This window comes from Lagenorhynchus albirostris, chromosome 6 (genome assembly GCF_949774975.1).
Source record: "Lagenorhynchus albirostris chromosome 6, mLagAlb1.1, whole genome shotgun sequence".
NCBI classification, from domain to species: domain Eukaryota; kingdom Metazoa; phylum Chordata; class Mammalia; order Artiodactyla; family Delphinidae; genus Lagenorhynchus; species Lagenorhynchus albirostris.
The window spans coordinates 10,843,504-10,974,229 of NC_083100.1; the positions used below are offsets into that span (position 1 = coordinate 10,843,504).

General features: G+C 38.7%; 1 protein-coding gene across 1 annotated transcript; it reads left to right on the forward strand.

Annotated features, from left to right (window-relative positions):
* The first annotated feature begins 5,741 nt into the window (after positions 1 to 5,741).
* On the forward strand, positions 5,742 to 98,816 carry SPHKAP (SPHK1 interactor, AKAP domain containing). The gene is made up of 11 exons (XM_060152455.1): positions 5,742 to 5,900; positions 24,835 to 24,942; positions 58,419 to 58,478; positions 60,450 to 60,584; positions 64,683 to 64,938; positions 66,882 to 70,650; positions 85,151 to 85,336; positions 87,165 to 87,251; positions 89,477 to 89,529; positions 89,617 to 89,801; positions 98,673 to 98,816. Exons 1-11 carry the CDS (start codon positions 5,742 to 5,744, stop codon positions 98,814 to 98,816), a joined length of 5,142 nt encoding a protein of 1,713 aa, XP_060008438.1.
* Positions 98,817 to 130,726: the final 31,910 nt, after the last annotated feature.

The window sequence follows — 130,726 nt, forward strand, 5'->3', positions numbered from 1 at the left end:
TATCTTTTCAAACGAGTGGTTTTGGTTTCTTTGGAGAAATACCCAGAAGTGGAATTGCTGGATTGTATGATAGTTGTATTTTTAATTTTTGAGGAGCCACCAAACTGTTTTCCATAGTGACTGCACTAATTTACATTCCCACCAACAGTGCACAAGTGTTCCCTTTTCTCCACATCCTCTCCAACACTTGTTATTTTGTCTTTTTACTAATAGTCATTCTAACAGGCATGTGGTTATAGCTCATCATTGTTTTGATTTGCATTTCCCTGATGATTAATGATGCAGCACATCTTTTCATGTACCATCTTTTCATTGGCCATCAGTATTCAGATCTTCTGCCCACTTTTTAATTGGGTTGTTCAGTTTCTTACTATTGAGTTGTATGGGTTCTTTGCATACTTAGGATATTAGCCCCTTATCAGATACATGATTTGAAAATATTTTCTCGCATTCAGTAGTTTGTCTTTCCATTCTGTTGATGGTTTCCTTTGCTGTGCAGAATCATTTTAGTTTGACGCAGTCCCATTTGTTTGTTTTTGCTTTTTTTGCTTTTGTTTTCGGTGTCAGATTTTTAAAACTATCTGTGAGCTTACTGCCTATATTTTCTTCTAGGAGTTTTATGGTTTCAGGTCTTATGCTCAAGCCTTTAATCTATTTTGAGTTAATTTTTGTGTATGGTGGAAGGTTGTGGTCCAGTTTCATTCTTTGGCATGTGGCTGCTCAATTTTCCCAACACCATTTACTGAAGAGACTGTCTTTTCCCCATTGTATATTCTTGGCTCCTTTGTCATAAATTAATTGACCCTATATGTGTGCATTTATTTCTGACTCTATTCTATTCCAATGATCTATGTGTCTGTTTTTATGCCAGTATCACACGATTTTGTAGGTTTGTAATATAGTTTGAAATCAGGAAGTGTGATGCCTCCAGCTTTGTTCTTCTTTCTCAAGATTCTTGTGGGTTTTCAGAGTTCTTTTATGTTTCCAAAAACAAATCAGTTTTTGAAAGACTAACCTAAACCCCTGAGCTTCATCTAACAAGTTAATCCCTTTAGCTGAAGGTAAAAGAAGGACATTCACTTTAGCAAATTTTCATTTTGAACCACACAAATGTGTATTTTAAAATCCTCTAAATTCTAGGTTGTGACACATTGTTAAACCAGCTTTAACAAGAGCAACTTGATTCTTTGCTCTAAATTCCTTCTGATAGATGCGAGCTTTTTTTTTTCCGAGTGTCGCAATTAGAGGATTTAGTATTAAAGCTCAAGAGTGGATATCCTTAACAGAACTGAGACAGTCAAACCAATTACTATATTTCACTGAAAGCATTCTTTAACTGGGGAAGGAGATAAGAAATCTTACCTTTTAGAATCTTAAAATTGTCTAACTTTCACTGTGTTTACTAGACTCTCGCAACAATAGCAGCAGGACCCCTTTTCGTTAGAATTATCCTGGGAAATACTTTAGGTTATCTTCTCAGATGTGGCTTATCTCACCATATGTCACCACTGCAGAAAATTAAGCATTGAATTCAAACACTCTTTTGTGCATAATCTTTTGAGGTCAAACAGGATGCTCAGAAAGATAAGAAAAAACAACATTAATAAATACTAATTGAGCATCCATCACTGAACCAGACACTTGTTAGAAATGCAAGACATTTGCACCATCCTAGGTTGTAAGGGGTCCCTAATCCTTCAGTATTTACAGCCTAAAGGGGGATACAGACAAACATTACATAATTATATATCATTTTGACAAAGGCTAAAACAGGATAAGGTTCAGGGTGCTGTTGGGACACACAAGAAGAGTATCGATCTCATTTCTTGGGTTGGGTTGAGTGTTGGGAAGAGGGTGGGAAGAGGTGAGAGTGTATGTTTGTGTTTGTGCATTGGACAATGGAGGTTGGAGAGGAGTAGTGGCCTCTTTGGCAGAAAGAGGGAAGGGAGAAAGTGCAAGAAGTGATTTATAGACTGAGACTCAAATGATAGAGAAGGAATTATCCAGGGAGAAGAAAGGGGACTGAGAAGAGTGTTTCTAAAAGAAGTAACATCATATGCAACGGCTCAAGAGCAAAAAGAATGTATATTTAACTTAATACATTAGATAAATGCTTCTCAAGCTTTAATGAGAATACGAATCACCTGAGTTTAATGTCAAAATACAGATCTTATTCAGAAGTTCTAGGGCAGGACCTGAGCTCCTGGGTATCTAACAAGCTTCCAAGAGATATCAATGCTGCTGGTTCATAGACCAAACTTTTGAGTAGCAGCATATAAACAACTCAGTTTCCAGTAACTGGACACTTCACTCTGGTGAAATAACTGAATATTCCTTAAGCTATTTTCTGATGTGACCTACTTATTCACACTGCATGAATCATTAATGATTGCAGTGTGGTGACAGCTCAGGACTCGGGCAATTCATATATAACATTGTTCTACAAAGGAGTCTGCTTCTCTTCCTATAATATTTTTAAAGTCACTACTTTAAATTCTGCTTTTGTACCTTCTTTCCTACCTTCGTCTTCCTCCTCACTGAAATGTATTTAGCAGTTTCAGCACGAAACCAGTCTGAAAGGATGTGCTTAATAAATACTGTCAACACTTGTCAAAATCAAATGAAAATGTCCCAGGAAAGTATTTGCAGCCATACCCATTAGGAGCAAGTTATAAGGCTGTACTGTATCTTGATAGCAGTTCTTTTAATGTCAGTTTGAACTCATTTTAATAAATGCATGAGTTTCATGTTCTTGCCATCTCTGTCTCATCCTGTAGCAGCAAATGTTCTGCTTCTCTAGAGACAACATTTTTGCAAATACTCTAAAAATTCCATTTCCATTCCAAAGACATGGGAACAGATTGGGCTGTGTTGTAGCCACCTACTGGAAATTTACATCCATGTCACATGATTTAAAAGATATGCCTCTCTAGATATATTTTGGATATAGGTGTCAATAAATTGATTCATAATGTGTTTCAGGAGAGTGAAAGATGCATTGGCTTTGGTGCAAGGAGTTGCCTCACAGTTATTGTGAAGTAATGCACAGATTTTAGTCCCACTATGTGACTCTATTGCCTCATTTAATTCTTATAACAATAAACAAATATATATATATATATTTTTTAATGCTATACATGCTTAGCCTTAGAATAAATGGAGTGAACCCTACAGGCAAGCAACAGTTTCAAATTCTCTTCTTCACCTTCATCTCAGACCAGGATCTCACAATCATCTTAAAGGCAGAAGGGCTTTCAGGATACATGTGGGTAGACTTGTCATTTCTTCTTCCCATTAGACTAGCTCAGCAGTTAAACTTTTATGTACATAGTAATTACTATAGCACCCGTGGCTACTTGCAGTCATATACATTATGCTTCATGGGAAAACAAGGAACTTCCATGGGTGATCTTTCACTTTTCCCAATGTTCCCATTACTCCCTGATTTTGGAGCTACTCTCCCTAAGTTAGATGTGATCCCCCTTTAGAACGATCACAGATTGTTGAAGCTCTGTTTCTACTCTGTTTTATATCAGGCTTGTCTCCACCTTACTTCTCAGTCTGCCTACTTCCCACTCTCAGGACCGATAACCCTGCAAAGAGACATGGGAGGTGTCCTAACAGTGAACCTAAGTCCTTTGGTGGCCTGGATGGAAGTGATCCACCAGCTCACCAGAGTTGCCTAAGGGACACAGTAGCAAACAGGACACGTAGCTTTGTAGATTCTTCAGCCTGAACTCCTGCACATGGAGCTTTGGCTCCCAGAAGAAATACAATTTCTCTGACTTATGGGCCAAGTTATTACAGCCCAAAGTTAGCTTGGTCTGTGGTCCTGTCTTCCACGTGAAAATGATTTGGAACCTCACCTGTTTGATGTTTGTGTAAAAGCCAAACTTTCCTGTGGCCAAGAAAGCATTCAGAGGAACATCTGCAGTTGCGTTTGAGGGAGAATCACACTTAATAGCGTAAAAAGCTATAACCTCACGTGTGGGAAGCCTGTAAAAATACGGCTGAAAACTCAGACTCTCTATGATATTTTGAAAGTGATGTCCATAGCTAGCAGGGACCACAGACTTTACTCCAAACATGTCATCTATAAAAGAAGAGACAGACCCTGAAAAGCTAGGCAGTATCCTGGCTAAGAAGTTATAGCCAGTATCGGGAGCCAGTTAGCTTTTGCATCCTTTCCCCCTCCCTCCCTCCCCTCACCTTCCTTCCTTTCCTTCCTTCCTTCCTTCCTTCCTTTTGCAACCTTTCACCAGTTCAACAAAAATAACATGGGTGCTATCTTTTCATTTAAATTATACTCATTCTATTCCTCAAGGTGGCAATTTCTCAGAAAATAATACATAAAGTTTAAAATAAAGCAGATCTTACTTGAATTATTCTTTGAAATTTTTACCCAAATTTCTGATCTGTTACATAGCACCATCAGCAGTCATGTAAAAATGTTATAATTAATAATAGAAATACAAACAGACTACATACATGCAATATTTGACTTACGGTTAATTGCAATGCAGTGAAAGTTGACTAATTCAGAACTTAAAGCATGAGGGTTATATGTTATTCAGAAATACATTGTTTATTTAACTGATTTTCTATTGTGCTTCTCTTAAGAAAAAAATTCTATATTTTGGGTTGATAATTGCATAAAGAATCATTAGACAGTATTCCAAAAAATGTATTTCAATGAATTGTATATATTCTATGTGGCAAACAACCATGAAAATAAAATGTGTAGACTTGAGATAACAGTACATTTTTTTAAAAACCCAAATTTGCATATTTTCAGAAGAAAAATATTTAGCCTAATTTAAATACAAAACAACCCTCTGAATCTTAATATTTATAAATATTCTAAAAATATTTTCTAAAAATAATTTCAATTTATATCACATCTTGAGGCTGCAGAAATAATTTCAAATCTTTTAAAATATTTATACAGCCCCGTATATAGTCAAGCCCACCAAGATTTGACAGAAATAGGGGAAAAGGATATAAGTCTAGAATAATGGAGACAGAGAAGTTAAGATACCATCCCCAGCCACAGAGATTATAAAGAGATGACCTGTGTTTTCTAAAGCTCATGTTCATTTCATAGTACCACCCTGCCTCCCAGTTAAAATTATGTTTTTCCCTCATTTTAAAAAATAAAATGAGTTGGGTTTGTTTTTTGTTTTGTTTTGTTTGTTTGTTTTGGTTTTGGTTTTTTTGCGGTGCGCGGGCCTCTCACTGTTGTGGCCTCTCCCCTTGCGGAGCACAGGCTCCGGACGCGCAGGCTCAGCGGCCATGGTTCACGGGCCCAGCCGCTCCACGGCATGTGGGATCTTCCCGGACCGGGGCACGAACCCGTGTCCCCTGCATCGGCAGGCGGACTCTCAACCGCTGCGCCACCAGGGAAGCCCAAAATAAGTAATTTTTATGCGTCCATTTTGGCCGAGCAGAATTAATGTGAAAATTGAAAGGATATTACTTGGGTTTTAAAACTGCTTGCTTAAGAAAAGATGTCAACCCTGCTAGAAGTCATGCAGATGCACTGTGTCCATCCACCTACACTGGAAGGTGATGGGTCGCAATTTTATATTCACAATGGAATAGGTCATAGTGCTTCCACAAATTACAAAAGTGAAACCAACGAAGAGGCAAGCATCAATGTCAGCAGGAGGGTTTGCAGTGTTCAGCACAATCTGAAAAGATGATTTTCCATAAAACCACATCATGCTTCTTTCTTTCTGAATATGGAGATGATTCACCAGAATGTGTTCTCTTTTGTGTTTTGGGGCACAAACAGCGAGCTGGAGTCACCCCTGATGTATGAGGTTCCGGAACTGCAGCAGGGCAGCGCCAGCGGCAGCTCGGGAAGTAGCTTGGGGAGCTCCATCACTGCGTGTAAGAAGGTAACACTGCCTAACACCACTCTCCTCTCACCGATTGAACTTGAACACTACTTTAGTTTGACTTTTCAAGCACTTCTTCTAAAGCAGGAACAGCAACAAAAACACACCACAAAATCACCCACAATTTGCTCCCCAGGACAACCCCCTGATGACATTCAAAAATCTAATTCATGAAAATGATCAGAAAACTCAAGCATTTCAGAAACGTCTGATTTAAAAATTCTAAGCCTCCAGTGCTTCACCACACCTCCAACTTTTTCTAGTAACTCTTTCCAAACATAGCCATGATTGACGGCTTCTTGGATCTCCTTGTAGAAAAATCTTCACAGGTTTTGAATGGCCCAACTTATTATATTAAGCTCCTAAGTCTATATCTAAGAAAAATTCATGGCTCCTCTCTTCTTGCTATTTTCTTAAAGGGAAGGGTATGCCTGATTATTTTATTAGGAACAGACTTGCATTTCCTGGAGTATAAATTTTAGAACTGAAAAACAAGTCTTGCTTTAAGACACTTGCAGAAAGTTGTCATTTGAGCAACATAAAATCATCTAATTTAATTGTCCGATTTTTCCAGCCAATCCAACTTCAGGCCCAGAAATTTAAAGCCAAATGCCCACTTCCTCATCTAATGCTTTTATCACTATTTGATGCTGAATTCCAGAGAAAAGTGTGTTCCTTTTCGTGAAAACTTAGAGGAAATCACACTGGATTAGTTCATTTATTGTTAAAACAAAGTTCAATTATAAAAAGTACTTATAGCTATAAATTAAGATAAATTCTTTTACTAATCATATTGTATAAGTATATATAATTACGTATACATAATGTGCATTATATATGTATATATTTCAATTTATTGATTACTGTACCCAGTTAAGCAGCCTTATGTATTCTCTGCTTGTATGATTTTGTATAGTTTTTAAGTACCAAAGAAAACAAATATCTTCATTAGAAAACATATATTGATTATAAAAAAGTAGCATTAAACATAATTTTACAAAATATTTTTATGCATATATTCATAACCAAATATAAAAATATACCTGCCTGATTAATTAAGGATTCTTATTATCATGTGTTATATGATCCTCATAAAATTCTTATAGAGGATTCCGTACTATGAATTCCAGTTTTTAATGTAGAAAACTGAGGCACTACAATTCAAAATGACTTTGAATTACTTATGAAAGAACTAAAGCAGCATGTTTTCAAGCCCTAGGTATGGTCTATTCAACTCTGTAACTCTAAATTATAAAGTCTTCACTGGATGCTATGTCTTTCATAAGGCTAAATGATTTTTAATTTATTCTAATTTTTAAATAACTCTATTTCTATTGATTAGAATTCCAGCGGCATTTAAAAGAAAGATTGAAGCCAGACTGCCTGAATTTGACACCCGGTTCTATAATTACTAGTTGTGTGATTTCAAGCAAATTACCTCTTCATGACTCAATTTGCTCATCTGAAAAAAGATAATATTACCCACTTCACAGAGTTGAGGTGCAGAGTCAATGAGTTTACAGACGTGAAATGTTTAGAACAGTGCCTGGCATATTGTAAGCACTCAAAATAATGATTACCTACAACTAATAGTATTCTAAAGAATGATTTTATCAACAAGTAAGCAGTGCCAGAAAAAAAATTCAATATTGGCATTACCGTGCTGAGAGAGTTAGTACTTTATTATCTGTTATCTCAATCATGCTTATTTCCCTAGAAAATAGGTAGTCATATTCATTTTTTAAAAATCTTGTCTGGAAGTTAATGAACTAATAGAACTGTTTGGGACTGGGCAGCTACTAGAAAAAGTAAGATAAAAATTCAGTCATCTATTCTAAATTATTTCATATATATATATATATATGAATTTAAAGTTTTAAATATAATTCTACTCATTCCACAATTATTTCTAGAACAACTAGTATTAGGTTGAATCATATGAAACTGACTTTTTTATGGATCAAAAATGATCAAATAGGGGCCTCCCTGGTGGCACAGTGGTTGAGAGTCCGCCTGCCGATGCAGGGGACGTGGGTTCGTGCCCCGGTCCGGGAAGATATCACATGCCGCGGAGCGGCTGGACCCGTGAGCCATGGCCGCTGAGCCTGCGCGTCCGGAGCCTATGCTCCGCAACGGGAGAGGCCACAACAGTGAGAGGTCCGCGTACCACAAAGAAAGAAAACAATCAAATATGGGTAATTCCGTACAGTCCAATCCAAATACTTTTAAAACTTTGTTACATCCTGAGGAAAGATACAAGGATAGATCACAAATGGCCCCTGGTCTGGAAGAATTTACAGTCTAGTGTGGGAGATAATACTGGTTTCTCATGTGAAAAGTCAAACAGTAATTAATAAGTTAAATAATTATGTGAGGTAACTACACAGGCATATCTCAAGATAGACGAGTGCATCTTAATTTGGACTTTGAGCTATGATTAAGATTTGAATGAGTAAAGACATTATCCAACTAAATTTAGGAAGGATTGTTACAAATTAATGCAGGAGAAGTCAATACTTTTGAGTACTGGCAATATCTTTCTAATATTCATAGCACATTCCTTTCATTTTAAAAATTCTCTTAAGCTTACATACTAATTGCATTTTAAGACAATTTAGTAGCCATATATGCCACGTGTCATACACCATGTGGGCTATAGCTGTTTTCCTTGCCTTCAAAAAAGTAGCTCACCTGTGTTTCTTCTCTTCTTTGTATCAGGAACATGGGCCCTCAGTGAAAGGCATGAATATTGAGACTTAATTCCTTTATTTTATTATTATATATTACTGCAAGCTGATTTAAGTGATCATGATTATATTTTTAATTGCATTAATCACAGATAATGGGATTGGGGAAGTGAGGATCTATATGTTCACAAATGCACTATACAAAAGTGACAAAAAGAATAAGGGCAGCTCTGTCTTAGAAATAGCAAGGCTGTCCAGCTGAATCACCACTCTTCACAGTCAGTCAACCTTCTATAAGAGTAACATGGATAATTGAAGTCTATTGGTAATTCCCCAAACTCATTTCATGTAATAGCTTCATCTTCTTCCCCATCAAACCTTCTTATCAGAACTGATATATTGTTAAATTAATCAGTGGAAGAAATGAAACAAGGCTCCAGAAGATAATGCATTAGTTGAATAATCAGCCTCTGAAAAATTGCAAATTGACCAAATGTATTTCATGTGCCGTGTGCTTCACAGTGAATCTCTAAGGTTTTTGGGAATCCTACCCAGGTGCAATTTTCTTGTTAGGGAAAAATGGTCACTGGACACCATAGCAGTGAAAAAGCCATATCATCAGGAAAAAGACTTTGGTGGTCTTATTTGAAGGACTTATTAACTCCTTAATATATGTTTTTATCAGTAAGTCTTTCCCCAGAGCTAAGATTACCATATCATCTAGTCACAGCCTATATATACACTCTCCTGGAATTTTGTGGATAGACTCCCCTTTTGCTCTCAAAAGTTCCCTGGTATGCACAATGTTATACCATTATCCCAGCTCTAGCTTCAGAATTATTCTTTCTCTTCCTTCTCCCCTTCCTCTAAGCGCTAAGAAAGTTATCAGATAAATTCACACTGAGGTGTTAGTGATTGCTTAAAATAAAGCAATAAAATTGCAATCACAATAAAATAGTGACTGCAAAAATAAAATCTATTTTTACTTAACTACTACTACTGCTAAACTAGTTCGATTGCCCCCTCCCTTAACTGACATTGACAACTGAGCTCATTGAGCCTGGACATGATTTCAGAATTCCATTCATCAAAAAGCATCAATCCATCCAAGTTGGGATGTAAGCTAACCCCTATGTCACCCTAATTTAATGAGCACCAAGACCCAGGGGAAGTTTTAATGTATGTAAAATAATGCATTTAAATGATAGAATTCTAAATATTGCCAGAAAAAAATTGAGAGAAAGAAAGAGAGCTGCTGGTGGACAAGGAATACTGGAGCTCTCTGTGGTATCTCTTAAAATTGTATCTCACACGGACATTCCCTGATGTTTCCTCCTCTCATAGGACAATTCTTCCTTACAAGACAAATGCAACCACCTTTGTGAAACTGAATCATAGGGACTTTCCATTAAATGAGCTAAATTATTATAAATGTTATCCTTTTATGTCTGTTAAACACTAAGTGAAAGGTCCCTATATTGTCTCTATAATAAATCAAAATCTGTTATCTAAAGGGAGGTAGTGAAATGTTGTGTAACAAAGCTGGACTTGGAATCCAAAGTCCTGAGTTAAATTCCAGGTTTCTCTTTTTACTGTGTGATCTTAGGCCAGTGATGTAACTTCTCTGAGTCAGATGTCTTAGGGTTGGTGTGACGTTTATATACAGAAAGTTTTGTGTAAGTCCTTAGCACATAGTTGGTGCTCAATAATTACTAGTTCCAAGTAAATAATCTTTATACAAGGGCAAAATTTATGTAAGTAAAATTTAAAAACGAATCTTGACGTAGCGTGCATTGTGCCTTCATTGTGTTGAGTATCTGTTAGACTTTCCTCTAGTTTGAAAGCATTATAGTCAATGCCATATTTCCACAATAGCTGGACATTTTCAATGCATGCTTTACTTGATGGACTGAAGATTTGTAACTTGGGATATAGTGGAACCAAGTCTCTGAATAGGATTCATGTAGGAAAGAATTGTTGGAGAAGAATCAATACCTCAAAAGCCTTCTCTTTTTATGTCATGTTAATTAAATCCACCTTAAACTTTGACTTATCAAAGGCAGCAGGCTGATAACATTTCAGTTTCCCAGAGGCAAAGTTTGATCTTAATATGACATCTGATCAGCTCTCTGAAGTTTCAAGAGCATTCTTTGGTGTGACTGACCTCCTTTAAACTGACTTAAATTTGCTGTCAACAGTGGCACAGATACATCTGAAGAACAGAATGGAAGCCCCTTGATGTTTCATCCTACTCTGTAATATACATTTTCATCTAAGCCCATATCATTTTGATGACATGTAATTAACAAAAGCAATTCAATTAATGTGTGCAGACATGAGCATACAAACTGAGAAGCTTTTTCAGAATCTGATCCATATCTCTAAAGACATTTTTATTAGTCAGAATTATACTGCTCTTGGCCAAAAGTCTCAGTATTAATTCTAGGAAGTACATGATGGAAAATAGCTATAATATTCTGTATTTGAAGAAACTCTTTCTTTTTTTTTTTTTTTTTTTGTGGTACACGGGCCTCACTGTTGTGGCCTCTCCCATTGCAGAGCACAGGCTCCAGACGCGCAGGCTCAGCGGCCATGGCTCACGGGCCCAGCCGCTCCGCGGCATGTGGGAACTTCCCGGACCGGGGCACAAACCCGTGTCCCCTGCATCGGCAGGCGGACTCTCAACCACTGCACCACCAGGGAAGCCCTAGAAAGTGTTTCTTTAAAGGAAGGAAGGGCTTTTAAAAATATATAACTAAATAAATAAAATTTAATACAAAGCCAGCATAATTGAGCCATAGCCACCTTTCTATAGAAGGAAGACACAAAGCTTTTCCCTCTGAAATGTAAATTACTCAGAGCTCTATAAATACTCTCTTCTGATCAAGCAACCTGGTAGTGATTTTCAGGCTCAGATTTTGATACCAGAGAATGGCCTATCCAAATTTTGTTAAACTGCTAGGTGTCTTGTTTTATTGCCCTCCTGCAGGAGTAATCAGGGGCATTGAAGAAACAGGGAGATTTTTAAGAAAAGAATTAGACAGTATGGACTCCCCTGACGGTCCAGTGGTTAAGACTTTGCACTTCCAATGCAGGGATCACGGGTTCGATCCCTGGTCACAGAACTAGGATCCCACATGCTGTGTGGTGCTGGGGAAAAAAAATATGTATCTATTATATAATATGTATATATAATACATATATATAAATTTTTAAAAAGAAAAGTGTGCATTGTCCAGCAATAAAACGACCTTTAAAAAAAAAAAGAAATAGTTGTCTTACTAAAAGTGGTATTTGAAGATGGTTAATATAGTAGTTCTAAAGATAATTCCTTAGAGCAAAGGGAGAGTGGAGTCTGGGATGCCAGGGGAAGCATAGCTGAAATGGATAGGGAAGCAGGGAAAAGAGAGGCAGAATCTGTATACAGGCAGTGGGAGGAGGGAAAAACGAACTCTGATGAGACACATTTGGAAGTCAAGGTCAATAGGTCTCCATGACATTGAGAGTTGAACAGAACCACGAACTCTGACTATTTGAACCAAGACGTCCATGAGTGGTGGTGTCATTGAGGTCATTAGGAAGAAGAGCTAAGAGACAAGGTAGTGAGTTCACAGGTTCAGATTCAGCCAAGCTGCATCTAAAGAGCCAGCCACAGAATTCTCTCTGGGGGCCATTTCGCTGACTGCCTAAGGAAACTTCCTCATGTGCTGAGCCACACTGACATCCTGGAGGCTTCAAGGTTGCACTGAGGCCAGAACAAAGATGATGCGGGCTCTGGTGGAGACTAATTTCCTCTGCCTTCACCAAAAGCAGGTTGAAATGATGAATGTCTTCTCTTGCCTTTAAAGCAGGCTGGTCCACACTGAACTTTAGAGAGGTGGGGCTATATGTGCTACATGGCGAGTTTATTCTTTGGAAAATGTCAATTCAGTAATCTTACGTGGGAAACTTTGTTGCAAACCAGCAATTATGGCTCACTTTGCAGTTTGAATATGATTCAGCTTCTTACTTCAAAAGTCAAGACTTCTATTCAGGACTCCACACCACCTCTCCTTCCTGCCAACAATTGCTATATAGAGTACTTGAGACTCCAATATGCTAGTCTTATTCTGTTCTCTACAGCTCCGTTCCTTGAGCGTCCTTTTTGCTGTGTGTGAAGAACTCCTGGAAGGATTTTGCAGTGCCTTTCCTTTTCTTTCTTTTTTTTTTTTTAACCAAAAAGTAGGACTCTGAAAACCCAGAATAGCTTAAAATATTTTGTGGAATTGAGAGTGATGTTGCACTATTGAAACTAGGCAAGTGATCTTTTTTCCTGAATTATTGCAATTACACCAAACCTTTATATTAGGTATTCAATATCTCCATCCAAAACTGAGAGGGGGTCTAAATTTTTTTAAATATCTAATCTGGCATTCAAAACTCTCTTTCCTCTCTGTGGGCCTTTAGAATATCATACCATCCCAGGGTTCCCCATCACTAGCCTTAAAGTTCTCATCTCTTTCCCTTCCGTCCTCCATGTAAGCAACCCTCTCAGCCTTGTAGCCGGCAGTAAACACCATGTTCCCCACCAGTCCTAACAGCATCCACCTTCCCTGTATCTGGCCAGGCTCACCCTTCTGATAAAAGTGCCCACTTTTCAATTCTGCCAGAATGGGACGGAAAGATTTGGCTCAGATAAACTTGAAGAGTCCTCCATAGGGGCCTTCTGGCTCATGAATCTCTGAAAATGAGCCCTGTCATGGGCATGCCCACATTTACCAGGCTTATCTCTACATGTTGAGAAGGAGACCTGCCCTAAAAGATCCAGATGAGGGCTCACACTCTCCAGAATGAGGACTATCCAAGAAGCAGGTGTGAACCTTAGCAAATCATGTGTCCATATGCTGACATCTTAGAAGGTAGTTGTTCCCAGCAGCTTCTTCCAAGGAAGAGTCAAGAAATGAGAAATGCCACTTTCTTATAATTGCCAAAGGCCAAAGGTACACATCAGTACTCAAGGGATAGGTGGCCAAATCCACTCTCCCTTTGATGAACAGCAAAATCCGCGCTACTTACACTTTGCAGAAAAATCATACAAAGTCAATGGTAGGTCTAGATACACATCATGTGTTTTCCTACATGTGCGTTTTTTCTTATCTTTTGCTTCTCCTAACATTAAAAATCACATTTCCATCACTGGTCATATCAACGTGACAGCATTATACTGCATCTAAATAGCAATTAAATAACAATTAATCAGCTGTCCTCCATGTATGTCTAATTTGACTCTCTTTAAATCAGACCATTCATAAATTATACTATAATAGCATTTCCTGAGTATATCTGTGTTTGAAACTCTTGTATTTTATACTTGAGACTCAAACTTGGTTTTCCTTTTCATGTGGAGAAAGCGCTGATCAACTTTCAAAGCATTCTTCAGCCAGCCGACTGGCTGAAGTGTGATGTGGCAGAAGTAAACAAGCATGGCTTGATACTGCTGAATTGCCCTCTGTGCTCTTATACCTTTCTTGTGATTGCATTGATATACAATGTAGCTTCCAGGACAGAGTAATTGTGTGGCACAAGAAAGGCAGATCTGAAACTGTCTACCTAGTTCATTTCTTGCCACATTAGGATAAACTCTGTGCCTGGTTAATATACAAAGTCTCCAGATTACATACATGGGGACATTAATTTCAAAGAAGAGAGCCCTTTTGTTCGTGAAACATTTCCATTTTATACTCAGTTACTTGCATGTGTGACATTTGTCAGAAATATTTATAAATCAGTATATTTCATATTTATTTCCCAGAGGCAAGCTTAGTTCGACCAGGATTGCTAAAAGCATCCCATAGATAAGGACTCTCTCTCTATAAGAGTACAGTTTATCTTGAGGTTAGTATGTTTATAACGAGATATGAGAATGTCACCTTCTTTCTTCTCTGGGGGTATTCCCTCCCACCATTCTCCACAGTAAAGAGAGAAAGAATTGCAGATCCGCTGCTAAGCATTTCCTTCCCAAACTTCCAAACCATCTATGCCTTTGATCTGCTCCTTGACAGTGGAGAATTGCTAGTTCCAAGGCCTTAAAAGAACTCCATTGTTTTCCAATACTTTTGTAATAATCAATTACAAGATTTCCAAACTGTACTAGGTTTTAGTCGTGTAATGCAAGAATGTTTCACATCCAACCAGATGATCATTGCAGAATATGTCCTATGAATAATCAAACATGATTATTCATACTTTGGAAACAGTTTCCCCCTTTTGTCAAAGGAGGCTAAATACATAAAACGTCAGGCAGTCAGCCAGAAGAATCATCATTGAAAGGAAAATGTTATCTTAACATTTAATTCAACCTTCTGAGAAACTGAGACGAAACCACTGAGTTTTCTATGCCACTTTTTTCCCTCCACACAATAATTTAATTTCCAGTTTGTTTCCTCGTCTCTTTTTAGGAGTTCAGTGTGCTTTAAATAAGCAATAGAGTTTCTCTGTGAGGTAATGAAAAGGTATCATATCCCAGAGTGGAAAACAAAAGATTACAGAGTTCTCCAAAAAGTTCACTAACGCACAGATTAACTCAACATAAAATAAGTGTGTAAAATTACACAAAATGATCCTTTGTATTTCTGCAGTGTCAGTTGTTACTTTTGAAAACGAAATGAAAAATGTTACTTTTTCATTTCTAATTCTGTTGATTTGAGTGTTCTTCCTTTTTTTCTTGATGAGTCTGGCTAATGGTTTGTCAATTTTGTTTACCTTCTCAAAGAACCAGCTTTTAGTTTTATTGATATTTGCTATTGTTTCTTTCATTTTTTTTCATTTATTTCTGATCTGATTTTTATGATTTCTTTCCTTCTGCTAACTTTGGGGGTTTTTTGTTCTTCTTTCTCTGATTGCTTTACATGTAAGGTTAGGTTGTTTATTTGAGATATTTCCTGTTTCTTGAGGTAGGATTGTATTGCTATAAACTTCCTTCTCAGAACTGCTTTTGCTACATCCCATAGATTTTGGGTCATCGTATTTTCATTGTCATTTGTGTCTATGTATTTTCTGATTTCCTCTCTGATTTCTTCAGTGATCTCTTTGTTATTTAGCAGCGTATTATTTAGCCTCCATGTGTTTGTATTTTTTACAGATGTTTTCCTGTAATTGATAAAAGGGTGAATTTTATAGGGATGTGATATCTCTATGAAGAAAATGTTACCAGCAGTAGAGATGCCACTGTTTATTGCAGAGCAAATAGGTAATAATATCTGATGAATAGCTGCCTTCATTCTTCCCTAACATCATTCTTATCAACTCTCTGCCATCTTTACCACTCACTATGCAAATCTAATTGCCCTGCTCACATTACAATCTCTTTGTGTAAGAAAAATTTAATTGAGTTTCCTAGAAAACGGCTAGAACAGCAATAAGGGCCTGGAGATTCTTCTCTGAGGGTTGCTCAGAACTCTATTAATGCACTTATCTGGCTTCCTTCATTTTATCGCTCCTCTTGCTTTTTCCTTCCTCATCTCCAGCACACATTCATGAAAATGAAGTGCAACATTTGAAAGCATGATTTCTTTAGACGGTGTTTCCAAATCTTTTCCACATTATTATACATATTTTTAAAAATGATATTTGTTTGGAACTCTTGAATAAGCAGATGGCCAGAGGCGCTTGCCCTGGAATGGACAACCCAGGTTCTCTCCAGCCTCCAGACAGCTGAGGGAGTCAATGTCTCAAAATCCCAACACATCTTAACTTCTCTGAGTCTACCTGTTTGGGGTTGGGGGAACGATAAATCTCTGCTTTTGAAGAATGAGTTCATTGTTCTGATGACATTATTCAATTAATTTTCCATTCCATCATTAATCATGATACATGCATTAGGCAAATGTAGCATTTTGTGTTTGAAATTTTTCTCTTTAAGGGCTTTGATGCTTCTTAACATCATTATACTTACAATTATCAGAAAATAAAATCTGACAATATTTGATAGTACAGAAGTAGAAAATGGGAATTTGCTCAACATAAAAATTCTTTGTAAACTTTCCATAAAATCTCTGAGGAAAACAAAAGCCTTGCAGAAATAATACTCATATCATCTAATGGGAAGGACAAGACATGCATGCACATTCCAAAATTCTGAGATAAAAAATTGTTTTCATCATGAAGAAGAAACATTTAATAGGGAAAAGGGGTTGGTTTCAATTATATCTTGATAGCTGGGAAGGAACTTCTGGGAAAAAGTTCAGGGAGCTGGTGGAAAGATATGAGGAAAAGCATGTACATTATAAAGTCTAGAAGTTGGAGCTCTTTTAGTAAGTGGGAGATTCTAGCAGAGGGTGTGTGCAGAGAAAGTATTGGCGACAAAGCCGGGAAAACACCTAAACTGGGCATAGTTCAGTATCCTGAACATTGGAGCTTAATACCTATTCATGAAATGATTAACAGGTGGGAGCTGAATTAGGTTCTGTCTTGAATACTAGGCCATAGTTTGACAATAAGCCCATAAAATTTGGGGCTCACTGAGCAAATATGTCCTTCCTTGTTCCCCAGGGCCTGGTCTGGTTTCCAGTAGGAATAGATGGTACAATGCTAATGTTTATTGGGTCAATTAATCAGTTGAGGTTAAGGGCTTGGGAGAGAATTACATAACATCAGTAATCATATTTGTGATAATAGCTATTTATTATTCACTATTCACTGTTTGTGAACACCTCAAGTCGTCAGATACTGTGTGTGTTTCGTATTTTTAATGTCTACTAAAAGAATTCCTCACTGTGAGTGCAACACCGACCTCATTTTGTAGGTGGAAAAACTGAGTCTCAAAGAGGTTAAGTGACCGCCTTAGGTTGCACAGTTAATTAATGGAAAAACCGGAATTTGAAATCAGGTTTGTCTTCAAAGGCTAGAACTTATCTCTGATTCTGGTTTCAGTAAGCTAGATGGATTTGAGAGGCAAGGGGTGAAGGAGATAGAAGAGACAGACCATTACAACGTTAACAATTGTAATTGTTAAGGACCCTGTGGGTGTCCAGCCTTCCCTAATTGCCCTTCCCAAGTATCATCCCATCTCTTTTATTCTCTATCACTGCATCATGTTGAATTTCCTTATACTACCTACCACGATTTATAATTAAAAGTGTGTGAAGTGTATTTCAGTGCTCCTTTATTTACTGCTGGATTTCCACGCCAGATTTTAAGTTCCAAAAATGTGGAGATCGGGTCTGCATTATTCACTATTGTATTATCCAGAGACTAGCCTATAGCATGTACTTAAATGTTAAGTGAATTAAAGAAAAAATTAGAGCAAAATATAAGACTAGAAACAGATAAAGAGGCGTTCCAGATGGCACAGACGTTTCAAGCCAGGGTAGGAGAGAATTGTTCTTCCATTAACTGCAAATACAGAAGTCAGGGAGTCAGGTTTCTTTTAAGGGCCGGAATTGGGGAGGAAAGGGTTTGGGTTTAGACACAAAGAGTCCAAGGTGACAGCAGGAGATCCAAGAAAAATAACTAACAGCTAAAACTGTGAAAAGCCAAGCTCTAGAGAAAGGTCAAAGATGAAGTCGTAGACCAGTGAGTCATCCCCCCAGGTGGGAATTAGTACCCAGAGAGTCAATAAGATCTCCGAGGAAAAGGGTTGTGAGGGGTGGAAAGAGCAACACGCTGAGGCCCTATGCAGAGGGGATACTCCCTTTTAGGCATCAGAGAGGAAAGCTAGTTAGAAAGAGAGACATGTTCTCCCAACCTTCTCCAACATCCCCAGACAACTCAGACGCATCTTTCAACTTGACATGAGGGTCAAGTGCACAGTCTCAACCTTCCGCAGGTTGAACCAGCTGCTCCATCCTGGGTGATCTCTGACACGGATCGTCCTGATCATAGCACCTGCTTTCTCTATCACGGGCCAGTCAGCGCTTGTTCTCCCCTCTTAGAGTTTAATTCCCAAGGCACAGCAGTCATTTCGTTCATCTTAATATTCCCAGTGTCAAACATCTAAAGAGTTCAATGAACCTCTGTTGACTGAATAGTGAGTGAAGGAGGAGATGAGAGAAGCGAGAGGGGTAAAATACGAATGCAGCCCCACAAATACAAGTAAAGAGAAACCGCCAGGTGCTGTGCGGAGATCAAGACAATGCTAAGATGGAAAATGTGTTTTCTAAACTTTACTGCATTCTCATAATAAAAGCCATCCCCTATCAATTACCTACTCGGTTAAGAGGGTAGATCCTTCATGAACCTTCTCTTATTTGAGCCTTGGAATAACTTTTTGAAGTGCCTGTAATCATCCTCCTGTAATAAATGCAAAAACTAAGTCCTGCAGAGGTTAAATGACTTGCCCAAGATCACTCAGTAAGTGATGAGATGGAAGAGAATATCAGCTCTGTCTCCAAACCTCTGTGACTAACCTTAAATTACTGTCTTCTCCAATCTAATTACTATTATTTTTTTCTGCCCAGCAATGTTTAGAGCTGTGTCCAGGTTACCAGGAGTCCATTTTCCCCTCCTCATGCCATATCAATACTAAATTCCTACAACTTGCTTCTCTAGATAAAAGAGGAAAGTCACTGTACAAGAGAGCAGAACACTCTTTCTCCATCGCTTAGGACACTCATGAAATTCTAAGAGAAAATGTGCCCTTGTTATTTCAAACTATTGAATGCACAGCATGTTTGTTATTAGCTCTTCATCTGAAATAATTGAACCTGCAGCTAAAAATAGCAGATAAATGAATGAGACATTGAGAGCCTGGTGAGTTTTCTCTTTCCCTCCCCGCCATCACAAAGTGACTGTCTCAGCAGGGAGATTAGATTCATAAAGCTTCAAAATCATTAAATTCTCAAGCACATATTCTTCTTTCAAGCATTCCTCTTTTTCTAATGGCTTGGCTAAACCATTACACCAAAAGCTTTTCACGGGTTAAAATCGCTTAACGTATGATTCTAAGTGGTTTACTGAAAGCTGCATTTTTATTTTCTTTGCTTATTTGGCTCTTAATGTATTTGGGAGTTGGAACAGCAGAAGAAATGAAAGGAGGAGGAAGGCAGAGAATTACTGAAGTTCCATGTAGAATATGGCCCTTCAGATCACAGGATTTAATTGTATACAAAGGACAAACGGAGGCTGGGAGCTGCTGGGTAGCCTGACCACACAGACAGTAGGGTCAGGCTGGAGCTCAAAGCTCCTGACCACCCAGACCAGGCCCGTGAGGGAGAGGTGGATAAATGCATAAACATGTGTTTGGTAGAATCCAAGGATGAGAAATTATGTGACTTTACCAGCTTGCAATGGAGCCATGCCTAATGGGGGCTTTGGGACCAGAGAGCCTGGCTCAAATGCTAGCTCTCCACTAACAAGAAAATTATTGCCCCTCTAAGTCTGGGCAAACAGAATAATAATTTTTATAATAGCAAATGTTTATTGAACACTTGCTATATGCCAAGCGCTGTTTTAAGCGCATTTCACATATTAGCCCTCAAATTCTACCTCGTAAGTCTAGAAGTTTAATTCAGATAACATCTATTAGGGCCTTAGCCCAGAGAGTTCTCAATTAAATGTATTATTTTTTGGTCAATAATGAATGAATATAAGTATTAAATAATTAATAATCTCTAAATATCAATGAAATGTATTTTAATTATTGATAAGATCAAATAAACTATTTTTTAAATTATGATGAATAAAATTCACATTTTAAAATTACACCGTGAATGAATATTTTCACGAAAGATGTTCTCCTCAAAACATTTGCTCTTAAGCAATTGAAAGATTTAGGTGGCACTTTAAATTTCACTTCCTCGCTCTGACATTTCTGTTTCCTCTAAAGCAAAGATGGACATTTGAGAAGACACTCAGGATCCAAAGGATATGGAATAGCCAAGTGGGAAGTCTTTCTAGCATTTTCCACTGAGTAAGCAGGTCCATAAAGCTGTCGACTTTTTCCCCCCTCTTAGGATAGGGCAGAACAAGATCTTTGTATATGTTTAGTTATTATTTATGTTTAAAATAGGTGCAAAAAATGCCCTTATAGTAGAAGACTCAACATATTAATCTTTCTGTGCTATTTCCCTATATCAGAGAAGTTCAACACGGGAGAAATCTGTTAGGTAGCTGACAATTCTCTCAGTCAGCCTCACCATGAGACAGTCTTTTTCATGGCCTTGGGAATCTTGCAGTGTGGAAGTGTCAGGGTGATGCCTTTCGGCATTTGCATCTCTGACTCTCTGCGTTTCACCCGGAAAATATGCCAGTCCAGCCCACCACTTTTCTGGAAGACCTAAGTGAATTGTGTCTGAACTCTGCCCCCCCCTTAGGGCTGACTTAAGACAGGAATAATTCATAAGCTCCGATCAGGGGCAGTTGTTTTCTCCTGTTGACACACAGTTTGTTGCAACCATGATACATGTGCCTTGAATACGTTAGAATACAGAAAAGGTCCAGGGCCTAATTTCTGTGGAGTGAGCTTTGAAATGGCTAAGAAGGGCTTTTTAGTCAGAGGAGTTATTAAACTGCATTGCAAAGTATTCTTAACTGGTATGCTCATTTGATGCTTCCATTTAAAATCTCTAACATTATTATGATGCAGAGTAAACGTAGTTATGTTTACAAAAATTAGAGGCACAAAACGCTTCAGAAACATACCCCAAATCACACCCATCTGTAGGGGTTATGCAAGGCAACACTGTTAACTGAGTTCACTCACAGACTTGGTACCTTCAAAACCAAATTCAAAGTCCAGCTCTGAGCAGCTTGGGGCAGGAACTCAAATCTCTCTGAACCTCAAGGTCTTCATCTGCAAAATGACAATTGCCATGAAGATCCTTCTCTTTAATTCCTACCTTATAGTACTGCACTAAGGACTAAATTTAAAAGTAATAGATAAATATATGAAAAATGTAACACATTTCCCAGCACATTCTAACCACACAAAAAATAGTAGCTGAAACCAGTAATACTACAAAATGTTGAACTGAAGTTACACCTTAGGTCAGAATATTTGCTGAAGAAAATTTGTCTTCATCCATCTGAAATGCTTTCAATCCACTAATTTCAGGCAAAGGCTTCCAATTTTCTATTTTCCTTTGAAGTTCGTATCAAATAGTAACAATGAGAACCATGTATTGAGAGGATGACTTGTCATCTTGCATGCTGAAGCGTTTGACACTTGTCATCTCACTGAATACCCCAATGATCCCACCACCGGGTGGGTGTTACTCTCTCCATTCACGGGTGTAGAAACCTAGACTCAAGATTTTAGGCAACCACCTAAGGTCTTCCTGCTACTAATGACCAGGTTTAGATTTCAACGCAGTTAGATCACTAATGTCCAGTCTCTTAAATTCTATTCTAAATATGCTGAAAGTAAAAGTGAATGGCAGTGGAGGAGGTGGACTGAGAAGCTTTTTCTTCTTTAAATAAAGTTAGTCTAGATCAATGGTTCTCAATTTTATTTTTTTGGAATCAAAATTCCTTTGCACTCTAAAAATGTTGGGGGACCTCATGAAGCTTCTGATTGTAGGGTTTATACTTATTGATATTTTCCATATTATAAATTAAAGCTAAGAAAATTTCCACACGTAAGCGATATCATATGATATTTGTCTTTGTCTGACTTACTTGCAGAATCAAAAAAAATGATACAAATAAACTTATTTGCAAAAGAGAAACAGACTTAGAGAACAAACTTGTGGTTACCAAAGGGGAAAGGTGGCAGGGAAGGATAAATTGGGAGTTTGGGGTTGATATATCAATACTCTGTAATAACATAAATGGGAAAATAAGTTGAAAAAGAATAGATACATGTAAACTGAATCACTTTTTTGTACACCTGAAACTAACACAACATTGTTAATCAACTATACGTCAATATAAAATAAAAATTATAAAAAACAGCTTTTGCTATATACTAAATTGTATTTTCAGCATATTTTGATGAAGTCTGAAGCCACATAGAAAGAAATGAAAATACTGAAACTTAAAGAAGCTATATAAAGTTATAATTCATAGAAAAAAAGCTAAGAAAATTCTAAATATGTGTAATTTTAAAATAACAGTAACAATTTAAATAACCATAATTTATTATTTTAAAATTATTTTAAAACAACAAACACATTACATGTTAACATACATATTTTTATGGAAAATATCTATGTTTTCCAAAACAAAACACTTTAATGAGAAGAGTAATTTCATCTTACATTTTTAGCAAATCTTCTTAATATCTGACTTAAAAGAAGACAGCTAGACTCTCCTATTTGCTTCTGCAGTCAGCCTGTTACACCATCACACCTCGTGTGGACCCTGGAGAACTCCACTGAGTACTCGTGAGATAATTCGAATGAAAAGGGTGAATAAAATCTTAGTATTATAATAAGCATAGTTTGACTTCTGGACTCTCTGAAAGATCTCAGTGACCCCTAGGGGGTCCCAGCTCACACTTTAAGAACCACAGTTTAGATAAAATCTTGGCATTGCCAACTTGAGTCTGCACTGATAACTGAAGTTCGTCATTCAATTACCTTCTCATCAAAGTGTCTCTTTGTACTGTTCTGGAAAAGAATGATGAAAATTTGTCATCTCCAGGAATAATAAACATTGAGTGGGAAAAATATTTTAAAAGTAATAATATCACTTAGCTGAAACAAAAATGTTATACAAAAATGTGTCAGACATATTTGGTTAACTCAACATGCAGAGACAAAAATTAATGTACTTTTATCTTTATAGAACAAAAGAAGACAATCCTTCACTGTGCAAATGAAATGTAATTGAAGTGTCATTCTATTTTTGTGGCATTAACCAAACTGATTAAATGTGTTATATTAATTAAGTGAAGGTAGTTGTCAAATAGTAGCGGACATGTACCTTAATAAAGCAGAGGGTACCAGGAGAGCATTGGAAATCTTATATAAGATGAGAAAAATCCTATACAATATTTGAATAGAGTTAAGGCACATCAGAAGTTGAGTCATTTGTTTGTTTATGAGATTGAATCTTCAGAATGTTTTGGCTCAGAAATGCAATTTTTCTTCATTGCTTTAAAATCAAAGCCCAGAAACAAGGCATTTGTAAATCACAGTCGGTGTTGTTCATTTATGTATTGAAATTGATTTTGCTTTACCATACTGCTTCTACAAGGGAAAGGGTTGTTGTAAGACACTTACTTATTCCTAATCATTTTAAAATTTAATATAGTATCCTAAGTGTTCTAGAAGAACTGTGCCCTATTTCACAGATATATTATCAAAGCTGAAGAACTAAAGAATCATAATTTCGGTAACAGTATTGCACCAAATGGAGAAACTACATTTTTTTTTTTGAAAGGATTCTCTTTATTCTTTTTTTTATTTTATTTTTTTATTTTTTTATTTTTTTACATCTTTATTGGGGTATAATTGCTTTACAATGGTGTGTTAGTTTCTGCTTTATAACAAAGTGAATCAGTCATACATAAACATATGTTCCCATATGTCTTCCCTGTTGCGTCTCCCTCCCTCCCACCCTCCCCATCCCACCCCTCCAGGCTGTCACAAAGCACCGAGCCAATATCCCTGTGCCATGCGGCTGCTTCCCACTAGCTATCTACCTTACTGCGTTTGTTAGTGTGTATATGCCCATGACTCTCTCTCGCCCTGTCACAGCTCACCCTTCCCCCTCCCCATAACCTCAAGTCCGTTCTCTAAGAGGTCTGCGTCTTTATTCCTGCTTTACCCCTAGGTTTTTCATGACATTTTTTTTTCTTAAATTCCATATATATGTGTTAGCATACGGTATTTGTCTCTCTCTTTCTGACTTACTTCACTCTGTATGACAGACTCTAGGTCTATCCACCTCATTACAAATAGCTCAATTTCGTTTCTTTTTATGGCTGAGTAATAGAAACTACATTTTTTAATCGAAAATTTTCATATTATAGAATGTAAAAGAGTTCCAACACTTCAATGAAGTTTGATTCCCTATTGCCAATTGAACCATACCCCAAAAAAATCACTTCACTGCAAATTATGCGAAAGTCACAGGTACACTGAAGTTTCCAGATGTTGAATTAGATGAGAGAAGAAACAACAGTATTCACTTCAATGTATCCCTCTAAAGTGGATTCCTGGTTGAATATTTTACACATTCTAGAGGTGCTGTTATCCTGGAAGTTTTTTGTAATATCCAGATGCTCTGAGGCAAACAAAACACTTACAGATTCTTCAGAAAAGAGTTCCTCGTTTAAATAGAAAATCTTGCCAGTAACACTGAGAAGTTTGTCTTGGTTCCCTCAGGTTCTCCGCAGCAACAGCCTGCTGGAATCTACAGACTACTGGCTGCAGAATCAGAGGACGCCGTGCCAAATTGGTTTTGTGGAAGACAAGTCTGAAAACTGCGCTTCTGTAAGTAAACACAACTCTGGGGATGTGGGCTGAGAAAGTAGGGAGTCGGGCATATGTACTCCTACCAAGGACATGATCATTAAGTACAAGATTTGGAAAGCATCCTTTTGAAAATACATAACTGGTTTATACGGTGTTAACAAAATAACAGGCAGAACCTCATAATTCTTCTGCTTTGCTCATTTCAACAGGTAAATTAATCTTATCATTTCTCTGAAAAGGAAAAACAATGTTTTCATTTTCAAAACTGACTGTGTAAAAGATTCAGAAATAGCATCATATGATGAGAAATAAAAGCCTATTCAAGAGTGCTCTTGGATTCTTTTCAATATGTTTTATAACTCCTACTAGTAGGTATTTTTCAACATGAAAACTGTGTAAAAATGTTCTACCATTCTTATAAGTTATAGTCATTATTTGAAAACATTTTCAACATAAGAAATATACAGGCATGCTTTTTAATGTTATATACTGGATCTGAGCTTTACGTATAAAACCCTCCTTTTCAAGGGAAGAGACGTCCTTATAGATAAATATTTCTTGTGGCTTAGAATGTAAGGGCGTATTGTTGATATGAGAAATCAACAACGTGATTTCTCCTTCCTATATGAAGTAGTCTGCTTCCTATATGTTCTACAAAACTATATGTTTCATTTTAACTGCAATCGCCTAGCTCTTATGGGGTCATGATTACAGAGACTGGGGGAGAATACTTCCAAAGAGGAGAGAAATGTAATTCTCATGACTAAGTTGAGAGCATCAGCTCTGAGCTATTCCTGGAGGTAAGTTGCATGCCAGCATTTCTGTTAAAAGAAAAAAAAAGGGGGCTTCCCTGGTGGCGCAGTGGTTGAGAGTCCGCCTGCCGATGCAGGGGACACAGGTTCGTGCCCCGGTCCGGGAGGATCCCACATGCCGCGGAGCGGCCGGGCCCATGAACCATGGCCGCTGAGCCTGCGCGTCCGGGGCCTGTGCTCCGCAACGGGAGAGGCCACAACAGTGAGAGGCCCGCGTACAGCAAAAAAAAAAAAAAAAGAAAAGAAAAGAAAAAAAAGGAAGCTGAAAATGCGATGGAGGAGCTTTTTATATATAATGAGCAGAACCAGAACTGGCAGACAGAGGATGTATAACATTTCACACTGCAGTCTCATAGCACAAGGAAAGCAGAGTCCATTCAACAGACTTAATTCAATCTCTTTGTTTAGGCAAAATGATTTTGATCCTGCTGTTTTGGGGACTTTTTAATCCCTTGTCCAGAAAACCAGTTGATGGTTAAAAATCTTTGGCGAAAAACGAAAAAGGATTTAGGTGGCAAGTAATTTAACAGCGATACCTTCTTTGCAAATTCAATTCTGAGACGAGGTGGAAAATTCAGGCATTTGCTGATATGGATCTCTAATTACACAGCTTTGAATTGTAAAAGGAAGAGAAATGGAGAGTAAAAGCTCTCAGCATCTACACTCTAGTCAAAGTTGTCATCAAAGCGGCTCCTGTATTAAGGAGTCTGCCGTTTGGAGAAGGCACCAAAGTTGGGGCACAAAAAATGGTGTAATAAAGGGCAAAGAGGTCTTTTCTAAACTTTTTATTTTGGGAATCTATATTGCAGATCTACAATTAGAAATGGTAAATTTATAGCCAAATTTAAGATTACCATTGGATTTTCCTAAGTATAAGAAAACTCTACTCACACGCCCCCAATCCCAATGAACTCAAATTTGAACTTAAAACTGTATGACTTTTTTCCTTAATTCTTTGTCCCTTTATAGTTTCAGATGACATCAGTGAGCTTGAGCTAGCTGATTCATACTGCCGTTATGGTTGTTTCTATACTTCCCCAAAGGGGAAAAATCTAAGCACAAGTAAAAGGCATACTGGAAGGTTAGTTTTCCTGCAAGAGTCTATAATAAATGAAACTGACACAAATGTTAAAAATTGTTTATGACTCTAAACTAAAAAAATTTCAGAATCCCTATGAAAAATGAACACCAGTCTCTCAAAAAGTATCTTGTAGTTACTTTTTCTTAGTTTCTGAGTCATTTCTCTCTTTCTTACTTGGCACAGATTTCTAGGGTGAGGAGAAGAAACAGAATCCAGAGCTGGACATTGCTGAGGGGAAGCTATTATCTAGAGGAAAATAGAGTTGATCAACAGCAATGCTTGACAGGACAAGGATCTCTTGATCAAAATAGCCAGACACAAGGAAGGAGTCACTAAAATGGTCAGGGAAAAAGGACTTAATTCCTTTTCAAAACAAATTATCCACAAAAGGATAACAATGAAGTTGTAATTTAAATTTAAAAAAATAGAACTGTATTTTAAAATAATATCTTCATTAAAGTTTAATTTAAAAAATTAGTCTTATGAAATAATCCCAAATCTAAATTTATTAACAAATAATCACAACAGATTCTGAGGAAACTGTAGCAAAGCTTTCCCATATTTTATTGCTTTATACTCTATTCATAACTCTGGGGTACCCCACCCTATGTTCATTGTTGCTTCTTTAACTCATTTCTTCCTGATCAAACTTAGTAGCCAACTTTTTTATATCCAATTTTGATTGGCTTGGTATCCATCATGCTGAACTCCAAGTATCTGGATTTGCAGTTTCTTAGAACTAAGTGCCTCCGAGGACCAATGTTTTCTGAATTCAAGATGTTCATTTAGAATTTTTATTGAGGGACAATCTCAGGCATAGAAAGCCTTCAGGGTGTTATGGGCATGGGTCAGTACAGTTGTTTGTTCTCAAGCATCAAACAAGCTTCAAAAATAACTTTTGGTCATTATCTCAATAAAGAACTGCTTTCGTTTCACAGGTAAAATGAGGTGTCTTAGTGAAGAGCAGTTTGAAGCTGTCAGAAATGGGCACTCTGTAATGGCCTGTATGGGAAAGAATCTAAAAAAGCGTGGATATATGTATATGTATAACTGATTCACTTTGCTGTACAGCAGAAACTAACACAACATTTTTACGCGGGCCCCTCACCGCTGTGGCCTCTCCCGCTGCGGAGCACAGGCTCCGGACACGCAGGCTCAGCGGCCATGGCTCACGGGCCCAGCCGCTCGGCGGCATGTGGGATCCTCCCGGACCGGAGCACGAACCTGTGTCCCCTGCATCGGCAGGCGGACTCTCAACCACTGCGTCACCAGGGAAGCCCTAACACAACATTGTTAATCAACTATACTCCTATAAAACTTTTTTTAAAATATTAAAATTTTTAAAAAAGAAGTACTATAGGCCAGCCAAACATGAAGTCTGACTCAGAAGGCCCCTGAAATTTACCCTTAAATTTTTTTCAAAAGATATCAAATATGAAAACTGTGGTTTTGTTTTTGTAAATAGAGTTCTCCAATCAAACTATACAATTTTATTTCTGATTTGCCATTCTGAGAAAAAAATCATATACCAACCTTCACCGTGTTCTTTTTTTAACCTAATTATTTAAAAGGGAAATGTGGAGGAGGATAATGAAATTGGAAGCCAATGTTCAAACCCAACAGCAGAAGCATTATCTTAGTAGAGGTCCTTAACATGAGTGGTAGGATTTGGACTTTTCAGGACCCTTGACTTTTTTAAATTAAGAACTAATTTAGGGCTTCCCTGGTGGTGCAGCAGTTGAGAGTCCGCCTGCCGATGCAGGGGATACGGGTTCGTACCCCGGTCCGGGAGGATCCTACATGTTGTGGAGCGGCAGCGCCCGTGAGCCATGGCTACTGAGCCTGCGCGTCCGGAGCCTGTGCTCCGCAATAGGAGAGGCCACGACAGAGAGAGGCCTGTGTACCGCAAGAAAGAAAAAAACACAAAAAAACTAATATAATTACTTTTTAAGCCCCTATTGCTCTTTACTAGAATTTAATTTTTTATATTTCAAGAACCATCTTTTGGTTTAATGCTTCATTAAAATTACCTTGACAATTCACATTCTTTCTTTTTTTTTTTAATTTGAACAGACATATTTAAAAAAGAAATTGAACATATAGTTTTCTTTTTTTTTAAATTGGGGTATAGTTACTATTCATAGTTACAGTCAGACTCTTTCCTTACTGATCATTTTAAGACTTTTGGCTATCATCACCCCACAAGTAAATTATAGCCTCTAGACTGCATTTTAATCGATGAATCATGGCATTTGAAAATGTGTTACATTTACCATAAATTTGTATATAAATGAATCAGATTCTCAAGCAGCCTTCAACATTCCATACATGATATTGTAAAACTACGAAGATATTTGACAGCTGTTCAGTGGGACCTAGTCTATTCTGAAACTTAATAGAAAAGTTAAAGAAGAGACAAACACCCCACTTGATAAGCTGGTCTATGGAAAAATTTAGATTTACATGATTAAGGAAATATATAATTATAGAACTGTGAAGAGACATTTACATTATCTAGTCCAGATATTTACCAAGTTTTCAAACAACTTTTAATGTTTTTTTCCTAAAAAAATCAACTTTCCTACTTATTTATTAATTCTTTAGACTTACAGAAAAATTGCATGAAGAGGGAAAAGAATTCCCAGATTCCCTAAATGCTCAAATATTACTGCATTAGCTTTTTACCCTCTCCTTTGTGCATGCATTCATTGATACATCTGTGTGTAAACATACATATATGATTCCTTTCTAAAACTTTTGAGAATGACATGATGCCCCTTTATCTCTACATACTTCAGTGTGAAATGTAAATATTTTAAACTCAGGTTGAGCCCAGAGTTGCAGAAACCCTTGTTTAGGCTACTAATTCAGTTCATTGACTTTGTTTACTACCTCAAGGAATTACAATGTAGATCTAAGCAATATTCTTTAAATATTTATTCAATGATTTTCAAAGAGAAGCTAAATGCTGCCTGCATAAAAGTGAAAAATCAAACAATGGTGGCAGAGTCAGCCAGACTGAACAAAACAGAAGCTCTAGATAAAACAGACAAAGCAAGTCTGCACTGGGGCAGTAGAGATGGTCCATGTGACCTCATCTCACCCTGGGCAGTAGCTCCAGACACATTTTAAAAATCCAAGAGTCCCAGAGAAAACTTTTGAGGCTCAGTCAAATGAGAGTTCCACTGAACCTTCCCAAGCTTCTAGAAGCCAATAAATTAGAAAGGACACTTTATTGGGAAGCATGACACAGAGGGATGGTAGAGAAAAGAGTCTGCCACCAAAGAAACTAGGTGGCTCTATATCCACGAAAGCCATATGGAAGAAACCAAAACCTAGAAAAGTGATCAATAAAACTGAGAAGGAGCTTTTGATAAATAATTTGAGGGCTGAACCTAAAGTGTGTGGACAAATAATACAGTAGTAATTTGGAGGTAGGTCTTAGACCTAGTCCATAACATTTATCAATGTCTTAGATCCTGAAACTATTAAAGAGAAACATTTTATAAGTTTATTTTGATTGAAAATTGAGTTCAAATTCTATCTTATAAGTTGTAGGTAAAATGTTGCATAATAAAAATTAAGATCATTGACTTTGTTTACTGTCTCAAGGAATTACAATGCATATCTAAGCATTAAGTAAGTGGATTGAGACTTCCAACAATTTATAATAGAAATGAAAGCTCACAATGTAATTATTAATTTAAAATATGCTTCAAAACTGTACATATTGTATATTAAACAGGACATGTTCTTAGAGGAAAACATAGGCAGAACACTCTATGACATAAATCACAGCAAGATCCTTTTTGACCCACCTCCTAGAAAAATGGAAATAAAAACAAAAGTAAACAAATGGGACCTAATGAAATTTAAAAGCTTTTGCACAGCAAAGGAAACCATAAACAAGACGAAGACAACCCTCAGAATGGGAGAAAATATTTGCAAACAAAGCAACTGACAAAGGATTAATCTCCAAAATATACAAGTGGCTCATGTAGCTCAATATCAAAAAACAAAAACGCAATCCAAAAATGGGCAGTAGACCTAAACAGACATTTCTCCAAAGAAGATATACAGATTGCCAAGAGGCATATGAAAGGATGCTCAACATCACTAATCATTAGAGAAATGCAAATCAAAACTACAGTGAGGTATCACCTCACACCAGTCAGAATGGCCATCATGAAAAAATCTAGAAAAAATAAATGCTGGAGAAGGTGCGGAGAAAAGGGAACACTCTTGCACTGTTGGTGGGAATGTAAATTGATACAGCCACTGTGGAGAGCAGTATGAAGGTTCCTTAAAAAACTAAAAGTAGCACTACCATATGACCCAGAAATCCCACTACTGGGTATATACCCAGAGAAAACCATAATTCAAAAAGTCATGTACCGCAATGTTCATTGCAGCTCTATTTACAACAGCCAGGACATGGAAGCAAGCAACCTAAGTGTCCGTCGACAGATGAATGGATAAAGAAGATGCGGCACATATATACAATGGAATATTACACAGCCATAAAAAGAAACAAAATTGAGTTATTTGTAGTGAAGTGGATGGACCTAGAGTCTGTCATACAGAGTGAAGTAACTCAGAAAGAGAAAAACAAATACCGTATGCTAGCACATATATATGGAATCTAAAAAAAAAAAAAAAAAAAAAAAGCAGTTCTAATGAACCTAGGGGCAGGACAAGAATAAAGACACAGACATAGAGAATGGACTTGAGGACATGGGGAGGGGGAAGGGTAAGCTGGGACGAAGTGAGAGATGGGGGGGTGGGATAGGGAGGATGGGAGGGAGATGCAAGAGGGAGGGGATATAGGGATATATGTATATGTATAGCTGATTCACTTTGTTGTACAGCAGAAACTAACACACCATTGGAAAGCAATTATACTCCAATAAAGATGTTTAGAAAAACAAAACAAAACAGGACATGTTAATGGATTGAATGAAGGAAAGATAAGTCAAGGATAAGTCCTACGATTTTGGCATAAGCTCCTAGGTGGATGGAAGTTTCATTTACTGTGATGGGGAAGACTGAGGAGGGGGGAAACTGGTTGGAGGTAGGAGGAGGGGGTGATGCTGGGTGTCTCTCACTCATTCAAGTGGAAATCCAGCCTGGTAGTTGGATTACAAGTGGGAGTTTTTGGCAAGATCAGGAGGAGGGAGAAGAGATTTGAGGGTCTTCAGGGTGACCCTCAGAAAGTAGAGAAGATCAGTCACACCAGGAAGAATGTGTGGATGAAGAAAGGAGCTTCGGTGCTTTGTGACCGCCTGGAGGGGTGCGATAGGGAGGGTGGGAGGGAGGGAGACTCAAGAGGGAAGAGATATGGGAACATATGTGTATATATAACTGATTCATTTTGTTGTAAACCAGAAACTAACACACCATTGTAAAGCAATTATACTCCAATAAAGATGTTAAAAATATATATATTATTAGAAAAAAATTATACTTCAATTTTTTTTAATTTAAATAAATAAATATTTAGTAAATATATGTATATCTTTGCACATTTTCAAGTTAACATATTTTATCAAATGTTTGATTATTTTTGCAAGAGGTAGGATTTCTAGTATATTGCAAAAATTGGCATTAAAACAATCTCCTATTTCAAATGTTTAAAAAATAAAAAAGAAAGGAGCTTATAACTGAGAGCTGGGGTTCTGATAAGCGCACATACAGGGATCTCTATCTTTCAGGGTCCCCTCAAAAGCAAGAGATTATTTGTTAAGCGCGTGAGTCGAGTTTCAAGTACACAATGAAGTATTTTAGTGGTATTTTTGCCACTAAAAATACAGACAGATGAATAGACCTGAGTGTAATTTTAAACCTGGGTGTTCAAACCTTTTTTCAAATTTTTAAAAATTCCTTTTGACAGAAGAATGCATTATTATAATAGCTCAGATTTGGTTTGAGTTTCCATTTTCATACAATTTCTGCAATTACGGCAAATTTCCTTTGAGTTGAAAGCTAATCAGTCAAGAAAAACCAACAGCAATAAACAGTGTTTCTCATTAAAATACCTTTAAGCTTCAAGGATGTTGACTACATAATTTAGATATCTTTTTAGCAGAATTGTTTGGTTTAACTTGTCTTTCTTAATCCATTTTTCCAAAGTCCCAGGAAAACTAGTTAGAAGTAATAGCGTTAATTTTTTTTTTCACAACTTAGAGACTGAAGTTTAAAAACAAATAAATAAGAGGAAGAAATACAAAAGTGGGCCTGGCTAATGACCACCATAGGATGTCTGTTTTCAGTTCCAAGCCTCTGGAGTACTATTTCCTCTCTTTTATAACAATGAGACAAGCTCACCCTAGGCCTTTATTAGGAAATGAGAAAGTGCTGCAAGCAGAATTCCTGCCCTTCCATCCTTGGATATTACACTCTTTTTAAGGCCAGAGACAGCCCTCACTGTATATTCCAGACAGTACCTGGCATGTCCGCTGGTCCATAGCATCTGTGATGTTGGTGGAATTTAATTGGATTATCTGGAGTCATTCAATGTACTTGCCAGAAGCATCTGAATTGGCTGAAACGAGTGAAGGAAACTTTGCCCATTGCTAAGTTATGCCTCAGGCTTGCTTTAATAGTATACAATGAGTTTAGCAGACAGTCTGTCAGCAGTGAGTAGGATAGTTTTGCTAAGTACCCAGGGGTGAATTCTTCTGGGAGGGTCTCTCAACCTTCAGCACCATTGCCCTATTAAGCCGGATAATTCTTTGTCGCAGGGGCTTTCCTGTTCATCATAGGCTATTTAGCAACATCCCTGGCCTCTACCCACTAGATGCCAGTAGCACCTACTCTCCAGTTGTAACAACCAAAAATGTCTCCAGGTATCACCAACTTCCCCTGGCTGGGGAAGGCGGGCAAGGGGCAGCATCACACCCAGTTGCAACTGCTGCTCTCAAGTTTCTGAAATTTTAATCTCTAGTCTCCCCGAAGGTACCTCCTATTCATGTGTTTCAAACTAAGCTGCCGCCTCACTCTTGCACAGACATGGAAAGGAAACAGCCTCTGCTTCCCCCAAAAGATCCCAGTACTCTTGTAGCTCTCATCAAAGGCCATGTGCACTAGGAGGAAGGACTGAAAGTGAAAGGCTCATGAGACAGTCAAAGCCGCTTCAGGACACCTGCCTGTAGGTCAAGATCAATTAGTTTATGGCCCTAGCTTCTACCACAAAACAGAATTCAGTACCACTTGGACGTCCCAGGCAACCAGTTTTTAGACTGAGATGTACCATTTTTACTTATAACTTATTTTCTTTCTTTTATCAAATATAATGCAATTTCAAAACAGAACATTTGAAAGCAGTAAGAAAGAAAAGCTCCCTAACTCTACTAGTTAATGGATCTACTCTTGACACTGGTTATTTCCTTCCACACTTTTCCCCACAAGCTAAAAAGAGCAGGCATGTCAATTCACCTTGATTTCAAATGCTAATACATTGGGTTGAAGATCTTCTAATATTTCAAAATAAGTCAGAAATCTAGTTTTCTACATGAAATCTGATTTCTAAATATTGGCCAGCAATAAAATGTTCTTTTTAAACAGACCACCCGTATCAGATGGAATCAGCTGGTGGGGCTCGTTTCTGACATCTGTCATTTCACCTTGTGTCCACCTGGCCTCATTCTTGTTACCTGCTAACTTCTATTTGCATTTGAATTTAGGATCCCTGTCACTAAACAATCTCTTAAGTGCTTTCCAGCTCAAAAATTGTATGAGTCCAGGACCAAGTACATTACTAGAACTTCCTTTCTCATTACCTGAATTAGCTTGTCCAAAATGTTACCACTCTCCACAAGCAGACAATACCACCCTCTGTGGCCTTATTCTCAGAGGATGATTTAGAAAATACAGTCTTACCTAACCTGGAATATAAAGGACAGTGGACATGAATTATACCAATTTATTTATATGTGTATATAAATATATAATGTGTATTCTATTGAAATATATTATATATATAAATACATATTACATATATACACTATATACACATTATATATTATATATATATATATATATATTTCTGTTGAAATGTTGTTCTGGTAAGTAAGCAATTGACTTCATGAAGACCTAACAAAGAAAGAATGGTCCAAAAGATAAAAATCAATCCTGTAAGTACATTTGCCCCCAAACATCCAATTCAAGATCCTCCACCGTCTGCCCTTTCCAAATTTGCCTCTCAGGCAGCCCTCACTTTCCCTCACCACCCTTTCCCTGGGTTCATTAGAATACTTGCCATTCTTCAAACACCTATGTCCCTTTGCCCATTCTGTTTCTGTACCCCAGGCTGCCCTGGAACCAGCCTGCTGCCTCAAAAATTCTTACAGACTTGTCAGTCAATCTGTGTTTATACAAAACAGTCATTTCAACTTTTTGTCAACTTTTAATCATTACTTATTCAGGACAATTTGGGGAAAAATATTGCATTATGTCTTTCAGATTAATTCCTGGGGGACTTAACTGTAATTTCCTGCATTACTGACTTCACTGGGAACTGACAGCTAGTTTGTCAATTATTTCAATATTCTACTCCTTCAAAATTGCTTTGTCTTAAAAGAGAACAAATGTCATCATTCTTAATGAAAGTACTCTTCACCATAGCATTCTTACATGTACACATATATTTACATATATACTTCTCCTCCTTCCTTATAAACACTTATGTTATTCCGAATCCTCTTTAAAAAGCAAATATTAAAACAAGCAAAACACTTCCTTTGACCCTAGCTCCCTGTGAAACCACTCACCCTATGTTCCTTCTTCTCTTGACCACCAGACTTAAAAACTAACAAAAAGTGTATTGTCTCTGGCTACTATCTGGCTACTATCTGGCTATCTTACCTTTCTGCTGAAATTGCTTTTATTTGTGACAGCAAATCCACTAACATGTTGTCACTGCTTATGTTCCTAAGCTTTGAGCAGAACACTAACTAAATATATACCCCACCCAGATTCTGAAGACTGGCTATTTTTTCCATGGCTTCAGGAACATCATTCTCTCTTTTAATTATTTCCTTACTTCTAGGATCATTTCTTCTTTGTCCTATTCCTGGACTTCTGCTCCCCACAACCTTGCACTTAAATGTGGCTTTTCCCAAAGGTCTTTGCAAAAGCCTCTCACTGGATCATTCATCCTTACCTCATGGCTTCAGCCACATCTTTATACCAATGACCACCATCTGAGGACTACAGACTTATTTCTAAGTGTCTGTTAGATACACCCACCTGAAAATCTAAAAAATAACCCATAGTCAACATAACTTGGGTATTATCCAAAAATATGTTCCTCCTCCCAAAATTTCTATTGATGGTTGTGTAATCTACACATTTTCCCAAGCTATAATCCTCCGAATCACACTCATCTTATTTTTCTCCCTCACGCTTCATCTCTAACTGGTTATCAAAGTTGCTTTTGGGCTTCCCTGGTGGCGCAGTGGTTGAGAGTCTGCCTGCCGATGCAGGGGACACGAGTTCGTGCCCCGGTCCGGGAAGATCCCACATGCCGCAGAGCAGCTGGGCCCGTGAGCCATGGCCGCTGAGCCTGCGCGTCCGGAGCCTGTGCTCCACAACGGGAGAGGTCACAACAGTGAGAGGCCCGCGTACCACAAAAAAAAAAAAGTTGCTTTTATTTTTCAGTTCTGGCTGTGCCTTTTCAGCCCCACTGTCACTATTCTATTGTTTAATGCCCCACATGTTTCTTCTAAATATTTAATGTGCAAAAATCTAAAGCAAACACGAAAGCAAAAATCAAAAAAACAAAGAAGTCCTTAACAACCTTAAAAGTCCACTGATATCTTGGTATCTTTTTCTCCTGAATTCCTTTGTAGCATCAAATGTCTAGACTTACTTTAAGGTTCCAGTGGTACAAATAATTACATTACCAGTCCCCTACTACCACCCTCAGCGTCATATAATTCCTCCAGGGACTGCTGAGTCAATTCAGTAGCTAATTCAAGACCATGACTCTAATTTTTAATTGAATTAAAGATGAATTCCAAGGGAATATGAATATGATTCACCACTGTTATCCTAGTTTTTAAAGTACTATGCTAAATGACAGGCCAATGAAGAAGCACTTTGACGTTGGTACTATTTGACACTGGGAACACAATCACAGTATGGATTTGACAGAGCCTAGCGGTAGCACCAAAATAAAATAGCTCTTGGTGAGTGTATTCACATCACATGTTAAACAAACAAAATGTACTAGAGCTCTCCTATTCTGCCAAGCTAAGTGACTAAAGTTCCATTGGTGAAATTGCAGAGCCCAAGAGCTGGAATAAACCTGAGAGGATATATTGTTCACTCCATTCACTTTTCAGGTGAGAAAACAAAATAGTAATGAGGAGGAAGATTGCTTAAAGCCACAGATTAACTTAATAGCAAAGCCAGGGCTTCCCTGGTGGCACAGTGGTTGAGAGTCCGCCTGCCGATGCAGGGGACACGGGTTCTTGCCCCGGTCCGGGAAGATCCCACATGCCGCGGAGCGGCTGGGCCCGTGAGCCATGGCCGCTGAACCTGCGCGTCCGGAGCCTGTGCTCCGCGACGGGAGAGGCCACAACAGTGAAAGGCCCGCGTACAGCAAAAAAAAAAAAAAAAAAAAAAAAAAAAAAAAGCATTGATTTTTCAACTTTAAGGAATATAATTTCATCATCAGCCCACAAAATAGACCGTGAAATGTTCCCCTTGATACTGCATGAATTGATTCACAATATAGTTGCTGGCTGGAAGCTACTTAGACATTAAATGAGGTCTGGCAAAGGATGATAAATGTCAAATAGCTAAAACTGAGTCGTTCTCTCTAGTAATGACTGCATAGCAAACCCAGTTGTCTATTTATGTCACTCATTTGTTCCAATAAATTATATTAACAACCTACAAGATAATTTAGCCATGTATCCTTGAAATCACCAGAATTTTGTGTATTTTCAACCAGAAATTCATGGATAGATATATCTGTATCAAAGAAAATTCTCTGGTCACTGCAATTTTCATCTAATAACATTAATAATATGAGGCTGGTGCAGGCTACAAAAACTGATATTAAAATTAAGGGCCATACTTTACTTATCACAACAAATTCTCAAGTGACTTGCCTATGTGACCTCAAAGTTTCCTTCCAATTTTGAAGCCTCTTTTCAAATGCTTATTCATTGTTCTTGACAGTCCAGTATTGGAAGAAAGTGATATTTTGCTTGATTAGTGAAAGCAGCATAATTTTCCTACCTTTACCTTTTTGCACTGACCGTCAGTGTGGTGTTCTATTAACTCAGCAGAGTGTTGTCGTTCTAATGTTTTAGTCTGTGAAAGCACATTCCGGCTGAATTTCTTAAGAGGCAAAGAACTAGGGATGTATATTTGGTTTACGTTAGTAACTGCAAAGGGAATTCATCAATCAGTGTCACAGGCTTTGAGCTATTCTTATGACAACTCAATTTTACTATTTTTTTTTCCTTCAGTAAGTTTGTCTTAAAGATGCCCTCTTCCCTCTATCCATCACAACCCTTTCTCACTCTTCATATGGGCAGAGATCTCTTTGATCTAAAGAGAAGTTATTCGAAAGTGGGAAAGCAACGAATTAGACTTGAGCCCTGTTCATGTGCCTGGAAACTGAAGGGAGAATTGATTTGCTTATGCAAAGTCCACTTGGGTTTTTAGTTTATGAAAGCACTTTTCACAACTAATCAATGGTGAACATTTTAGAAACTGCCTAAAATGAAGCCCCACAAGACATTTCAGATGACACAAAAATATGAATTCCTGTGGTGCATGAAAATTTACATTACATCATTTGTTTGAAAACAAAACCAAAAATATGAGTAGCTTATAATTAATAATATTTGTATGAATATTTTTTAAATGTGATACTAACAGACTGATTTTTTTTCTTTTATTTTTTTTTAAATTTTTTTAATAGACCTTTATTGGAGTATAATTGCTTCACAATACTGTGTTAGCTTCTGTTGTACAACAAAGTGAATCAGCCATATGCATACACATGTCCCCATATCCCCTCCCTCTTGAGCCTCCCTCCCACCCTCCCTATCCCAACCCCGTAGGTCAAAGACTGACATTTTCTTAGTGTGTTGATGGTTACGAGAAAAATTCATGCAGGCTTTAAGCCCCTTTCAAATCAGCTGTGCAGACATTTACTTGCCTCCTTATTTGTAGTCCTACTATTATTAACGTCATCTCTTGTTTAATTTTTTTTTATTTTTAATACTAATTATTCATGCCAGGAAGCCATTAATAATACATGCTGCCCATGCAAGATGAAAAGGGCAAATAATAATATTTCACTGAGTTTTTACAGAAACCCTATGAAATAGCCAGAGTAGGTATTATAAGTAAAGAGATGTGCGTGAGTGTTGAAAGGTTAAATGTTTGTCCAGGAACATAGAGTGATGGAGTTATTGCCTGAAATCAGGTCTTCCAATTACATTTGCCAAGCAACAATTAACTGGGAAAGTAAAGTCTTATGATTTCATATCCTTAATTTTCTAGAGATGCAATTGACAAAATACAGTCCTCAAGCCAAATCTGGCCCACTGTCTGTTTCTGTAAATAATTTCATTGAGACACAGTCACGTCCATTCTTTTATGTATTGTCTATGGCTGCTTCCCCACCATCACAGAAGAGGTGAGGAAATGCAGCAAAGACTTTTGCAAGATAAATACTGCTGCTTTGCATTATTGGTTTAGTACGGATAAAAACAAGACTATTTCTGTTCTATCTGAGGAATCTCTCAGGTCTGTTATACATCAAGTATTTGAAGGATATTACTTTTCCCCATCAAGACTTTAATTCATTGATCTCTGCTTCCCATTACTTAAAACCATGAAATGTTCTGAAATTTTTATCAAAATGACATTTCCATGACTGTTTCCCACAAACTCGCTTATTCTTGTTTCACTTTAGTGTAGCCTTTTTGTGCCTTACCTCTTAGTGGCTTCCAACTTAACTACTCAAAGTGTCCTAAGAAATTACATGTTTCATAGCATTTTCTCCTGACTTACATTTGAGAATTAGACAGAAATATTGCCTTTTCTTTTCCCTCTGAAGAATAATCTGGCATCTTTTAGGAGAACAATATTGCTTCCTGCATAAATCTAGCTTTTGTTTTTCTCAGAGCTGTAGTTACTGATCGTATTTTTAGTTCTGTAAACATTAATTTACCATCCCATTTTACTGTAGCCTGTTAATCACAACCTACCAGCAGTCACAAAAGCCATGGTCATGGTCTTTGAGAAATATTTGATGTGTGCTGGGCAATTCAGAAAAAAGAACAAACACTTGTCAGCTCTTTAGAAAAGGAAAGCAAGTCCTTGGTAATTCAAAGAGGGTGTGATCAGAGGATACATTTCCCTATTTCTGGGCCTCAGATTTCATGAAGTAAGTTAGCAGGGGCATACGCATACACACCTGAGCCCTACCTAAGTCATTATTAATTTGAAAACCAGACATATCTGTGTATACCAAAAGACAATGTACTAAAAGGTTACTACAGCCATGGCATAAGAGAAAAAATGCAGGTGTTATAGAAACCTTTTCATCTTTGAGATCCAGTTTATTGATGATATTCTGTAATTTGAATTTACTTCCATAATTATGTGCATAATTATGTAGCGTTGTGCTACTCCCTGGAACCACAGTGGTGACTGAGATAGACATAGTCTCTGCCCTCCTGGATCCAAAATTTTCTTGGCTTTGGAATAGAATGGCCTCATTTTTTACGATAACATTTGTTATAACATGCTGAACAGAAACTGACTGGCAGGAATACTTGTTGAAAGAAAGAGAAAGAGAGAAAGAGAAGGAAGGAAAGAAGGAGGGTTGGAAAGAAGGAAGGAAGGGAGGGAGGGAGGGAGGGGGAGAGAAAGGAAATAAAGCAGTCAGGCAGGCTCAAATAAAATGAAGGCCAAGTCATATACTATAGGGGGTACTTCTGAAGACGTCAATAACTCAAGATTAACTTCTCATTAACATTAGACATTAACATAGAATATAGATAATGGATGTGAGATTATATCAATTACCCCATTATAGAACATTTTTTACATTTAAATACACTTTTTAATCACAGCATGTATTTACAGTAATTTTTGCATTGCTAACACCTCTTTCCAAATGGCCAAAAAATACCACCTGCCTCAGTGTAGACCGTTGCTTGGCTTAAGGTCAGAGGGGCACATTATAGAAATTTCAGCCTTAAGGTTAATCTCCAGAAGTTTATCTTTGTCCAGCTGTAGCGTCATTTGTGCAAACTGAACAAGATGTCTGCCTTGATTTTTTTCCCTAGTTTTCTTAACATTGTCTCTACTATTTCATAGAGCTGTTCTCTCCTAAGTTAACTATACGTCACTGGAAATGGTCCTCTGGTCTTTCCCATGACACCACTTCACTGTTAACTTCAGATTTAAAGGTATTAATTTTATGCAAAGAAAAGAAAAAGATTTTAGATGATGGTAGGAGTACCTGCTAAAGTAACATATATCAGAATCACTCCCAGAGTGGCTAAGAATTATCTTCTCTGGTCGGTTTGTGTTATCATGAGAATTCATCATGGCAGAACGGATCATTCTGTCGCTCCAGACAGCTCTACTAGCCGAGAAACATGCTCTCTTTTGCAAGGGTGCAGAAATGAGTGTGACTTGTCTCTGTCAGAGCAATGTGCAACCTAGAAACTAGAAATGGTGTGCTCATCACAGCCCTGGGATCTGAGTCTGCTGCCCGCGCACAATGTGGGACTCAGGGTGGCACAGCTGGCCTGGAAGGCATTTTCTCTGGAAGGTGGAGGGGAACTTTGCATGGACAGATTCAAACAGGTCGACTGTGGTTTTAAGGGGACAGAGGGTCCCCTTGGATAACCTTTTTAAAAAAGGATAAACTTCCAAGAGACACAAATGATCATTTTCTAGAAAATGAATTACCTTGTGTCAAGGTGAGACCCACGGGAGAGAGACAAGAATGGAAGGTGCAAAAAGGATGCAACCTCTGCATGATGACGAGGTCAGCTGTGAGCATTGGGATCACAGTCTTGGAAGTTTCTGGACACGGGCATATTTCAGCTGGAGGTTAAACCATATTTCATTAGAAAATCAATTGGGGACAAAATGCAAGGGAAAACATGAGATAATGAAAAAGAACCACTTGGAGCTTCTCTGGATTTTATTTAATTGCCTAATTACTAGAAAAAAATAGTTAAGCATACTTCTTTCCTTCTTTCTGGCACTACTACAGGTTTTTTTTTGTTCTTAGCCTCTAAAGGCATATTTAAGTTCTGCTGTGAATTATGCCCTTCCAACCTAAGCAGCAGGGGCCTCCTGGGATAAAGGATGCTATCTGAAGCTTTACGCCTCTGCTCCTGAGCCCCTCCAGCATGTATCATTCTGACTCAAAAGTCTTTACACAAACTATTCACACTTCTCCAAACTCTCTCTCCCCTATTTTGGTGGCTAATAAGCTCTTCATTATTCATGTCTCAGCTTAGTCAGCGTCTATCTATCTCTCCCTGAAAGGCTTCTGGAACTTTGAGGTCTGCAACTGTACCTTCTACACCCATGTATCGTCACCCAGTACTATTCCTGGTACTTAGTTGACTCACAGTGAGAATTTTGAGTGCAAGTAAGGAAGTCATCTCTATAGTCTGGGGTTGGTTTACTCAGGGACAGATTCCTCCTGAGGGTCCCCTGAGGCAGCTTTGCTACAGATCCAAAGAGCATTCCTTCCTCAAATCAATATGCTGCCTCTCTCCGGAGAACTATTATAATAATCCTACTGGGCTTCCCTGGTGGCGCAGTGGTTGAGAGTCCGCCTGCCGATGCAGGGGACACGGGTTCGTGCCCTGGTCCGGGAAGATCCCACATGCCGCGGAGTGGCTGGGCCCATGAGCCATGGCCGCTGAGCCTGGGCGTCCAGAGCCTGTGCTCCGCGACGGGAGAGGCCACAACAGTGAGAGTCCCGCGTACCGCAAAAAAAAAAAAAGTGGGCCAGGTTATTCCTTCCCAAAGGGCATCTGCAAATACCTACTTTCAGGATTACTAGAGCAGTGAAATCGTGCATTTTGGTAGCTATCCAGTGATTGGAAGAGTTGTACTGGCAACTTAAATGGCCAAATCTTTAACACAGTCATGAACCCATGAATAAGTCGATGTTTTGAACAGTTAAACTTCTCAGCACTTTGTCATATGAAGCCATCAAAACCATGTAGTACTGCATGTCCAGTTCATTCAGAAATCTCATCTTGACTCAAGCAATGGGAGCTTATTGAGTTGATGGAGTTAATTGCAATGTTCATAACATCATCTAGTGTTAACTTTTTAACCAAAACAGACAAACAAAAACTAGTTCATAATGTACTACATGAACTAAAATTCTACATTCTTGAAAAAGGTTACCACCTGGTATGTTAGTTTTCTAATGTCTCATCAGTTTTGACTAGTCTACAATAAGCTGTTCAACTTCTCTCAGTAAAGTAGCTCATTTCCTGGTATTATGCCATCAGGAGAACGATATCCAAAAGTTCTCCGTAAAATCAAAATGATCAATACCGAGAACAAATAGAATTAACTGGTTGGTACTACATAGACAGATAGATAGATACATAGACAGATAGATAGATAGATAGAAATCAATCTGTGCTTTGAGCAGATGCCACAAATAACTTTTTCCATGTAAATTATATAGTAAAATAGCTGTCCTTCAGCATGCCAAGCAACATTATTTCCAGCTAGACTTCTGTTTGTAAAACCTGTTTCTGTTCAGAACACATGATTTCTGCTACACTCAATAGACTATTTAATAAACCTGTCATCTGTAAAAAGCAATTGCCCAGACAAGTTATTTCCCCTAATGCATAACTAATTCCACAGAAGCATCAGTTATTTTACTCACATCCAAAACAAATGCCTTTAAAATTTCAGTCCATTTTAACAGATCACAGTTGTTTCATCATGCATCTTTTTTTTATACCTGTGTAGTTCTTTATGATGGATGTTTCATAATATTATTTTATCATTTTGTTTTGTTTCTTTTAAACACAGATATACTCTGCATATCAAACATGGATCTAGCACTAACTTTCACAAAGAAATGGGCTCTCTACCATTTTTCTTAAAACTCACAGTCTTGGCATTTTTATTTCCCCACTTTTAATAAAGACGTGGGTACAGAGATAATTTTCTCTACTCTTAAAAAAATTACCATGCAAAAACCAATGACATGGCGTTTACCATGCTACCTCACTGTTCAGGATACAACAGGAAGTGATGGAAGACTCGCCACACTTAAAAGGATCTGGGGGAGACTGTCATATGGAAATGAAAGCTTTTGTCCCAGAGATTCTCTAGAGGTTGGAAATCCAGAGTTTTTATGAGAAATCACTCAACTGTTTCATGTTACCTTGAGTTCACTTAAAATATTACCAATGCACACTGAACACATTTCCTGGCTATATTGTCTAATTCTGGAGTGAAAGTACCAGTTTGCAACGTGTGAATGGAACTGGGTGACACTCATTATACCAGGGCTAATAAGGCCAGAGTCTAGATTTGGTCACTATGAGATCCATTAGTTTTTCAAGGAAAATATTTTTTTTCTTTTCTTTTTCTTTTTTATAGAAGCCACAGCTAATACTTTTTTCCAAAAAATTCATGCCTTGGATATTCAGAATGTAAATACCTTGACCCAAATATCACAGCTATCGCCAAGCAAAAATCCTTGTTTGGATCACATATTGTAAACTTCTGTTTACCAAGTCAAGGGTAAAATTGAGACTCCAACTAGAAGTAATAATATTAATAAATAATAATAACACAATAATAAAGCTAATTGACTTAAGCTTTTATCCATGGAAATATCTGCGTGAGAAGCTGCATAATGAAAGTGTCTGCTACCGCATTAGCTCTGAAGGTCTCAGCTGGACACCTGTATAAATTGCTTTAAAAACGATTTTTCTAATTAAGTTATGTCTAAGTATCAATGTTGGAAGCTCTGTAGAAATTTAATTCACCTTCTTCCTAAGAACTATTTTTATCATCAAAAAGGAAAACAGAAACCTTGGATGGGAGCAGTTTATCCCAGTGTCTCACACTATGTTGAATTAAAGTGGTGAGAGTGGGCATCCTTGTCTCATTCCTGATCCTAAAGGAAGTGCTCTCAGCTTTTTTTCTTCATGGAGTATAATGTTGGCTGTGTGTTTGCCACATATGGTCTTTATTATGTTGAGGTATGTTCCCTCTATAACCACTTTGTTGAGAGTTTTTACCATAAGTAGATATTAAATAATGTCAAAAGCTTTTTCCACATCTTTTGAGATGATCATATGATTTTTATTCTGCAGTGTGTTAATGTGGTATAGAGCATTGACGCCAGTAGGCTGTGGTCAGCATGCATTTAACTTCTTCTACCTGGTGGGGTTTCAGTATCTGCAAAACAACTCAAGGATATGCTCAGAAAATTACCTATAGACCTTGAGGAGGAACTAAAGGTCCTTGACTTTGTTTTATGACTAAACTATTATTATTTTGTCTTGCTTGACTGTTTTCCTTTGTTTCTGCATTTTCTCACTTTTCTGATTAAATTTGCTCTTTGGAACTCTGGGAAGTTGTAAAAGGCTAAAGGTTTTCTACACACAGGATGCAGGGGACAAGGGGGTGGGTGGTTCCTGCTCAGTTTCTATAAGATAAAATTTACCATCCAGTCCATATAGTAGCACCTGAATGAATGTTCTTTGCTGTATTTTAAGTTTCATCTCATCTAACAACAAGAATTGGAGGATAAAGTAGCTAATAATGAACCCATGTTTCAGATTCTGCTTTTCACACGAAAAAACTTTTCTTTTCTCTCCCAGCCTTTGCACTCACTGGCTGGAATACGTAGCCAGCACATGCAGTTTCTTTTGCAACACCATGATGGCAGTTCAGTCTTGCCACTTGTATAAATCAGTTTAGAAAACGCTTGGAGAAGACCATTTTTTCAGTCACATTAAAAAATTGCAGAAGTGAATAAGCAAGGAATAAAATATGTTATAGTCACTGTGGAAAACAGTTTGACCTCTTCTTAGAAGTTAAACATACACTTACCAGACAACCAAGTAATCCTGGACCTAGAGTCTGTCATACAGAGTGAAGTAAGTCAGAAAGAGAAAGACAAATACCGTATGCTAACACATATATATGGAATTTAAGAAAAAAAAAATGTCATGAAGAACCTAGGGGTAAGACAGGAATAAAGACACAGACCTACTAGAGAATGGACTTGAGGATATGGGGAGGGGGAAGGGTAAGCTGTGACAAAGTGAGAGAGTGGCATGGACGTATATACACTACCAGACGTAAAATAGATAGCTAGTGGGAAGCAGCCGCATAGCACAGGGAGATCAGCTCCGTGCTTTGTGACCACCTGGAGGGGTGGGATAGGGAGGGTGGGAGGGAGGGAGATGCAAGAGGGAAGAGATATGGGAACATATGTATATGTATAACTGATTCACTTTATTATAAAACAGAAACTAACACACCATTGTAAAGCAATTATACTCCAATAAAGATGTAAAAAAAAAAAAAAAAGTATCCCTGAAGTATCTTGGAGAGGTAAAGTTTGGAGTTATTTATTAGTTTGGTTTAATTATTTGCATTTTAAAATTAGGTTCACTATCATTTATTCCCAGTGATTTTAAGTGTTTAAATTGCCTTTCATCTACTCTAAAATAATTGCGCTACTAAGACTACAAACATCAATTTCTACACTTTTTACATTTTCTTTGTGCAAATATGTATGACTTTAAGAAGAGGAAAAAGGTAACTTTATTACTTTAAAGGTGAAAAATGAGAAATAATTTTATGGAAGTTTAGTTGAAGAGTTAAAACATAAAATTCTACAAAATTTAAAACCATGCAATATTTCAGTATGCAATTCATGTTCAGTTTATCAAATCTATAGCATTTCATTCTAATGCCATAGTCAAAGTTGAACTGTCTCATCATGCCTGGAGGAAGATTTTTGTCAATTAACTGATTAACGTTTCAATACTGATGAAAAGCACATTCTCAACTGACTTTTTAAATGTTTTAAAATAAAGCTAAGCCATGTATCCTTTTTTACGCTGTACTGAGAAACTGAAATCATGCATTGGCTTCAAATGGTTGATCTGTATGTGTAAAAGTTTGTGTTTACTCATTCTCATTAAAGATCTTTATTTCTAAGAATAGAGGCTGTTTTCTCTCTAGATCTATAAGTTCTCTCTAACAGCACTATTCTTATTAAGGAACTAAATAAGCGATGATGATCAAGCAGTGGTTAATGTTTTTAACATGTCTACATTTCTGCTGTACATTATAATTTTTTTTACTTTCATATTCATGAAATGGTTCCCTGTTTCATGTCTGTTGCAATCATCTACTGGTTTTATGACACATGACAACAACATCACCATAACAGTTGCAGGTATTCAGATGAATTAAGTCATAAACACCTCTGGGAACAAGAATGAAGGCATTTCTTAATTAAATGTTTTATAGCCCTGAAAAATAAGGTAACACACTGTACTTGTATATATTTGGTTCCAAACATAAGAAATAAAGGTTTAGAAAAAATAATTTAATGTTTTTCATCAATAAATAATGTTTACATAATCGAACTAAAACAAATATTTATATCAAGTAAATAAGATTTGGGTAGCAGAGGAAGTAGCTACATGCAAGGAACCAAATTTTCATTGCTTTACACTCATAAATAGCTGTGTTTTATAAGTATTCTACCTCAAATTATTTAGGTTATTTAGGCTAGACCTTATGAAATTTTTTTTGTATGAAAGAAATTAAAGAGCAACAATTTCAAATAGTTCACCCTTACAGACTATAACACAGAAAGCAATAAAGTGTCATCCAGTTTGCTCCGATATTGTTTATTTTGTATTTCATCTAATCTTCACAGAAATTCTGCAAATCAGATATATTTTATTATCCCCATTTTTTCTATGGCTTATTAAGACCACAAACTGTTAAGGGGTGAAGCCAGGATTTGAGGCTAAGCTTGTCTGTAGGCAGAGCACATCCTCCTGTCATTTCTGCACTACTGTGCCTCAAAGATGAGAGAATGGTCCAGCCAGATATGGGGAGCACATTGTCCCATTTACTGTGTCTGGAATTTCCTCCATTGTTATTTGGTGAAACCTATAAAATTTTAATATTCTGAACAATGACTGTGTCCTCTACATGAAAACAGGATTGTTTTGAAAGCTTTGAAAATTAGGTGGCTTTCTGCTGCATAGCTTACTTATTTCTTCAGTTCTTTGTTGTTAGTTCTTTTATTATGGCTGTTCATAGACTTTGAGGAACTGGTTTATTCCTGGCTTCCATGATTCAGGAACTGTCCTGCTCCCTCAATCATTCTTTTGCTTAGAGGATGCTTATCCAGATTAAGTAGAGTTAACCTTTTGAACTGAAGGCATCCAAGAGAGTGGTAAGAACTTATTAAACAAAAAAACAGCAGTTTGAGCACAATGAATTTCAAAGAGTGAGATGTGTAGAACCATCATATTTAACTTGATTACAGGTAAGAATTTCATGTTCTAGTCATGTTTTAGGATCAGCAAACAGATCTCATCTCCCACCTCCTGAGGTGCTGTTCATCTATCAGAAGACATAAATCCTCTGACTACTCCCCTCCCCTACACATGCTCCATGTACCCCAGAAAAAAAGATTTTCCCTATTAAACATGCTAGTGATTGCTGTGTGACTCTCTGAAACTTGGCTTAATTACAGTCAGCAAAGTGAAGACTTGAGAAATCATCTTGATCAGAAAGAAAACAGAAGTGTGCTGATGAGTAGAAGATACACCACCATCAACCAAGATGTCTATAATAATTCATCTACTTGATAGTTGATCAGCATTTGACTCTTCTTTGCCTGCATTATCCCAGGGCATGACTCCTGAGACTTCAGGAATGTATCTCAGCTCTTTGTGTATTAATAATCTAAATAACCTCTGTGAGAGAAGAAGTAAGCAAGATGGAACCAAGTCTAATGTATTCTTTGTCCTTTCAATCTGACATAAAAAAAGATAAAACTTCCAGATAAACCTGTTCTGAGGGAAAGTTGACTCATTCCTGCCCCCACCATCTTTGGGCATCATTTTTCCTTAAGATCAGTCCTTTTTATTCGGAAGACGTGACAGGAGAAAGTTCTCATCGCCAAGATGAGAGATGAAAAAATTACAGTCAAAAATCATCTTATCTTATGATTCCCAAGTCCTCAGTTACCAGGGGAGATTGTGAAAAATTCATATTTCCTTGGAAACAACCCAAATATCCATAAACTGATAAATTAATAAATAAAATGCAATATATATATGTGTATATATGTATATATACACACAATGGAATATTATCCAACAATAAAAAACAAACTATTTTTACATACGATGACATGAATGGACTTTAAAAACATTATGTTGCTCAGTCACCAACAAATATATATTTTGTTTCTAAAACACATGATTCTTGTTACACTAAATGTCCAAAACAGGCAAATATATAGAAATAGAAAGTAGATGACTGGTTGTCTAGGGCTAGAGAGAGGGTATTTGGGGAGAAATAGAGATTGACTGCTAATAATACATTTTCTTTTGTGGATGATAAAAATATTCTAAAATTTATTGTGGTGGTGGTTGCACAACTCTGTTGATATATTAAAAACTATAGAAGTGGGACTTCCCTGGTGGTAGTGGTTAAGAATCCGCCTGCCAATGCAGGGGACATGGGTTCAATCCCTGGTCTGGGAAGATCCCACATGCCACGGAGCAACTAAGCCTGTGCGCCACAACTACTGAGCCTGCTCTCTAGAGTCCACGAGCCACACTACTGGAGCCCCCATGCCACAACTATTGAAGCCCGTGGGTCTAAAGCACATGCTCCACAACAAAGAGAAGCCACTGCAATGAGAAGCCTGTTCACTGCAACGAAGAGTAGCCCCCTCTCGCCACAACTAGAGAAAGTCCGCGTGCAGCAACGAAGACCCAACACAACCAAAAATAAATTAATTAATTAAAAAAAAACATAGAGGCATACACTTTAAATGGGTAAGTCATATGGTATATGAATTTTATCTCAATAAAGAGTATCTTTAAAATGGAAATTTAAAACAAATACCATATGTTCTTTATCTGGTAAATGTATATCAGATATTGCATATAAGTTTATCCTCTTGCTCCAAAAGAAATGTCTTTTAAAACAACAAAAATTGTGGGAAAATAAACAATTAATCTTGAGTAGCATCCTTATTTTTAATTTTTTAGGTTAGCAATAAAATTGGCTTGATGTATGGCTAGTTAAAATATCTGTCACTGTTCAGAAATCTCTATGACTTTTCCTGTGTCTCTTATCACAAACTGCTTGAATAGCTACCCCCAAACAGCATTTCAAAGTTATTTTTAAAAAATATTGACAATGAAAAAAGCAGAAAGGTTTGACTGTCTCCAGTGTAAATAAAACTTCATATTTCATTTTGTGTGATTACTTCAATCATTTCAAAGCAATAATAACTGGATACCAAAACAGTATCATTCCAAATAGTCAAGTCTGTCCCAAAATGTCTGACAGCTCTGTGACATAACAACATTGATGTATAAATTGTCATTTTAGTTATCATCAGCCTAAAGTACTAATAGGGAAAAAGTCATATTCTTGAAAAGATGCTTTTGGTCCTGGATCTAGCTGAAGACTTTTGGTTGGGGGAAGAAAGGAAGCAATTTTTACTTTGAAAGATTTGTGGATCAGCATTTTAATACCACCAAATTAAGAGATCTTATCATTGCCACATGGCCAGATGGTTGCATTGTTAGAAGCCGCAGAAATAAGGAATTGGTTTTCTTCTAAGATAATACATATGTATATATTGGTCATAGTAAACATTCAAATGCCTAGATGCCAAAGGCAATTGGACATCATGTTTTTTAACATTTTCTAAGCAGGATCTCCATAAGAACGATTTCCTTAATAGATTTTAGCTGAATTCAGGAGAGATGAAAACATACCTGGGAAAGAAAATCAAAGGTCCCACATCCTGGGCTAAAACTCCATTGTCATATATCCTTTTGCACAGGATTTGCCTTTAGTGAGTGCACCATGCAATGGCATTTCTCGACTGTTGCATTTGGCTCTCTGAACAATCCAAAATGTTGACTGAAATGAATACATGATAAAATAAAACTGTCCACATACAATGTAAGTTTGAGTCTGACAATCATCACCAGTTCTTTTTCTGTGGGTCAATTCAAAGAGTCAAACATGAATTTTTACGTTACGTATAGTATTGTTTTTGTTTGACTTAATTTGTATTGAAATAAAACCATTAAATACAGTTAACTTACAAAAGTTGTTATGAATTACAATCCACTTAAAATTATTGTTTCTTATTTTAATAAGGTTTAAGGTTAACCTCTTTCTCATAGTTTTTTACCAAAATATATCTTATATCACTAATAAACCGTCATAGTAAAATTTTATTTTTAAACAGGTCTACGTGGTCCTCCATTTATGAAACTAGACTTATAGGTAAAATAAACAATTGAGATTCCTTGACTAAATAATCTATAAAAACTAAACAGAGAAAACAATGTATTGCCTACAAACATTAAAATGTTAACTATTTATGAATACCTTTGAAGAATATTTTATTAGATTATTTAAAAGTCAAAATTATAAAGTGGCATCATTTTCTCAGTGATTCTTATTCCAATAACATTTCATTTTAAAACCATAATAATGACAGAAGAGAGGCTTTGAATTTAAAAGTTATGGACAACCACAAAATTAGCCTTTAGGCAAGAAAAGAGATGTCTGTGTTCTCTCGGTGATGATGTTTTGTTTTCATCTGCTACGGCTGAATATGTTTGCAGATGCTCTAAACAAGGGCGTGTGCAGACACAGAGTGGAATGTACTTTATATGAAGAGAAAGGAACTTTCAGTCCAAGAAAAACGTTACTATCTTTTATGTGTATTTATTACCAATTATGGTTCTCTACTTTTTGCCTATTTCTATTTTTTTTAGCAAATCCTTATTCACGGGATAAAGAAGCCAATCTAAGCACTTTAAACAATATCAATAGCTGGATTAATATTAGCCCAGTTAATTATCCGATAACTTCTCTATTTAATCCATTGCATACTTGTTGGAAGAAAGCTATGTAATAAATAAGGAAAATATTTATTTAAAATAACTTATTACTTATGTAATAAAATTATTACACCTATCACCTGTGACAGTGCTTTCACTTCATTCATGCATGTACATTTATCAGCAAGGATTTATTGAGCACCTATCAAGTGCCAAGTTATGCTAAGCACTAAGAATACAGTAATGACCAGGACCTGCCCTCATGAGCTAATAATCCAGTCAAGGCTGAAGGAAATGAACTGTGTTTAAAAGCAAAGGTAATTAAACAAACATGCCTACTTTAAAAAAAAATCTTTCCCTGTATCATTTGACATATTTGGATTTGCACATTCAGGCATTTTACAGTTAACTCAATAACATCACTCCAGATTGAGACAGAGTCAACACAGAGTAGTTACGTCTTATTCCTAATTGGCTGATGTCTCAGACATACAGCCTCAACCTCCTTGCCCACGGTGCTCTTTCCAGACCCTGAGGGACCCCTTTCAATACTCAGCCCATTAAACTGTAATGAATAATGTCCCAGGCTTTAATCACACATAACACTCACCCTAAGCCTCTAGAAATTTTAACTTCCCATTACCAAGTTTCCTTATATCCTCCTGTAATAACATGGAAGCGGCCTCGTTTGTAAGAAAGGAAATACCTAACTCCAACCCACAGGTCTCCCTCAATTCTTACTGCACAGGAACTGTACCACAAAATTATGACTTCCTCTTTCATTTGACTCTTTTTAAAAAGTCTGCTATTATTACCAGAGTCTTTTATTGTGCAGAAAGAAAGGCATTTTGTCCACCCACTTTGATCTCACTCTGGAGTTTCTCAAGGAAGCTTCTCTCGCCTTGGACTTCACAGCCTCTGTCTTCTCCCTCTACTCAGCCTGTGCTTAAAACAGAGCCTCTTAGCATTACTCAACAGGTGCTGATCAGGGAAAAACCATCCATGCACTGTTTGTGTCATTTTCCCTCTTCTGCTTTTAAATGTGTCCTGCCTGCCTTCCAAGCTTACTTCAAATCCAGCTTCTCTGAGATGCCATTTGTGATGGGTCCCCTTTTCCCAGCTTCCTTTACCAGCACACAGGCCTGTCACTTCTGTAGCACTTCATGTTCATCGTGTTAGGCATGTGTTCTGCTTTCAGCAGACCATAACTCCCTGAGAGAAAGAAAAATACTTGTTTGTCTTCTCAGCACCTGACACCAAGCCATAAACCTCGGAGACGTAGAGCACGTAGTCCCCTCATCAACCTACACAACCGCTACCCCATACCCACCATTCCCCAGCCCTTCTGGACAGAGTCTTGTCTTATACTCTCCACTTGGAGTTCAGCAACGGAAGATGGCTAAATCTCAAGTAAACAGCCCACGGTCATAGAGGGTGAGCATAAGCTAAGAGCATTCTCATCACAGAGAACATTTCACCATGAAGTGCACTTACTGTAAAACTATCAAAGCTTAAAATATAGGACTCCTTGGTTGCATAGAACCCACTCCCAGGTACTCACATGGTTGTATGTTTGTGTGATTTTCAAAGTGAAGACATTTTAACTGCAACTGTCTCCTTCCATTCAGACTCTCACTACATCTTATCTCTTCTTGTGTGGAGGGTCATCAGAGTGACCACAGACATGTGTGTGGTCTAGCTTAAGGGAAATTGAGTAGATTAGTGTTTACATGAGATATATTTATGTTGCTTGAGATCACTTTCATGTATAGTTAAGTGACTGCTAGCCATCCACATGTAGGAATGGCTTCCTGAATGCCCCCATCATGGACTCAGCCAGACGTTGCTGCTTGAAGATTTTAGATCAGAGACAGTTTCACAATATGAGGTGTCCTACCATCCCCAATACCAGAAACATAAAATAGTGAAGAGAAAAGAAGGTTTATGTGCCAGAAGCTAGTATGTGGAGAACTCTTCCAGTCACCAAACATGTAAAATTATAAATACGAGACGGGGTTCTCTTTGGTGCCTAGAAAACACAGAAGTCCTTTCCTGGTGGGAAATTGGATAATACAGCATTGAAAATTATAAATGAACCATGAACTTTTTTTTTCCTTTTTTAACAGGAATCAAACAAAAGAGAATTTATCCAAATTTTTATGTCTGTAGAGCACAAACTTGTAATGGTATTAAAATGAATGAATATATAACAAGTCATATAGGAAAGAAATTATGTAGCGGTTTCTCACTAAATTTGACCACACCTGGAAAATGTGTAAGATATTATCAATAAAAGTTTGCGAAGTTGAAAAAACTTAAATCAACAGTATTAAAGACTGAATTATCTTTCGATTCTCTTTAGAGAAAATGATGTCATAAAACTGCTTTTATATGAAGAAATGATCAGAGTATGGGGCCAAAAATGTAGAGAAAAAGGATCATGGAGGTGCACTAGGCAGTTTACTAATTAAAATATCATTTTTCTGAAAGCTCTCATGTTTGTGGTATTTGTCAGTCTATTTTTATTTTTTAATTAAATTTTTATTGGAGTATAGTTGCTTTACAATTTTTTAACGTTTTTATTGGAGTATAATTGCTTTACAATGGTGTGTTAGTTTCTGCTTTATACTGAAGTGAATCTGCTATACATATACATATATCTGCATATCTCTTCCCTCTTGCGTCTCCCTCTCACCCTCCCTATTCTACCCCTCTAGCTGGTCACAAAGCACCGAGCTGATCTCCCTGTGCTATACGACTGCTTCCCACTAGCTGTTTTACATCTGGTAGTGTATATACGTCCATGCCACTCTCTCACTTTGTCCCAGCTTACCCTTCCCCCTCCCTGTGTCCTCAAGTCCATTTTCTAGTAGGTCTGCGTGTTTATTCCCGTCTTGCCCCTAGGTTCTTTGTGACTTTTTTTTTTTTTTTAGATTCCATATATATGTGTTAGCATATGGTATTTGTTTTTCTCCTTCTGACTTACTTCAATCTTTTTGACAGACTCTAAGTCCATCCACCTCACTACAAATAACTCAATTTCGTTCCTTTTTATGGCTGAGTAATATTTCATTGTATATATGTGCTGCATCTTCTTTATCCATTCATCTGTCGATGGACACTTAGGTTGCTTCCATGTCCTGGCTATTGTAAATAGAGCTGCAATGAACATTTTGGTACATGACTCTTTTTGAATTATGGTTTTCTCAGGGTATATGCCCAGTAGTGGGATTGCTGGGTCATATGGTAGTTCTATTTTTAGTTTTTTAAGGAACCTCCAAACTGTTCTCCACAGTGGCTGTATCGATTTACATTCCCACCAACAGTGTATGAGGGTTCCCTTTTCTCCACCCCCTCTCCAGCATTTATTGTTTGTAGATTTTTTGATGATGGCCATTCTGACTGGTGTGAGGTGACATCACATTGTAGTTTTGATTTGCGTTTCTCTAATGATTAATGATGTTGAGCATTCTTTCATGTGTTTGTTGGTAGTCTGTATATCCTCGGTGGAGAAATGTCTGTTTAGGTCTTCTGCCCATTTTTGGATTGGGTTGTTTGTTTTTTTGATATTAAGCTGCATGAGCTGCTTGTAAATTTTGGAGATTAAGCCTTTGTCAGTTGCTTCATTGGCAAATATTTTCTCCCATTTTGAGGGTTGTCTTTTGGCCTTGTTTATGGTTTCCTTTGCTGCGCAAAACTTTTAAGTTTCATTAGGTCCCATTTGTTTATTTTTGTTTTTATTTCCATTACTTTAGGGGGTGGGTCCAAAAGGATCTTGCTGTGATTTATGTCATAGAGTGTTCTGCCTATGTTTTCCTCTAAGAGTTTGATAGTTTCTGGCCTTACATTTAGGTCTTTAATCCATTTTGAGTTTATTTTTGTGTATGGTGTTAGGGACTGTTCTAATTTCATTCTTTTACATGTAACTGTCCAGTTTTCCCAGCACCACTTATTGAAGAGGCTATCTTTTCTCCATTGTATATTCTTGGCTCCTTTATCAAAGATAAGGTGACCATTATGTGTGTGGGTTTATCTCGGGGCTTTCTATTGTCAGTCTTTTTAAATTTGAGATTTTTTTGTGATTTCTTTTCTCCTTCTAAATAAATAAATATTCACTTTCACATCTAATTTAGAATTTTGAATTTCATCATTCTTTTTCTCAAAGAAGGTCTCCTAAAATTGGATGTACATCAGGCCCTAAAAACCTCCCCTACCACCGAGCTGCAGAAATATATACAGACTAAATATAAGCAAGTGGTTGGTTTATGTCTTGCTTTGTTTTGGTCTTGGCCCAGCTAGCAAGTATGGACGGTTTCCTCCGAATATAGGTAGAGTTTCACATTGTAGCAGAAAATTAATGAAAAAATTGTTCATCTTCAGAAACTAAAGACAATATTGGAGGGCAGATAAGTGGTTATTATAGATGCTTTTCTTTGGTCTCTCTGCTTTGCCCTCTCCCACTGGGAAATAAGATAATAGAGCTTTGTGATGCCCAGGGGCCAGGTAATGCAACTTTCTTTAAGGTGAATGGAAAATTGTCTAATCAATTCAATAACTGTCATCCCAGCTGCATGTGAAGAAAAGTCCCTGAGTACTAATGGATATTGAACCAATTTTCCAAGGGCAAAGTAACTATCATTATATGAATATTCTCAAACTCCTCTAGATCATGAACCCCTTCCAAGCATCACCTACTATTTATGCTTCCATTTGCATTGTCTGCAAAAGGACTCAGGCCTGAATCTTCCTTGTTTACCCATCTTATTAACCCGAAAGAAGAGAACCTCTGAATGAGAGTGAGGGTGGCATTTCATGCCCTTCCTTGCCCCAAATGCCCATCAAGTTATTCTTAAGAAGAAATACTGTAGGATGCACTGCAAAGATATTTTGAGCCCAGGAAACTTGAAGAAATACTTGGGATAAAGACAGTAGAGATCTTTACACTTCAGCAGTATATAACCATTTTAGTTTTTAAGGCCTTTCCCAAAATCTTTCAATTATAGTTCTTTTTCCCTCAAAAAGAAAAAGAATGGACTCTAAGAAACCATGACCTCAAACGACTAACTGAAATCAGAAACCCCCATATGCTTGCAGGCATCTACTTAAGTCCAAACGTCTGACTAAATACCCAGATAATTAATGTTCTCATCCAGTTTTGTATGATCAAATCGACATGTTAGGAATAAAAACCTTTGAATGATTTTTAGTAAAATATTGTAAAATTTCATTTGCATGACCTCATTTAACATGAACCTTCCAAGACCTTATTTCTAACACTTTTCTTTCTCCAGGACTTTGCTGCAACCAGACTCCCTCCCTGCTTCTTTACAGGGCATTGCTCTTTCCTACCTCCAAATATTACTCAGACTATCTGACCTCCCAGGGACGTCAGCCTCTTTCCTTACCCACCAAAATCCTATTCATCTCTCAATAACGTATCTCATCTCTTTGCAAATTTTCTTAAAATTTTCTTCTCACCGTTCCCATCTGAGTACCCATGGTGGTTTGTTTAATCTATGTGATGTGTTTAAATTGTACAATTCTTTTACTGTTGCTCTGAATTATTATTTAATCTTGTAGCTGTTGTTTTCATACTCTTACGTATTCAAACGCTTATTTAAGATAGCTACAGAAGAGGTAAACTCTACAACAAGATGAAATACATTAAAATTAACTAAAACAATGAGACAGAGAAATCCATTGCTCGTACATGATATGAAAAGTGGTGAAGAAAGGGAGCAGGAAATAAGAGGAAAGAGGGAAACAGCAAGAAGTGTTTGTTGCAATTATAAACAGAGGTTTAGAGTATTACAAATCTTTTTCCTATTTCATGAGATTTGACAACTCTTTATAAACCTGAAGATTTTCTTGGGACTGTTACACTGGTTCCATACAAAGGGGCTTTGTTTTGTTTGTCAGGCCATGAAAGACGGAGGGCATTTAGTGGGATCAGTTGGAACTATGAGTAGGAATTGGGTGCAGACGCCCAAAGGTAAGATGGCTGTTTCTAGGCCAGATCAACTACACAAGATATGTACGACTGTCTAACCATTTGCCCCAAACTAATTCCTGCTTTCTTCAAAAATGACTGTCATGGGGCTTCCCTGGTGGCGCAGTGGTTGAGAATCTGACTGCTAATGCAGGGGACACGGGTTCGAGCTCTGGTCTGGGAGGATCCCACATGCTGCAGTGCAACTAGGCTCGTGAGCCACAACTACTGAGCCTGCGCGTCTGGAGCCTGTGCTCCGCAACCAGAGAGGCTGCCATAGTGAGAGGCCCACGCACCGCGATGAAGAGTGGCCTCCGCTTGCCACAACTAGAGAGAGCTCTCGCACAGAAACAAAGATGCAGCACAGCAAAAATAAATAAATTAATTAATAAACTCCTAGCCCCAACATCTTTAAAAAAAGAAAAAATGACTGTCATGTTTTTCACTTAATTGACAATATTTGCCCTCTTTCCCAGGTCTGCTTTGTGAACCTGGATGTGAACAAGGATGCATGCAGTACAGAGCACCTGCAGCAGGTAGCACTGGGAACTGGGCTCTCTGGGAACTCACTTCAAGGACTGTCTGTACTGATGAGAGAACTAACATGACTCCACTTAAATGATGCTCACTTTGTAGGAGACTCTTTAATTAGGTGGTTTCATCACAGCCCATCTCCCTGACCCCTTTCCTGCCACTTTCCTACACAGCTTGCCCTCCTTATATTTGTGAAACTTGCTTTCCCCAGTAGACAGATGTTTTCTCCTGCCTGCCAGTGCCTAGGAGTGGCTTTTCTACTCTCCCCTTCTCCACTTCAAACACTCTGTCTGTGATGACTTTTCCAAGGTTTTTGCAAAACCCGCTTGATACCAGCTAGCTCTTCCCTCTGCTTTGTCCTTCCTGCTGCTTTCATCAAATGTTTTATATCTAACCTCAGTTTCCTAGCCCTACACTCATCTAGGACTCAAACTTTTTGCACTCTGCTGCAGCTAAATGTTCCAAGCTCATCCAAGGTTGTAAGATCCTGATGTAAATCCTTGACAGCATGCAACAACTTGAAGGCCCACTCAATCCTTCGGAACTAGAGCCTGTGGTTACAGTGGGAAGGATTCATTCCCAAAGCTGAAGATGGTTTGATTTCACTATTTGGTGTAACACTCTTTAATGAATAAAAGCACACCATTTGCCACTTGATTATCACACTATGGTAGACCTGCAGTTACTCAGTTACTCCCGCAATGTTCTCTTCTTGATGATGCTGCACCGGAAGTTCTCCAGCTCAATTGCCCATACAGATTATTTATTATTGACTTCCACTGAGCTCCAAAATAGCACTCATCAGTGTAGTACTGGAGAGATCTTCGAAAGAAATTGTACATATAATTTCATTTGATGGAATTATGGTGCAGAGTACATCAAAGAGAGAGCAGGAAGGACCAAAGCAATTGACATCTTAAGAACTGTGTTTCCATCAAACTTTATGACATAGAAAAGACACAATATAACTTAACAGCATTTTTTCCTACTCATTTCTCTGTTAATGTGATCTTCATGAAAACAAAACTGTTTCAGCAGTGATCTTTGGGACAGCTATTACAGTATTTAAATATGTAAATAGATAACAGATATTAATTTTTAAATGTATGTGAAATGGAAATTTGGTAATATTATGGAAATCACATTTTTAGAATCTATAAAGTGCATATGTAGATGTGTATTTCTAATTAATCTGTGCTGTGTATGAATCTCTTAGTATTCCCTGCTTGTGTTCTCAGGTTTTGATATTCTTTTGTTTGATATGTAAAAGAAAATTAAGTATATATGTCTACCACAATAAAAGACTAAAGCAAAAAGAAAAAAAAAGAACATTGTATTTAACGAACTTAGGTGTGATTTGAGACCACCTTCTGCTATGCCTAAGGGTATACATAAACTGAATAAGCTACATAAAGGTGTTCAAGGAACTCATCTCATCTTCTCTGGATCTGAGGCTACTTATGAGTGAAAGGAAAGTAATAGTGGTACAATCCATATAGGTGTGTTGCAGTGATTGAAGATAGTAATGTAACATATGTACAGTCCTTAATGGTGCCTTGTAATCAACACATACAGAAAAATCAATGTTAGTAATTATTTTATTATTAATATTATTGTTGACTTTATTAGAACACATCATTATTAGTTAACAGGTTTCTTATTCAAGGATTTAAAGGAAAAAGTTCCCAAACTATCATGTATAACTGTGGTGTCACAATAATCATTAAGTGTTTACTTCGGAAAACTTAGAAGTAAAAATGTTTAAATCTTTATGTTTAGGAAATTTTCTATTCCCATCTAAACCTTATGCTTCAATTTTATACAATCTCTTCTAGTAATAATCTTAATAGATTAAGTAATCTATATTATGAATTGTTACTGAGTATATTATTTTTGCAAGTAAAATAATTTTGGGGTAGTATCTTGGAGGTGAAAATAAAACATCTAAGCTAATAAAGATTCTTGTTCTACAGAAATTGGTCAATGTCTCACCAGATCTTCCAAAACTTATCAGCTCCATGAACGTCCAAAAGCCAAAAGAAAATGAAATTGTCCTCCTAAGTGGGTTAACATCTGGAAATCTCCAGGCAGATTTTGAAGTTTCGCAGGTAAGAAATATAAGCTCTTGATAACCTATTCACTAGTAATAAGTTATCTGTGGTCAGCTCTTGACACAAATCAGTACAAGGCCCAAATAGATGCTATACATAGACTCCCATAGCATAAGAATCAAAAATGTCCTTGTATTCAAGAATAGGCTTTACTTGTATTTCTCTTAAATATTGCCCCTCATAGCTTGACAGAGTTTCCCTTACATCAACTCCTGACATGTGTTATCTTCTCAAGTTTATGGTGCTGAGTTGCACTTAAACTAAAGCAGACACACTAGGCATTGGTTGGTTAGTTTGGTTTTCTACAAATCTACCGGATAATCAAAAACAGAATTGTCTTCTGTTTCAGGAACAATAGCCAAATTCTAATTCATACCTTGCGGTCCTAGAATCGCACAATTTCTTCTTTCCGGATACTATTTATTTCTTAGGATATATCAAACCAGCCAAGCTAATAAATATAGGATAGGGCTTCCCTGGTGGCGCAGTGGTTGAGAGTCCGCCTGCCGATGCAGGGGATGCGGGTTCGTGCCCCTGTCCGGGAGGATCCCACATGCCGCGGTGCGGCTGAGCCCGTGAGCCATGGCCGCTGAGCCTGCGCGTCCGGAGCCTGTGCTCCGTGGCAGGAGAGGCCACAACAGTGAGAGGCCCGCGTACCGCAAAAAAAAAAAAAAAAAAAAAAAAGGATAGCAGCCCCAAAGATGGAAATGGAGTTTCCTAGGCCCAGAAAGAAGTTCCCAGAATAAAAGAAGATTACTGAAAATAAAGTAGAATTTAAAATACTATTATTATCATTTAATCTACTAATGTTCATTATTAGATATATCATTATAACACTGAAGAAAACTTTAAAATTTTAAATTGGTTAACCAATTTACAGAAAAACACATGAAAGATTTCTAAAGACATACTGTATAAAAGATCGCAAATTTTCTCAAATAAGATATGTTGATAGTGATAGCTCCAGTTTAAAATAATGAGCATGTGTTTTCCTCTAACAAATTTCTCTTCCTTGTGTTTTAGTTTTGCTGGAACGTTTTTAAATCTTCTTTTATTCTTTAATCCTTCAAAATATCAAAAAATTCAGAGGTCCACCCACTATTTCTTGCCGTACTCCAGATACTTAATGAAAATCTACACACAGCCTGTTACAATTTGCTCATCAAGCCTAGAACAAAATTCTTCCTCGTCAATCTAATGACACATTTCCTTAGTGAGAAAATGAATTGTTGGAAAAGAGAATAAACAGCTCTAAGTATCCTCTCTTTGTACTAGGCAAAACCATGATAACCAAAAGCAATTTTCAAAGCTTAGTTTTAAGAGTGGTTTCGGCACCAGGCCTGTCAGTAACGATTTCTAATTAAACTCTCCGTGAGGAGAGTTGGAAAGAACACAGGAATTGGAGTCCAGCAGACCTGGATTGCATTGCTGGCTCTTCCACGTTATATTTCTGTGACTTTGAAAGGATCGGTCAGCCTTTCTGTGCTTCTGATTTCCCATCTGTAACAGAGCAGTAGCAACAGACACCTCATAGAAAATTGTTTGCATTAAAGGTCATAAGGTATGCAGACACCTAGTAGACTATCATAAAGATTATATAATAATATCCGCCATTATTTTACAGGCTCCACTGTTTGCCATCATTTACCTAAGACTCTCAGGATGGTTATTTACTTTCAGGAAGATTGTAAAGAAAATACATTTTCTTCCTAAGGGTACCACAGCGGTGTAACATTGAATGTTTAATAACAACCTCCTTTCCCTAAGCCTATCTTGAAGTATTATTTAACTGCTCGTATTGCTTTCTTAACATTTCTTTTGATTCCTACCCCATTTCACTTTGTTATTTATATTTAGGCTAAATGATAGGAAATGACAATATGCAATAATCTTGACCTGCAAATCTGACAACTTCTTACGGTTCAACTTTATTTTTATTCATGTCTGATCTACTGGGAGTATGTTATGCTCCAACCCCTAGAGTAATTATTTGATTCATGTTTGTACCTCCCAGCATACCTTGCATATAATAGGCACTCAGAAAGTATCTATCAAATTTCACTTCAGTATATTATGTCTGAATTCAGTGGAAAGAAAATTAATCAAGCCAGCTCTCATTACTCTAGAGCAGTGGGTCCTCACCATTTAGGGGAGCACAGATCCTTCGTGAATTTCATAAAAGATATAGACCAATACTTCTCAAATGTTAATGCATGTTGGAATCACCAAAAGATTCCTTGAAAATGCAGATTCTGATTTAGTAGGTCTGGGGTGGAGTCTGAGATTATACATTTGTAACAAGCTCCCATGTGATGCTGAGACTGCTGGTACACACCACACTTTGAAAAGCAAGATTATGGACCACCTTCCTTGAGAACAGACCTAATCACATAAGCACAGAGATAAGTTCTATTTCTGAGCCCCCTAGGGATCCCTGGACCCTTAGAGAATTACTGAATTTTTCATTTTATAATCATCTGTCCTAGAATTACTCTAATTATAATATGCAATCAAAGAGATTGATAAATGATATTTATGTCAGAAAAAGATAAACTCCAGAAATACAGTATAAATGTCCATGTGTATGTGTTCCTCTGCATATACACATCCTCACCGCTCACACACACACATACATTCAGACTCAAGGATTCTAAAATGTCAAGTTAACTAGGATGAGACCTAAGTAACTCCAACCACAGTCAGCATGTTTTAAATAATCCCGTTTAGGACATAAAATATTTCCAAACATTTTGAATTCCATTTGAGATAAGTTTATTTCGCTTCCCTTTGTCCACTAACTGTTGTTTCCATTCAGATAATTTTCTCTTAAAAATTACTATAAATAAGCATATTGTTCCTCTTACAGGAATGTTTTCATTTTTGTAATGCATAAGACATGTCTGTGATTTACTAGTAATCTGTGCGTGGGCAATCGAAACTTTTTTTTACTGCTATTCTAATGAATAACACTATGAAGAGTGAAAATGTGTAGCAGAGAATAGGGAGAGGGTCTGTAACCCTGGAACTGAACAGAATTAACAGGTCTCGGTGGGACACCAGCCAATGATTTGACCTCCTTCACTGCTGTCCCCATATGCCCATCCTTTGGACAGAATTCGTTCACTTCCAGGGGATTTCTTTAAATCTCATTTTGGCTACTTCTTCAAATGAACAATACAAATTATAAAGTTTAACTGTAATTGAGAAAATACTTGCTATCCGTCTGAAATACTGGCAGAAGTTGTATTGAATATCACCAAGGCAGAAAAAGATATTGATCTGAGAACGTGGGATTCAATTTAATCAAGAGGGGTGCCCAAGACAGCCTGAACTTTCCCCTCAGCTTGGTTAAACTTTAGACAGCCTTCCTCCTGACTCCAGGCCCTAAACCTCCCTTTTCTCAGAACATTTACTTTAGAAAACATCGTTATAAATTATTTCTCTGCCCCATTGAGATGTAAATTGTTTTAAAAGCCTTTTGCCAGTTTTACAATCCAAGAATGTCTTTCTGAAGGACCTAGGACCCATCTCTTTGAAATGTAACCATCAGCAAAGCTAGTGTCCCTGTCTCTGAGGAAGGGTGGAAGCCTGACTTCTGTGGGCACTTTGCTCCAATTTGCAAGACTACTTTCAGCCATGAAGATACAAGAAAGTTTACTTTTCCTTACCAAACGCAGATGGATGTCAATCCTCCTATGCCAGCTCTTAAAAACCCAATTGCCTTTTGTTTCAGTGGAGTTGTGGTCCAACTCTGTTCTGGCCTCTCTCTCCTATTTTAATAACTTTGAGTAAGGTCTTCAGTGCCTGGTAAATGTTGCCCAGGGCAATTTTTGCTTTGACAGGAGAGAACAAAAATATGTGATATAATTAGTCTATTTTCCACTAAGTCAAACTTTCCCCTGGGTACCCTGTGTTCCCCAAGCACCACTTGAATATTTTTCAAGCAGTTCATCAATAAAAGCCCAGAAAATATTCCAAATATTTTAAAGGTCCCCATTCCTTCTAACAGGAGAGATTGATAGAAGAAGAAAGGTCAGAGGGAATGGTTTTATATTTTCTCTTTTAACAAATGCCTTTTTCTCTCTCTGCTTTCAGTGTCCTTGGTTGTCAGATATCTGTTTGGTCCAGTGTGCAAGAGGGAACAGACCAAACAGTACCAATTGCATCATCTTTGAAATCAACAAATTTTTGATTGGTCTGGAACTGGTGCAGGAGCGGCAGCTCCACCTGGAAACAAACATCTTAAAAGTGGAGGATGACACAAACTGTTCCTTGTCTTCAATTGAAGAAGACTTTCTTACCGCATCCGAGCACTTGGAGGAGGAAAGCGATGTGGAAGAATATAGGAACGGTGAGAACTTTCCAATAAAACGAATGTGCATCCTGAAATTAGTCACCCTATAAAAATGTCTGGGTTAAATTTCAGAAAAGTTTCAGGCCACATCAGTTTGGCTGACACATCACAACCTTCACTTAAGGAGTTGAAAGAGGGAGAGAGAGTAAGAAAACACTAGTGGGGATGCTGACAGAGGCACTTTAACAGATTTAATGGTTAGATGGCCCCATTCTCCCTAAAGATGTCTTAGGGATGCTGAAGGAAATCTACGTGTTTTAAAACAAAATCCTCCTGCCTGCCGAGAGATGGAGACTATCACTTGGAGGAAAGTTAACGTCCCTAAATTTTCCATTAAAACCATGTATTAGTTGAAACTGAGTTAGATTGACCTGAATCCTAGCACTGCCTCTTTGAGGCTGTGAAACCTGGGGCCAGTTATCCCGTCTTTTTGAGCCCCTGTTTCCTTGTCCACAATTTGGGAGTATAGCAGTGCTCTTAGCACTATTATATTTAACCATATGTTTGTTATATATATATATATATCATTTAACCATACATATTTATTATATTTAACTATTATTGTTGTCAGTACAGAAGGAAATAACCCAGGAAAGTGCTTAGCTTTCATTTATTCATTCTTTTTTTTAATTAGAGTATAATTGCTTTACAATGTTGTATTAGTTTCTGCTGTACAACGAAATGAATCAGCTATATGTATACACGTGTACCCTCCTTTTTAGACCTCCCTCCCACCCACCCCATCCCACTCATTTAGGTGGTCGCAGAGCACCAAGCTGAGCTCCCTGTGCTTTATAGCATGTTCCCACTAGCTATCTATTTTACACATGGTAGTGTAATATGTCAATCCTAATCTCTCAATTCGTCCTACCCTCCCCTTCCCCTCCGTGTCCACAGGTCCATTCTCTACGTCTATGTCTGTAGCTCAGTGAACAATGGGTTACTCTTCCCACAGAGGAAGGGATACCCCATATGCTGTTGCCACTGTCCTTGGGGCAAATCCTATGCCAACTTTAGAATAACTCTTTCAACAAGGCCATGATTTAGGTGACCTGAACGTCCTCCCTTTTCCTCCTGTACCCACTGGGAAGCTTCAAGACACAATTGTCTGTGTTACTTTCTCCCTGAAACATGGTGACCAGCCCTCAGCTCCCAAATGCCCTCCCGCACTCTAGCTAGCACTTGCATTTGTACCCCGCATTGAAAGCCACTTTGTTGAGTGGCAGTCCACAATGAAACTCAAAAGACTTTTCGGATTCATTTTTCTTAAAGAAACATTCAAAATGCTATTAAAAAAAAATAAAGATACCTGATTCTGTAAAGCATCTTTAGGAATTAAATGTTATTTTAGACTCATGGAAACCTGCTATCTAAAATGTAACAGCAGGTATATTATACAGCACTTAAAAGAAACAAGCTATTCATGAAAAGATAGGAAGGAAAATTAAATGCATATTAGTAAATGAAATAAACCAATCTGAAAAGCCTGTATTCTAGAAAAAGCAAAACTATGGATACAGTAAAAAAGATCAGTGGTTGCCAGGAGTTTGGCAAGGGTGCAGATGGTAGTCGAAGGGATGAATCGGTGGAGCACAGAGGACTTTTTGGCCAGTGAAACCAGTACAACACCGTAATGATGGATATATGCCATTATACATGTCTAAACCCATAGAATGTACAGCAGCAAGAATGAACCCTAAGGTAACTGTGGACTCTGGGTGATTCTGATGTGTTATTATGGGTTTTTCAATTGTAACAAATGTACCACTCTTGCGGGAGGAGCTCATAATAGAGAAATCTACACACGTGTGGAGGCAGGCGATATATGAGAAATCTCTGTATATTGCCTCAATTTTAACCTAAAACTGCTCTTAAAAAATGAAGTCTTAAAAAAGAAAATAAATAAAAAGTAATAGTGGCCCTCATTTTCTCTTCACTAGGTTATGAAAATATAAATGTCTCAGACAATGCTTTGGAAAATAAAAAGCCAAAGGAAGCCACTCAGGAGGAATGGAATTACAAAAAGGAAAAGTTACTTTATGCTTTGGAAGATCAATATGTTAGCAAATATCATACACCATTGATTAAAACAGAAGGATCTCTGGGAAACGTGGCAGAAGATACAAGTTTGCAGAGTCTAGATCCCTCAACCAAGCCATCAGAGTGGAAAGGTGAAGTTATGGGGAATGATAAGCCATCCACAAATGATTATTATTCAGAAAATTTTAAAGGTCAAGAGGGAGAATCACAGGCACTATGTATTCCAGGCAATGCTTATTTCTCGAGGATAGTTAAGAGAGATGGACCTTCTGCATGTGGTACTTTCTCTGAGCATGACAGCAGTTTAGACCCAGGAGACCATGAAGACGGGACAAACTCTATTCTTCCCATAAAAGATGGAGAAGCCACAACCGGCGAGTATGCTACGAATTTAGCAGAATCTGTGCTGCAAGACGCTTTTATTCGATTATCTCAGTCTCAGCCTGCGCTACCGCAGGACTCTGCAGTCAGTGTTTCTCTAGGAAGTGCACTGCTCCCCAGTGGTTGCTCCACAGAAGATATCGTGGTCCCTCGGTCATGGAATGAACTCCCCAAAATTGTCATTGTTCAGAGTTCAGAAGGCAGCGTTGCTGGCCCTGAGCCAGGTATCTCCTCAGGGCCCAAGACACAAGTCTCACTTGAAACTTCAGGCATCCTCTCTGGAGAGAACGCCAGCAAACACCCCCAGAGTGCTCTAGAAGTAGCATTAGCTTGTGCGGCCACTGTGATTGGAACCATCTCCAGTCCACAGGCCACAGAAAGATTCAAAATGGAGCAAGAATCCCTGGTTTCAAACCATCCACTGGGAGGAAATGAACCGGTGCAAACTCAGTCATCTCAAGTATTCAAGGAACACTCCATCAGCAAATATTCCTTCCCATCTGCTCTGTGTGGCATGACTCAGGTGGTAAGCGCTGTTGCTGTCTGTGGCCTGGGTGAAGCAGGAGAGGCGAAGTGCCCTATGGCTTCAAGTGGCTTCTTGTCTGCAGCTGAGGTGTCTGCAGCAGTCCCCCCACTTTGTGGTTCAGTGGCCGGGAAGAGCATGGAGCTGGGGAATGAAGCCATTGCAGAGGCATTGCTCAAGGAGGCCACTCTGGTCTTAACAAGACCTGATGCCTACAGCAGCATTGGAGACCTCATGCAATCAATGCATAGGAGAATCACAGAAACTGTTTCAAAGCCTCAGACCTTGTGCTCAGAAAATGTCCTTGGGAATGAACTGGTACAGCCCCTGTCTAATGTTATCCTGAAGCATTCCATTGATGAAGTTCACCAGAAGAATAAAATAATCGACCCCAGCACTGGCAGGCACTCATCTGAAACCCTGGACGCCTTAATGGAAAGTACAAATCAGCTGCTCTTCAATGTGATATGCGTCACTTTCAAGAAGATGAGCCGCCTTGTACAGCTTGGTGAATGTCCCACCATCCTTTCTAAGGAGACCGTCAGAGGGAGGGAAACCGAACTAGACTCTCAGCCAACTGATCAGGCCACTTGTCAAGCATGGACAAAGGCCACTGACTACGCCAGCAGCCATCCACTTAGCAACCTGCAGAACACCAGTCTTGTTATCAATGATCTTGTAGATGATGAGCGTCCAAAGCAAGAAAGCAAGAGCCCAGAGAAGCCAGGCCTCTTCCAGAACCCCACACTGCAACCTGAATTGTCCTGTATTCCCAGAGAGTCTGTTAAAACATCCCCCAAGGAGATATATCTGAAGGGAGTGGTGGAAGAGGATACAAAAATCCCTCATCAACAATCCAGTCACAATGAGAATGAATGCAGAGCCCCTTCAGAGGGAGAAATGACACCGAGCGTCAGCAAGTACATGAGTTCCCAGGACGTTGAGGACAGCATCAATCCAAATGCTCCAGAAAAGTACAGTTGTGCCTCACCTCTAAACAATGAAGTTCAAGGTAACCTGTCTTTGTTAGGGAACGATTTGCTGCTTCCTGCTCAATCCCTGCTACCGGCAAAACACCCAGACATATACTGCATTGCAGACTTTGCAGAAGAATTAGCAGAGACCATTGTTTCCATGGCAACTGAAATAGCAGCGATTTGCCTTGACAACTCCAATGGAAAACAACCCTGGTTCTGTGCATGGAAAAGAGGGAATGAGTTTCTGGTTACCCCCAACGTATCCTGCCGATCCTTGAAGAGGAAGAAAGAGAGCCAGGCCGGTGGGGCCACTGTGAGGAAACACAAGCCACCACGACTCAGCGAGATCAAGAGGAAAACAGATGAGTACCCGGAACTTAAAGAGAAGCTGATGAACAGGGTTGTGGACGAGTCGATGAACCTTGAGGACATCCCAGATTCTGTAAACACTTTTGCAGACGAAGTGGCAGCCAAGATCGTGAACCTCACAGAGTTCTGTATGGTGGACGGTGTCTGGCAAGCCCAGAGCTATCCTCGGAGTCGGTTACTCAGTGGAGACAGGTGGAACCGGCTGAAGGCCTCCAGCTGTGAGAGCATTCCAGAGGAGGACTCTAACGCCGGGGCGTATGTGAATAGCCTGGGTTTAATGAGTACCCTAAGCCAGCCAGTTAGCAGGGCCAGCTCCGTCTCCAAGCAGTCGAGCTGTGAGAGCATCACCGATGAGTTTTCCAGGTTCATGGTGAACCAGATGGAAAATGAAGGAAGAGGGTTTGAGTTACTGCTGGATTACTACGCAGGCAAGAATGCCAGCAATATTCTGAACTCAGCTATGCAACAGGCCTGCCGGAAAAATGACCACCTCAGTGTGAGGCCAAGCTGTCCCTCAAAGCAGTCCAGCACCGAGAGCATCACCGAGGAGTTCTATAGGTACATGTTGAGGGACATTGAACGAGAGAACAAAGACGGTGCCTCCTCCGGACGAAGCAGCCAGGACTGGACCACTGGCTTGCTGTCGCCTTCTCTGCGATCCCCGGTGTGTTACAGACAGTCATCCATGCCCAACAGCAGATCCCTGGGCGCCAGGCTGACGGTGAACGTGCCCATCAAAGCCAACTCCTTAGATGGCTTTGCTCAAAACAGCCAGCAAGATTTCCTCAGCGTACAGCAGGTCAGTAGCTCTTCCTCATCGGGTCTCTGCAAATCTGACTCTTGCTTGTATCGGAGAGGTGGGGCCGACCAGATCACAGACATGTTAATTCACGAGACGTGGGCAAACTCAATCGAAGCCCTCATGCGGAAGAACAAAATTATAGTGGACGACGCCCGGGCAGCTGATGCTGAGCCTGCTTCCGGTGGCTCTTCCTTGCAGGTGGAGAAGTGTGCAAGCAGATTGGCTTCGAGTAGAGTGCAAAGTGGGCCAGCTCTGCTTGTTCAGGAACCTGTTGATTACCCGAGGAAAAACTCCATTACTGAAAGCAAACATCCCCCACTGTCGTCTCCAAGCAAAGCTGCGCCGCTTGCAAATCACAACAGTTTAGATTCTAGAAAGGAAACTTCCTCGTGCCAGGATGCTGTCCTTCTAAGCCACACCAGGCGATCACTTTGCTCAAGGGAAGTGCCTTTAATTCAGATTGAAATAGATCAGAGAGAAGAATGTGTTGGAGAACCTGAACACGTCCTTTCCAAACGCAGCCCCCTAGAGGAAGCAGAAGAGTGTTTGAAAGAAGAAAAGGTCCCACACGTGGCGAGGGGTGGAGACGCTACTGTGAATTCCTGCCAAAACCCTAGGTGAGTCAATGACCTCTTAGACGAGGTAGGGTGCATGGGACTGGAGTTTGCATCTTAATTAGTATTTATTGTAAATCTTAGGGGCTTACTGACACAAGAACTGAATTTCTGAGATAGTAATTGACCTCCCTGGGTTACTATGCACTTATAATAGAAAGATGGAAGGTTTTTTAAATAATCTCTAAAACAAATTTGATTTATGTATATAACAGAAGAAATGAGGTATCATTCTCCCCATTACAATTAATCTCCCATAGAATGCTACCTTCTGAAATTAATTCATGGCAGTTTTCAAGAAAAATAAGAAAATTACATCAACTTGTCCATTTAAAAACAGTTAAATGTAAATAAATTTTAATATTGGAATCTGACATTAAATATTTTGGTATCATTTTTCTCCAGGGTCTCTCAAGTTTTTCTTTTTTGTCTTATTCTAAAGGTCTTTGCAAGGACACCTTGTCCCAGAGTGCTGGCCCTTTAGATGCATGGTATACCATGGTAGCATAAGTGCAAAACAACATCATCAGCCTTAGAAATTTGAGAGCTGAATCTTTTTCCAAAACATAAGGACTAAGTATTGAATATATTTTTCTTTGTGGAGCAATATAAAGAATTGTTATGAAACATGATCTCCACTAAATAACCTTGAAACCATCACTCTAAGCAATTTTGCTGATCTCTGCCTCAGTTTACTCACCTGTTGGGGGGAATAATAGTAATAATTACATCATAAGAAGATTCTTAAGGTTTAAATAAAGAAATGTACACAAGCCCTTACCTCAGTGCCTAGGCCATTATAAACACTCAATAAATGTTTACTTTATGGTTGTTGTTGTTTGGGGTTAAGGTATATGGTTGCCTTTATTCCAGGAGATCTTTTTCCCAAGAGAAACCTGTTATGAACGGCGTGAGAATTTTATTAAAACTACAGAATTCTCAGGATTTGCAAAAGGGGAAATTAGTTATATTTAGATCACATTTTCTAAGCTCAGAGTTGTTATCAGGGGATTTGACATGTCAAAATAGCTAAACATGGAACTCAATTCCCTGTGAAAGGCTTCCTACCCTCTTATACACAAAAGAGAGGGAAATGATACAGGCACTCTTGATTGTTTGGAAGTGGGGAGGTGTCATGTCCTGAAGATATTTTTAGGCTATTCTCTGAGAGACATTTTCATAATTCTTACTAAAAACTTCATAAAATCTCAACATGATGAAATAAAAATCACATTCTTACTTTTTTACTTTTTTGTTATTTGAAACAGAATTCAGAATTCATCATGGCAGGCCCAAATAAAAATACCTATTGTATTTTAGGCTAGCACATTTGTCCAGGTACCAAATTATATCAATTATAAAGAGCTTAAGGGTGATTTAGGATAACCCAGTTCTTGATTTGGGGGGAAATATTATCCTACTGGGGAGCAGCGATGTGTTCTTAACTCAGCCACCTTCTCTGAGATTTTTGAAAAGCAATTACCTAACTTTTTGGTAATTTGAGACCACAAGGTAATAAACACCAAACTGAGAATTTTGAGCATTCACATGTTGCACTCACAGACCTAACATAATTTTTTTAGAAATATATTTTATGTCGTGTATTCATTTATATTTGCTTCAAGAAAAATAATTATTCATCCAACAAATATTTGCATGCTCACCTGTGATACACACTGCCCTTGGGGCTGCAAGCACAGAAGAAAATAGAGATTTAGTGTCTGTTTCCATGGCTCCTGCACACCAGTGCGAGAGACAGACAAGACGCATGGAAAAACCCTTTGGAAAAAGTGTGTGATGTAGAGTGTGATGAGAAGAGAATAAAAAGAGTAATGTGGTAGAGAGTTACCTTTTGGGGGAAGTGGCCACTTAAGACAGGATGTTGGCATTTGAGACGAGACATAAAGGAAGAGACAAAGGGTGCCAACAAAATGAAGAATTGAACTGAAGGACTTGTATCTCTAGCATTGTGGTGTTCTAGCTAGAAACTAGTCCACCCACCAGAAAAAGGACATGATAAGAAAACATACCTTTCTGAGCAGAGCTCAGAGTAGAAGAGAAATTCCCCTGAGCATTTATAAACACAGCTTGCCTTAATGCATGTTTGGGGTTCTAATTTGCACCATCTGCGTGATGTAGGAAACCACAAACTGGTAAATTACCTTAAAGCAATCTTAGGTTAACAACACTGTGAGACCTTGGCAGAGGCAAAAATAAATCTCTTGATATTTAATCCCAAGTCTCAAAGGATTTCGATAGATAATGCCTATCAAATATAGGCTCAGAACTTCAAATTTCAAGATACACAGGAATCAAGGCACTACAAGAAAGACTCACAAATATCAAAGTAGAATTATCGCTAGCAAAGATTGCAGACGTGGGGATGCTCAGATACAGAATATAACATATTTTAAATATTTGAAAAGTTAAGGTATACAAAACAGGAATGGGAAAAAACTGCAATCAAAATAGAATGAGGTAGAGTTGGGCTTCCCTGGTGGCGCAGTGGTTGAGAGTCCGCCTGCCGAGGCAGGGGACACGGGTTCGTGCCCCGGTCCGGGAAGATCCCACATGCCGCGGAGCGGCTGGGCCCGTGAGCCATGGCCGCTGAGCCTGCGCATCCGGAGCCTGTGCTCCACAACGGGAGAGGCCACAACAGTGAGAGGCCCGTGTATTGCCAAAAAAAAAAAAAAAAAAAAAATAGAATGAGATAGAGTTAAAAGTCAGTTAATTACTACAAGAGATAAGTATAATCATTGAAATTAAACATTGCTAGATATAAACATAATTATTTAACATTAGATTATTGGAATCAAAACTTTAATGGCATATCTGCAGAGAAAACTATAACAAAAGATAAATGTGAAAGGACTACTGTTTCCACCCATGATGGAGTAATTGAAGCTGAACTTGTTCTCCCTCTGTAAATAACTAGAAAAGTGGACAAAATATATGAAACAACTGTTGTCAGACATTTCGCAACAAGCAGCATTCTGAGATAAGGAAAACAAACATGGTGAGCTTTATAATAGTCCAACTTTCTGCCTGGATTCCCTTTTTTTTTTTTTTTTTTCTGCGGTACGTGGGCCTCTCACCGTTGTGGCCTCTCCCGTTGCGGAGCACAGGGTCCGGACGAGCAGGCTCAGCGGCCATGGCTCATGGGCCCAGCCGCTCCGCGGCATGTGGGATCTTCCCGGAACGGGGCACGAACCCGCGTCCCCTGCATCGGCAGGCGGACTCTCAACCACTGCGCCACCAGGGAAGCCCCTGGATTCCCTTTTCAGACAGAAGTACAAAGAGGACAAATCTGAGCAGAACTCAGTGGTCACTCAGCTGAAGGTTCAGAGATTGGAGGGCGCTATCAGAGAAAGAACTCCAGAAGTCTGTAGAGGGCTCCCCTCGAGTCTGTTACTGAACCCTAAGCCATGCATGTATAGGTGAAACCCCATGAAGCTAGAAAGCTGTAAGCTAACAATGCCACAGGCTCACACAGGACTAGGAAAAGTTTAGTTCCCACCAGCCACAGTGGAGAAACCATGTTAAACATATGCAGGATTTAGCAGAGACCCTGAAAGAAATCATACCGTAGAATTAGGGCTAAACTATCCCTGAAAAATAAAAACTGATCTAAGCTTGCCCTAACAAAACTTGAAGAGAAACATTGAAAAATCAGGCTGAACTGAAGCTAATTTAGCCTAGAATGAGTCCAATAGTCTTTAAAGAAAGACAACAAAATTCAGCACTCAACAATATGAATTTTCAGCTTAACATCCAGTTAAGCTGAAAGATTTTACACATTCAAAGAAGCAGAAAAATGTCACCCATAACTGAGACAATAATTATTCAATATAAATATACCTAGAAATTACAGAGATGATTAAATTAACCAACAGAGACTTTAAATAACTATTATAAATATGCTTCAAAATTTAAAGTACACATGATTATGAAAGTTGACGAAAATGATAAACATAAATCAGGAAGTCCAATGAAGTCTAAGCAGAACAGACAAAAAGAAAACCACATCAGTGTACATCACAATCAAATTATTAAAAACCAGTGATAAAGGAATAGTCTTAAAAGCAGCCTAAGGAAGAAGAAACCTTACATACTGGAGAACAAAAAGAACAAAAATAAAAATTCAGCTTTCTACTGCAAAAAATATAAACTAAAAGACAAACAATGACATCTTTACTGTGCTGAAGGAAAAAAAAACTCCCAACCTAGTGCTTTTTACCTAGTAAAAAATAAAGGTTATTCATGAATAGGAAGACTCAATATTGTCAAGATGCCAATTCTTTCTAATCTGATCTATAGATTCAATGCAGTCCCATTCAAAATCCCAGCAACTTATTTTGTGGATGTTGATAAAATTATTCTAAAGTTTATGCAGAGAGGCAGAAGACCCAGCATAACCAGAATATTAAAGGAGAAAAACAAAATCAGGCTGACACTACCTGACATCAAGACTTACTACAAAGCTTACAGTAATCAAGACTGTGATACTGGTAAAAGGGTAAATAAATAGGTCAGTGGAACAGAATACAGAGCTCAGAGATAGACCCACACAAATATAGCCAACTGATCTTTGGTAAAAGATCAAAGGCAATACAACAGAAAATAGATAGTTTTTTCAACAAACAGTGCTGGAACAACTGGACATCCACACGCAAAGAATGAATCTAGACACAACTCTAACACCATTAGCAAAAATTAACTCAAAATAGATCATAGACCTACATATAAAAGGCAAAACTATACAACTCCTAGAAAGGAACGTAAGAGAAAATTTAGGTTACCTTGCTTTTGGCAATGACTTTTTAGATACAACACCAAAGATATGACCTATAGAAATAATTGATAAACTGGACTTCATTAAAATTAGAAACTTCTTGTCGGTGAAAGACACTGTCAAGGAGACCAGAAGACAAGCTGTGGACTGGGAGAAAATGTTCCCCAAGACCATCTCTGACAAAGGACTGTCATCCAAAATTTACAGGGGCAAAAGACTTGAACAGAATCCCCATCAAAGAAGATATACAGATGGCAAATAAGCATATGAAAAGATGCTCAATATCATATGTCATTAGGCAATTGCAAATTAAAACAAAAATAAGATACAACTACACATCTATGAGAATGGCCAAAATCCAAAACGCTGACAGCACAAAATGCTGGTGAGTATGTGAAGTAACAGGGACTCACAGTCATTGCTGGTGGGAATGCAAAAATGGTACCGCTACTGTGGATTACAGCCTGGCTGTTTCTTACAAAAATAAACATACTCTTACTATATGATCCAGCAATCATGATTCTTGGTATTTACCCAAATGAGTTGAAAACATATGCCCACACAAAACACCTGCACACAAGATTTCATAGCAGGTTTATTCATAATTGCCAAAACTTAGGAACAACCAAGACCTCCTTGAGTAGTTCAATAGATGAATAAGCTCTGGAACATCCAGACAGTGGAATGTTAGCCAGCACTAAAAATAAATAAGCTATTAAGCCATGAAAAGACATAGGGGAAACTTAAATACACATTATTAAGTGAAAGAATCCAATCTGAAAAAGCTACATACTATATGATTCCAACTATATGACGTTCTGGGAAAAGGCAAAACTGTGGAGCCAGTGAAAAGATCAGTGGCTGCGAGGGGTTTAGGAGGGAGGAAAGGATGAATAGGTAGAGCACAGAGGATTTTTAAGGCAGTGAATCTATTCTGTATGATACTATAATGGTGGATACGTGTCATTATACATTTGTCCAAATCCATAAAATGTACAACACCAAAGTGAACCCTAATGTAAATGGTGGACTTTGGGTGAAAATGGTGCATTGATTTCGGTTTATGAGTTGTGACAAATGCACCTGCTACAGGATGTTGATAGTGGGGGAGGCTATTATGTACACGTGTGGGCAGGGGACATGGAAACTCTCTGTTCTTTCCGCTTAACTTTACTGTTAACCTAAAACTGCTTGAAAAAAAATAAAGCCTATTTTAAAAAATAAAGCTAACTAGTAATTTTTATACAACAGAATTTTAGAGAATATGCCAATAGGAGATTTGCACAATAAGAAGTGTTAGCGGAAGTTCTTAGGCTGAAGGAAAATAATGCTGATTGGAACTTGGATGTACACAAAGAAACAAAGAATCCCACAAATAATAAATACAAAATATTTTGTTAATTTTAAAATTTCTTTAAGAGATAACTATTTAAAACAAAAAATATTGCTTTATGACATGTGGGACTGAAATACATGTCAATTATGGCACAAATGATAGGAAGAGGAAATGGAAGTGTAAAAGTCTTCCTTTCTAAGTGAATTTGTATAATGTAATCTGAAAATTGACTATAACAAATTGACGATGCATACTGTAAACCCTGAGATAACTACTAAAAAAGTAAAACAAAAAGCCAATAAGTCAATACTGGAGATAAAATGGAATGGTAGAAATTACTTAGTTAATCCAGAGAAATGCAGGGAAAGAGGGAAAAAGTAACAAAGAATAAATGGGACCAATAGATAATAATTTAAACCCAGGCATATTGATAATTACATTAATTTTTTAATGATCAAAACACTCCAATAAGAAGCAGAGATTGTCAGGCTGAATAAAAAGGCAAAACCCTACCATAAACCATCTATAAGAAATGTGTTTCCAATATAAAATAACCGATAGGTTAAAAGTAAATGAATGGAAAAAGAAATATCATAAGAATGATGGAGTAGCTATATTAATATCAGATAGAATCAACTTCAGGATAAGGAATTTTGTCAGGGGAATTTTATCAGGAGTAAAGAGGGATATTTTATAATGATAGAGGGGCCAATTCATCACGAACACATGGAAAATGTATATATGTAATCACCTAAATAATAGAACTCCAAACTACATGAAACAAAATCTGATCGAGCTGGAAGGAGAAATAGACAAATCCACAGTTACAGTTGGAAATTTCACACTCTTCTCTCAGTAACTGATAGAATAGTAGACAGAAAGTCAATAAGGATATACTACAAGACTTGAGTAACATTCTCAATCAACTTGACCTAATTAACATGTATTAAGGACGCCACCAAATGGCAAAATATACATTTTTTTCAAGTATACTTGAAACAGTCACCAAGATGGACCTTTAGGCCATAAAACAAGTCTTAATAAATTTAAAAAGAATTAAACTCATATAGAATATGTTGTCTGACCACATGGAATTAAACTAAAAATCAATAACAAAAAGATGTCTGGGAAATCCACATCCCAAAAAAATTTGAAAATATTTCTAAATTATAAGTTGGTCAAAGAATGTCACAAGAGAAATTAAATTTTTAATTGAATGAAAAGGAAAACATACCATATAAAAACATATGTATACAGCTAAAGTGCTTAGGAAAGAAATTTTTATTTTTTATTATTTTTTTATTTGTTTAACATCTTTATTGGTGTATCATTGCTTTACAATGGGTGTGTTAGTTTCTGCTGTACAACAAAGTGAAGCAGCTATATGTATACATATATCCCCATATCCCCTCCCTCTTGCATCTCCCTCCCACCCTCCTTCTAGGTGGTCACAAAGCACTGAGCTGATCTCCCTGTGCTATGTGGCTGCTTCCCACTAGCTATCTATTTTACATTTGGTAGTACACATAAGCCTATGCCACTCTCTCACTTCGTCCCAGCTTACCCTTCCCCCTCCCCACGTCCTCAAGTCCATTTTCTATGTCTGTGTCTTTATTCCTGTCCTGTCTCTACATTCTTCAGAACTTTTTTTTTTAGATTCCATATATATGTGTTAGCATACGGTATTTGTTTTTCTATTTCTGACTTACTTCACTCTGTATGACAGACTCTAGGTCCATCCACCTCACTACAAATAACTCAATTTCGTTGATTTTTATGGCTGAGTAATATTCCACTCTATATATGTGCCACATCTTCTTTATCCATTCATCTGTTGATGGACAGATGCTTCCATGTCCTGGCTATTGTAAATAGTGCTGCAATGAACATTGTGGTACGTGACTCTCTTTGAATTATGGTTTTCTCAGGGTATGTGCCCAGTAGTGGGATTGCTGGGTCATATGGTAGTTCTATTTGTAGTTTTTTAAGGAACCTCCAAACTGTTCTCCATAGTGGCTGTATCGATTTACATTCCCACCAACAGTGCAAGAGGGTTCCCTTTTCTCCACACCCTCTCCAGCATTTATTGTTTGTCGATTTTTTGATGATGGCCATTCTGACTGGTGTGCGGTGACACCTCACTGTAGTTTTGATTTGCATTTCTCTGATGATTAGTGATGTTGAGCATTCCTTCATGTGCATGTTTGCAATCTTATATCTTCTTTGGAGAAATGTCTATTTAGTTCTTCTGCCCATTTTTGGATTGGGTTATTTGTATTTTTGATATTGAGCTGCATGAGCTGCTTGTAAATTCTGATTACTCCTTTGTCAGTTTCTTCATTTGCAAGTATTTTCTCCCATTCTGAGGGTTGTCTTTTTGTCTTGTTTATGGTTTCCTTTGCTGTGCAAAAGCTTTTAAGTTTCATCAGGTCCCATTTGTTTATTTTTATTTTTATTTCCATTGTTCTAGGAGGGGGGTCAAAAGGATCTTGCTGTGATTTATGTCATAGAGTGTTCTGCCTATGTTTTCCTCTAAAAGTTTGATAATGTCTGGCCTTACATTAAGTCTTTAATCCATTTTGAGTTTATCTTTGTGTATGGTGTTAGGGAGTGTTCTGATTTCATTCTTTTACAGTTTTCCCATCACCACTTATTGAAGAGGTTATCTTTTCTCCATTGTATATTCTTGCCTCCTTTACCAAAGATAAGGTGACCATATGTGCGTGGGCTTATCTCTGGGCATTCTATCCTGTTCCATTGACCTATATTTCTGTTTTTGTGCCAGCACTCTACTGTCTTGATTACTGTAGCTTTGTAGTATAGTTGAAGTCAGGGAGCCTGATTCCTCCACTCCATTTTTCTTTCTCAAGATTGCTTTGGCTATTTGGGGTCTTTTGTGTTTCCATACAAATTGTGAATTTTTTTGTTCTAGTTCTGTGAAAAATGCCATTGGTAGTTTGATAGAGATTGCTTTGAATCTGTTGATTGCTTTGGGTAGTATAGTCATTTTCACAATGTTGATTCTTCCAATCCAAGAACATGGTATATCTATCCATCTGTTTGTACCATCTTTAATTTCTTTCATCAGTGTCTATAGTTTTCTGCATACAGGTCTTCTGTCTCCTTAGGTAGGCTTTTTTCCTAGGTATTTTATTCTTTTTGTTACAATGGTAAATGGGAGTGTTTCCTTAATTTGTCTTTCAGATTTTTCATCATTAGTGTATAGGAATGCAAGAGATTTCTGTGCATTAAGTTTGTATCCTGCTACTTTAACAAGTTCATTGATTGGCTCTACTAGTTTTCTGGTAGCATCTTTAGGATTCTCTATGTATAGCATCATGTCATCTGCAAATAGGGACAGCTTTACTTCTTCTTTTCTGATTTGGATTCCTTTTATTTCTTTTTCTTCTCTAATTGCTGTGGTTAAAACTTCCAAAACTATGTTGAATAATAGTGGTGAGAGTGGACAACCTTGTCTTGTTCCTGATCTTAATGGAAATGTTTTCAGTTTTTCACCATTGAGAACAATGTTGGCTGTGGGTTTTTCATATATGGCCTTTATTTTGTTGAGGTAGGTTCCCTCTATGCCTGCTTTCTGCAGGGTTTTTATCATAATCGGTGTTGAATTTTGTCGAAAGCTTTTTCTGCATCTATTGAGATGATCATATGGTTTTTCTCCTTCAATTTGTTAATATGGTTTATCACATTGATTGATTTTCGTATATTGAAGAATCCTTGCATTCCTGTGATAAAACCCACTTGATCATGGTGTATGATCCTCTTAATGTGCTGTTGGATTCTGTTTGCTAGGATTTTGGTGAGGATTTTTGCGTCTATGTTCATCAGTGATATTGGCCTGTAGTTTTCTTTGTGACATCTTTGTCTGGTTTTGGATTCAGGGTGATGGTGGCCTCATAGAATGAGTTTGAGAGTGTTCCTCCCTCTGGTACATTTTGGAAGAATTTGAGAAGGATAAGTGTTAGCTCTTCTCTAAATGTTTGATAGAATTCGCCTGTGAAGCCATCTGGTCCTGGGCTTTTGTTTGTTGGAAGATTTTTAATCACAGTCTCAAATTCAGTGCTTGTGAGTGGTCTGTTTTTATTTTCTGTTTCCTCCTGGTTCAGTCTGGGAAAAATGAACAAACCTATAAATTTCTCTCAAAAGAAAAATGGAAACTAGTGTTTTAGATATAATCACTATTCATTCTGAATGCCTAGTTATATGACATGGGATATGAGATTTACTGTAAATAGAGTGGGAAATTGAGATAAAATAAAATATACTGACAGATTCATTTTTAAGCTGGATGTTTAATGTCAATCATTGAGATTTAACTTCTGATTTAGTAAGGAATATCCTATAATGAATTTTTTTAATAACATAAGGTCCTAATTCAGTAAGGAATTAGTCCAGGAAATTATTTTTTAACCAAGTAAACAAATGGTTTAGGAGTCCTCCCCTTTGTGCTGAGTATTTGCCTCATTTCCACTTTGGGGAATATGTATATTGTTTCTATTTGTCATCAGTGAATTAACTTATCTTTCATTTGAATTTAGTTAAATTCAGTGAATATTCCTTTGGCTACATCCATTCTTCCCCTTTCTATCTGCTCAATTTAGAAAAATCTCAACATTTTTGAAAGAAAAATCAAGCTTATTAAGGATCTCTTTTCACCAAATGTTAGCAACAGATCACACTAGAAACAGCCACACCTCAAAACCGCACCTGTACAGATACTTTGAGAAGGAATCTTAGGGACAATATTTGGTGTGCTATTACCTATGTAATTCATTCACATATCAAGGGGATATTTAATCACACCAAAAAAATTATACATTTGAAACTCTACACTCTATACTAGAACTCATTTTAGCAAATATTGTAAAAAGTACAACCATTTTTGGAGAAAGGATAACAGCACTAATTCTAAGATTGAGGAAAATTATGTAGATCTTTCTGTAACCAATCAAGTGTTTTGCATAAAAGTGATCAAGTGTCTTAAGTTGTATTTCCTGGGAACAGACCTTGAGAAGGAGAGTTCAGGCAAATATATATAATTTGTTAAGGAGTGCTCGCCAGAGAAAAGTGTACATACATGGGTAAGAAGGAAGGAAAGACAAGAGTGGACAGAGGGAGATGGTCCCCCCGCAAATATGTTTGTACCTGAGGGCACAGCGCATCCTATAGGAAACCCTGAAGCTGGGATGGTCTGTCATGTTTAGTGCAAATTGAGGCAAGGGTGGACTTTTATATCTCTGTGTCAGCTGGTCATTGGGGTGCTCACTGGGATAGGGTATAACCCTGGCAAGGCGATTCCCAATCTGAGGACAGCTCTCAGTGTGGACTGGCAGCTGCCCTTACTCTCTACAGCCAGTGCACAAGGGCCAAGAAAAGCATTCCAGTCTCCACTCACCGAGTTACCATATTTTTCATTGTCAACTGAGAAATACACTCTTGCTTTTTGTTTGCAAACATTAATCTCCTTCTCTTTATGCTATTAGTTTTTGATGAGCCTATGGAGAAAAGTCTCCATGAATCTGTTCACAATTCTGTACATTTGGCTTTCTGAGCAAAGAGCACTGGCACCTGGACTGAAGGTTGATCAAATACTAACCCTGAAGATAGAGGCTTCTAAAGAGATACAGTGATTCATTTCCCTGGAGCTGTTTAATTATATTCCAGGGTAGTGACGTCTCCTCCTCTCCACAGAAAAGATTTGAATGTGTTTCTAATCTAGAGCAAAGTGCTCTCTCCTCCGTCATGTCTCTCTCTCTCCCTTCTCTCCCTGGAGAAAATGAGAGGCAGATGTGTCCAGGCATGATAATTTTGAGGTTCCTCTCCTGTGGTGCAAACCTTACTACAGGTGCAGTGTGCAGTAGGGTATTGGGGCACAGAGAATGAATGCAAGCTGCTCTGTGAGAAAAGAAGTGGTCTGATCTCTAATCCAGAGCACTTGTGTGTGTGTGTGTGTGTGTGTGTGTGTGTGTGTGTGTCACTGTGCCAGGCAAACAAATGGAAAGTCAAGCTTATTAAAAACCTGCTTTCACCAAGTGTTAGCAGTAGAGTGTGATAGAAACTGCCACACCTCAATACCGTAGTTATTCAGAATGCCGTTAGCGTGTAAGAAAGATCTTTCTCATACCTTTCCACATAAGACTTAACAGGTAGGGCTATCTAAATTTGAATATGGTTATACTTATGAAGCTAGGCAATTTTAACAACATATTCATCTAAAAAATATTTAATGTGTTCACAGCTCTACTCCAAATACATAAAAAAGTAAAAATAATGTATGGTATATACACTAGACTGCAAACTAGGAAGCATTAAGTGCTACCAAAAAGAAAGAAAGACAGACTAATTGCTTTGATCATTCAAGAGAGAGATGGCCCTAGTGAGAGAGATTAAGGACGACTTCAGGGAGGTGAGAGCATCTTGGCTAAGGAATAGTAAGAAACAAGGATCAGGAAAGAATATTATTAGACATATGATTCTTAATGAATTATATAATTTACTAATAAAGAATAATATATACTTACATACCAAGCACTAAGATAAATGCATTAAATGATTTTATTTTCTAGCTTATTTCTTCCAAAAACCATTATGAGGTTAGTATTCTTATTTTTCTTGGAAAGTTTTATTAACTTGTCCAAGTTGAATAGACGACACGTGGTAGAAGTGGAAGCTACAGCACTGGACTGCAGGAACAGTGCTCAAAGCACCCTGGTCTCCAGCAGTTGGTCAGAGGAAGCAACGGGGCAAAGGTCAAGAGGCAGGAAATGTATGGCACATTTGAGGAGAAGCAGAGAGTCTGCTTTTACTCAGTAATGAACTAGAGTCAGACAGATAAAACTGGATAGGCAAGGCAAGACCGTGAAGGAAAGAGTTTAGCTTTAGGAAGCTCTTGAAGGTTTTTGACAAGAAAGGCCAAAGATATGCCTTGAGAACGTTAATTAACATTAACCTGACATATGTGTGAAGAAGGTTTTGAAAGAGGAAGAACAGTCATGGCTGAACTGTTAGGAGGCTGACACAATATAGTCCAGGCAAGAAGTCAAGGTTCAGTGCCCAGGAGTCTCAAAACTTGAGATCCGATGTCTGGTACCAACTTTTGTTGTAACTTCAGGTAAATCATTCCACCTCACTGGGCTTTGACATCCTAATCTACAGGAAATCTGTGAGGTTCCTTCCAAATCGAAATTCTAGAAATTTAGAAAAACCTCAATTAACATAACTACCTGAGAACAGAGACAGAGATAAGTATGTGAGAGAAACTTTAGAGATGGGACTGAAAACATAGCAAATGATTGAATGTAAAGGTCAAGGAGAAATCAGAAGTTTTCTGCAAGATTTTAAGCCCGGACACTCAGAAAAGTCAATGAAATAAGAAATACAGGAAGAGGATGGGAGGGCAATTAGAATTTGTTTTATATAGGTCGATTCTGAGATGTTAGTGAGACAGATTGGAGATGTTCCGAAGACCAACTGAGGAAAAGAGCCCCAGAATCAGGAAGAGGGGCCCTGCCTGGAGCTCAGATTTGGAAGCTATTTTCACAGGCAGAATAGATGAGACTGCATAGGGACAGACTGGAAAGGAGGGCAGTGAATCAATCAGAGCTGGCTATACTATGTTTAAAGGACAAAGAGAGAACCAGGTTCCAGGCATGGAGTGTCCAGAAAGGCAGAAATTCATGGGAAGCCAACGAGGAAAGGTTTCAAAGAAAAAAGCTTATCAGATCAAAGGTTAAATGCTTGATATAAAAAGGTGCTCATCCAGAAAAGTGATGCTGATATAAATCAGAGGTTTCAGAGGGAGAGGATGGGGTAAAAAAAAAAAAAAAAGGTGGCTGCAAGTACAAAATACGTATAGAGGCATTTACGGCAAAATGGTTTGGTAACCCACTAGAACTGGGCTGGGTGTTGTTCTCCCAACATGGTCCACATGCAACTTGCATTAGAATCACCCGGGGTTGTTGTTTAAAATGCAGGTTTCTGGGCCTTCCTGCAGAACCCCTGAATCGTAATCTCAGGGGAAGGATGCTCTGGGTATATTTATTTTAAACACCACTGCCCTTCAATAATTCTTACGTATGCAGGCCGGGTTGCTTCAACATGTTTTTTAAATGAACGGAGCGAGTCAGTAGAAAGAGATCAAATGAAGAAATAAGAAAACTGATAAAGAGTAATCCTGAAAAGGCAAAGTGGGACCTAGGGCATCGGCAGAGGATTAGCCTAAAAGAAAGTTTCCGTCTATGTCCTAGGACATCCTGCTGACTATGGCAGAGATCCATGCTCAACAGAGCATGCAGTGAGGTTCCCCTGAAAAGGTCAGTCTTGTGCCTGCACTCTTAGTAATATCTTACCCTCTACAGTGACAGCCCTGATGCCAGAGATGTACCAGAGACTGAAGTCTCAACAGAAGGCAGAGCCCCCGATGAGTTCTCCAGCCCCCCCGGCAGCAGTGGAGAGAGCACGGACAGCTGGTCCCAGCTCGCCAATGAGGAAGAAAACCCAGATGACACCAGCAGCTTCCTGCAGCTCAGTGAGCGATCCATGAGGTACCTGCTCTTTAAATGACTTACCAGGGAAACAGGTCTCAACACAGATTCCAGAAATGCATTTTAATCATTCCCTGCAAAGGGTCCCTAATAGCGCAAAAAGGAAAGACTGCCCGTCATAATTTGTGCTGAGAGCTATCTTAATATCCAGTTATGGTTTCAATTAGCTTGGCCAAGGTTGAGAGTCATCTGTGTTCCCTTCTCTGCAAGCTCCAGCTAGTGCATTCAATGATGACAACTGTGAGTTTTTAAAGAAGAGCTGCTATTACACCTGGTGTGTTTGATACTTTCTTTCTGGTTCATTTGTATTTCAGATGCAAGACAGGCTGGGTTTACATGAGGCGTTTCCATACTGTGTTGTGTTGTTTGGCCTGACTGTTCCTCCCCTTTCTCTGCCTGCCCTCTGTATTGTTGCTCTAGAAAAGCTAGAGAGGTGCTAAAGAGAGATCAGATTTGGGAGGGCCTGAGCCAATCAGGAGACATAAACTAAAAACTAGTCCTTTGTGAGGTGAGAATGAAAAGAATCTTCATGTTTCTACCCAAAATCTTATTTGATACTGGGCCAACAAGTCCACAGACTTTCCAGAAAGGCCAGTTGGAAAGTGGGTTTCCAATGCATCTGGCTGTATGGCTCCTTGAAAATTTTACTTCTGACAGTTCAGTCTGTTTAGACTTAGGAAAATTTCACAATGTTAAGTGATTTATCTAAAATTTCAAAAACTGGTGGGAAATGTTATCCTATAGAGATAGAAAGCAAAGAGAATTTGAATCTCTGGACTTAGCATAAGTTTATACAGTTAATTACCTCCAGAGCAATGTTTGAGTCATCAGATTTCAATCAGTGAAAACATTCAGTACCCCACACGAAAACCAAGACAGGAATTTGAAATGAGGGGATTTAGTTGCTTATTCATGGAACTCCTGACGGAAGACTGTCCCATTACACGATATCCCAGCACTCACTCTTTGAAAACCTTACCTGAAGAGACGTCATTGGAAAATAGAGAAGATATGAGGAAATATAGTGAGTTTGGTGAAATTGGATGCATTCCATTTTGCAAGAACCTAAAAATGGGCTCAACTCTTCAGTGTTTCAGTAAACAAATTCCAGGCTAGTAACTAGACCATATGTTGATTGTGTATCCTACAAAAATGTTGCAATATGTGATCCCTCCTTCTCTACAACACACAAAGCATCAGGTGTTGCTACTTCTCAAAGATTTTAAGATAGAGTTATAAAACTCTGGCACTGCCCAACTTTGTCCTTGTAAATTCTGTAGTCCCTCAGGAAAAAAAAATGAGACAAATGCATGTCCTATGGAATATCCCTGACAAAAATCCCCCGAATGGCAAAGGGAAAAGAGAACATGCATCGCTGGTTTCTGTCAAAAGCCAAGAAGCAGGCAGATAAGCATTCCCGTGTCTTCCCCCTCAGCCAGCGTTCTCAGAAATATCTTAGTCTCTGGAGGTATACTCAAGGAGTCTCCTGCTGATGGATAGACATGCTTACGTCACTAGGATGGGGAAGAAAGGAGTCATGCTGATTGTCACCCACTAGGTGTGGTCCACCAGGTATGACCACTGCAGAAATTACGAAACATTGATGACGATGATGATGATGATGATGATTGGCTTGAGCCAAAAATGTCTTTTGTTGTGTTTTCCCCTGATTTGGTCAGAAATAAAGATCAATTCAGGAGTCCTAGACACTAAGCAGTATTCTTCTGGGGACCAAAGGAAGAAGCTCTTAGAATGGTGGAGCAGCAGTGTCAGCAGTGTGGCCAGGTGGTGGACACTGGCATTAATATGTAAACTTTTGCTTTGTCAGCAATGGCAACAGTAGTGCCACTAGCAGTCTTGGCATTATGGACCTGGACATTTATCAGGAAAGCATGCCATCTTCTCCCATGATTAAGTAAGTAGCCACTGAGATGCAGTGATTGTGAGACCACTACTCCGATTCCATCTGGCCATCCATTTTGATCATTCAAGTTGTTCCCGACCACTGGTTTCATCATGTCTGTCCTGCTGAGGTTCCCAGACATGTATGGTTTCATGTCACTGGAGTAAGAACTCAGGCCTGCAGTAGCCTCACCCTTCCCACCACCTGCCTTCTGGATTTCAATTCTGCTCCCTATCATATAATCGTTTATATATATAAACGTATATATAATATAATCGTTTTGGATAAAGCTTATCCATATAATCAGATATGTCCATTATATGGACATATATCCATATAATGTCATTTTACCTAGTTGGTCACAGAGAAACAAAAATCCATTTAAATTGTACTATGCCAGCCAGCAAAGACTATTGTTCAATAGAATATAGTGTGAATGGCTTTTCCTTTACTTGTAGACACCTGGGATTATTGCCACTAATGAGTCTAATACCAAATGGCACCGTGGTGGAACGTGTCATTTTTATATATGCTCCCCACAATATGAGGACCTTCTAAAAGACCAAGGGAAAAAACTACAATATGTGTGTCCTAAAATATGGTGCATAAAGGGAGGGCAACATGAGGTCAGGACTATATCTAGAGTTTGTGATTGTCCTGGAAAATTAAATGAATTGAAACCTATTTTTGACCATTATGACTTATTATTTGGAGATTGCTGAAATTTCAGAAAAATGAAAATGAAGTATAGGACTAAAGTTGCTCCCTGATCTATTTTTTTCAATTATTATCTATAGCTAAATCATTTTTATTTCACTATTTAATCAGGTATCCTGCTTGCGGGAATATTTCTCAGTGATTAAAGGTTGCAGTGCATTCTTTATTGTTCCACACAGCCATCTTTCATAAGTAGAGATGAACAAAAACATTATCTTGGGTTTGATTTGTTTTTTAAAGGAGGCAAAACAAACACAAACACTTTGGGGTAAATTTATTTTTCTCCTACAGGAAACATTTGTTTAGGTATTTTGTCCATCTTTCTCCCCAGTATGAGCCTAGGACCCCACAGACTACAGATAGAGAAAACCAAGACCACCTCTACCCATATCAGCATTCTGCAGCTCCATAGTAGTAGAAATTGTACCTACCATATGTCATTTCACTTATGTCACTTGGATAGAGATCTAGCAGAAAATCTAGACCCTTGGGAAATTGGCCATTCTTCTACAAATAATTAGGTGTTCATGAAAGAACAATTACACTTTCTCTCAACATCAGGAATACAATGGGATTAGCCAGATTTTAGCAGTAACAGAGAATATAAGGGAGAATCCTCTCGCGTAGAGACACATTTTTAAGAGCACCTGCAGTTTAATTTCTAGACCAGACAAAAATACAGGACAACCATGGGCTTCCCAAGATGGTCACTTCCTTTCAGCTGTTGGGTCATATACTCTTATTTTAAAAGCATTAACTGAGTCCTCCCCCTATTTACAAATCTCCCTAATAAGTACTCACTATGTGAAAGCACTTCAGATGTTGAACATGACTATATTTAATGAAATCCTCACTTCCATTATGAGTAACTAGTTCTAAACCACCCCCAGCCTACTACATCTTCCCAGTAAAAAGAAAGAAAAAGAAAATTTTCAACTAATTGAGATATTTTGTCATCCTTTTTAAGTTCTAAAGTTTGTGATTGTCTTTTCCCTTATTTCAGGTCAAAGAACCAAGTATAGGTAGAAAAATATTTTCCTAAATGAAAATGCAAGTTTATGTTGCTATCATAGTATAGAAAAATATCATTGTCTCAAGATGGAAATATATGGTTCTGTAAATGACAAGCAAATACAGAAGAAGGATAAGTCCTCAAATCTGATCTAGATACCTACAAAATCCTTCCTTGACTGTTCAAACCTGTGAAGGTTTATGGAAAGGAGGTCAAGAAGAAGAAAAGATTGCATATCTCAGAGTCTCCCACACCAATTATCCCAACTAAAACCATGCAGTTTATCTAGCCTTTATTTTAGAGGTAGTGTTATTCATTGCAGACCCAGTAGTCCTACGTAATAGCCACGTTGGTATTTCCCTAGTATTGGTTTAGTTTATTCCACAAAAACAATAAATATATGAAACTTCAGAAGCTTTTAGATCAATAAGACCCATCACCTCATCTAGCACTTAGAGCTTGCTCTTCCTAAACATTACCAACCATATATTGTTGTTTTCTCCCGAAGTGAATTAGTAGAAGAAAACGAGATTCTTAAAGGACAGTCAGAAAACATAGAGGGTAAGCCACGTTCCCATAATTTTGAGACATAATTTACCTGTGATCTTTGTATGGAAAGTATAGTAAGGCAGTTGTGTCTGTATTCAGAACGTGCCTCTGGAATGCCAGTGGGAAAGGCCAGCCGCCAGGGGAGCCTGCTGGTGATCAACTTTGACCTGGAACCAGAATGTCCTGACACTGAGCTTCGAGCCACTCTGCAGTGGATAGCTGCCTCTGAACTCGGGATCCCCACTATCTACTTTAAGAAATCTCAAGAAAACAGAATCCAAAAGGTACCGTGTTCCCTGTTTGTATACCATAAGGCTTTGTGTTTTATCCCTGCTTAAAACTCAGTAAATGCCCAGTTAACCCATTTAAATTTTTTCCTTGACTTTTCACCTTAAAATTGTGATTAGAACTTTGAAACCTTCCACCTGCATAAATATAATCATGATAATTCTTTGACCGTCAGTTTGTCTTAGCTAGTTGGTGATGATGAGAAAGTAAATTGAGGAGACAGGATAGTTTTCTAAGAGTCTTATTTTTGTGTGTGTTTCCTCACTCTGGAACCAACCTCTTCATAACATTCATTTAAATAAAAAGTAGAGAAGGAAAGGCAAAAAGGATTCTTCAGTTAATTTTAAGTCAATCAAAAGGGAGGCTATCTGGTGAACCTACTCTAATTGAATGAACCCATTAAAAGCAGAGAGTTTTCTCTGGCTAGTGGTAGAAGTAAGAGAGACTGACAGCATGAGAGCATGAAGGGACCGCATGACAAGAAATTGGGCAGCTTCTAGAAGCTGAGAGTGGACCTCAGCCAATAATCAGCAATGTGAGGCCATTCTGATAATTAAGCTATGGCATGGCATCAAAGAGAAGGCATTTTTAATTCCCTATGGGACAGATTTGCATTGGATGGGCTTTCTCATTATTTTCTCCACCTAGAAATATAAAGCTAAGAAATAGCTCCCTAGCCAACATCTAAATTAATAGCAACTCTAACTCCCTTTCTCTAAGACCAGCCACTTACTCTTGTAGAATCTCAGTTATTAAGATTAAAGCAAGAATCCATCTACCAATGTCTTCAAGCTCAATTTTCCATAATTTAAAAGTATGTTTTTTAAAAATTCAAATTAATAATAATGTTGCTATATTGGTTTTCTATTTCTGTGTAACAAACTGTCACAAATTTACTGACTTAAAACAACAATACCCAGCTCTGTTGTCAGAAGTTTGGGTGAATTCCATGCTCTCTACTGAGGGACTTACAAGGCAGAAATCAACATGTCAGCCTGGCTGGGCACTTATCTGGAAACTGTAGAGAGAAATGAGCTTCCGAGCTTGTTAGGGTTGTTGTCCTAACTGACTTCCTTGTGGTTGTAGGACTAAAGTCCCCATTTCCTTGCTGACTATTGGCTGAGGTCCACTCTCAGCTTCTAGAAGCTGCCCAATTTCTTGTCACATAGTTCCTTCATGCTCTCATGCTGTCAGTCTCTCTTACTTCTTCTGCCACTAGCCAGAGAAAACTCTCTGCTTTTAATGGGTTCATTGGATTAGATTAGGTTCACCACATAGCCTCCCTTTTGATTGACTCAAAATTAACTGAAGAGTCCCTTTTGCCATTTAAGGTAACATAATAAGGGCATAATTATCTCATTCTATTCATGGTACTGAGGATTAGGGCAGAAAATCTTGGAAGCTGCTTCAGGATACTGCCTATCTCTGCCACTGTGCCTTTTTTAATGTCTTATAGTCACTTCCACGTACTCATTAACTTGTTTGTCAACAACGCTGTGAAAAGAGCAGAATGGATATTACTGTCCCTTTTTTACTGATGAGCAGCTCAGTACTCAGAAGCTAGTCCATGAGAGAGTCCTCAGATAGTGATATTTGAGCCTAGTGGTAGAACCCCACTTTCTCCACAGATACCTGTCAGTAGTGCGTCTCTCTCAAGTTAGATTGCCTTTAAGTTACAATCTAGATTTTTAAAATGTGTAACTGCATTTTAACCCTCACTGCCAGAATCCTACAGCCTGAAATTAAAGGTCCTCTACCCTTTTGCTCAGGTACATGGTAATTAGAACAGCGTATCTATGTCTGCATCCCCAGCCAATGGGATTGGCTACTGAAAACAATCGAGAAGGAGACCTAGTTTATTTTTCATGCCCTCTTCCACTTCAACCTCCCTCTCTAGCCAGTAATTCATATTTCTCTTCAGGCCTAGAACTGCCTACAGCTCTATGCTCTCTGAATCTAGATACGATCCTATGCTTGGCATACCTTTATTTGCAAGGTGATGAGTGGTTTGCTATTTAATAAATTCTCCTTCCACCTTACCATCCAGCCTGCCTAGTGCAAAGGGTGCAGTGAAAGAGCACTTCACTTTTGACCCCTCTCTCCTGCCATACACAATCCCAAGACCCCCTGCCATGGGGAGGAGAACAAGAACATTCTCAGCCAGAGTACATTCTCAGTTTCCTGGAAAAATGAAAGGCAGTTTGGTTTCCAAATGTATCTCAAGCCTCTCCCTGAATAAAAGCATTACCTGGTGCATTTTCAGATGGTCTCTTAATGGAGTAGATTTTTATACAATCCACCATTTTGAAGAAACAACGTAACACTCTATGTGAATATATGTCTCATAAATTCCCCTTAGATGAAAGGACAAGGAGTATGTCATTAACACCTTAATTATGTACATGATGTTTTGACACAATATTTATTTATCCCCACTGATTTTCAGTTCTCAAAGAGGATGCCTGTCTTTGCTCATAACTATTTTTCTGAGAATATAAATGTTCCACTAGTGTTATCAAGATAAACATTAATGATGTTTCACTCCTGTTTATCATCAGTTCAAGGAGGTTATTTCCAAGTAATGTAATTTTATGGACTGAATCTTCTAACAGTTTTTTTCCGAGTCAGTTAGTTTTCTCTACACATAGTGGCTTCTCCGTAAAAGGGCACTTGCCTGTGCCCAGTTCTATGACAGAACTGGTGAAATAAAGCAAACCGTTATGTAAAATTTTGACATCCTTTCTTTTACTGATAACGCATTTGAAGACCTCATTCTGATTGTTTTTAAATTAGCCAGGAAGTTAAGTGGCCATTTTCAAGTGGTGTGGAAGAGAGATTGTGGCTTCCTACCGAGGAGGCTGTGTCACTTGAGAGCAGCAGTGTCTCATTAGCTCCTCATTGGCTTGGAGAAGATTAAAGAAATGTCTCTGTTAAGTTCAGCAATGACATTCCCCCACTGTCACTAGAGTATGAAACACCGTTCACAGATACATACCCTGAGTCCCTATCTGTGTAAATTCTGAATTTTTTGGATAAACTAATTTAGCCAACACACCTCCCTTGATGGTGGTCTCAAGCATGAACTAAAATGACAGGATATCATGAATGAATACTGAAGCAGCTCATCCTTCCCACCACTGCCGGTGAACTTAGCCTTGGAGTTGAAGGGCACTTAATGTCAGCTTATAACTACTTCCAGCCTTATTTCTATTCAAAAGGCAAATTCCAAACATTCTGGGTGCCCACTGTACTGTCACTCCTCTCCGATAAATGACACCTTTTCAAGCTTTCTCTTTTAGTGTTCTGTCTAATCATTAAAATTCCAAGTCCACTTGAATGTCGTACATTCGGAACATTCATGAAAAGTTTATCGAATATGTACAATATTCCAGCCACTGTTCTAGGCTCTGGGGACACAGGGAACAAAAGAGACAAAATATCCTACTCTTTTGGAGTTCACATTCCAGTCTAGGAAGGACCCAAGGTAGGGAGAACATAAACCAAGAGGCTCAGGTTGTAAAGACCAAGTGTGAAAGTGGTGGGAGCTTATTCTGGACAAGGAAAACGAGAAGCACACTGAAACGGTACTTCTCACCCTGTGACCATGAGCCAAATGCACAGAGTCACCTGGGACCCTTATTTACAATTCATATTCCTAGACCCCTTCTTGGAACTCACTTTCTAAGAGTGGGGCCCAGAGATATGCATTTTTAACAAATTTGCTCAAGTACAGTGATGCTAATGAACACCAAAATTTGAGACTCCCTTCCATAAGAAATATCTTGAAGGAGTGGCAGAATTTGAGGAGGCTTTAAAGTATGCTAAATTCCAGAGGAAAGACTGCTAAGAATTCCAACACCTTGAAATCTAAAACAGTTTGTGAATTTAATTCACAATGACCTTGACATCAATTAAATTTAATCTACTTAATTCAAAGCAGGGATGGGGGGGAATCTTGAGAGCAATTGTTTTTAAAAACAGATATCAACTAGCTAATTGTTCTGCTTTTTTTTTTTTTTTTGCGGTACGTGGGCCTCTCACTGTTGTGGCCTTTCCCATTGCGGAGCACAAGCTCCGGACGCGCAGGCTCAGCGGCCATGGCTCACGGGCCCAGCCGCTCCGCGGCATGTGGGATCTTCCCAGACCGGGGCACGAACCCGTGTCCCCTGCATCGGCAGGCGGACTCCCAACCACTGCGCCACCAGGGAAGCCCTGTTCTGCTCTTTTGAAGCCAAAGCATTATTTTCTCTAGCTCTTTTACTTCTGTTTAAATTCAATGAGCTTCTGTGAGCTAGAATGGGCTGATGACTGGCCTTGCAATAAATCAGGTGCCTTTCTCATCTTTAAGCTCATTTTGAGAATTACTTCCTTTTCTTGAAGGCAGTGCATAGAACAGAATGTGCAAAGAGGAAACAGATGTAAACTTACCTTCCTAAGAAAGTGGGAGTCAGGAGAGGAGTGGCCTTGCCTTTAATTTCTTATTCTTTTCCATATGCAAAGCAGTGGGAAGAGAATGAGAGAGAAAATGTTGATGGCATTTACTGTTAACCTAACTTTCCCCAAAATACTACACTTTAAGTCTCAGTTTTGAAAAAAAATACATGACAAAGGAAGGAAAAATAAGGAAGAATTAGATACTGTCTTAGCTCAGGCTGTTCTAACAAAACACCATAGAGAGTGGCTTGAACAGCAGACATTTTATTTCTCACAGTTCTGAAGGCTAGGAAGTCTGAGATCAAGATGCCAGCAGATGCATTTCCTGGTGATGGGCTTCCTCCTCTCTGTGCCCTCATGTGGCAGAGAGAGAGCTCTGGCATCTCTTCCTCTTCTTAATCCCACCATAGGAGCCCCATCCCCATGACCTTATCTAAATCTAATTATCTCCCAAAGGCCCCCACCTCTTAATGCCATCATATTTGTGTCTTAGGGCTTCAATATATGAATGGGAGTGGGGAAGGGGGGGAACACAAACATTCAGTCCATAACAGATATTGTCTCTTCGTTTGTGAATGTAAGAAACTGCCTTGAACTGAATATTTTGTCATTGTTCTCAAATTCAGTGTGTGCGAGAATCACCTGGGGAGCTTTTATAGACCCCAGTGGGTGAGCCAATTAAGTCAGACTCTCCTCTCGGGATGAAACCCAGGCTTTGGGGTTTTCTCGAAGTCCCTGGGGGTTCTAGGGTACAACCAAGGCTGAGAATCACGACTCTACAGGCCATAATTGCAGGAGCAATATAAAGACCAGCTCACTTGTGCTTAATCAAGTGGAATTCACCTTGGAGCAAAAGAAGGTGTCTGCTTTCAGAAACCTAAGTTGAATGTTTTTAAAAATCCATACGACTTGCAACAACTCCCATAGATTCCACCATATGATTTGGTAAACAATTAATCTAATTTAATAAATGCACCTGAGAATATACAAGGCATCTACCATGTGATACTTTTCTTCAAATGAGTCTACCAATGATACGCCATCACAGGATAGAAATTCTTCTAGTTACCTAAGATGAAACATTTGTTCATGGAAATGCCAACTATGATACACAGGAAGGGAACCTAATTATTATTGATTGTGAAATAGCAGGAAATGAAAATTGGAAATTGGAAAGAAAAACTCAGATCTCTGACACACTAAAGCTGATTATGAAATTCCCAAGTCAAAAACATGGACAGATACAGTGAAAGATCTAGAACCAGCTGCTAAATAGAATGCAGTTTTTCAAGGCTGTAGTAATGAGCTGGAAATGTCCTTTTCTGGTTTCTTCACAATCTTAGCTTCATTTTTGTCTAGAATTTTTTTTAAATGAAGGAAGAAAAGAAAGTGTAAGACCTTCCCTGCTCATCAGCCCCACAGATGGTTCAAGGTCTCGATGTCTGAGATGAAGTCATCACGGCCTAAAAGCATGCTATATTTAGTGGGGCCAGATCATTTTTGAAAATTGCTTTATTGGGATATTGGCCTGGATTTAGAAATCATGAGACAGATTCTAGCGTGTGACCATTCGACCTAGGTGATGGGGCACTTTGACAACTTTGGCCAGTCAACAACATGTTATGGTCATCACCACAGTGGGAGACCCTGCTTCAGCAAGCCCCAAATAGATGGAAAGTAGCTAATCTTGGGTTTCCAGAAAGGTCTGAAGCAGACAGCCTTCTGGGAAAGGTTTAGCCAATATTGACATCGGCTCTAGAATTTTGATTCTTTCTCAGAGCAATACCTGAGAGATAAAAGTTGGGAATAAGATGGTGGCCCAGTGAACCAGTGTGTATAGAAAGAAAAAAGAAAAGTGCTAAGGCTAATTTTCTATTTCTGTTTACTTTATATTGACTGTTTCTTTATAAGACATGTTAAGGAAGAGCAAATACCCTCAAGGGATGAGTCTAGCCTAAGACCACTTATGACCCTGGAGGGAAATCTTGAAGCCAATGAATTATGAGCCTCTCTCAGTGAGACCTCAGAAACTTGATGTTCAAGTCCTCTCCACTAGGAGCATCTAATTTCTAGACTTCCAGTAAGAGCTGGGAAAGTCTGATTAACCAAATCATGCAAAGACATCCTAGCCTTTCTCCCCCTTTCCCTGAGGCCTTATGTTTTTACCACTTTGTCCAATAGAAAACATGCCTGGGATCTTTCATACATACCAAGAAACAAGTAACAGCTCACAAAATTATTTTTACGCCTCTCCGTAAATTACTAGTAATCACCTGTAATGTTCCCCTTTCTGAGGGTATTTGTGTTTTGAGCAAAGCCTTAACCTAAAGGATTAAGCTGTCTAAAATTTCAGATCTAACAGACAGAAAGCTAGGCAGAATTTTGAGGGAAACCAGACAACTAATAGTCTCTGAAATTCTATCACTGAGACTGATGGAGCTGATTGGCACTAACCTTCCATGGCTGTTACAGTGACCAGTGAAGAGAGGTCCAAGGAACCTTACCCCCACAATATACATGCCCACTCCCAGGCACAGTGTGATGAGACACCTGTCCCATGACCAGCTTTGACTCTCCTCCTTGCCTACTACCATTGCACCAGACTAGGCTCTGCCCAGCCTTTGCCTAGATCCATGGCCCCCAATCATCTTTTTGGAGCATCCTATCAGTAGAAAATTATTGAGTAAGAAGCCCCAAGATGTGCATGCTAATTTTTAACTATATATGTGCAAATACATTATATAAAACTCAAGAATGAATATTTAGACAAGGTTCGTCTTCAATGATTCTGGATGTCACTCCATATTTCAAATAGCCTTCTTGATCATTTTGAATGCGTTTGATGCATTTCACTCACATTTGGTTGTTCATCCCTTTTGTCATTCTGCAAATATTTATTGAGCCCCTATTAGGTGCAGACACTAGACATAAAGAGGTGGCTAAGACGATGTCCTTTCCTGGGACATTTACTCTCTGTAATACAGTTGCCATCAGCTTCCCATTGGTCTCCTTTTTTACATCATCTTTTAGATGATGTTTATGTTTCCATGTGTTAAAAGTTAAGCGTTTTATTTTCCAGCCTAGAGAATTGCTTTATTCTGATTAAGCCAACAGAAGGCGAGTGAGTACAAAAAAGCACTGATTTCTGTAACTGTGCAGTAGTTGGTGCCGCCACAGCTGGGAGAAGACACGTAATTTAGTAGTAGCTCTCTATAAGACAACTTCTCAGCAATTGAAATGAATTAGCAAATGCAAACTGAAGAGCGGGGAGGAAAAGACCAGAAAAAAGTTAGCATTCCACTTTCCGGCTGATCTTGAGAGTCTGAACAAATGCGAAATGAGCAGAGGAAAGACATTCTATAAGGAAACATTGAAGAAATAGTAACTAAGCTACAGCCCTCATCTTTTTTAACAAATAGGTTTTTCTTTCTCATTAAACGATACCGGATTCCCAGCTTATCCTTTCTCCCAGTGTTCCAAATAAATATCAATGGCTTATTCTCCTACGATCAAAATGCATGGGGTGCAATAGTAGAAAGAGCTTGGGCTGGAGTGTTAGAAGACCATGCATCCTACTGCCAACTTTTCATCTCACAAACCCACAGTTTTTCATCTTTAAATGCCTGCTTTACAGGGTTGTTGACAGAATTAAATGAGATAACATGCATGAAAGTAGATACTTCCTGCAGGTTTGGGCTCTTATAATCATTAGTTTGCTTTATACGTATCTGACTAAGGAGTTTGAGAAGCCTTCATTCTGGGCTTCATCCCATGGTTTCACGAAGGGAACCATCTATAATGCTTTTCCCACCTTCCCACCCCCAACTCACAAAGCACCTGTAGTCATAAACTTTCTACGTTGTGGCCAACTGAAGCTGGTACCATTAACCAGGTGACGAATCTAAGATGTTTCCTCAATCTTTGCTTTTCCTGTTCCAATGGAAAGCCAGTGTCTCTCGAAACTTGATGAAGAGGGACGGAAATTTTCAAGATGGACTGAGGAACCGGTAAATAACCCTACCCAAAAGGGTAACACAGTTTATTTGGCCTAAATGTATACATCCAATGAGAACTTATCTGTGACACCGACAGAAGGGACTGGGAACCATGCTCTACAGTCCTGTTAGAGAGAGTCCAACCCAGAGGAAACTCTTCAAATATCTAAAAGATAGACTGTGGCAAGAAGAATTCCATGTAGTCTCCCAAAATCGAAGGATGGCAATTGCTGTGAGGAACATTTCAGTTCAGTTGAAAGAACTCGCTAATTATCTGAACTGTCTAAAACGAAAATAGACTGTCCTAGAATATAGTGTGCTGTCACTAGAGATATTAAAAAATAACCTGGAGAGCCACTGGCTTTGGAAGAGCGTTTGAACGATATAACTTTGAGGACCCTCTGTGATATGTGAGCCTAACCCTGTGCTTTACTTTAGTTTCTAGATGTCGTGCAGCTGGTTCATCAGAAGGCCTGGAAAGTGGGAGATATCTTTCATGCAGTTGTTCAGTACTACAAAATGCGTGAGGAGCAGAAGGATGGGACCCCGAGTCTCTTTGACTGGCTCTTGGAACTGGGATAAGGCGGCTCTGCCTTTAGGGTACCCCTTCCTTCATTCCAGCTTAGATCACAGTGGTTTGCTCTAAATTTTCTCAAAACATCACATCACATTAACAGAGCTATGAAAAAAATCTGCTGTTCAAGTCTGCTGCACATCGAATAAATCTGAGGAAAAGCAAAATACCAGTCTGTACAAATCAATACAACAGGTGGCTGAGTTCAAAGGAGCTTGTATTAGAATGGCTGGAAAAAAACAGAATTTTAATGGGCCCAAATGAAAAACTTATAACTAGGCCCAAACTCCAGGAAAGTTGCACTTACATATTTTTAATAATATAAAATGTTATGTAATGTCTCCAATTATGTGAATCGACTGGAAACAAAGTCACTGGTCAAAATCATTTTATAAACTCTGCTGTAATGTTTATTTTACTCTTTTGAGCAGATTAAGGGGTCTGTCAGCCCAGGTAAATACTTAAGATATGGGCAAGACATTTCCAAAACTTTGATATAAAAGCTTTCCAGCTTCAGACCATTATCAGTGGTTATTAACAGAAATGCAAGAGTATTATCAGTGTCCTCTACCAAGGTGATTTCATTTACCCACTACAGCCCACTGATAAATATTCCACATCTCCCAATAATATCTGGGTTCCTAGCTAATCAGAAAACGATTGGTGTTCAGCTGAGAGAGAGAAAGATCAAAGATTGTCTTGTTTCCTTCTATATATTACATGAGTAAAATGATTACAGAACTCTTACCCAAAGGGAAGAAGCTTTCTTACAAAAGAGCATCTTTTGAGATAAAATCTGCTTGTATATTCAATTATATAAAATCTAAACTTTCATTTTATTTTTATTGTAAATTATGAAGAGATTGTTATCTTAAATAATATATTGAGTTAACCTTAGAGGTTCATAAAATATGAAGAGATTATTGTCTTAAGTCATATATTGACTCTTGAGCTCTGTGGTTTCATTATAAAAGTACCCGTATGGCAGACTTGCTAGTCTTATGACATTTATAATGATGGATGCAGGATTTGACATAACCAGTTAGGATCATAGACTTCCTGATTTAAGGATACTAGCATTTAATTTGAGAGAAAGAAAATATTATCACATTTAAGTATTTTAAAAACAGGGATTTACGCTTTTGAAAAATAAAGGTATCTAACTTCTCCCCAGTAAGTCTTCTTTCCCTTCAACTAAATGAGCTAGACTGGCTTTTATCTTCTTGATCAAAGAAAGTGTTTATTAAAGATTTCCTGAGATACTATGCTCTTACACTATTTTTAAGATTGTGAAGTAATTTTAAATGTGAACAAGACTCCACCCCATCAATGCTGGCCTTGTGTGTCATCCACATTGACAAGAAATTGACATTTCTTGAAATGTCAAGAAAGCTTCATTGGAAACTCTATTTCCTCCCTACCACCCACGCCAGGAATCCTTTCCAGGACTCTTTAGGCGTTTATTATTAAAAATAGTCCAAATTTAGATTGTATGTTTAAGTTGACACATTAAACAAATGTCAAATCTTAACATTTATCCACCATCTCAAACTGAAAGTTCTTCATGGTATTAAATGGAAAAGGATATGTTTATTTTTTACACAACCCCAGAATATTCTGTGTAGATTTTTGTTGTGCTCAAATGAATGTTTACTTATCCTACAAAGCACAAATACTGAATTGTAATCATGTGATGAAATTATATTTGTTGTACCTAAAGTTGCAAACTAATCAATAAATTTTTGTTGCCAAATGGTTGATCACTTTTTCTCCAAGAGCTTAAGCGCCTCAGAGAAAAAAATAGTCACAGTGAAATTGGGTGAAGGTAGATTTATCCCTTAGACAAGTGTTACAGTTCCACTTTCAATTTTTGAATAAGAAAATAGTCTTTGAATGGCCATCATCAAAAAATCTACAAACAATAATGCTGGAGAGGGTGTGGAGAAAAGGGAACCCTCTTGCACTGTTGGTGGGAATGTAAATTGATACAGCCACTATGGAGAACAGTATGGAGGTTCCTTAGAAAACTAAAAATAGAACCACCATACAACCCAGCAATCCCACTACTGGGCATATACCCTGAGAAAACCATAATTCAAAAAGAGTCATGTGCCACAGTCGTCATTGTGGCTCTATTTACAATAGCCAGGACATGGAAGCAACCTAAGTGTCCATCGACAGATGAATGGATAAAGAAGATGTGGCACATATATACAATGGGATATTACTCAGCCATAAAAAGAAATGAAATTGAGTCATTTGTAGTGAGGTGGATGGACCTAGAGTCTGTCATACAGAGTGAAGTAAGTCAGAAGGAGAAAAACAAATACCGTATGCTAACACCTATATATGGAATCTAAAACAAACAAAAAAATGGTTCTGAAGAACCTAGGGGCGGGACGAGAATAAAGACACAGACGCAGAGAATGGACTTGAGGACATGGGGAGGGGGAAGGGTAAGCTGGGACAAAGTGAGACAGTGGTATGGACATATATACACTACCAAATGTAAAATAGATAGCTAGTGGGTAGCAGCTGCATAGCACAGGGAGATCAGCTCGGTGCTCTGTGACCACCTAGAGGGGTGGGATAGGGAAGGTGGCAGGGAGACGCAAGAGGGAGGGTATATGGGGATATATGTATATGTATAGCTGATTCACGTTATAAAGCAGAAAGTAACACACCATTGTAAAGCAATTATACTCCAATAAAGATGTTAAAAAAAAAAGAGAGTATGGCTAAGAGCTAAGAAGGGCCAAATTATTGGGAGCTTTGTAGATGGCTAAGTTACAGTTGAAGGTAGCAAAGGACTAATATTTTTTAAATTTGACTTTTAAAACTTACTTTTTCTGTTCTGTGGACATTGGGTTATCTTGTGCAAAACTGATAGCAGGAACACCACTTAGCAGAATATTTCACCCCACTGTATTGAGGCATGCTGCCACCTAGGCACAGTGGGTGAAGAAATTTAATTTTGTCCATTGTGTAAATAATGTGTATCCCAAGCATTTGGAAGAGTGTTTGGCACATAGGACTCAATAAATATTTGTTGAATGAATAATAAAGTGAACTAACAAATGAAAAAAGAAAATATTCTTTGACTAAGTTAGTTAGGATCAGTAATATTTATGTAAATCAGCATTTCTCAATCTTAGCACTACTGGCATGTGGGGCTGGATAATTCTTTGTTGTGGGGATCTGTCCTGAGCATTGTAGGATGTTTAGTAACTCCCCCTCATGGGCCTCTAAAACTCTCCTAATATAGCATTTCCTGTGGGGCAAAATCACCACAGGTTGAGGACCTTTAGTGTAAATAATGCCTTGAAGAGGCAGAGCCTGAGGCTCTAGGAGGAGTTAAGGTAAAGGACGAGGTCTCTGTAGCCCCTAGTGTGGAGAACCCCAGTAGGAACATGAGAACCAGGCATTCTCCCCCTACCCTCCCAAGACTGGTGGTCTGTGGCCTTTACAGTAAGTCTTAACGACAGGAGAACGAGTCACAAGACAAAAGAGTCTACAGACCCGGGGTAAACCAACCTAGATGCAAGTAAACTAGAGGTAAATTTTCAGTCTTAGAAGTAAATGGACCAGTGCTCTTTGAACTCAATAGAATTTATTACGACAAGGATATATTGTATAGCAAAAAAAGAAAAAAAGGAATATTATTCAGGTAATTAACAGTAAGGATAATAACACATCTACTATTCTCAACAGTTTCATTAATTGCAATTTTTATGGTGATTTTCCAAAAGGGAGAACTAAAATACAGAGAACCTAAATCATCCCTACAATGCTTAAAACAACGAGTGGCAAAAGTGGAGTCTGTTTTCCTAATATCTATATGAAAACTGGACGATAGCGTAGACATAGCTGAACAATTGTGTCAATATTTTAATTACAATCTGATGTTTTCCAAGTACAAAGTCGTATCCGGTAAAAATCACAATGCATCTCTTAAAATCAAAATTATTTTATTGAGATTAATTTATGTATGAGACTATAAGCATGTGTGTGTACTGATATTCAGAAACTTAGACAATAAAACAAATATATTTTCTTTTTTCTATAGGATAATTATGCTTGCAAACAGAAACACTCATTATAAACACCAGCCCATATAAATAAAAACATATTCAATCTCAAAAAGTATTAGATTTTATAGAAAGTATTGAGATTCCTGAGCACTTTATTTTATTCACTAATAAGAAGGCTTGGATATGCTTAGGTAAAGGATTCTCCAGTCAGCCAGAGGACAATGTCAAATAAAAATAAGACTCTGGGAATTCCCTGGTGGTTCAGTGGTTTGATCCCTGGTCGGGGAAGCCGCATTGGCGCAGCCAGAAATAATAATAAATAAAAAGAAATAAACAAACTCTGGACATTAATAAGGAGAGACTTTATTGGAAAGCATTATTACAAGAAGGGGAAAGGGACTGTTGCAGCAGGAAGGAAGGAGGACTGGTGTCTATTGTAAAGATAAGCTCCAGCTGGGAGATCTAAGAGTGTCTTGGGGGTTGGCAAAAAAGCGGTTTTCTTTCACAGAGCAGAGTGAAGGACTAGAGAGAACCAGGTGTGGAAAGTGAGATGAACAAGGTGAACCAGTGCAGGTGGCGGGCACGATGGGACAGTAGATCAGAGAACATGTTATCCTGGGCTCAGCCTATTCCCAAAGGGGCTCTTTAAGGAGAGGCTGTATGCTGGACCGAGCTGAGGATGGGTTAAATTTCAGCAGCCTGGAGAAAGGGGAGAAACTTAACTAAAGTTTGGTTAACAAGCGTTTTGCTCTAGTTGACCAGTGGGTGCAAATATTTTAGCTAATCATTTATGAGACAAAGAATGGAAATTTGGAGGGTCTTTGTGAACAAAGGGGGCGTCCATGAGTCCGAGGCTCAGAGCTCAACTCCCAGGAGCCAGTCAAAGGCAAGACCTGAAAACAGACCTCTTTTAGGAAGAGGTGTGCAGGGTGTGAGCACCCAGGCCTCCCAGGTTAACCATTCCCTGTACTAGCACATCGCCATCTGCCTTCTAGCATGGTAAGTTGAATACTTGTGTCTCCATAGATGACTGTATGCTCTTTGAGGATGGAGCCATCTTTAACTCTCACCTGTGGATTTGGTCAGAGTCTCTATCACAATGCCTTGTCCAAGGCAGATGTCTAATTGAACTGATAAAGCTAATGGGCCTTGGGTAACTGAGGCTTTGGTTTACATCTAGTGATGTTCAACCATTAGTTCAAGAAATACAATTTTACTTTAATGTTCTCCTTAGTTTTCCAGAGACCTGGTTTATTAAGAGTCTCAAGACTTTTTATAAAATTACTTTTGGACTCATGCAAGTGAAACTTTCTAAAAATACTTGCCTTTTATTTTAGTTGCATTAGAACATTTGATCGCAGAAAGGAGAATGTTTTCCTTCTGTGGTTTGGGGATGAATTTAAGTGATATCCAGGACATTATCAGCAAGACTTGAAGGCCAATTGAGCGCAGACAGATCTGAACAAAATGCACAGGAGGAAGAATATTTGGACCTCCCTTCCTATCAAGAAATACTGTCTGTGCTCAAACAAAAAAAATGCTAATCCACTGTTATTGTTGCAAGAATCCTTTGACCACTTAAATTTTTCATTTCAGTTTTCATATCTCCTTCCTATTTCTTCCCCTTCTGTCCTTCAGAATGGCTTTTCATTTAATATGTATCAACAATTATTTGTGCAAAACTGATAGCAGGAACACCACTTAGCAGAATATTTCACCCCACTGTATTGAGGCATGCTGCCACCTAGGCACAGTGGGTGAAGAAATTTATATTTGTTTGCCTTTGGAAGGTTCCCACTGCTTTGTTGAACTCTGTCCCATTTTCTACTTTACTCCCTGCTCTGCCTGTTTCTGGTACAGAATGTTGCAGGAACTCCAGATTCTACCATGATGCTCTGAGCACCACAAAACCCAGGTGCAAAGACTGTTTCACAGCAGATTGTGTTGTGTCTGAGCTGAACCCCTGGCCCAAATCCTTATACACACACAACCCTTCCTTCTCTGTCACGTCACAAACAGTAGCATGTGGCACAGATAACGTAGGAGCATACATTCTGTTTTCCTTCTTACAGAGGAAAGCAGAATGAATCAAATCACCATTTGCTGAGATAGAATAAAGATGGATGATACCAGGAGGGCCTCTAGTTTTCAGTGCACTGGATTCTTCTCCATGGTCACGTATGCCATTTGTGAAGGTTACTCTCGCCTACTCTTTCAAACAGCGGGACAGTTAATTTAAACCTAGCAACATTTTTAGTGAAAAAGGCAGTAGACCACATATTGACCTTTCGTGATACCCACAGAGATGTCTAATAAAGCTTCACCAAATTAGTTCACTTATTTCCTTCTTTCTTAATTTTTGACATCAGCATCTCCTTTTAAATTTTTTTTTTTTTTTTTTTTTTTTTTGCGGTACGCGGGCCTCTCACTGTTGTGGCCTCTCCCGTTGTGGAGCACAGGCTCCGGACGCGCAGGCTCAGCGGCCATGGCTCACGGGCCCAGCCGCTCCGCGGCATGTGGGATCCTCCCAGACCGGGGCACGAACCCGTGTCCCCTGCATCGGCAGGCGGACTCTCAACCACTGCGCCACCAGGGAAGCCCTATTCTTAACATTTTTGTGGTATAGGCTTCTCTGAAAATCTGAGGAAAAGTGCACATACACAATGCATGAACGACCTGTACAGTTTGGGGGGATGCAGTTTTCATAATCCTGCTGTAGACTCCACATGTCTAGAAAGTAGAGCTCATGTCTTCTCCATTTGCTATCAGCTTCTAGACCCTCCCTCTGGCGCCTAATCTATCATGGTGTCTAAGCAATCCTTAATACATGTTCATTTAAAGAAACCCCATCCTCTAGGAACTCATGTATCTTGAGAAAAAACCCATAAAAGACTCAGATTCTAACCTCAGAAAATGTTATTTAAAGACATTTTTTGTATGGAATATGTGCACGTTAAGGAAAGAAAGAAAGAAAAAGAGGAAGGGAGGGAAGGAAGGAAGGAAGAGGAAAAGAAGGGAAAGGAAAGGAGAGAAAGTGAATTTAAAAATCTATATAACTCTTTAAGAAATCTACTACTTTTAAAGTAGTAAAATTCTAAATCTAGCAGAAGTACAGAGTTGAGTTCACATAACATATGTCATGGCTAATACACAACAAGATAAATGTTCACACTGGCTGTTTAACGCTTCAGCGAAAACCCTGGGGCCCATTCATGGCTCCTAAAGAGGTGTCCATTCAACTCTAAGAGCTTCTAGTTTCTCCTTGGCTCCTACGGGATGATTGCCTGATGTTAATCCCCCAATCAAATCATGTGGATTTGTTCTTCCTTCATGTAGATTTGCTGAAAACAGTGATCACAGTTTTAACCACCTGCCACTCAAAGCAGATGTAATGTATTACTTTTCATTAAAAATGCACCAATTACAATTGTTAAGATAGTAAATTTAATATTTTTTACCATAATAAAAAAACCATTCAAAAAATGCATCAGTTACAACAGAACTCCTATTCATAGCTCTGAAAAAATAATAAGCTGTAATTTCTTATGCCCGTAACAGCCTCTTAGTATCGAACTAAGCATTTCTTGACATTCCATCATAGGCCTTTCTAGGCCCAGTATCCAACTCACAGAAAAGAAAGCCAAGAAAAGAAATCCAGCAGAATGTCTGGCATTCTGATAGGTGTTCATTCCACAAACATTTATTTGGGACTAGACATGACACAAGGAAATGCAACAGAGAAAGACTAGTTCCTTGGCATTTTAGAATTTCCATTCTAGCAAGGATTACAGATGACAAGCCATAATAAAAATACAGTATATATTGGGACTTCCCTGGTGGCGCAGTGGTTAAGGATCCCCCTGCCAATGCAGGGGACACGGGTTCGATCCCTGGTATGGGAAGATCCCACATGCTGCGGAGCAACTAAGCCTGTGCGCCACAACTACTGAGCCTGTGCTCTAGAGCCTGTGAGCCACAACTACTGAGCCCTCATGCACCACAGCTACTGAAGCCCGTGCGCCCTAGAGCCCGTGCTCTGCAACAAGAGAAGCCACCGCAATCAGAAGCCCGCACACCGCAACAAAGAGTAGCTCCCGCTCGCCACAACTAGAGAAAGCCGGCACACAGCAACAAAGACCCAAAGCAGCCAAAAATTTTCTTAAAAAGAGGGCTTGCCTGGGGGCGCAGTGGTTGAGAGTCCGCCTGCCAATGCAGGGGACACGGGTTCGTGCCCCGGTCCGGGAAGATCCCACATGCCGCGGAGCGGCTGGGCCCGGGAGCCATGGCCACAGAGCCTGCGCGTCCGGAGCCTGTGCTCCACAATGGGAGAGGCCACAACAGTGAGAGGCCCACGTACCGCAAAAAAAAAAAGAAAAAGAAAAAGAAAAAATTTTTAAAAATAAGTATATAAAATAAATTTAATTGAGCGTATAACATCAGTGAAAAGTGCCAGAAAAACATAATTAAAAAGCAGAGTGAGAGTTAAAGAGTGATGGAAAGTATCCGTTTAGAGCATGCCTAACCCCAGAGGTTCCAAGTTCCTCATTAGGTAAATTTGCAAGTTTTTAAAGAAGTTGAATATTATCACTTGAAATGTTCCCTCACCATTTATTTACTCACTGGTCAATATAAACACATAATTATTGTACTAAGTAAGGAGGTTGTGACAAAGTCAGCTGTTGTCTACACTTCAGCAACTGAGAGATACTGAGCTAACCTGTCACCATCACAACGTTGACAAATGCCTCTACTGGGTGACGGTGAGAACAGGGTTGAAGAGTTAACTTTACTCCAAAGAGCAGAATTATTTACAAAACAGAAACAGACTCATAGACACAGAAAACAAACTTATGGTTACCAAAGGGGATAGCATGGTGGTGAGAGGGGAGGAGAGATAAATTAGGAGTTTGGGATTAACATATACCACTACCATATATAAAATAGATGACCAACAAGGATCTACTGTATAGTACAGGGAACTATCCTCAATATCTTGCAATAACCTATAATGAAAAAGAATATATAGGGAATTCCCTGGAGGTCCAGTGGTTAGGACTCTGCGTTCTCACTGCTGAGTGCTGAGGGCCCGGGTTCGATCCCTGGTTGGGGAACTAAAATCCCACCAGCCAGGCGGCACAGCCAAAAAAAAATTTTTTTAATAAAATTAAATTAAAAAAAATAAGAAGAATTAAAAAGAATATATATATACATATATATGTATAACTGAATCACTTTGCTGTATGCCTGAATCTAACACAACATGGTAAATCAACTCTATTTCAACAAAAATTTTAAAAATAAAATTTTTTTCTAAAAAAGAGGAGAAGTCTGACGGGAGCCAATATATCCCTATTCTTTGGGGAGTTTTTCCTCTCACCCCCATGTTTCTCAGACTACGTATTTTTCCACTTTCAACTAAGATCTCAGTACATTCCACCCTGGCGTTTTCTGACCTGTGTCCAGCTCTTGCTGCGCCCACCCCCATCCCGGCATGTTGTATTTACTTGCCCTTCAGGAGCCCATGGGTGGATGACTCGTGAGCACACTGTTGCCTGAGGCATGGAGTCTCCTCTTTTAGAATGTCAAGGGCAATACCGTCATCCTCAGAACTCCCTGACTAATGAATATATAACATTTAAAAATAAATGAATTTATCCTTGGGAGAAAACAAATTTTCCAGACTCAACATTGGAGGTCTGGGTAAGCCCTTAAGTTGGAGGATAGACGTCCACTAGCATCTGACTGAAGTCTGAGCCTCAACTTATGATTCTCGAAACAGAGGGCAGCCTTGGCATTAAGCTCCCCGGTGCTAATTCACCAACATTTTACTAATGACTACTCCCTCTCTCTTTCTTGTTCAGGTCAGTGTAAATCATTTGAGCATGGAAAAAAATTATGGCCCTAATTTTGCAGGTGAGAAAATTGAGATTCAGAGGTGTGAGGGGACCTAATCAAGGTATCAAAGAATAATAAGAAAAATAGCATTTGCTCCATGTGCCAGACACACATTAAGTGCTCTACGTATATTAACTTATTTAAGCTCCTCAACAGCCGTATGAAGTAGGTATTGTTATTACCATTTCGTTATTGAAGAATCTGGAAAATGGAAAGAAGAATTAGCTTGTTTAATGTCACAGAACTAGAAACAGGATTCATCCCAGTCAGATTACCTCCAGAGCCTGCACTCAACTTCTGCTGCAAGGTTTTAAATTGGCATAAATTGGAGGCATGAGAGGTGAGAAAGGTCAAAAGATGGACAAGGCAGAGGGAAAAAGAAGCAGAGTCACAAACCACTAGTCATCCTTTATCGGTTCAATCATATATTTTCTCAGCTACCATTATGCCCCCCAAATAAAGAGAGAACAAATGAACAAAACTCTGTGTTACTTACTTGACATTGACAGAAATTAAGGCTGGGAAAGTGGAGTTGATGACTATTCAAGAATCTGGGTTAACTATTTAGAGTACCCCATGCAAGGAGACTGTACTTCTAGATCATTCACACAAGCTTCCTCCAGGTAAAGACGTCATGTAACTGCAAAATGTAAAGATGTCCTCAATCTGGATAAACACCAGGTTATAAGATGTTTTACAAAAGTTTAAAATGGCAATAAAATTTTCTCTTCAACCACCAAAAAGAAAAACAAAAAGTATTTGACTTCTCTCACAGCGCTTTCAGAAGCATTTTTTAAATGTTATGTTATAGTTAACTTTTTAAAATGTTATATTAAACATTCTCAACCAATAATGCCATACCCTTCATCTGTTCAAAATAAAAGTTAGTGAGCTAAAGAGCAGAATTGTTCAATGGAGCCCAGAGGAATTGCATGCCAGCCAAATTTTCAGCATGGATAGAATGAACATCACAGAGACACACTGGGAGATGAATTTTTAATTCTGTTTTTAGAGCTTGACTCCAGAAGATGGCAAGAAAAAAGAAAGAAAGAAATAAGAGTGTTTTCAAAGAAACAGATGCCAAGGCTGACTCGTGATGGGTCTGGGGGTTAGAGGAACCTCTCTTAACGCAGGCCGTGAGGAGAAGGGTAGGCATGATTGAGTGACCACAGCATACAGTCCTACTGGTCACCAATTACATGCTGGAAGTGACACCTGTCCTTTCCTTATCTGGGCATGAGCAACTTCCACTGACTGTGAGGAATGGAGGAGATCCTTGGCATGCAGTAGCCCAAAGAAAACTTGTCCACACCGCCCAGGGCAACCTGGGTCATCGCCAAATGGAAGGAGATTATTATCACATATGGTGGCCCCAATGTAGTGGAGAGTTTTGGTGGCCTAGTCAGCAGCCTTCCTCTCCTTCTTACCTGACTATATGCAGGAATTCATGTTCCTCCACATTCCACCCCAGGGCTTGGATGAATGCAAGCTGGACTAAGTCCATTGGGGCCAGCCTTCCCTTATTAGAATCCTTATCAGTTCAAGGGTAGATTTGGGACCTAAATTGCCTAAACCGAAGGGAAGCAATTGTATAGAGGGTTCTGTTTCTCCCTCTCTCTCTGTCTCTCTCTACCTTTCTCCAGCTCCCAAGAAAAACTGAACAGGAAAGCATTTCCCTGGCTGCTTCTGGCAGCCAACTTGCCGATGTAAATGGTTTATTAACCAATCTGAATTACATGAGACAAACAAAAACATGATGCATTTTTAAGTTTCTTCAACTACTAGGCCAACTGATATTTGTCAAATATCTTTTTGCCATCCTATTACAAATCTAGGGCAGATCCCACAGTCTCTGTTCTCTTTCATTACCAAAATTTCCAGCCAGTCTAATCCAATTTGTAGCCTGGCTCTTGTGTGTGATTTAAAGCTCTTATTCTCTTCTGCTAAGCACCAGCTAGGCTTTGGCCTGAGGAGCATGAATTTAGAAAACAGACAGTGTCTGCTATTTTTTTGTTCTTCCTCCCCTACTTTTTCTGGTTCTATCTTTGCCAATGCTGGGCACTGGGGGATGGAAAGGAAGCAGGGCAAATGTTTCTCTCTTTATCTGGAAGTTCAACTGCAACGTTCTGTTGACTATGATTGTTTCTCTAGTTAATATCACCCTATTGATAATACCCTTTTTGGGGCAGGAACGCAAACATCTCCTCTCCCCATGGGATACATATGTGAGTGTTTTGGAGAGCCCTGTGGGGTCACTGTGAATATGCCTCTGAATAGAAGACACAACTATAATTTCAGCTTTACCTTTTCTCCCTGCAGCCAGTGGCCTTCCCCCATGTGGTCTCTCTCTCTCTCTCTCTCTCTCTCTCTCTCTCTCTCTCTCTCTCTCTCCCTCTCTCTTCTCGGCCCCCATCCAAGCCTCTTGCTCTTGGTTCCCAATACCTCTTACCCAATAGACAACCCCATGGGTAGGGTACCATCAAAACAGCTCAAGCACAGTCACCTACCACTATGTCTGCAATAAACTTAGGCAAACTCATCATGCCGAACAGTAAGAACCTTATCTGCACCGAAGCTGTTCCTCTTCCTCTCTCATCTAAGCTGAGTCTTTTCTGGAATTTTCTTCCTCACTCAGATGTGCTTAGGGTAAAATCATCTAATCAGCTTTCCAAACAGGCAGCCATTCAAAAGTAAGTAAATCAGAATCCCTTCCTTACAGGGTGATCTTGGTTAGTCTTGCTGCCCCCTCCTGTGATTTCAAGGAAAGGGAAGGAAAAATACCCCCCCACACACAAGTGGGACATGGAAAAAAGCACAGGCTGATGACCCATTAGTCATGCAGCCAAGAACAAAGGGGGGGGTAGCTGAAGTGGCTTGAGGAATACAGCTCTGAAGCCATGTTCTTCTCATTTCTAGAGATCAATTTTTCTCATTTCTAGAGAAAGGATTTCAAAATTGGCCAGTTAAGTAGGAGATGGCTGTTCCTTTCCTTCTCCCTCCCTTCCACCAACTTGTTGGAATAATTAAAACCAAAGAAGCAGGACGAGCTACATAATTTGGAAGCCTCAGTGCAAACTGAAAATGCAGGGCACCTTGTTCAAAAATCGTTAAAAATTTCAAGATTGCAACAGCAGAGCCTGAAACCAAGTGCAAGTCCTTTCTAAGTGTGAGGCCTTTGTGACTGCCCTGGTTACATGATCCAGTGCATCCAGAGCCAGAGCATTAGGCCAAAGAGGACCATCCTTGAGCCTTAGTATCTCATGGAGTTTGCCTTGTTAGGTGTTGACCTTGCTTGGGACCCGTCACGCCTTCCTTCTTTTTTATTTCCCCCTTTTGGAACAGAAATGTCTATACTATACAGGTCCCAACATTGTGTTTTAGAACCATACAACTTGTTTGGTCTCACAGGTTCACAGCTGGAGAGGAATTTTGCCTCAGGATGAATCTTACCTCAAGTCTCATTCATATCTGATTTAGATGATATTTAGATGAGATATTAGTCTTTTGACTTTAAAGTTGATGCTGAAATGAGTTAAGACTTCTGGGTCTATTGGGATGGAATGGATATCTTTTTTCATGAGAAAAGGACATAAATTTGGGGACGCTACAGGCAAAATGCTACAGATTGAATATTTGTCCTCCCAAAATTCATATGTTGAAGCCTAAATCCCCAATGTGATGTTACTTGGAAGCAGGGCCTTTGGTAGCTAATTGGATCATGAGGATGAATCCTTCATGAATGGGATTAGTGTCTCTATAATGGAGACGTGAGAGAGATAATCTCTCTCTCTCTGCACTCAACCATGTGAAGATATAACAAGAAGATGGCCATCTGCCAACCAGGGAGCATCCCCTCACCAGACATCAGACCTGCTGGTGCCTTGGTATCAGACTTTCAGCCTCCAGAATTTGAGAAACAAATATTTGTTGTTTAAGCCCCACAGGCTATGGTATTCTGTTACAACAGCCCAAGCTGACTAATACAACTTCAGAGAACTTTGATGCTCCCATCTGCCTTTCTATCATCACACTCACACACACATTTTGAGAAAGAGAGATAGCATTGGATAGGCATAGAGTTACAGTGAGATAGCTTGAGGGTTCAGCTGGAGAATAATGACTTTGAGGTTCCATGTGGCCTGTGCCTTAAATCCCAGATCAGATTTGGAAAAGCAGAAATGGAAGTGGTGTTGGGAAAATAATTTTAAGCAAAAGGAAGAGAGTAGGCAATGGGATGGGGTCTCAAAGTCAAGACAATATAGGACACAGAGATGGGTGAATGGAGTACTTATGATTTGGAAGTGGTTGGAGCCAAAATTTGGAAGGTCTTGAATGTACAACTAAGATGTAGGATCCATCGAAGCAAGGTGGTGTTTTATGTGCACTTGTTCTGAAAGTAGGTTACTTGTATTTTCTATTATCCTAGTATTCTGATTATAGGCAAATTATTGCTGAAATTCCAGTTGCTTAAAGCAAGATATGGATTCTGTGATTCAAGTCATACTTTAATAAATGACAAGCTTCTGGTAATGCCTGCTTTATTCATGATAGGAAAGGGCAACAGTCAAAGGACTGCTGGATTTGGAATAAGGGAGTCTAGCCTTGAGACTCATTTGTCACTGATCATCTGTGTATCTTTGGGAAAATCACTAACCTTTCTGAGCCTCAGTTTATTTGTCTATAAAATGAGCATCAATATACATGCACTACAAGGTTGTTTTAAATATTCAATTTGACAACACTCGCAAACACGCTTTGTAAGCAGCAAGGCTCTATCCAAGGTACAGTGTCAATGTAATTCCTGAATCCTTGATTCTATTTCGCAAAGGTCGCACCAATTGATGCCTGCTTGAAAATGACATAGAAGTCTGCTGAGACAGAGTTAAAACAGGCTAAAGTATTTATAAATCTAGTTTTCAGCTGGGCAAAGTATACTTTGACAGGTGATTCTCAGGGGAAGCTTTCAACTGTCAAGTCCATGGGCCCATGAATAGAACCCGTAATTGAGGGTAGTCAACTTTAGCTTGCAGTACGGTTGCTAAGATCTTGGAGAGCATAAGTCTCCAAGTTTTTTTAATAAAACTTTTATGTAACATTTCTGCATTTATACTCTCCTATTCCCTATATTTTCCAAGTCTCATATCTCAGCTCCATGAAAATACAGGTTTCTGTTTTATTTTGAAAGAAAGTTGATAATGAAGCAGTTATGTAATCATCCTTCAGTGTGACACAGCTATGGTCTGGTTCCTGTGGTTTTGTGGGTACGAATTTTTAGACACTATTTACTCCAGCCATAACAGTTCCTTTCCATTACCCCACAAGTGATCCATGATCTTAGAGAACCTTACACCAGCTGTTTTCTCTGTTTGGAACATACATTCTCCCATCATGAATTCTTGATAGTGGATCTTCTAGCATCTATTTTTCCCATGCCATTGACTCCCAATTTCCTTCCTTGTATCTGCTTGTTTAAAGGGAAACTAATACCTGCCCAGCCTCCAGGGGTTGGCATATGACCTAGGCTAAACCAATCACTGCTTTCTATTTCATTGGCACCAGTGGTTGACTTAGGGGTTGAAATACAACTGAGCCTAGAGAGTTAATCAAGGGTTGATTGACTATTAAGGTCTAACTACTCTAGATGTATCAGGATAAATGGGCTTATTTGCTTTTATTTTTCCATTTTTCTAGCTTGTTCACTAAGCATCTGTTTCTTGCTCTGTCAGACTTCTAAGTCTTTCAGTCCAGACTGCCTTAAGTTCACTTTGTATCTTATCCATTTCTTTTTATTTATTTCAGTGGTGGTTTGGTTCAAACTACCCAGCTCATCATTACCTAAATCATAAATTCAGGGGATGGTAGACTAAGAGAGGTCAGAATTCTCAAACTTTAAGACACATGCAACTCATCTGGTACCTTGTTAAATGGTGGGATTTTCAACAGGAATGCAGATTCTGGTTCAGTAGGCCTAGGGTGAGGACCAGAATTCTACATTTTAACAAGTTTCCAGATGATGGAGATGCTAAAATTTGAACAGAAAAAAGTTACATAACATGCGTAAAGCTGGATAGGAATATTGAGTGGGAGTTGGGAAGATTAAAACTCATAACTGAACATTCCAAATGTATTCTTTAAACAAGAAGCTGCCAAAATCAAACATGTTTGAACCTTTCCTTTATAATATATTAGATATACAGGTACTGGAGAAATTGGGGCATGTTCAACAGTACCTGATGCGGTAGTCCTCTCAGCAGTACTCTGATTTCAGTAAAAATGATCTGCAAGAAGTAAGAGGTTTATGAGTTGGTCTGAGAAAGAGAACAGAGAGTAGTATGATATCTGTCCGCACACTAAGCCCCACAATCAGATGTCAAAGCCTGTGGAGGGTGAGTCTGCAGGTTAAAGTTGAAGGAACTGTTTTCACAGGGAACTATGTGAGGCGTGGGGATATAAGCAGAAGGCTATTTGTCATTATCAGGTCTCGCAGCTTTGGAAGCTCTGGGAAACCAACCTGTGACCTGTCCTCACTAATCGGTACCAAGTAGGCAGATTTGCAGAGTGGATGGCTCCCCTCAAGTTCAAGGACATATTCAAGGCAGTCCAGAACAAAACACCATGCGTAAATTCAGCTGGCAAGAAACACTTCCAGGGACTCCTAGAAATAATTAGGATAACTTTTAAATGGAGGTCACTCAAGATTCAAATGAAGATTAAAACTGCAGTGGAGGGACTTCCCGGGCGGTCCAGCCGTTAAGACTTCGCGCTTCCACTGCAGGGGGTGTGGGTTCGATCCCTGGTTGGGGAGATAAGACCCCACATGCTGCACAGTGTGGCCAAAAAATAAATAATAAATGCAAGCTCTATATAAGATTTTTTAAAATGCAGTGGAATTTGAGCAATTACTATTAACGCTGAGGTTTTTGAGATATCTCTATTTCTATATCTATCTATCTGAAACCTTTTTTAGCATCTAGAGGCCATATATATAAAATTTCAAAATGAGGGGTAATTCTTAACTAATGGAGGTAGTATGGTGTAATGGAAAGTGTACAAGATTGTTAAGAAAGCCTTTTTTTTTTTGCAGTACGCGGGCCTCTGCGGCATGTTGGATCCTCCCAGACCGGGGCACGAACCCGTGTCCCCTGCATCGGCAGGCGGACTCTCAACCACTGCGCCACCAGGGAAGCCCAAGCAGGCCTTTTTGTGTTCAAATCCCTGTTCTGTCATTACTAGCACGGTCATTTTGGGCCAGTTATTTAGCTTCATAAATTCCAGGGAGTCTGTGAAGACTAAAAGCAACAACCTTTACAAATTACTTGCCACATATTAGATATTTAATAACAATTTTAAATGTCTTTATTTTTTCCTTCCCTTATTACCAATAACTTAAAAATATAGCTGAATCCCAATCACAGCTTTATCCAATTAGGATTGTGATGATAGACGATCTGGAATATTTGGACAAGAGTTGCTCAGAAAATCAACAACACTATTGCATGAGAATTCAAAGCAATTGGAAATGTAAGTTCTCTTTCTTCTCTTCACTCCATTTTTAGAAAACTGATGCACCAGGCTGGGAGCAGTGACTTACTCGGTCACACTATTCCAAAGTTGACATAAACAGACTTGGGATAATTAACTAATAATTTTTTTTCTTATTTAATAACCAACGGAAAAGATAATCCTTCCATATCCTCAAAGTAGGTAATTCTCTGATTCTTTTTGATCAATTCATATTTGATCAAAAAATTTTATTGTTCAGAGATGACACAAATGACAAAATATGAATATAATTTTCTCCTATATTCCCACTCTAACCAGTTCGGACATATTTATTAATAATCACTGGTGAAAACATAATTCACAAAACAAATCTTCCTAGAACAATAGTGCTTTAATTTACGTCTGCAATACCACATGTGGTGCTTGTCCGGCATCCCTGGAAATAATAATTCAGCATCAGTGTGCTACGTTTAGAATTAGAATACACTTTAAATACTGAAAAATACATTTTTCAAGTTACCCTCTCAAAATGCCCTCAATTAATGAAATTCTGAACTCAAAGAAGAATGCTTTTTTATAATGGGAATTATTAATGTAGGCTTAGGAAAAATGTTTGATAACAGATGCTCGGTTGAGTATACAAACATCTACAGCACCAGCATTTCCATATAGGATGGGTAGTTTCAAAGGAAAAAGAGTTTATCTTGAAGGGAAAACATACTATTAAATGACACCTCACACAGCTGGGTTTGAGACCTGCAGAAGCTTGCAGGTCACTGGTAAGATCCTAGAGAGGCCCTGACCTCAGGGCTATCTTCCCTTTCCCAGGTAAGCCTCCATTCTTCAGGGCTATGCAGATCTGGGACCTGCTCGGGAGAGGGCTGGCCAGTGGTATTTATCTGACTAGGGAACTGCATTGGTGATTCGCCACAGAACTTGGCCAGGTTATTTGCAAACTGACTTTTTAACTGGGTAATCTCTGAAAGGTCCTTTTGCTTTTTTATTGGGTCTGAAGAAGTGAGGGTCAGTGGTACTCTGTGGTATCAAAGGAGCTTTTCTTTACTGATGTTATCATTGTGGTTGGAATTACAAAGCTCTCATGGCTGCAGATGTGGGTGTCCCAGCTCTGCTCCTACAACCCAGAAGTCACAAGTCCGTGGAGCTATAGACCTGCAGAGCTAATGAGCTGAGAAGCACCTGCCCAGATAGAAGGATTCGACCCACTACACACACACACACACACACACACACACACACACATTGAAAAACAAAGAAAACGTGGTATGTGAGTTCTCCAAACCATTTTTAAAGTCTTTGTTGAATTTGTTACAATATTGCTTCTGTTTTTCATGTTGTGCTGTTTGGTCACAAGGCATGTGGGATCTTGCCTCCCCGACCGGGGATCAAACCTGCACCCCCTGCATTGGAAGGTGAAGTCTTAACCACTGGACTGTCAGGGAAGTACCTCTCTGAATATTTAGTATGTCCTTACTATATGCCAGTTATTGGGCTCAGGGCAGAGATAGGAAACCAAATCGACTAGATCTTATTAATGAGCCATCCAAAGGGAACAGCTGCCCTGGAGAGTCACCTAGACCCATAGCAGACTTTGCATAAGTGAGAAATAAATCTCTGTTTTATTAACTTCCTGACAAGTGAGGGGTTTTGTTTCATTGTAGCTCACCGGTATCAATTCTAATTAATGATTAACACATAATACTTGCCCTCAGTAGGCTTGCAGTCCAGGAAGGTGATGTCAAATATTTCAGTGGCTTTAATAAGATCCCATTTTTTTAACTAAAATAATTATTTCTTTCTAATTTATTATTTCTACTTCCAAAAGTGATGAAAAGATCATTTCAATATCAAAACACATATAAAACAGGACAGCTAAAAAAGTCAAATCTATTTAGAGCAGTTTTTCTCAACTCCGACTACATAGTAGAACCGCCTGGCAGGACATTTTCAAAACATCAGTTCCAGGGCCCTAATCTCCAGAAATTCTGATTTAATTGGTCCATAGGAGGGCCCAGTCATTGGTATTTTTTAAAGAGCCTGAGTGTGGCACTCAAGAATTTGATAGCTGATTAAGCTCCTGGCGTAGGTTGTCTTTTAAGTTCAGCCTTAAAATTAAATATTAAATTGAAATCTAAGCTTCCAGCTAGACAAAGGAATATAGAAATTTTTTTTTCTCCTTCCTGAATCTTATCATGATACTTTTCAGTGATTTGTCTCCTGTTCTTTCCTGTGATGGTCCGTCAGTTTTATGTGTCATCTCGGCTTGGCAACAGTCCCCAGCTATTTAATCCAACACTATGTAGCAGTTGCTGTGAAGGTACTTTGTAGAAGTGATTAAAGACACAATCAGCTGACTTTGAGTATGGAATATTATCCTAAATAATCTGAATGGGCCTGATTCAATCAGTTAGAAGACCCTAAGAGCAGAACTGATGCTTCTCAGAAGCAGCAGAAATTCTGCCTGTGAACAGCAGCTTCAGTTTGTGCCTGAGAGTTTCACCCTGATCATCCTATGCTCTGCCCTGAGGATGTCAGACTTACCACAATCATATAAGCCAATTCCCTGTAATAAATCTCTTCATATATATCTCCTACTGGTTGAACTGTGACTAATACACTCCCCAAGTCCCATTAAATTGTATATTCTACAGACAGAGGTATCTGTGTTATTCATTATGAATCCCAGCACCTAGCATCATGCTTGGTGCATAACAGGCACCAATGAACACTTGCTGAATGAATGAACAATATGGTTGAAGAAATAAAGCAGGCAACATAAAGAGTGGACCATGAAGCATAATGAAGGCTGTGGAATTCTGCCCAAGGAGCAGGAACATCCCGCCATGGAGATCAGGGAAGATGTGCAATGAGCTGATTTTGAAGGTTGGAGATCGGGGCAGCAAAAGTATAAAGACCGGAAATGGCATATTCAGACACATTGGATGAGCTGGACTAGACAAAGAATTCATGCAAGCAACAGATGAACATGAGCTTTGAAAAATAGATCATGACCAGATTTCCATGATTAAATGCAGAACTTTATTCTTTCAGCTGATGATCTCTCTCTCTCCCTTAAAGATTAGAAAACCTTTCTCCAAATGCACTTTACTTGTAGGCTAAAATCAGGAAGAAAAACAGTGGTTTTTAAAATTATTTTCCATTATGGTTTATTACAGGATATTAAATATAGTTCCCTGTGCTATACAGTAGGACCTCGTTGTTTAGCCATCCTATATATAACAGTTTGCATCTGCTAATCCCAAACTCCACGTCCATCCCTCCCCCACCTACTTCCCCCTTGGCAACCACAAGTCTGTTCTCTATGTGAGTCTGTTTTTTAATGAAAAAACAGACTGGTTACAGAAAGATGTGGAAGACAGGGTTTTGTGTGCCCAGCTCCTTGCTCACTGGCATGGATGCCTTTAAGGAACCTCTAAAGAACGACTAATGTTCCACAAACATCATCTGAAAATCAGTGTTAAAGTAAGTGGCCATATCAGTCTTCATTCACTCTATTAATCAGTCAATGATCAATCAGTCATTAACTGTTTAGAGCACTCTACTACACCACATTCTGGAGAAGCAGTGCAGATTTCCTTTGCAAGCTTGCTTGGTAGGCCAAAAAGGGCGTATGCGTTTTTTCCTGAATACATTCAGGAAAAAACGCATACGCCCTTTTTCGCCAAGTGCATCGTTGTTGACGTTCTGCCTCTTTTCCTATGCTTTAAATGCAATTCCAGTCTAGAGATATAGAGATACCATCGTATGATTAAGAATCGAAGTTATGATATTGGATGAGGTTGTCCAGGGAGTATAAGTAGAATTAGAATTAGTGGTGGACCACGCTTTGGTAGAAATTGATATTTAAGGGACTGGCAGACAAAGCAAAGTTCATAATGTAAATTAAAAAGAAAAAAAGACCAAAGAGGGAAAGTCTAGACAAAATCGAGTTTCAAGCAGTAAAGTGTACTCAGGGGAAATTAAAGCAAATACAAAAAGGCAGTTCACGCCTACTTCCTGCATTAGTGGATGTAAAGTGCTTTCAACAGGGCTTGGCCTTTAGCATGTGCTCAACAAACATGGGCTACTGGCTATTATTCTACTGAATTGGATGCACAAACTTAACCATGAGGGAGCCCTCAATTTTTCCTCTTACCACCCCCTTGAATGTACCAACCCCAAAGCCCTGCCTTGAAACTCTCAAGATTCTCAGAGTTGAACAGAGACCTGTCTTCTGGTGGTGGAAACAGCTTGAGATCTTTCCAGGCATGACTAAGGTCCTAAGAGGCAGCCTTCCAAGGACTTTGAGGTTTATTCCAAAGACAATCCGTCTCTGATAGAGACAGAGTTTTGTAAAAACTGTGGCTCTGTGCTTACTAGATTTTTCTCCTCCTTGAACTTGTACCAGAGCCCTGGGGAGAGGAGGCAAAAATAAAGTGCTCCGTCACAGAAATATCTAAAACACTGGGGCAATGGCAAAGCTGCTTCATAGCCCACGCTGCAAACTGCAACACAGAGGCAGTGCCAAAAGTTAGCATCTTCACGTGAAGTGGAACAGATTCTAAAAATGGGATATACGAGAATGTCATCTATCAGATGAGAGAAAGGTGAGGGTCATGGTGGCAGGAGTACTTGTCACCTTGCCTGCATCCTGTCTTGAAAGAGGCAGAAAGTCTGACAAATCCAAAATGGCCCAAGGAGACTTTAAAGTCTATTTGCTTGGTCTATTTTGAAGTGCAGGCTTTCCGCTTTTTTTCCCAACCCCTTCATTTCCAACACCCTGGACTCTTTCCAGCCAAAGATCTTCTCACTACCCAGAAGGTCTTCTACTAAGAAAGTCCTCTAAAAGACTTTCAGTTTTCTCTTCTCTTGGTGGTTAATTTCTTCATCGTCTGTCTTTATTCATTGTAGTGCCCATACCTCACAGCAAACCAACACAATTATTTTCGCTTGCATTCTTGAGTTTGAACTCCTGTTCTTGTGTCCTGGTCTCTCTGCAAACCCCAGGCCAGGACCAGTTTAGGATGTGCCTTCTGCATACCTGTGCTGTGTGGCCAAGCACCAAGGGTGAGAATCACACAATCACAATGCAAATGGTTACAACAAATCCACCGTCTCCGACCTCGACCTCGGCTTTCAGTGCCCTTTGTGAGTCTCTTCATTGATTATCAAAAAAAAAAAACTGTCAACATCCATCTAAGTCTCTAAGCACCTCATTTTCAGCAGATGCCCTACAGGAACCAAGATGTTAGGCATTAATTAGCTAGGTCTTTGTGTTGCTACTGCCTGACACTCACTGCCAGGCCTTGTTGTTCTCATAAACAACTTCACAGAACATCGACATCGGAAAAGGCCACTCTGTGTTCAGGGTGGATCATGAAAAAAAACAAAACTACTCTATTTTGTCTGAACACAGACAAAATATGAGCATTGTTCAAGCCACAAAAATGTGGTAAAAACCAAATGTCCCCTTCTCCTAGGTTATGTGAATGACAGCTGCTCCTTTACCAATTACAACTTTAGCCTTGCATAAAATTTATGAAGATATCCAATCATAGAATTACCCCACTTCCTGACAGCATCCAATCTAGAGAAAAGTCCCTTAAACTTCCCAAAAGAACCTAACACAGGCCAAATTTTATAATAAATCCTTTCTAACATTCTTTTTCTGAAACACTCCATGTTTCCCCACGGGAGTGCCTTCTCTCTCCAAGGAACAATCACCCCAAATTGTTCAAATACAGGCATATCCTTGCTGGTCTTTGTCATTGACAACAGTAATAAGATTTACTGTTATTATCACTTTTGTTAGTTTCTGTGCTAACATGTGCTTTACACGTGTGATCCCTTTAATTATTTGATGACAGTGATGATTTTACCCACTGTAGACATGAAAACACTAAGACTGAATGAAATTTAAAAGCCATCCAGGTCATAGATCCAGCATAATGGGTAAGGAATTCAGGAGGAATTCAGGAGTCCGGCTCAGGAGCTCATACTCTCAAGGATTTTAGAAATGACAAACTACAAAGTTAGCAAAACCGTTCTCTTTCCCACATCCTCTCCTCCAGTCTCAGAACAGGAGCTGGTTCTCCTTTCACTGTCAACACTTCCCTCTGTCTGTTCTTTGACCACCTCTTCTGTCTCCTTTGATACCCGGTTCCAGCAAATTTTCTTCTAATTTTTCAACCTTTCTTTCTCCGCTAGAATCATTTCCCCAGTCTAAAATCATGCATAAGCCTCCTTCATCCTAAAAGCAAGCCACAGTTACCTCCAATGATCCCATGGCCCCTTCATCTTTTTCATCTCCAGCACATGTTCTGGAAACTCTGGTCTTTATTTTCAAGAATAATGACTTAAAATTATAAAATAAACATGCATGAATCGAATTGGGAGGAAGATCTTTTCTACCTTGGAGGAGTGAAGGTGGGTAGGAAGAATAATTCAAGAAAAAAGAAAATATCTGGGGTATATATGAAGCATTGGAGGGAGGATTTCCAAGCTAGAGATACAGGAAGAGGAAGTTTAGGGTAGGTAGGTTCTGTAAGCTGAACGTTTGTGTCTCCCCAAAATTCGTGTATTGAAAACTAACCCCCAATGTGATTGGTATTAGGAAGTAAGTCCTTCAAGAGGTAATTCGATCATGAAGGTAGAACCCTTATTAATGAGATTAGTGCCCCTATAAAAGCAAACCCACAGAGGTCCCTTGCCCCTTCTGCCCTGTGAGGACACAGCAAGAAAACAGCCATCTGTGAACCAGGAAGCAGGTTCTCACCAGATACCTTATCTGCTGAGCCTTGAACTTGGACTTCCCAGACTCTAAAACTGTTAAAAAAATAAATTCCTGTTGTTTATAAGCCATCTAATCTATGGCATTCTCTTACAGCAGACCAAATGGGCTAAGACAGCAGGTGAAAGGAAAAGCACAGGGAAAGGGAAGTCTGGTACGTCCATGAGACCTGATGAGTAGTCTAGTTACCCGCTGTATCAGTCTGCTCAGGCTACCACAACAAAACATCACAGACTGGGTGTTTTAAACAACAGAGAATTATTTCTCACAGTTCTGGAGGCTGGAAGTCCAAGATTAGCGTGCAGATAACCATCTTCTTGCTGTGTCCTCACACGGTCTTTTCTCTGTGCACGAGCTGCGCTGGTATCTCTTTGTGTGTCCAAATTTCCTCTTTGGACACCAGTCAGATTGGATTAGGGACAATCCTAAAAACCTTAACTTCATCACCTCTTTAAAGGCTTTATCTCCAAATACAATTACATTCTGAAGTGGATTAGGACTTCAACATACAAATTTTGGGAGGACACAGTTCAGCCCATAACACCTGGGGAATAGGGGAGCAGGGAAGATTAAGGCCAGAAATGTAGGTTAAGGCCAACTCACAGATGCCTTGGAACATAAGAACAAGAAATTGGAACTTCCAATTTTTACTCAGTGAACTATATGAATGCCTGACCTGATATCCTTACCTCATTGGACTGTTCAAAGTTGAAGGCGAAACCCACTAATACGACTCATTTACTAATAATTATTTCTATATATTATAAGGTATATTTTGTAGCAACTGAATTCCCTATAAAGAGGCTTGTTTTCAGATATATAGATTCATATACTTCTATTTATATCCTCCTCCTTCAAACCAAATGTAAAAAGACCCTAGGGATATTTAAAAGATTGTTTGAAACAAAATGTGGACTTATAGCCAATGCTTAAAAATGTTTTTGATTAATACTTGTAAGTAAGCATCAGCTCAAATGCTTAAGAAAGCAGCCGAGGTGATTCTAAATATAGGCCAACTGCCTTTCCCAAAGGAGTCAGTAAAACCTGAGTGAGTGGCTGAGAGAAGCACATTTAGAAGGGAAATCTCTGTGCTGCAATGTGGGCAAAGGGCCTTCACAAAGGCAGAGAGGCTGCCCTTGCTCTCACCAAGGACAACTCATGCAAGACCACTTTTTCCATCACACAAGGCAGCACTGATTCCATCTCTCAAAGGAGAAGTGGAAGGTCAAGGACACTTATTAACTGCCAACTATACCACAAGCCCTGGGCTAGTTTTTCTCCATGTGCATTATCTCATTTCATTCTATTATTTTCTTTCCATTTTATAGATGAGGAAACAAACTCAGAAAGGTAAAATGACTTGCTCATAAGAAGAGAATAACAAGTTGAACACTGTCTTATTCCAAAGTCCACTCTCTTTGCCACACACCATGTTAAGTGGGGTTTCTCTACCACGACCATGTAGGTTAAGGTATCATCAGCCTTTGTTTGAAGCCCACCATCTGCCCTCTGCAGGAGGACCCCAGGACGCGATAATGGTTGTGCGCCACTCTCAAGGATCTGTTTGAGGACACACCTGGACAAAAAGAAAATCTCTCAACCTGCACATACACAGCAATTTATTAGGTTGAACCATATGAAATTACTTTTTGTAAATCAAAAGTTGTCAAAATTTCATATGGTTCAAACTAATTGTTTGTTCATGGTAATAGCCCAAGAGGTAATAACTATAACCACTACTCTACTTAATGGTGGAGATTTCCTAGCCTAGGGAAGAATTGTTATTTTCTTCTTTCACATGTTCTTTTGCTCCAGGTACACCTAGAAAACAAGTCTCCTCTTGCCTGGGGGAAAACACCCAGTGTCTTCCTCCACTCCAGGAATACGCACTTCTCTGGGAAAACAGGGAAAAAAACCACAGCTTCACTGAACAGAACTTCAGGCATTCCCCCTTGAATTGCTATTTCCATAATTAAGGATGAGAGTGTGTCCTAGAAATATTTGCAAATAACAAGGTGTATAAGCTGAAGAAAAGTGCTAGAGCAGGAACCACACCACAAAAGATTCCAAGGGAATCATTGCACGTGCAGCATAAACCCACACCCAAAATATTACAGGTCAACGCACTGGAGGTGCCGGTGGGAAGTGTGTCTGTGATCACCTTTAATGAAGGGGCGCTGGCTTCTTGGATCGACACTATGAGTAATTAAAATTCAAATTTAGGGTCATTTGTCAACTCCTCCAATATGTATGGATCACTGAAATTTTAATAAGTACATCCGAACACCCTGGGGGAATATTTCCACTTTTAAGATATTTTTAAGAAAGAAGTATTTAATAAATTTCCTCTAATTTTTCTAATACAAATATCTTATCTTCCCAAAGACTGAGAGGAGAGTTTCAAGAAGAATTTAGAAATTCCACTTAATTAATGGCATTTGCTTCTTCTTCCTCCTCAACAGTGACTCCTATGGCTGTGAATGCTGGATGAAACTTCACTTAGAAGTTTACAGCTTTGCAAAGAGGGAAAAATACTGAAAAACTGGGCTAATTCAGAGCCATGACCAATACATGTTTATCAAGCTGAACTAAAACTTTATTCTCATTCCTGAATCCGTAAGAATTTATGAGAGATGAACACTCAAAATATTTGCTGCATTTATTCTACTCCCCATCAGTTTCCTAGGAGAAGGTAAATTGGAAGATTTTTGTATCTATTGCAGAGATGCCCCAAACCATAATAAATTCATGAGAAAATTTGCCTTGAATATGCAAATTCTTTCTTAAGTCCTTTAAATCCAAGTCACTGAAGCAGTGTCTACAGATAATATTAGCTACCCATTAATTACATGTTCATGAGGTATCAGGTTCTTTATGTGTCTATTAACTTATTTAATCCTCACAAACTCCCCACACACTATTATTAGTCCCATTTTCTAGATGAGAAAACTGAGTCAAGGAGCATTTGAATTCTCAAGGTCCCACATCCAAGAAGTAGTTAAGCAGGATATTAAAACAGGCATTTTGATTGCAGTCTATGTTTTTAATCACCAAAATACTGTCACTCATGAGAAACTGGCTCTAATGGCAGCCACTCACCCCACCAAATAAGAACCTTTATGACAGTGTAATGGCAACAAAGCACCTGCTCCCCCAACATCTTCCAGGAAGTGGCCACCACAGAAAACCCTCCACCCGCAACACTGAGTAATCCTTCTTTCTTTGGACATGTCCCAAGACCGCTTTCTTGTCCCCTTTGCAGCTAACCAAGGGCTGCCAGATATACCTGAAGACCAATTAGACAGTCACCCCATTTCCAAAGCTGCCACCTTAATGGAGCACTTGTCAACCAGAGACTATCTCAGTATTTCATCTTTCTACTCTGTGAAACTGACTCTCCTTTGAAACTTGGAACTCCTTCTGAAATGAAAGTGACAGCAGATGGTTTCCGTCATTAATAATTAGCCTGTTAATTTAGTCTCAGACTTTTTTGTCTTTGATAACCAAATACCAAACCAGTTTGACCCTTTTGATTTACAATTACATTAAAATAATAAAATTCGAAGTATTCACAATCCTTAGCCTCTTAACCCACTGAAATTACAATCAACTTTATTAAAACCTAAAACAATAGATCAAGTATTACTATCAAAAGACATAATTGAATGTTGGATTCCTTGATAGATTGTGTCATTATAAAATAAATAATTATAACTTGGTTTCCAATAGAGGGCTCTATAGAGAAAAATAGAACTATCTTTTATTTATTATTACTGGTTGGTGTTCTCATAAATATATGGAAAAATGTCCCTACACTGCATCAGGATTGATGAGCCATGTCACTTGCCTCAGATATGCCAAGATGGTCCTAAGCTTTAAGCCACACCACATTCTGAGCATTGTTATATAGCCCCAAGTAACCTGATCTGTAAAGAACAAAGAATAAAAAGTTTACTTTTTACACTCTTCATTTGCAGCTAAAAGAACTTATTTGCCAAAAGACAAACACTGCCACCTGCTGAGATAAGAGAATACAAGTGTGTAAGCTTATACACTTTTAAAACTCAGCATTTCCTACTTTTCACTAGTGAGAGCAGTAGAAAGTGTGTTCTTCATTTCTCAGCAAAATACAAGGTCATCTGACTTGTTGTGGTGATTACTTGATTTGATCTCACAGTCCCAAGAAAATAGTAGTAAAGGCAACTTTTGTTCAGAGATTCATCCAACATTTCCCAAAAGGTAGAATAGATAAGTCTGTCCTCATTGTATTTACAGCTTCCATATAACTTTTCTAGGATTTCCATCTCTTGCATACTGCAGAAAAACTCATTTTTCAGTTCTAGGTAATGCAGCCTAAAACTCCAAACTCAAGAGGAAATTTAGGAATAGAGAGAAACTGATGGTTTTGCCTTGCCTTGCAGAATTTAAGGAGCCCCCGACATGCATACGCACACACAAACACACACAACTTAATCATTTCCCCTCCATGTTCTAAGCCAGTATCCATCCTGGGGATTTCTTATAAATACCAGGGTGTTTAAGAGGGAAGGAGAAGAAGGTGTGGGAGGGGAATAAAAAGGGGTAAAAGACTCAAAGTTATACCAGCTCCCTGGTGGAGCCTTCCAGATGTTATGATGACTTGACCTCAGAGGCCTGTGAAATTCCACTGGATTTACCCTAAAAGAGTAGGGAAATCCTAAAAGTGGCATTCCCAAACATAGACTACCCTCGTGTAACCAAACCAAAATCATAAAGCACCAAGCCATAAATTTTTATGAGAAAATTTTTGAGAGCTTTTCTAATTTCAAGAGCATCAAATACAACTCCCTTTCTAGCTCAGATTTTATGTTATAGTAAGAGAGTGTTTTCCTATCATCATTCAATTATTATCATATGATCTTGGGGCAAGCCACCTTTTCCCTCTCCTAAACATGTGTTATCAGCTCTAAATTTAGGTTCTAATTATTCCTACTTTGTTCCTCATCAAGAAAAGAACTGATTTTTGCAAAAGTCTTGTAAACTGTAAAACATATAAACATTTGGAATTTTTTCTATTTTAGAAAGGAATAATCTGATAGAGCAAAAGGAAGCCAATATCATTTAGAAGACTGTTTCAGTTTCTAGTGCCGGGGTAATGAGATTATAGATTACAGATTAAAATGGCAGTAAGACTGGAGAGCTAGGATTTGTTTTTTAATTGAGGAAAGTGTTTATGATTGGGTGGGTGGATAGAGAAAATAAAGCAGAAAAAGCGAGAGATGATTCCATCGGTAGCAGAAATAGAACTGCTAAGATGGTATCTAGCATGTGGAAATAACAGGGAGAGAAGTAAGAAGTTCTCTTCTGGATTTGCTGAAATTAAAAGAGATAGCAAGATACTTAAACTAAGAAAATAGTGTCAGCCATCTGGCAACTAGGAAGAATACATAGGACAGACGCCAACCAGGATGGCAGAGGGGAAAGCCCCAAATGCCGGGTCCTCGTGTCATCATGTCACTGCACAGCCAACTAGGGGACTAACTAACCTTGTTTTAACCATGTGTTTTGTTACTTACAGACCAAACCGAGATAACCGTGAAGTTAAACAAAACATAAAATAATCTTGGTAAGATAACTAAAATTATTGTAGGAATTCTGAGTCAGTTTACAAACCTGTTTTTGAAAAGGAATATGTCTTTTAACATCGTAATAGCTTTTTTTTTTTACTTCAAATCTCATCCCTTTCGAGACCCAATAAAGGTAAATTAAGAGTAACGGAAGCAGTGGAAAAACATAGGATAATAAATTCACTTGTAACTTAAAGATTATAGATGTGCTTTTAAGTGGCCATGTAAGACTTTCATGTATAAAGAGCATTGCTTAGTTCTAAAAGCATTTATTTTGCCTTTAAATAAGACATTATGCTAAATCATGAGTTATTGCAGTTTTAGATATGAGTTGTTAGAAAAGATATTCCATTTTTATGAGCACAATTCACTCATAAAATTCTATATGAAATCTAAACATATGAGGATAGATTAAGCCATAATCATCTATATTCATGATCTCACGTCTCGGCTCCTCTGTTTGAAAGAAAACCTCTACAAGTGTTAGCGCAACTTTGCGTGCCCAAGGCACAGCGACACCAAACAAACCAAAACATCGGAGTTTGGAGCCACGCGAGGAGACGGGTGGCTCATGGCCTACGAAGCCCTGAGCTCCCCGAAGGGTTGCAGCAAAGCACTTTTAAAAGCCAGGTTGGGGCAGGGGCGGGTGTCAAAGCGTATGTGACCAGCTGGGCACAGTTCTCTGATTGGCTGACGGTGAGGTAACAGGGTGGTATCATAGGGGTTCACATGTTCGGTCCTTAGCCTCCAGGAGGCCTGGGGCTCTGTGCTCAAGTTCATCAAGTAGTTAATGTCTTCCATTTGGTGGAGGCGGGGAGAGGGAGGTGGGTCACATCTGTGAAACAACTCAGGAAATGTGCATCAAATACTGCTACCTAGGTACCGCAGAGAGGAGCTAAAGCAGAGGATGTGGGAGAAGGCCTGTCCTGGGAAGGCCCCATAGGGTCCTGCTTGGTTACAAAGGGACAATTATTCCAAGACTCTTAAGTGTTCATTGATAAAAATTTGATTTACAATCCTCCCTAAGATACCTCTAATACATTAAACAAGTTATATTTCAACTATGATTTCTGAGTAAACAACACTGTTCTTTCCTGAAAGACGTGTTTATATATGAAGCACAGTTTTTTTTAAAGATGACTGCTAAGTTATTGATCATAATAACAGGAAACATTATCCTCATGCTTGCCATGCGCCAGATATTCCTAATCCTCAAGACAACAAGTATCATTGTTACCACTTTCCAGATGAGAAACCTCAGAGTGGTGAGGTAACTTGTCCAAGAATGAGGAGTTGGAATGAGAATATGTACATAGACAATCTGACTCCAGACCCTACACACACTTCACTGTACCTTACAATACCCAGATGAAAGTAAAGCCCGTATAGGTAGTGAAAAATGCCAGAAAAGAAGCTTTCGATTGCCAAGGCTTCCATTTCAAAGACATCCATCTCAAATAAATGTATTGCCAGCTGTACGGCACATATACTAGCTAAAAAACCCAGATCAGGAGCCAGGCCACCTCACCCATGGACTTCCTCTTTCAGAAAGCCCTGGGTGACCTAGAGAACGAAACACCTGAGTGACCCCGACTCTTCCCTTCCCGTGTCCCAATTCCCACCCTTATGTTTTAAATTCACCGATGAAGTGTGAACCCGTGAACCCTCATGCTTCCCTCCCTCCACCTGACCTCCTGTGTGGCCCTTGGGTGTGACTTGTACCCTACAGGACTTGTGTGTAATAAACCTTGTTTTTTTTTTTCAAAGTTCCCTAATTATTGTTGCTGAGGTGCTCTTGCAATCATGTTACCAAGCGCAGGCTCATTCAACAGGCCAGTAAATCGGGGGAGGAGGTGTTGGGGCAAGGAGTAATGGCTTAATTCAGAAAGCTGGAATCCAAGAAGATGGCTGCAGGAAAGAAGAAATTAACATATCACCTCCCCCAGTCTGGCAAAACCAGGAGATATTTGCAAAACTTATGGCCCTTTTTACTTTACCTCCTCACCTCCCCCTCTCCCTGTTCTGTAAAAGAAACTAGCATCCAGACCCTGGGATGATGCTTCTCTAGGACTCTA

Excerpts from the sequence above, each read along its gene's own strand:
- SPHKAP (XM_060152455.1), top strand. The coding sequence starts at position 5,742 with ATGGAGATGATTCACCAGAATGTGTTCTCTTTTGTGTTTTGGGGCACA. Across the intron at positions 64,939-66,881 it reads TGTGGAAGAATATAGGAACG|GTTATGAAAATATAAATGTC; the intron begins GTGAGAACTTTC and ends TCTCTTCACTAG. Across the intron at positions 85,337-87,164 it reads CTCAGTGAGCGATCCATGAG|CAATGGCAACAGTAGTGCCA; the intron begins GTACCTGCTCTT and ends TTGCTTTGTCAG.